Consider the following 134,950-nt stretch of genomic DNA (forward strand, 5'->3'; position numbering starts at 1 on the left):
GATAGAATAACACCTTTCATCAGCAGAGTACAAGGAGATTTTCATACAAATTGTCATCGCTTCCATAATCTAGGCATAGCTCTACACACGAACTCTGGATTTCCATCTTGATAATGCTCGTAAACATGATCAGAACTTCAAAGGACAAGTATATTTTTAACTGCATAGTAGGAAATCCTAATTAGTAAAGAAATAAGTTTGGCCACACTTTACTTTTGGAGGCTGGAAAGAATGATTATGTCTCATACATTAATACATGTAATATTATACAATTCTAGTTTTCAGTATCAAATAATAACACAATCTACTATGTAACAATGTCTACAATTTTATTCGAGTGCTTGGCGCTGCTTGCACTCAGAAGCCAAGCCAAGCTGAGACGAGAAATAGTGTAGGAAACAACATCAATGAATAGTATATTATTAATTTTCTTACATGTGACTATGAGTACATAAGAAACTGACCCCAACAAATTAAGAATAGAACCTACCAAGAAGATAGAGATAAAAAATCATTGATAAATCATAAAGCTTCTAAGAAGATATTAGTAAATATCACTACATGTAATACCTATCCATTATTTGACATGTTTGTTGGACTATTCTATGATCTTGCAGTAAGAGGCATACGGGCCAATATGGCTCCCTATTCCTACTGTGAGAACAGAATTGTCAGAAGTGAATTATTCAAAATCAAGCGATACCTGATATGAGTATATGAATACAGCAATACACTGTTAAATTACTCAAGAGAGGACATAAGGAAATATAAAAGAAATCATCAAGGATAAGAGGTGAATGGGAAAAAATTATCTAATATATTTCCATGTTGCACTCCTACTGTCGTACATAGGGAGCACAAAATGTAAGCCGTGATTTAAGATTTGATGATTGTTGGCTACTTGTTGTAAAAGCAACACAGCGATATCAGTGTTACATACCTCACGTTTTTCAGAATCCTTATTTCTGGATGATTGACAACAGCTTCAAGGTGCTAGAAGACTTTTGGTGATTTGAAACAACATGTTTCCATATCAGATTGGCATACTCTGGATGATCCACAAATGGGTTTCGATTGTGCTGGTAAAGCCTGCATACTCTTTCATTTCTCAACTTTTCCTCTGTGGACGGAGGGTCTAACTCATTCCATTTTAACAAAACAGAGAGAAGTCCCATCTTCTTCTTCACTGCAAAAAGTCAAAAGCTTCGGTAACTCATAATATCATGGAATGCAGAGTTAATATAGTTTCAAGTTCAAATTCTGGACATCTACTTACAAAAACTTTCAGCTGTTATCTCTATAAGTTATCTAATACATTAATTCATGGACAATTCAGAAGAAACAAATATATATGAATAGTAGGAATAATTGTCCTGGTAGTTTGGTGGGTTACAATTATATGGAAAGTAATCAAGAAATGTTGTATGATCAAGTCTATAATCAAATTTGGAATTCTATGTTCTAAACCATTACGAGCATCATAGCTTAGCTCCAGGGAAGGAGCTTGTCTAGCAAAGCCCACTATCTCTACTTCTGATAAAACTGTTGCAAGCCAAGTCCTAAAGAAATACCAACAACTATATATTAAGTGCAGAATAAAATATGTTTCATGTTGAAGGATGTTACACAAGGAGACCAAGACCATAGACCGACAAATAGCAATGGTAATAGCATGTCAATAAGATAGTGAGAAGAGTATTCCAAGAACTGAATGTGTCAGTTGACAGCAGCCTTTGGAGAAAGTTTCACTGCCCCTTCAGACAATTCCATTTTGCAGCATTCTATCAGCTAGATTACATTAACTTTTTAACTCAACTTTCGACCTACCCACGCTTGGAGAATCTGACAGGCGAAGAACAGGACCTTCACCAGGTTGATGAAACCCATAACGAATAGCCATGTACATCAATGCTCGCGCAACATCTCCTCTAACCTGGAGGCATTGAAGAAAAACAGAAATACATCAACTTACCTATAATTCTGTATATTTGCAACATTAACAATTACCCAGTATGAATCGATGATATAGCCTTAAGGAAAGTGAAATTAATAGCATTAAGCAAGTTCTCAGATACAAAAACTACTACGAAATGTTACCATTAACCATCAAGAAATCAAGAATGAAGATAATTTCAGAAAGTTTACATTGTTGAAACTACTTTTATTGATCTTTGCCTTATTTACCCATTGTTTGGAATTATAGCAGACACTGTTTACTGTGACTAAAGCAGGAGCAGCAGCTCCAAAACCCCTATAGAATGTACAGGAACGTACCCGTTGTGGGGGTGCCCATATCTTCATATCTGTTTCTGTGTCAGAAGCAGCTTCCTTATTTGCAGGCTTCATACAGTGAGTAAACCCAACTTGGCATTCTCCAAAATACTTATTCCCCCTTGATGAATTCACTGGAAAAAAAAAAAAAAAAAAAAAAAAAAAAAAAAAAAAAAAAAAAAAAAAAAAAAACCTAAAAACCTCAATTAATTAAACAGGTATTGCCTCACAAGCATAAAAGAATGAGATTAAAGCATATTACCATTTGCATCTGCTGGACGGATGTTATGCAAATCAGTTAAAGATGGACTACGCATTAGCCCATAAGAACGAGGCCAGAGATGTTCTCCTAAATAAGCACCAGACAGACTAAATGTCAAAAGCAATCAAATAACATGGGAAATTGCATTAAACCACGGTGGGGAAATTAAAGTTGGTGTCATGTGCTTAGGCCAGTGTAAAGCAATGGATTTCTACAGAAACATGTGCATCTAAAATCTGTGGTAGAAACTAGAAAATGTTACAAATTCAATAACTAAACTTCAAGTGCACAGAGCTGCACCAAAAGATGATGTATTTTAACATTTGACATTGTATCAAGTACGATGGGTTACAAAGAAGCAAAAGCTGCACCAAAAGAGCCAGGGGAATCACTCACTGTTCCAGCCTTCAGGTTTTCCAGCTAAACTCTTTGGCGCAACTCTGGACGAGTAGATTTCAACTCTGTATAGGAAAAGTCAGCAATAACTTCATTGAAAATTGTATATTTCAACTATATAACATTCAGAAAAATACTAAAAAGGGAACTTACATCCCAGATGATGCTTCTGGCTTATCAATATCAGCTGCATCAAGAATCTTAAGAGCATCCCATACCTAATTTAAGGCTGACAATCTTCAGTTCCGCAGATATTCATACATAAACAAATAGCACAGACACATAACCACCTCTTTATATGACAATGAGTGATGCCCTGCTATGATGGAGTTCAGTTTTCTGCTTAAGGCTTTACCTTTCAGATGATCGATGCTAGAGTAATAAGTTTTAACATCTTCACAAGCGTACCTAACCAGATATGGTGAATGGTCTTGGGCATTAACTTCCGGGCTAAGGGAAAGTAAGTATATGGTGACAATCCAGGAAGCCAATCTCGGCATATTGTCATGGATGCAAGAAAATGTCCACTTCAAAAACACCCTGATGATAATAATAATTATATTTTCAAATCGATAACATACCATGTTCTCCGTCAACAACTAACACAACATCATGAATCCAGTAGCATTTTACATTTCAATAAAGCAAAATTCAGTTCAGAATTACATTTGGCAAATCATTATAAGTTCTAATAACTTGTTAAACTTTGATTTTTCAACAGCAACCAATGCATACAATATCAAGAGTCCAATCCCATATTAACATTTCATTAAAGCACAACTCTATATTTACATTAGGCAAATCTTTATAAAGTCTCACAACTTGTTAAACTTTGAAATCCCCACTTGCACAAAGCTCCTCGCATTCCGAATTAGTGAAAAGCACTAACCTTGATCAATCAAACAAAATCACATTCCAGATTTCACATGTGTTCAATGACTTTTATCACAATAACTTCTAACTTGGGTTCAAATGATCAATCATCATTTCTACCACCTATACCTCAAAAACCTACATGTACAAGTTGCTCATTCCATACCCTAAACTGTCCTTTCGACGAAATCAATACAATATAGTAATCAATTCCATACCCTATAATGGAAGTTCTTTACTGCCCATTAAACAGCTGATTGCACACTTTCTTCATACAACTTTTAGGGCAGAATTAATCTCAATATCAGCCTCTTCTTTTTAGTAATTAAAACTTAAAATTCCAAAAGCTGTTGTCACAAATCAACTTACAGGACAAAATCCCTTAAATCCTGAATTTTATGACCCACCATTTACACTAAAATTTCTTAGAAATAGACTAATAATACTTCTAAAAATAATTGCTTTATGATAAAATTGATAGTTCAAAAAATAATTGCTTTTTATGATAAAATTGATAGTTCTATTATAATCATCAAACATTAATTAGTGGGTAATCGGAAATGTGTTGGATTGATACAATTATATATTCATGGGGTATAAAACTATAATCATTGACAAGAAAAAAGGAAAGAAAATAAAATTAAACAATGAACTGCATAAAAATATTATATCTAACCTGGGTTTGGGATTGAATTTGACTCTGTTGGTGGAATAAAAACTGAAAATTCTACAATTTGTAAAATTTATTTGCTGAAAATGGGTTGTTTTGCAACTGGGAAAGGTTAAGAGTGGGGTACTAAGCATTCTTCAATCTTCAGTTATCTATTGTTTTTGTTGATGCAATTTTTGCAAAAAAGAAAGGGATAATGGTTGGTTTTATTACTCTACCCGCTAATTTACAATCTTTAAATTGACTCACATACCAGTACTTATGATCAAATATCAAATACGAAGTATTAAGTTTACAATAGCCATATGAGATTTTATTAAAATTATTAGTATAATTTTATAAGGGAGAATTCAAGTAAAGTTAATCTCTGAGATTGACATGAAAATTTAATCTCCTCTCACAATATATTGTGTTACTTTTATTTTTTAAATAATAAAAGTGAAATAGTAAAGTGGCACGAAAACAAATGCATAGAATTGTGAGAGGAGATTAACTTGGAATGTTAATCTCGGAGATTAAGTGGGGCTCCCTCATTTTCAGGGCCTGTTTTCATACGATTATTTTGAGGGAGCCCCAATTAATCTCGGAGATTAACTGGGGCTCCCTCATATAATTAACTGAACTGTATTGAAAATATTCAGGGTCTGTTTTCATACGATTATTTTCAATACAGTTCAGTTCAGTTCAGCTTATAATTTTCTTCTCTTATAAAATATTCATTTCATTTTAGTTCAACTCTAATAAGTTAAATTAAGTTAAGTTCAGTTCAGCTCTAATAAGTTCAGTTCAGCTTATTTCAGTCAATGAGAACAGACCCTTAGTCATTAAAACGTGAAAAATACCACCATCTAAAGTACCCAATTTTTACGATACCCCCTCAAGTTTTTTTTTTATTTTTTTTATTTTTTTACCACCTAGTTTTTTCCAAAACGCTAAAAACTATCACCACTTTTTTTGAGTGACATTATCATGGATTCCACAAACGGTCTTCAATTCCTTTCATTTTCCCTCTATTTTCTCTCGATTTCCATTATTCTTCCCTCATTTATCGATTTTTTGCAAATTAGGGTATTAAACTATGCAATTAAACCTTAAACGAATTGAAATATCAAAATCAAGGGGTAAACAAGTGTAATTAGGGTTAGTAAAATCAATTTGGGGGTTTACTCAATTAAAAAAATTAGGGTTTAAATTATGCAATATTAATCTTAAAATTTCATTATATTTAGTTAACGATGTACGCGTCTTATCTGATACTAATATACTATAATAAACTCGACAAGCTTGAGTTTGGCTCAAGTTAAACGTAGCGGATGCTAATTAAAATGTTAACCTTAGGCCCTTAGCTTTAGTTCTTCCACTAAACTTGTTATCATCCCTACTTACCATATTGGACATTGCTCAAATTCTTTCACTAAATTTGCTACCTATCAATCCTACTTACCACACTGAGCGTTGCTCGAGTTCCACTAAACTTTATTATTATTATTATTATTATTATTATTATTATTATTATTATTATTATTATTATTATTATTATTATTATTATTATTATTATTATTATTATTATTATTATCTAACTCTACTTACTATACTGAATCGATTGTTTAACAATCCGTGTAGGAGATAAATATAAGAACGTACATACACCATTATATTAGTCCAATTAAGTGATCCTTGAAACACAAGAAGAAGATGAAAAAAAGGGCCAATGAATAGGTTTTGATGTCGTTTGAATCAATATTTATCGAACACATAACAAAATGACAACCACATCCTTGTTGCTCATACAATGGTGAGTTTTCGATCATCACCAACAGACAAATGCATGTTTAAATTTCTTACAGACTATCACTATTTTGATAATGACGTTTCTATGTCACAAACTGGCGGCTTAAGTGCAACGTCGTAGTACATCTTGATCTAATTCACGGAGATCATGTTGCACTGTTTCTACTACGGAGTATTCATTTTATCGCGCACTCTTGTGTGAATATAAAAGTTCGACTCACTTTTTACTTATGCGGTGTATTGTTCAACGTTGTAACAAGGTTAACTTATTTCTGGTGAATTTTAAACTTAATAGCGTAAATTATGGAATTATTACTTAAGCTCAGTTTGGGTCGATGTAAATTATTTTCTTTTAAATTGATTTTTTCATTTTTGTTTTTTTTTTTTCATTTTCTTTTGTTTGATTTGTGAAGGAGCCGGTGGAAAACAATTTTTCCAATTGTGAGAAATTGCATCCTTAGTGATGAAAAATATTTTCCTTTACAAAAGTACACAAATAATGGAAAACCACATTTTCCTCCCTCCTCCTTACCTCCTTTTTACTCCGTACTTCCTTCTCATCCATCCTTACATTTTCACTCCTACTACCTCCGTTACAGGTTATGTGCAACGATTTGACATAAAACAGAGAGGGAAAATGTCTAATCGTTGCACATAACCTGTAATGGAGGTAGTATTTTTTATTTTTCTAAAACTTTTCTTGTATGCAACCAAACAAAGGATTTTATTTTTTTTAATTTTTTTTTACGGGAAAAGAAAAACTAATTTGCAATTGTACATAACCTTGCCCCACTTGAGTATTCTACTAGGGTGTGGGTTGGAGTTGTCCAAGTGTGGTAGAAGATGTAGTTGCGTTGGATTTTTGTTTGAGTTTCAATAATAATTAGTCGTTCCGTCGGCTTTCCTCAAAAAATTGTACATAACCTTGTAAATATGTTTTCCATAAAAAATAATTTTCTATTGAAAAAGTTTTACATCAAACAAAATAGCACCTAACCTTCACGGTATATACACATCGTTTCCACTCGTTCTCTTACATTATCCATTTTGTATTTTAACTTCATCTCTCAAACTAATTTAACATTTTTTTTTATGCTTTCACCCACTTTTTCAAACTTTTTAAAAACAAAACTATTTAATGAGTGTGAACATTTTTGAAACGATTGGTGTACAATTCAATGTATGAGTGTATGACATAGCTTAACATCACTCAAGGGGTGGTAATTGGTAAAAAAAATTTACCTTACTCCAACTATGAACTACCCATTAGATTTCCTTCCCTTTGTCTCAATTTTCTAGTCCTTGTGTTCCGTAATTTCCTTTTCCCTAACCATTCTTTCTCTTGCACTTTATGTTTGTTTTTACCTTAACTCCAAACATTGTCCAATTTTTTCCCCTAATTTTTTTTTAATTACTTACATTACTCAATAAAAACAACCAAAACATGTCTTGCTGGCCTTGTATTCACTTGTTTCCAAAACTAATTGTTCTCATCCCCTTGTCCTTTCCTTGTTACTTGATTGTACTCTCTTTTCCTTTTCCACCATTTTTAAGATGAAGATCCCCTTGTCTTCATTAATCCTTTTTTATTTCTATTAATATTAACCTAATTGTTAAGAGGTAGACATTACATATGGGTTGCTTAGATTCTGTTCGGTTCTAGACAACTGTACAAGTATCCAAACTAGGTTTATGCTTATAGTTCTATATCAACCACGTTAATATTGGACCTTAGTTAAACTAAGACCCTATTCTTTTGGGTTGCTCTGTTCTGCCCATAAGCTCAAAAGAACAGGGTCTAAATCAACTACGTACCCATCCAACTCAAATTTGAACTCATAATCATCTCAACTTGAATATTAAACGTCGATTTAAAATCAAACATATATCACTCTATTACATTCCAAAACAAACCGAACAAATACTCACCGATCTCAATTCTTTCTTAACACACACGTTGTACTCCGAAATCGCCAACTCTAATACAATCAATAGAGTTGGCAAACATTATAACAAGATTCACATAAAGACACATCACCCATACACTCTACTTTAAAAAAAAAAAAACTCCACACATGACATCCCATGCAAACAAAACCAAACCCCTTCTTTATTTAATTAATTTCACCTCTATTATTAAATTTTCCCTCCTTTTCATTCCCATTTAAAACAAATAAATAAAAAAAAAAAAAAGGTGTATATAAATTAGAAAATAGAACATTCCCCAGACAATGAATGCCACTCTAACAACCTTCTCTTCTTCTGCTACTCCTATTTTCCATTAACGACTTTCCCCTTTTTATATATCAACAATCCCTTCACTTCACTTCACCTCACTTCACCCCCATAACTACCCACTTTCTCTCTCCTCACTTTCCTCCACTTTCTCTCTCCTCTCCTTCAATGGCGTTCACACCTCCATAACCACCATGAAAACCCCTCTTCTCACTTTCATACTATTAACCCTTTTATCTCTGGTGAATTCCCGTCAAATCTCACCCTCGCCGGAAAACCCACCTCTACCACCATCTCCGGCGACGTTCTCCTCGTTTAAACCCAGTATCGCCGTCATCGTAGGCGTACTAACCACGTTATTCTCCATCACCTTCCTCCTCCTCATGTACGCCAAACACTGCAAACAGAGAGTCGACTCGTCGTCGGAACCCGGGTATTATTACAACAACAATCGCGGTTTTCCGGCGACCGGAAGGAAGAATTCCGGTATTGACCCGGTAATAATCGAGAGTTTACCGGTTTTCCGGTTCGGTTCATTGCAAGGAGAAAAAGACGGGTTAGAATGCGCGGTTTGCTTAAACCGGTTTGAACCGGAAGAGATTCTTCGGTTATTACCCAAATGTAAGCATGCGTTTCACGTGGAGTGTGTTGACACGTGGCTCGACGCTCATTCCACGTGTCCTCTTTGCCGTTTTCGGGTCGACCCGGAAGATGTACTCTTAGTGGACCGGGTTAACCCGGTTGAGCATGAACCGGTTGAAGTCGGGTTACCCGAGTCAACTCGGCGGGTTTCGGGTCGTCACTCGTCAGCTGGAGAAAAAGGGCGAGTTAGTAATGGACCTAAAACGACGTCGTCAAGGAGGTCACTAGACGGGTCAATCACAGCCGTTGATCGGAGGAAAGACGGGATGTTATTAACCGTCGATAAAGACAGAAGAGTAGAACATAAAATAATAATAAATCCAAGTGGGGCCCATTACGAGAGATGGAGTGATGTACAGCCGTACGATCTGTTCTATCTACGGTCAGAGATGTTGATGAATGAGGGCCGTCGATCATCAACATCAAAGCGGGTGTATGGTAAGTATGATGGGGTGAGGATGCAGGGGATAATTAATAATGGCAGAAGTGTAATTAATGAGAGAAATGTGTCGGAAATCACGGGGTTAAGCAGGTTTTCGAGCAGAAATACAGGAAATGGTGGTGGTGGTAATGAGGAGAGAGAAAGAGAGAGACATAATGGGGCGATTGCCAGGTGGATGGCTTGGATTTCTCAATCTAGGCCAGCTGTACGGTCGGGAGCTTAACTTGTTCATAAATTTTAGGACCTTCGATAAATTTATTTATTTATTTATTTTTCTCAAAATTTGGAGGTAATAGATTTTTAGTTTGGGTCCCACGTATTAAATTATCTTATTAATTGGTTTAGGGTAAAAAAAATTTAGAGTATTTTTAAAAAAAACTTTTTTACCCTGTCTATTTGAGAGGAGAGGGTTAAATTTAGGTTATTATGGATTTTTTAAGAGGGAAATTTATTATGGAGAAGTTTTTTTTACTGTAATAGAAAGGAAATTTTGGATAGAAAATATTTTGATCAATTGTACTAATTTTTAAGAGGATAAATTTGACTGCTGGTTTAAAATAAAACTAAACGTAAAGTTTATGAGTTGATAACTCGTAAAGTTTTACTTTTTATACTTGTGACTTTTGTGAGAGCGTAGTGTTGTAAACTTGTAATGAACATGTTACAATGAGAAGTGTTAATAATCTTACTATTAATTATGATATGAATGTGAATATAACTTTTAGCAATCACTGTGATTGAAGTTTTTCTTTTTTCTTTGACAAGCACTCTTGTTGAAGTTATAATTAATGTGAGAAATCCAATTTTTATATGTGTTGTTAATATAGTATAAATTGGAGGGGAAAAAACTTCAATATCTTAAACAATTTAGATGATTATATTGTGTAAAAAAAAAAGACTATTGCATAATCACTTTTTGTTATATACGCCTATACGGCACCTAATAAAAATTGAAAGTGTGTTGTACTTGATTTTGCGTCAAAGGCTCATAACCTTGCATTGACATAGACATGACTCGTTTGCTTCTTGCATTATGGTACAACAATGTCATTCAAAGCCAAACATATTATTCTGAATATTAAAGAGTCATTAATTTATACTTCGAATTTGATTTTAGCCAAGTAAGCATTCCATGAAAAAATAAAGTCCCTAGTCATAGTCCTCGCAATTCCGGACGCTATAATAAAAAGACTTAGAGATCGTTTCGCATTGTTGTAGTTTTCTTTTTTTGGTTTTATGATTTTTAAAATCTTATGATAGATGTCATATAATGAATAAATATAGTCAAATTTATTAAAATTATGATAATTTTAAAAATTGACAACCGAAAAGTGAAAATATATTTTTTTATCCTATTTGATTTTTTTTTTTAAAGAAAGAAAACGATAGCAAACAAGACTTTAATTTTTTTGTTTTATTTTGAAAGTCAAATGATATAATTCTTACGGAGTAAAAAAAAAAAATCAAACTTATTAAGGGTCTGTTCTCATTGACTGAACTCAGCTGAACTGAACTGAATTGAACGGAATTGAACTGAGCTGAACTGAACTGAACTAAGCTGAACTGAACTGAACTGAACTGAAATGAATATTTTATAAGAGAAGGAAATTAGGAGCTGAACTGAACTGAACTGGACTGAACTGAACTGAATTGAGCTGAACTGAACTGAATTTCAACGTATGAGAACAAGTCCTAAAATCATGATAACCGACAACAACAATATCCAAACTAAAACATGCAAAAAAAAAAAAAAAAAAAAATCCAAACCCGATTCAACTTAACCTAATAATTTAAAATCCAAACCCGATCTGCACCCGACCCGAAATACTACAAAAGATTTCCCGTTGTTAATTAAACATTTAAACATAACAATTAACAATACTCCGTATTTCGATCAAGTGGAGAAAAGAAGGCAGAAAACAAACTCAAAAATGGCGGAATTATTGAGCTTAGGAATTCTCATTGATATTGTTGATGAAGATTGGATGAGAGATACTCTTCCTGATGAAGGTAACTACCCCTGCTTCTCTTTCGACTGTCTTTACTGATTTGTTTCTTCTTCTATCTTTCTAATCTTTGCTCAATTTTTCTGGGTTCAATTTTGTTTCAGATATTGATTTACCACCAATTGCTGTTGCTCGCACTGAAGAAGCTGATGAACCCAGTTAGTCTCTCTTCTCTCTTCATCTTTCTGTAATTTATCTAATTGATTAATGATGAATTTGATTTAATTACATCTTTGGTTATACTTTGTTTATACATTTGGGGTTCAAACTTTAAAGAACATCGTAACTCTGCAGAATTTTCTGGGTAATTTTGTGCACTTTTATTTTCAATTACTTCTAAATTGTAATTCTGCAGAAAATGAATTTAGGGTTTTATTGGGGTTTTTCTTTGATTAGGTATCCAGCATGATTTTCATGTAATTTTTGTGTCATTGGATTTATGCAATTATGCATTATGATGGTTAATTTCTGAACTTTTTAGTTTTGCCTTTTGTAAGAACAATTTGAATTTTTGGTTTATTGGAGATTACTGTTTGGATTGAGGATTAGGAATGTGTATTTGAGTTCTGAATTCTGATGATATGTTTCCTCGGTGGTTGTGTGCCCGTGTTTGATTTGAGAGCGCTTGGGGAGAATGAGGTACAAAGTGGATATAGTACTTTTTTAGCTGTTGGCATTTTCTAGGAGCGTTACATGATTTACATATTAATGCAGTTCATATATTATAATCACTACTTCACTAGTATCTCCTTAGGAAAGTTGATTAGGAAGCTCAACTAGTTACAATTAACTGGTTTGTTGATAGTCAAATGCTACTTTAGAATGGACAAGATATTCGACCACGAAACCGGGAGAAAGCAGTTATATGCCTTGACACTTACAAGTAGAATGCATGAAGGAAAGTACAAGGAAGATATAGTTACTTTGTTGAGAGTTGTGTTCAGGGATTATGGAAATCTATTAACAGAGTGTTCAAAAAGTTTGTTGACAAGGATTAATTTTGGAGTCTTTGGAGAATAATGGTTTCCCTCCACGTTCTGTAAGGCTGTGATATTGAAAGTTTGACAAGACATGATCAGATCGGCGGAGTTCTAAGGTTTCTACAAACATGACGAGTGAGTTTAGAAAACATGTTAAAGCTAATCATGCTCCTTAAATCAAGATTAATGACATTGATTAGTTTCTGAGTGTATAGATCTAATTTATAGAAAGAGTTTTGCACGTAGCCTTTCCCTAATAACCAGAGGTAAACCTAGTGCATGTGCTGTAAAATTATTGACAGCTGCCAAAGAAATCCTTGAATGACTGCTAAATCAGAGACAGATTTGTCTCCCATACACACTAAACCATCCTTCCACCTTTGGCGACAAGTTACAGAGGACAGAGGAGTGAGTTAAGACAGATATTACCACTATAAATAGACTACTTGAGTCATGTACTTTGATATAAAGAATATGGTCGTGCTATTTAAACAAAGCGAAGGCTGCTGATTTTCCTTTCACCTACTGGTAACTTGGATAAAACCTCAATTTGTATCCAGAATATGCAAACCTTGAAGTTATAATTAAACAACAATTTTCCGTTTTTCTGCAAGAAATGAACAGAATATTTGTGTGTCATTGTAATAGTAAGTAAAAAGGCTTAGGCTATGCAAGGAAACGTTACATATGGCAAATTTTACTTCTACTTGTCATTTGTCATCGAATTAATCATATTCACCCTGAAGCTGATATACTCATCTATTGATATGAAATTAGTGTCTCAGAAATAGGAAATCCCTCTCCCTCTAGTCACAGTGAACAACTGTTTAGTGCTTGGTCCGCATGTCATATCATGTGTGAATTGCAATGTGTATAAATGACCTTATTGATCTAGTGAGTACTTTAAATAATATCATGACCAATTGCTACGTTATGATGATTGGTATTATTTCTTAAATAACGTGCTTGTGGAAGTGTCTTCGAAGAATATAATCTTAATCTAACTTATCCTCTTCTGTATTTCTGTACTCTTATTAACAGCAAGTACATGATATATAGTACTCAGTAAAAAGATTTCACTTTGACCAAATTAGCCTGTAACATTTTTCCGTATTGATGTAAAGCAGTAGGGATTATAACTGCTCTCTGAACGGAATGGCAGTCAGAATGTTGATATCCATGTTATGGTGGCAGCAAAGGCTTCTGAGTGTTGTTATGGAGTTGGCCCAGTTGGGTCTTTCTCTCGTCTGCACTCTTCAAGCTTTGATTGCGAACGAGACCTAGGCTGAACTTTATGTGCTTCTTAACTTAAGAGTTTAGTCTTTAGTGGTCAAATCTCACCATCATCAGGTATTCAGGTTTGATGGACTTTGTTACATATTCCAATTTCCAAACATAAATACTTAACTTTTGAGGAATACATTGTCACTGGATGATTGGAGAAGAGTGTAGCGCCAACTTATCTTTATGAACTTAACTTTAAGTACGAGACCTAGGCTGAGCTTTATGTGCTTCTTAACTTAAGAGTTTAGTCTTTAGTGGTCAAATCTCACCATCAACGGGTTTGATGGACTGTGTTACATATTCCTAACAAACTAACATAAATACTTAACTTTTGAGGAATACATTGTCACTGGATGATTGGAGAAGAATGTAGCGCTAACTCCCAAACCTTTATGAAATTATGAACTTAACTTTAAGATACGGAGTATAACTAAGGGGAACATTCTGTTTTTATGTTTCATTCTTTTCTTTCAACAACTTCCAAAACTAGGAACAAACAGTTTGCTCATTCAGTTACATTAGATTTACTCTCTCAGTGTTTGATTTTGAGCATGCACCAATATTCCTCGAGAGCTTGACTTCAAGATATAAGTTTCAACAATGGCCAGGAATTTGATGATTAGTTTTGTTGATCCCTCTTACAATTGGATGCATTTTGGCACAATATTTGATATACCCACTAGATGTTTGTCCTTAAATATGGCTCCATCACATTTTCGTTTGTCTTGTTCATAAGCTTAATTTTTTGTTTGAATTCTTAGTTGTGAATTTTGTTGCATATTACTCTTCCATTTTTTATTTTTTGGGGAGGGAATGAGATTTTAGTTATCTTTCTTTTCTGCTCTAAATGTATACAGTACTATGTTCAACAATTCAAATTCCAGAATCGAGTTTCTGTTACAACTACTTGATCATGTTTTCTATAAGAAACTTGATTTCCTCACTCACATTGGAACTTGGAAATAATAACCTCTTTTTTTTTTTTTTAATGCATCACTGCAGATGAAGAAACTCCAGCAGCCGATGGAGATACGTGGCATGACCTTGCATTGGGTAGGTAGTGATTGCAAATTACAGGCACTTATGACATGAGCAGCGAAATCAGGGTACCGTTAATTAAGAAGTTCATGCAGCAGGCAGTAGACTGACTATGTTTAGTAGTGCTGTTGTTTATAATCGTGGGAAGAGTCGCAGGGCTCCTGTGTTTGTAAGTTGATCTACTACGCACTCTATTGTTGTTAAGAGTTTCTCTAAGGAAATGTCAATTATCTTGATTTCTTAAAGAGAGGTGGTTAGTCGTTTTCTTCATCTCATTTTTTGGCTTTATTAGTTGTTTTTGCTCTGTACTCTTTATTCTGTTAGTTGATTGCATTACTCAGCTCACTATTATCATGTGCTGTTGAATTGAACCACCATAAAGCTGTATAACTTCAATGATTTAGGTTATTCATGAGGTTGGACCTACAAATCAAAGAATGGGACTATTGTTCCCTACAAAATTTGGGATTTATTGAGTGTTTGGCTGTTTGTAGCTCAAAATGAATCAGCTTAAATAAATAATAATTTGAAATACTGTATTGTTTTCCTTTGTTTGGATCCTTGCTAGAAAGTTTGATAAAAAAGGAGTACTTATGAAGGAGATAATATGTGGGGACTTGGGGAGGGAAGGAGATAGATGAGAAGAGGGAAATGATTTTTTTTTTGGTCGGTAAGGAGAAGGGCCCTGCCGGGCTGGAACATCTTATAAGTCCTCCCGTCCGGGTTAATGGGCTAGACACGTTGGGAGTAGGGGGGGAAGGCCGGAAGGGTAAGGGAATTCTCACCCCCAAAGTGTCACTAGTGGGGTTTGATCCCACAACCTCTTAATTGTAAGATACAAACTTTGCCACTAGACCAAGCTTAGTTTGGTGAGGAAAATGATTTTGTTGTTTCACACGTCGAATAGAATAAATGACGGATTTATGTTTTTCTAACATGCTTACCTATGTATGTATCATGAGAATTGATTTTTCTACTTGAAAATTTGATGATGTCTTCTTTTATGAAAGCGTAGTTATTATTAATGCACTCTTTTTATAGAGAACAAGGAATGTTGAAATTAATTTGAGAAGCGTGGAAATCATAACTCGTACAAGTACTCCATATTTTTCTTGTGGTGTTCTTGTTAGGAGACTAGGAGTTAACACTTTATCAATCACAAATTGAGGACCCATTAAAAAAAAAAGAAGTGAAAACTGTACAACTTAATTGATTGCTTCTATAGTACAACATGGTAGTGCCAAAATGCAACAGACTCTTACAACCCTCACATTCTCCCTTCAGTATCTCAATGCTTAAGACTAGGAAATCATAACACACCAGCTTTAGATTGAATAAAAGGGTGATTGGACTTTTTGAGAATTTAACATTCGCCTTCTCCGGGACTTTATTTTGCGCACGCGCCTTTGCGCGCTAAGGCTTCAGTTTATCTTATAGAGAACATTAATAGGTTCAAACTTATATCATACACCAAGTTTTTTTTTTTTTTTTTTTTTTTTTAACGTAAAAAAAAAATTCGCAACTCCACCCAATATTGTACTCCATACTCACATAGATTGATTCTAAAGTGTTACGGAATATCTCTTTTATGAGTAAGTAGTAATATATCGGGAGGAATTAAGAATTTTTCGATAGGGTTAGAGAAGCTTCCATGCTTTGCCTCCTTTCAAGCTAAATTTCTTGAGTCTTCCAAAAAACATGACAATAATTAGAATCAATTTCCCTTGATCACTAAAACTCCCAGCAAATCCATACGTTTTGTTTACACAATTTGGATCAGCTTTCAATTGCTTACTACAGCTGTACCCTGTTGAGAACCCAACATTTCCATACGCACTGCCAATTATTGAAATAAACAAACTTCATTATTGACCTAGAATTTTATTTCTCATAATTAGAAGTAATCAGAATGGGATGAAACAATAATTCTGAGGGGTTGAGACAATGTGTAATTTTACTTATTTAGCGAGCAATTGTTATGTTCCGTGATATTATAGATGTTAAATTTGTGTTATATATATATTCTAAATGATACTTTAATTTTGATAAAACGTACCTAATAACTTCAAATGTGATGTTGAAAACGTTGAAATTGAGTGGATCATCAATCATCTTTTGCCTCTCGGTAATACAAATGATGATGATGAATATGGCAAGGTAGCTGAGTTGAGAGAATATAATGTTCTTCAAAATCTTTCTATTCTTCTTTTCTTCTTTACATAGTATTTGAGCAAAATTTCCTTCCTCATCTTTCTTTGGCAGAAATGAAGTATAAGGGGGAAGATACCTGCATGGTAATACGTACATATGCATGCAATGATGCAAATGTTAATAAAAACACATAGAATAATCTGTTCTAATTTATGGGTGAAAACGCACATAAAATATTTCCATCACTAACTAAAATCCCTCACAATGTGTACAAAGTCATTCGAAATAAAACTAGTTAGTACCGCACCAAGATAAACATTGATAAGATACACCCGGTTGTATAATAATCGGTTCTAAATTAGTTGATCAGCTATTATCTTCATATATTGATTGGAATGTTGTAAATATTTTAATTTCTGGTATAAAATTAATTCAAGGAATAGGAATATCCGAACTAGTAGAAAGTGAGAAAGAAAGGTTGAGGATGGAGGAGTTTGAGGCTTATACTAGTAAAAAACAAAAGCACGCCCGGCCTACAAAAAGACAAGTTTATACCGATATACTTTTTCAAAGAGGCGGACACCTTAGGAAAACGCCTTTAGCAGTCGTTTAATTAAGGTGTTCCTCTTAATAGACAACTCTATTAGGAGGTTATGTGCCTCTCTTTAATAGAAAAATGATAACCCTACCAAATTTTGCATGAGCTACACATGTCAGACTCTTAGGACGAAGGGGGCAGAGGGAGGATAGAGAATCCTCACTCTACCCCTAAGAACCGCAACTGGCAGGGATCGAACCCATAATCTTAAGATTTTAAAGTGAAATCCTCATCAACTACTTACATACACCAAGTGCTTGATGGTTGTTTGTCTTAATTTGGGATTAGACACTAAGACACACTCATATTTAATTAGTAATGATGGCTTTATAATAGGAGATTATTATATGATTCGGTTGACCATTACTTATTAGAATAAAGAACTTAAGACGTAACCTAGGCAGATAATTTATGGTATAACGAGTCAACGACTATGTTTAGAGTACGATCGTTTATTACCTAGGACGAAGACAATCATTATTCAATAGAGACAAAATTTGTGCTTAAATAATGTTTTATATTAAACATTATTACATCCTCTTAAGATTATTAAATTAGTCTTCCAAATCATGTCCCATCAGAGATTGTTTCGTATGTATTATTGGATAATCTACCCCTATATTAATCTAATGCACCTTCCTTCGATAGGTTAAAAATTTCTATAAAAATAAATAAATAAATAAATAAAGTCTTTAATTTCATCATAATATATACGGTAATGATATATGTGAGCCCTTAAAAATACAAATAAGCATCTGATAGTATAATTATACATATACCGACGTATATAGTCTTGTTTTAGAATATAATATAATTATATAAATGAATAAGAGTCTAGCACAATCAATCTTCAACTAACATCCTCAAATAAAGACCACTAATATTTAACCTACCTCTTATTACTGGTTTTAATATTGACTAAAAGCATTTCATTACTTAATTTTCAATATTCCTTGACAAGGGACAAACAACTAGCCTTATGTCATATTTTGGAATGAATTTTTAAAGTCCAATTAATAATTAAGAATGTACTGGGGAGATGTACATGGCTTGAATAGAGTAACTATATTATTACGTTGTTTAAGGTGCTAGTGTGCTACTCACTTAATTAACAAGCTTTTTTTTTTTTTTTTTTTTTGTTGTTTAGAGAGCCTTAAGGGCAGGCGATGAGAATCGATCCAAGATCTCTTGAAATCAGGAGGGGAGCTCTAACCACTTGAGCTATCCCTCACTCTCTTCAATTAACAAGCTTTTTAGCTCATAATCTTTAGATTTGGAGTTCGAATCTTGCCAAATGAAAACGTTTGAGGTGGGAATTCTCTTAGTTTCTCCCTATCCTTAGTGTTCTAACAAGTGTTTGACCAATAAATAATGGATCGAACCAAATAAACTGTGTATGTTGAAGATATAGTTATTTAAATACTCGCGGTGTAAACTCACGTGGTTAGAATAATGAGAGAGGGTAAAAAAGAGAATGTTTGTTGCTATTAATGAAATAAGGATAATAACTTCTTTTTTTTTAAAAAAAGAACACAACTAAACTAATGCATGGTAAGAAGCTAATTAGCTAAGGTAATTAAAAAAGAACAAATGGTTGTTCCTACATCTTCAAGTCTTCAACTCACTTAGCTTACGATAAACTCCTGAATTAAAATTTTCCTAATCACAGTATTATATATACCATATCTATAAAATTACTCACTTTCGATCCTAAATAATGAACTAAATTAAATCCCACACTAAGCCATGTACCTAAACGTACAACAATAATATACATGCACATGCATCATAGCAACCAACATGTTATCAATAATATACTTCTTATTGTATACTAAGAACAATAATCAATAAAAATAAAGAATATATATATATATATATATATATATATATATATATATATATATATATATATATATATATATATATATATATATATATATATATATATATATATATATATATATATATATATAATAGAGAGGAAGAACACTAACATCATAACGACGAACAACACCAGAATTGCTGGGGCAATTTTCGATAGATCAACAATGCTTTCACCTGTATGCCTTGAATTTATACACACGAATAAAATTCCCACTAATTTTTGATAAATATTAAGGCCATTTAATCCTTTAAAACCCCATTCCATAGCACAAAATAATATAAATTGCACGCATATAAATCCCAAAACTGTTACTACTAAAAGTTTACAGTGCTTGCTAGGAAGCAAGTGATGGAATCCGATATCTTTTGAATTTCTCATCAAATACTTGGCCTCGTCTTTTTTACCAATCTTGCTTAAAACCCAAATCAAAAATCGAAGAAAAGATGGGAATAGAGTGTTTCCAAGGAGAATTTGAGGGATTAGTATCAATAAAAGACCGGAATTTTGGCTAAAAACTTGCATGTTTTCATTTGTAGGAATGAATCCACAACTAGCAAAAGTTGAGACTATAGTAAAAATTGAAAAGGTAAATTTTTTAAGGTCTTTTTTCTCAAGAACATTTTTAGCACTTGAAATAACATTGACGTAAATAAGTACCATAGAAATTCCTAGGACATGAACTAAGAGTAAATAAGCCAAAACTATGAAACCTAAAACCCTAACTGACTTGGATTTTATGAGAAAATCTATTTCTGATTTTGTTTTCTCCATAGTTGAAGTTTCTTGAGGTAATGATGGTTGTACAATGACTCCTAACTCAAAGCTTTCGGGTGGGAGTGGAAGGCTAGCCACCGAATTGACTCTACTTCTTACATGAGAGGGTGTATATTTGAGTTTGGAGGCCGAAAAATGGAGACCAACCATGGAGGTAAATACTTCACCTCCTATGAACATTAAAATCGTAATAACAATCAGTTGTGAATTCGTAAATACCTCCATTTCCATTGTAGACATACTAGAAACCGTTATGGCTGATACTGAGGTGAAGAACATATCTAGATCTTCTGTCGTGTTAGGGTTGGTTGTTTTGGAGGTAAGACTTTTTAAAACCAAGAACCCAAAACTTGATGCAATAATGAAGTAACTTACCTCAATAAAAAAATGGGTAACATGAGAGATAATAAAATCATGGATTCTTGAGGATATCCAATATATGGATGTAATTAGATAGACAAAACCTAGGTATGGAAAACTATAAAAATGTTTAAATTTTTCCACTAGAAAGTTAAATCTCAACATCTTTTAGATATTGATTTAGTAAGAGGATTTTGGTTTTGGAAGAAAATGTATTTTTTGTAAATCTTGGACATTTAGTGGCCTTTTTATAAAGGACAACTTCCTAGGTACGAATATCTCATTATACAAGCATTATGCCATTATTGTTATTATTTTTTTTCCATCATGATGTATGAAGTCCTATCCTAGATTTGTATATAAGAATTATACTCTATCGGTCTATCCATTCTCCTAATTAATATTCCAACATGTTGAATTTTACGCTTTTCAACACACAAATTTAACCATTGATGTATTTAATTTTCGTGATGCATAGCTTATAATAAGAAGTTGATAAATTAAAAGTATAAATCGAGACAAATACTACAAGATTCAATAATAAGTCTATCTTTTTCATTAAATAACAAATTGATAGAGAATATCCATAGAATATTCTCATCCTAGGTTTAGGATATATTTTGTATAAGATTATCTTTGATATCTATACATATCTTATAGCTACCTAATATGATTAGGTTACTCATTGTAACCCTATAAATATTGATCAATGGAAATCACTCTAATCAAGGAGTTTATATTATCTGACATGGTATCACAGCTTAGGTTAGATCTTGGGATTGTTTATATCTAAAATTTTCTCTTCCCTTCCGGTGGGTTAGAAAATTAAACCCACCAGCGGGATTCACAAACAATTACATAAAACACACTTTTTTTTTGCTTCCGCGTTTTAATTATGGAGTACGATGGTTGACCATCATCAGCAACCCCTATCATCAGCAACCCCTCTTGTGCTCCAACTAATTCCCACCACACATAGGAGCTTTGTGCACCACCTCTACCTCTTGGTTCTCCACCTAATACGCCACCTAGCTCACTCATAGTCTTCCTTCTTTAGCCTAATCTGTGAGTGAAATGCAATCTTGCATAGCGTATCCGATGACTGATAATAGTCTTGGATGAGCCAGACCCACGAGACGAACCACCCTTTTGTTTGTCTTTTTTTTTTCTCAATGTCGTTGTTGGCCTCCACCACCTTAGTTACATTGTAGTCTTGCTCCTGACCCCTTCTACTTGGCAGGAGCCTTGTTCAACTACACTACAATAACTTAAAGGGAGTGTTGGATTTTTGGCACTAACAACACTTATATTTTTTACCTTTTCAATTTATTGTTAATTTTAATTATCACAAGTACATGCGGTGGAATTTGTTATTCTCTAAGTCCAACCGCTACTTAGCTTGTTTTAATTTGGTGGAATTTATCTTGTTGTGTAGGTCAATTTTTTTTTAGAGGGAAACACTTACTAGTGGTTAAGTGGTGTGGGATTTATGCTATCTTATTTGTTTTTTCTTCAACTGTGATTTCCCGTAGTAGTGTAGTGTCTTCTTCCCGATGATGGTTTGATCCCTTAGCTTCTTCTCTGGATCTGCAACTTAGCCCAAGTCTGTGTGCGGCTCTTCTCCTTCTCCTCCGGCCTAGTAGTGCTTATCTCTACTCTACGTAGGTCGTGGTTGTTGCTTCTAATCGTCATCACCGGCATATGTCTACTACTTCTCTTTTGATCATGGGTTACCATACTATCCTTACCGCTCGATGCGTGATTCAGATCTAGTCTGAGCATCCGATTTTCTCCCGCTCCGACTACGGGGGTGTGATAGAATCCATAGAATATTCTCATCCTAGGTCTAGGATATATTTTGTATAAGATTATCTTTGATATCTATACATATCTTATAGTTACCTAAATATTGATCAATGGAAATTACTCTAATCAAGTGAACCCCCTACACCCAGTCAAACGTAATTCGTGAAGGTCGAATTTGGGTTCTTCTCAACAATTTGATTATATTAGATAGATTGAAATTTTAGTTGAATTTCTAGTTTCAATCATTTAATCAATAATTCCTTACTCCATCTCTTCTAGAATTTTATGGTTAATGATTATTTTATTGCTCAAATGATACCTAAAGATTTTTAAATGTATATATATGTTGCCCTAATTTTTGGGGAATTAGCCAATGATTTTTTTTCTAATTAATTTGTTAATTATTAGCCGAATTAAACAACCAAAAGGACAAAAAAAATGTAAAAGAAAAAAAAGTGGCTAAATTAGTTCAAGGCAGGGCATATGCACATTCACATACCGTGTTCAATTCGTGTATAGAGGTGGATAGGAACATGGGATTTGAAGTCAAGCAATTATTTATTAATTTATACTTCAATTATTTTCATTTTTATAAAATTTAGTATGGGATAATTTAACGTGGATAGGTTGATATATTTTTTCAAATATAATTTGTGGATTGATTGAGCAATCATAAATTTTATTATATGCTTTGATTTTAAGCCTAAGTTGAAGATTCTCCGGACATGCAAGTACAATTTCATTTTTTAGGTGGATTAATATTTAGGGAAAAAAAAAGGAGGGGTAGGGCGAATTTTTGTAATAATTATGTTAGTGTTTGAAAAATTTATGACCATATTTAGCAATTCACATATTTTAGTGGGTTGTTTTTTTCATAAGAATGAGTCTCTTAGGGCTTGTTTGGCATCATTTTTGGTTTTCAGTTTTCTGTTTTTTTGAAAACCAAAAACCAAAAACAGGAAACAAGAAAAAGGTGTTTCCACTTTTCTGTTGTCAGTTTTCAAAATTATCATGATTTTAATAAGTCCATATATTTTTTGAGTCATTATGTGACATATATAATACACTTTTAAAAAACAAAAAACCAAAAAACAGAAAACCACAGCGATGCCAAACGAACCCTTAGTTGTTCGTGGTTGTTTGATTTGTTTGTTATGATGTACTCCGCATTTGACTAATGACTTAAGGATCGATTTTTTTATCTAATAATTGAAGAAAAATAGATTAATGAAGTATTTGTCAAATTAATTGCCGAATATTGGTGATTTAGCCAATGATCTACTCCGTATTAAATGTATGTGGTTGTTGTAGGTTACAATGTATTTGTTTGACAACTTTAGAATTGTTTTTTTTTTTTTTAAATCCAATATTATTAAAAGAAAAAGAGTATGATTAAGTTGATTATCAAGATTCAAATTGTGAAAATAGTCAATTTTTCCCTTTAGATTTATGATAAAGGAATTGTGTAGCAGGAAAAAAAAAGTACTTATGTATTTATTTTTCTTAAAAAATTAAAACAGATCGATTTTGAAAAAAAGCATCCAAACAAATGTTCACAAGATGTAGAAATATATAGACCTAGTAGCAAATCTTTCCAGACGTTCATATATGAAATGAATATTTCTTTTCAAGGTATATAATAATATTGAAGTAGAATTAATAGTAGATTTTTTTTTTTTTTTAAGGAATTGATAGACTAATTCAGTTATTCCTTCAAAATTACTTGTCCAATGGTTTATTGACAAGGAAAAATGACATTGAGGAAAAAAAAAAAAAAGAAGTGATGATAAATGTCCATTTTATAAGCAAGTCATACACACCAGTGTGGTAATTTGTTATGTTTCTACAGTAGTTAATTAATCTTTTATTAAGTGATTGTAGAAATGCACTATTTTTTTTTTTCTAAAAAAAAAATGAGAGTGAGAGTGAGGGATAGCTCAAGTAGTTAGAGCTTCTCTCCTGATTTTAAGAGACTGAGATCGATTCTCACCCCCGCCCTTTGTGGCTCTCTAAAAATTTATTAAAAAAAAATGTAATAGATAAAAAGAAATAGAGAGTATTTTATCAATCATAGTACTATAAGGTATTTCCCAAGGAAAGGGAAGAAGATTGTGCTTCGTTTTCTAAAAACTGATATCATGCAACTACATATGAATAGATACAATAAACTAATAAATGAATTAAGCAGATTGAGTCAACAAGACTGTAAAGAATGTAGTATGATCAAGTTAAGGGGCAGCAATTATACGAGCACCATCCGTCGATTCACAAATCAATACTGCAGCTTCTTGGTCGATCTTACTGACCAGTTCGGGTTGAAGCTTGCTGTATTCCCTTTTCACGAATGAAGCAGCTTCTGATGCGAGATCTGCATTGACTAATGCAATGCAGCATCCTCGGAAACCAGCACCACTGAACCTGGCTCCATATACACCAGGAGCTCTCAAGAGGACTTCATAAAGGTCTATCAGAGGTTGACACCCTGAGATTATGGGAGAATCATGACGAGAGTGAGTCAGAATTTACTTCAATGCATTATGATTTATGACAGAATAAACACAATAATTCATATGTATAAATCTTAAGAAAGTTATATTTGGATTGTAAAGTAAAACACAGCAATTGTTATTATGGGCAGGACAACAGCTTAGAAATTATCATCAATGACCTTGAAAGAGAGGGGAAATAATGATATGATGCATACCACATTCATAATTCTGTATTGAACTTCGACCAGAGGCGGTAATTAATTTTCCAAAATCATCCATCCTACCTGAAGCCCATGCTTCAATTCCTGAATCAAATCAGGGTAAACACATGCTAAAATATAATACAATGCATGGAACAAAACTGGAAAGGAATGAAACAGCTGATATGACATAAAGCAAGTTGCGAGTGGAGGATTACCTTTCTTCACACGCATGTTCTCTGAGAAATAATGCTCTGCTCTACGAGCAAGAAGAGGTTCTAGCTTGTCCTATAATCAATAAGAAAAAGATAGTATTAAATATTTTCTGTAATTCACAAAAGATTTGAAATTCTTATGTTGTAAATTTATGCGCTAGAAATATTAGTGTAATGACTGTAATCCAGAATGTCAAACACCTTAACTCAGTAAATGTTGCAGCGATATGAAAAGTTAGTGTATAAGTACATTATATTTTACCAGGACTATATAAACAGTATCGTAGTAGATTGGTAGATAAGACTGACTACCTTGTGAGCTTCATAATCTTCCTGTTCAACTGCTCGAGCAAGAGAACCAAGCATTAGAATTACTGATAAGGTCAACAACACATGTAATAAAATACTTTAAATCAGCCATATGAGCAGATCCTGACCATTGGATAGAACAGCCTCTACTTCATGCTTCCCAGCAGCACTGCAATGGTCAAACAAATGAGGGTTACTAATGTATTTGATGTATATACAGGCATAACTGACAGTAAGCTTTGTATGGGCAGCGTAAGCATCCAATGACATTATAAACTCATCCATTCTCTTATTTTAAAGATAGCCAGCAAGTATTTTACCTATCTAATGAAATACATGGGTCGATTAATTAACAAAATCTTCCCCAATAGCTAATAAAAAGCACAAAAGGATGTTCTCTTTTAAGTACACAAATAATAATGAAAAGGTAGTGAAATGCAAAACCATGAAGGAAAACAAAGAAGAATGACATCATAGAAGAATAAATCCTCACTCTAGGAGAACTCTTGCTGCCTCTTGACATTCAGCAACTCGGCGATTATACCCAACACCACTAGTCAAAGCATGCTTCAAGCCAGAACATGCCAACAATATCTTGTATGATTTCTGCACTCCATCTATGTCATTCTCTTTCAAGTTTACAAGCTTGTAATCTTTGGTCTGTAAATATGAGTATTGAACCCAGGAAAACAGTTTATGAGAAAGATTAATGCATTGATTACAATCCAAAGAAGGATAAGAATCTTTCAGATTTCGGTGACACAAGGAGAGCATGATAGTCTAGTTGCAACAATTTATCCAAAATCATTGTTTTCTTTCTTCTCCAGGTAACAATTATGTTCTAATCATGGGCTACAGCTCTCTCTCTCTCTCTCTCTCTCTCTCTCTATATATATATATATATATATATATATATATATATATATATATATATATATATATATATATATATATATATATTTTATTTTATTTTTTTGGGCATTTTCTTTGTAGTATACAGCACAAATCTCTGTTATTTTGGAGTTTTACCAACACATCACCCGTTATCAATCATGTCACACACTTGTATTTCTATTGAAATTCCCTTGAATGAGTATTTGCATACCTCACAACATTGTTTCTTTGGCAACTTGACTAACAACATAATTGAGAATTTGAAAGGAAAAAAAAAAAGGTATTCATATATTACTGCAGACCAAGGATACAAGAGAATATGAAAATTACATGTAAAATATTTTTAAATTGGTGGCTATATGCTAAAATCACACCAGAGAAAAGAGCAAAGTTGTCAAAAGGAAAAACCAGGGCTTAAGCTTGTTGCTCAAACTCAGTGTTTCAAGATCTTAGAAAGCCTAGATGGATGCTCAACCCCATGGCATGGATATAATAGTAAAGAACATCTCATTTTGGAACTTGTTCATATGATGGATGAATCATTCGACATTGACTGACACAAGAATCAAAGTCTGAGTAACATAGGCTCCAAGCATGCAAATGCACTGCAGCTTATATGTTCTAACATTAGAGAGCAAGCAAATGATGAGAGTACTGAATAATATGAAAGTACCTTGCAGTCCATGAAGGTTAGACAACCCTGTCTTGAAAGTAATATTGCAGATTGATCCAATATGCCATTGTTCAAGCCTAGATATTCATTTTCAATCAGCCTACAAGTGAAGGAATTTGATGTTCAAAGTTTGATTAGGACAAAATGCACAACAATCCACAATATTTTTTTATGAATCAAGAAAAGCCACTCCAGATCCACTTCCACCACCTTACCCCCTACTCAAAAAAAGCTTATAACATCCACTATATATAGAGAAACTTTTGTTTGTAAAATAATTCATGAAGCTCATTTTGCTCTCCTGTATTAGCAAAGGAATGCAGGAACAGAGTTTCAAAATTATACATATTGTCCTGTAGGACCTACAAGCTACACTTGCTCCGAATCTATTCTGAGAAGCTCTTCTTAGCTTACTGCTACCCAGTAAAAAAGAATATCACTAGCCGCTACCAAAATTAGAATTTAGAATTTTCCAACACAAGAAACTTCCAATCCTAAGCATGTAACAGCCGAAGAGTGGGTCAAAATAGATTTGAGTCCTCATGCAACTGTGTTAAACTCATATAAAAGAGTCAGTGACATGCCAAGGTATCACATGAGTATGATCAGAATTTCATACGGAAGAAAAAAAGTTTCTTAATTTTTAACAACACAGCGCGCGCGCGCGCACACACACACACACACATCCTCCTATATAGAGGTGACAGAAAGATAGCACCTCTCCCATAATGACTTAGGCTCTGTTTGGTTAATCTGATTTTGTCTGAAATTATTTTATATGTATGAACTTATTTTATTTTATCTGAGCTTTTTTTTTTTTTTTTTTTTTTTTTTTTTTTTTTTTTTTTTTGTATGAACTAATTTTCTTTGCATTTTCTAAATATTTTTTTGTCTGACTTACATTATCTGAACATTAACCTAACTTTCATATTTGTGACTAAATCTGGTAAAAAGTTATTTTCTCATAATTTTTAATACTATAATCGAATTTGCAACTTATACAAAAAAATTACTCCGTATTAGTCAGTGTCAACATCGACACTTGGAGACAATAAAAATCAATAATCATGATCCTGATTACAGAAGCATTTTTAGTATGTGAGCTTACCGATCGTACTCAATGTTTTCTGTTGGAGATACTGATATATTATTTGCATTTTCCAGAGCCAACAAGTAAGCAACTCCAACCTGAATTCAGCAAGTTGTAATCAATCAATGTAGTAAACAACTCAAAAGATCTCATTCAAAAAGATTAAATCATTAAAACAAGTATCACTAATCAGTTACTGCTTTGCAGATCAAAGAAATGACATTTTACAGCTAGATAAGTGTCTGCATATGCATGTCTGAGTACGCGTGAGTCAAAAGAATCCTTCAACACTGTCATTACAACAGCATTGTATCAATTTCCTTGCCACAAGATAATTTTTAGGGAACACTAACTGATGCCAATAACTCCTACAATAACCAAAAAGATGCTTGCTCAAAAGGTCTTAATTTTCGAGTTTTTAACTATCTGTCTACAGCCAAATATCATCATCCAAACAACTTTTTTTGGCACAATTGTCAAAGCGACAAGTCAAATGATATTATACCCATGGACATGGGAGAGAATTAACTGAAATGCCAAGGAATAACATAATATGAGTTACTATGATTGAATCAGATATTTGCACAAGTTTACGAACAATAGGTTGAATAAATTAATCCTCCTACATCTCTAGGGATACTACCAGCAACTGGAAAACTAGTTATTGATTATAGAGTAAAAGTTCCATAATCAACCATTTTGTCAATTAGTTTAGCACATAGAACTCAGTAAGCTTTAAACTTACCGCAGCAGAAGAGCTGAGGCCAGAGCTGTCAAGGCCCGAAGAACCGCTGATCAACCCAATAATACCCTGAAACATACACAAACAACCTGCACTAGTCAATAAGAATTGGTTTCTTGAAAGTATTGTTGATTGACATATATGGATGTATGTTGAGGCCTTGAAGCATGGATGTGTTATGTGTATGTGCATGACCAAAGTGGGAAGAAATGTATATAAAATAATTTGATTGTGTAATACCCCAAAAGTCACATAGAACAACAAGATGCAAAAAATGGAATTCAGAATTCAGACACATAATAGATTAAAGTGAATCAACGGAGAACATAGCCTCTCCTTCCTATCTCTTGATAGTACAGCGTATAGATATTCATAGTCTACATAGTACCAGGAGTTGATGCTCCAACTCCAGAGGGAAAAGAGTCAAATATATTGAAAAACAGAACTTGTTGGATTTATCACTTTCTTGCATATAGTTAAAAAAAAGTTGGTCATAAAATGCATGGTTTTTCCTTTGGCTGGTTTCTGGTATAAACAACCTTATATAGTGCATATCCTTTGGAAATCCCGGATCCTCATATTACACCTCATGAGTCATGACGGGAAGCACCTCAAGACCCAAACCAAGAAAGAAGACTTATTATATGAGAGAAGTAAATTAAAGGAAATGGCTTAATGAAGATAGCAGCATACAGAACACGTCCACACGTCCAAAAATGGCGATAAAATTAGAGCATACACTTGCTAAAATTAGAGAGATGGTCAAAATTTAAGATGATTATGGATATCAAGTGGTCTGAAAGACCAATTCACTTAAAGGTATAAAGTCAGCAATCAAGAAAGAACACCCTCAGGCAGGAGTTTAAAAAGCATGAGGCACATTGAGACTGGAGCTGTCAATTCGGGTAAACGGGTTGGGTTTGGGTTGGGAAAGAGTGGGTCGGGTCAGGTCAATTCAGATTAATTCCATAACCTATGCGGGTCGGGTTTAGGTTGAGTCATGCTTGAGTCGGGTCATACTTCTTATCGGGTTTGGGTCGGGTTTAGGTCGGGTTAATAAACATGTCGGGTTACATTCGGGTCAGGTGAACAAGATCAGGTTTAATTCGGGTTAAAATGGGTTAGGGTAATTCTCAGGTTAGAGTCGGGTTCGGTTCAAATCAATAATTTGCAGGTTAGAATCAGGTCGGGTCATTCTCGGGTTTGAGTCGGGTTCGGTTCAAGTCAATAATTTGCGGATTATAATCAGGTCGGGTCATTTTCAAGTCAGGTTATATTCGGGTTCAACTAACTATAAATTGATAATTATCATTTTTATCAAGCTAATTATTTCCTTTGACTATAATATATATGGCAATATACTAGGGAACTATAGTTTATAATTTAGGAAGATAATTATCTCCTTTGACCATACGACAAATATATACTAAATTTAACTCTTAAATTTGAGGATGATGCTCCTTTCTTTTGCTGGCGTGGACCGACTTGGTCTCCCTAGACAAAATGCTTTGATCAACAATAATAAGGTGGTCTAATTTGCATTTAAGGTGATTTGAAATCAGGTTCAGGAACAATTTAGGTTGAATTTAGGTCGGGTCAATAACAAGTCGTGTTAATTTCGAGTCGGGTTAGTAACAGATTGGGTTAAATTTTTGGGTTGGGTAAGTAATAGGTATGGTAAAATCTGGCTCGGGTCAATAACAAGTCAGGTTGAATTTGGGTCAGGTCAATAACAAGTCGGGTTGATTTCGGGTCAGGTTTGTAACAGGTTGAGTTGAATTCGGGTCGGGTTAGGAATGGGTCGGGTTGAATTCAGGTTAGGATAGTAACAAGTTGGGTTAATTTTGGGTTTTGACAGGTTAAAACGGGTTTGGATCAATTTCGGTTCAAGCTAAGTCAGGTTCGGTGCAAGTTAATGAAATTGGTCGTTGTAAACCGGTAAATCGGTGCAAGTTGTAAACCGGTAAATTAGCCGTTTAAAAGCAAATTAAATGGTTCCACACACCCAATTGGACTCCCGAAGGGTATTACGGACCATGGTAAACATTTCGGCAGTTTTTATTTCCGGGCGAATAAAAGTCAACAATCAATCAATCAATCAATCAAAGCCTTAATCCCAAAAGTGGGGTCGGCTAACATGAACCAAATTTGATTATTCCGTGTAGTCATCAACATAAATCTTTCTCCTCCATCCCTTACGATCCAAAACTTCATCCTCACGTAAATCCATGCACTTCATATCCTTCCTCACTCCTTCCAACCAAGTCATCTTTGGTCTCCTTCTTCCTCGTTTAATCCCTCCATGGTCCCACTCTTCCACTCTTCGCACCGGTGCACCCTCGGGTCTCCGTCTTACATGTCCAAACCAACGCAGACGATTTTCCCTTAATTTATCTACAATGCCCGCCACACCTACTTTCTTGCGAATAACCTCATTTCTGATTCTATCTCTTAAAGTGTTTCCACACATCCACCTTAACATGCGCATTTCCGTAACCTCCATCTTTTTAATATGCTCTTTCTTAGAAGCCCAACATTCTGTACCATAGAGCAACACTGGTCTTATGGCAGTCCGGTAGAATTTTCCCTTCAACTTTAAGGGAATGCTGCGGTCGCATAGCACTCCCGTGGCCGCTCTCCATTTAAGCCACCCTGACTTAATCCTGTGGGTCACGTCTTGATCAATGTCACCATTCTTCTGGATGATCGACCCTAGGTACTTAAAACATTCACTCATGGTCAAATCCTTTCCATCCAAACTCACCACTTCATTGCTTGTCCCCCTCTGAGTGCCAAAACGACATACCAAATATTCAGTCTTACTCCGACTTAGCTTAAACCCTCTAGATTCCAACCTTTGCCTCCATTGCTCCAACTTGACATTAACCCCATCCTTAGTCTCATCCACCAAAACGATATCATCTGCGAACAGCATACACCATGGAACCTCATCTTGAATTGGTCTAGTTAATTCGTCTAGAACCGTTGCAAAAAGAAAAGGGCTTAATGCAGACCCTTGATGCAATCCGATTGTAATAGGGAAATCTTTTGTCAACCCTCCGCATGTCCTCACATTTGTTGACACATCCCGATACATATCCTTAACTAGGTCTACATACCTTCGTGGGATACCTTTCTTCAACATTGCCCACCAAAGTATCTCTCTTGGCACCTTGTCATATGCCTTCTCTAAATCAATAAAGACCATATGAAGATCTTTCTTCTTTACCCTATAAAACTCCATCATTTGTCTTATCAAATGGATTGCCTCCATAGTAGATCTCCCAGGCATAAAACCAAATTGGTTATCTGAAATGCTTGTGCATGCCCTCAACCTTTGTTCAATCACCCTTTCCCACAACTTCATAGTATGGCTCATAAGCTTAATTCCTCGATAGTTAGAACAATCTTGAGCGTCTCCTTTGTTTTTATAAACCGGGACCAAGGTGCTCTTCCTCCAATCTTGTGGGATCCTTGTAGCCGTCCATATCTTGTTGAAAAGGTTTGTTAACCAATCAATACCAATCTTACCCAAACACCTCCACACCTCTATCGGTACCCCATCAGGGCCAACCGCCTTCTTAGGTTTCATCTTCCTCAGTGCAATCTCCACCTCTACTCTCCTAATCCTTCGCACATACTCCATGTTGATTTCTTCATCACTCATAGAGGTATCTCCTATCACAACTCCATTACTTCCATTAAATAATTCATCGAAGTACCCCTTCCACCTGTCCTTGATGCCCTCCTCTTGCACTAGGACCATTTGGTTCTTATCTTTGACACACTTCACCATGCCAATATCCTTCCTTGCCTCTTGTCTTCTCTTTGCCATCTTATAAATGATCCTTTCTCCCTCCTTGGAATCAAGCTTTTCATAAACCTCCTGATATGCCTTTTCTTTTGCTTGGCGAACAGCTGCCTTTGCCTTACTCTTAGCCTCCTTATACGCTGCAAAGGTTTCATCACTCCTACATTTTCCTAAGGCTTGATAGCATTCCCTCTTTTGCTTAATTACTGCTTTCACCTCTTCATTCCACCACGAAGTATCTCTCTGTACCGAAGTTCTTCCCCTTACTTCCCCTAAGACCTCTTTGGCCACTCTTAGGAAACAGTTCTTCATTCGTAACCAGGTCATGTCCGGATCCACCTCTCCATCCCAATCCGCTTCTTCAATTACCTTTTCTGTAAAAACCTTAGCTTTTGCATCCCTTAGGGTCCACCATCTTATCCTTGGTTCTTCTTGTCTAACTTTTTTCTTCGCCTTCTCTTTCAGACGAATAGTCATTACCAATAGCCGGTGTTGGGTGACCACACTCTCCCCTGGGATAACCTTACAGTTTATGCAACTTTGTCTATCTATGCTCCTTGTGAGCAGGAAGTCTATTTGAGTTGCATTTGCTCCATTCCGAAAAGTTATCAAGTGTGAATCCCTCTTCTTAAACCAAGTATTAGCCAAAATTAAATCATATGATTGGGCAAAATCCATAATAGCTTCACCACCGGCGTCCCTCTGCCCATACCCAAAGCCTCCATGGACACTCTCATAGCCATCTCGGCTCGCCCCAACGTGCCCATTTAGATCCCCTCCAATATATAACTTCTCTGAGTGGTGGACACCCTGCACCACCTCGTCTAGGTCCTCCCAAAATTGTCGTTTCTCTTCTGCATCTAAACCCACTTGGGGAGCATAAGCACTGATAACATTCACAATCTCCTTGCCACATAGCAACTTCAGCCTTATCAACCTATCGTTCTTCCGATAGACCTCGATCACCTCTTTTGCCAACCTCTCATCGAGAACCACACCAACTCCGTTCCTAGCTCCACCATTCCTTGTTCTGTGGCTCGTTTCTTGCCCAACATACCATACCTTATACCCCAAAACCAAGCCTCGAGCTCCTTCTCCTGTCCATCTTGTCTCTTGGAGGCACATGATGTTCACGCGTCGTCTTTTCATTACTTCTACCAATTCTGCTGATTTTCCCGTAAAGGCTAATATCCACGCTTTTTAAGAAATTTTGGAAGTTTCGGGGCCCGGTGTCGAAAAGTCTTGAAATTCTATGGGATACATCTCGGGGTTATATAATACCGTTTGAAACCATACATGATCATTATTTGTTGTCACAAATGTTCATGGAAGGCTTGTATTAATGAAATCAGTGCAAGTTGTAAACTAGTAAATTGGTCGTTTAAAGGCAAATTGGATGGTTCCACCCACCCAATTGGACTCGCGGTAGGTATTAAGGACCATGGTAAACATTTCGGCAATTTTTGTTTCCCAGTGAAAAAAAATCAAAAATTTTCAAAATTGAAGGCTAATATCCACGCTTTTTGTGAAATTTCGGAGTGTTCAGGGCCCGGTGTAGAAAAGAATAAACATTTTAGGGGATACATCCCGGGGTCATATAATGCCGTTTGGAACCATATATGATCATTATATGTTTTCATAAATGTTCGTAGAAAGCTTGAGTTAAAGAAATCCGTGCAAGTTGTAAACCGGTAATTAAATTGGCCGTTTTAAGGTAAATTGGATGGTTCAACCAACCCAATTAGACTCCCGGAGGGTATTAGGGACCATAGTAAACATTTCGCCAATTTTTATTTCCGGGTGAAAAAAAGTCAAAAATTTCAATAATTGAAGACTAATATCCACGCTTTTTGAGAAATTTTAGAGGTTTCAGAGCCCGGTATCAAAAAGTCTTGAAATTTTAGGTAATACATCTCGGGGTCATATAATGCCTTTTAGAACAATATATGATCATTATATGTTGTCATAAATGTTCATACTAGGCTTGAGTTAATAAAATCCGTGCAAGTTGTAAATCGATAATTAAATTGGCCGTTTTACGGCAAATTGGATGGTTCCACCAACCCAATTGGACTACCGAAGGATATTAGATATCATGGTAAATATTTCGACAATTTTTATTTACTAGCGAAAAAAGTCAAAAATTTCCAAAATTGAAGGCTTTTTGAGAAATTTTAGAGGTTTCGGGGGCCGATGTCGCAAAGTCTCCAGAATTTAGTGAATACATCCGGGGTCATATAATGCCGTTTACAAACATATATAATCATTATATTTTGTCATAGATGTTAGCGGTAGGCTTGAGTTAATGAAATTGGTGTTGTGCAAGTTGTAAACCGCTAAATTGGCCATTTAAAAGCAAATTGGATGGTTCCACCCACCCAATTGGACTCCCAGAGAGTATTAGGGACCATGATAAACATTTCGGCAATTTTTATTCTTGAGCGAAAAAAAAGACAAAAAATTCCAAAATTGAAGGCTAAGATCCATGCTTTTTGAGAAATTTTCGAGGTTTCGAGGCCCTGTGTCGAAAAGCCTTGAAGTTTTAGGGGATACAACTCAGGGTCATATAATGCCATTTCGAACCATTTATGATCATTATATGTTGTCATAAATGTTCGTGGTAGGCTTGATTTAATGAAATCGGTGCAAGTTGTAAACCGTTAAATTGGTCGTTTAAAGGCAAATTGGATGGATACACCCACCCAATTGGACTCCCGGAGGATATTAGGGACCATGGTAAAAAATTTGGCATATTTAATTTCCGGGCGCTTATATCCACGCTTTTTGAGAAATTTTTGAAGTTGGGTACGGTGTCAAAAAACCTTGAGATTTTATAAATACATCTCGGAGTCATATAATGCCTTTTGGAACCATATATGATCATTATATGTTGTCATAAATGTTCGTGGTAGGCTTGATTTAATGAATATATGATCATTATATGTTGTCATAAATGTTCGAGGTAGGCTTGATTTAATGAAATCGGTGCAAGTTGTAAATCGGTAAATTGGCCATTTAAAGGAAAATTGGATGGTTCCACCCACCCAATTAGACTCCTGCAGCGTATTAGTGACCATGGTAAACATTTCGACAATTTTTAATTGTGAGCGAAAAAAGTCAAAAAATTCCAAAATTAAAGGCTAATATCCACGATTTTTGAGAAATTTTGGAGGTTTTGAGGCCCGGTGTCGAAAAGGCTTGAAATTTTAGAAGATACATCTCGGAGTCATATAATGCCGTTTGGAACCATATATGATCATCATATGTTGTCATAAATGTTCGTGGTAGGCTTGAATTAATGAAATCAGTGCAAGTTGTAAATCAATAAATTGGCCGATTAAAGGCAAATTAAATGGTTCCACCCACCCAATTTGACTCCCAGAGGGTATTAGGGACCATGGTAAACGTTTCGGCAACTTTTATTTCCGTGGGAAAAAAGTAAAAAAATCCGAAATTGAAGCATATCCATGCTTTTTGAGAAATTTTGGTGCTTTCGGGGCCCGGTGTCGAAAAGGCTTGGGATTTTAGAAGATACATCTCGGGGTCATATAATGCCGTTTGAAACCATATATGATCATTATATGTTGTCATAAATGTTCGTGGTAGGCTTGAATTAATTAAATCGGTGCAAATTGTAAATCGGTAAATTCCCCGTTTAAAGGCAAATTGGATGGTTCCACCCACCCAATTGGACTCCCACAGGGTATTAGGGACCATGGTAAACATTTTGGCATTTTTTATTTTCGGGCGAAAAAAAAGTCAAAAAATCCCAAAATTAAAGGCTAATATCCACGCTCTTTGAGAAATTTTGAATGTTTCGGGGCCCGGTGTCGAAAAACATTGAGATTTTAAGGGATACATCTCGGGGTCATATAATGCCATTTGGAACTATATATGATCATCATACGTTGTCATAAATGTTCGTGGTAGGCTTGAGTTAATGAAATCGGTGCAAGTTGTAAATCGGTAAATTCGCCGTTTAAAGGCAAATTAAATGGTTCTACCCACCCAATTGGACTCCCAGAGGGTATTAAAAACAATGGTAAACATTTCGGCAATTTTTATTTCCGTGCGAAAAAAAAGTCAAAAAATTCCAAAATTGAAGGCTAATATTTGAGAAATTTTTTAGGTTTCGGACCCGGTGTCGAAAAGGCTTAAGATTTTAGGGGATACATCTCGGGGTCATATAATGCCGTTTGGAACCATATATGATCATCATATGTTGTCATAGATGTTCGTGGTAGGCTTGAATTAATGAAATCGGTGCAAGTTGTAAATCGGTAAATTCCCCGTTTAAAGACAAATTGGATGGTTCCACCCACCCAATTCTCCTAAGGGATGGAGGAGAAAGATTTATGTTGATGACTACACGGAATAATCAAATTTGGTTCATGTTAGCCGACCCCACTTTTGGGATTAAGGCTTTGATTGATTGATTGATTGATTGGATGGTTCCACCCACCCAATTGGAGTCTCGGAGGGTATTAGGGACCATGGTAAGCATTTTGGAAATTTTTATTTCCGGACGAAAAAAAGTCGGAAAATTCCAAAAATTGAAGGCTAATATCCACGCTTTTTGAGAAATTTTGGTGCTTTCGAGCCCGGTGTCGAAAAGGCTTCATGTAATACCCGTATATTTTATGATTTTTCAAATTATAAAATTAGAGTTGTATACTTAAAATTTTATTTTCTTATCTTATTTGATAGTATTTATATCCTTCAACCCTACATTATTATTTTATAAAAAAAAAAATAGAATGCCGTCATTTTTTTCTTTTGCCAATGTGTGAAACCAAACAAGATCTGATATTTTCTTCATTAAAAAAAATAAATTCATTCTCATGATCATATCTAATAATGTTTTATGATGTGATCAATAGAGAAGCCTATCTACTATATTAGCTAGGTTTGTAAAACTCAAAGCATACGAGAGTCATACATTAATGTCACCCGACCTTGTGCTATTTTGTCCAGAGGTAATCACACAAAATTTTGGAGATGTTTGTATTATATTTCATTTTATTATGTGTGATATGATTTATTATTTGTACTCTTTGTATATATGATTAATTAGTATGATATTGTATGATTTGATTTGATTTGAATATCATATTATTCTTGTTGTATATAATTAATTGTACAATTATTTCTAGGTTTTTTTTTTCATATTGTTGTTATAGGGAGTATTGTTTTATCGAGGTTTTAGGGTTGTTAATGCAGAGTATTATTTTGAGGTTGTGAGTTAATTATTTTTGGGTGCTAGTATTATTTTCCCTAAGAGTTGAGATGTTTTTGAATCGAATTGTTATATTATTTGGGAACTTGTGCCATTGTGGAGTTATTATTATTAAATTGTGAATTATTATTTGATCGATGTATGAGATCAAAAGGTTAAGAATTATTATTTTGTTCTTGGTTTGAGGCTCGGCGTTATATGCCTTAGTCCTTGGCATGTTGGTAAGAGGATGATAATCATGAGTTAAGAATGAGGTACAATCTTTATTATTTATTTTTCTACGGTCCCCTATAGTGGGAATTGACCCGTATGTGGTCTGGTTCAAGGTGTTTTTCTGGTTATTGAGAGTATTCAAGTTTTTACACTTGTTGGTTTGTTATTCGAATTACCCATGTCCAAGGCTAGGTATAGAACAACGAGCATGGCACACTTATGGGATATATTGAGTAAAGGTTCGTATTACTATTCGATGTTGAATCGATAAAGGTTATTTTCATAGTACAATGTGTTATGTAGTTTTGAACTACATTATTTAATTGAGCTAATAATGTTGATTATCCTATTTTACTCTGTATTTTGATATGTGATGATTACTGACGTGTGTGTTATTTTTTTCTGTTACTTGTATTTGCGGCCATGTCTTTAATGGTCAGCAGTCAAATTGTTTAAGCAGGTTGATCAAGTGATCGTAGCTAAAGGAGCTCAAGTGTTTCGATTAGTTTGTTATAAAAAGTTTGTAAAGTTGTATAAATAGCTCACTTAGTTTATTGGGTTGTAATTATTGGGATTTTTAAGCCATAACACTTGACAGGTTGTTGAGTGTGGCGATAATACCTCCGATTTAGGTGTATGCTTCTGCAGTTTTATTTAAAGGTTGTTTATTTTTCCTTTAATTCTTATTTATTTTCAGTTAGTAAATCGGGGGTGTTACACTTGAGATTTTAGGAGATACATCTCGGGGTCATATAATGCCATTTGGAACCATATATGATCATTATATGTTGTCATAAATGTTCGTGGTGGCTTGAGTTAATGAAATCGGTACAAGTTGTAAATCGGTAAATTGGCCGTTTAAAGGCAAATTGGATGGTTCCACCCACCTAATTGCACTCCCGGAGCGTATTAATGACCATGGTAAACATTTCGGCAATTTTTAATTTCGAGCGAAAAAAAGTAAAAAAAATCAAAAATTAAAGGCTAATTATCCACGCTTTTTGAGAAATTTTGGAGGTTTCGGGGCCCGGTGTCGAAAAGGTTTGAGATTTAAGGAGATACATCTCGGAGTCATATAATGCTGTTTGGAACCATATATGATCATCAAATGTTGTCATAATGTTCTTGGTAGGATTGAATTAATTAAATCGGTGCAAGTTGTAAATCAGTAAATTGGCCGTTTAAAGGCAAATTAAATGGTTCCACCCACCCAATTGGACAATCTCCCAGAGGGTATAAGGGACCATGGTAAACATTTCGGCAATTTTTATTTCCGTGCGAAAAAAGTCAAAAAATTCCAAAATTGAAGGCTAATATACACGCTTTTTGAGAAATTTTGGAGGTTTCGGGGCCCAGTGTCGAAAAGCTTTGAGATTTTAGGTGATACATCTCACAGTCATATAATGCCGTTTGGAACCAAAATGATCATTATATGTTATCATAAATGTTCATATAAGGCTTGAATTAATGAAATCGATGCAAGTTGTAAATCGGTAAATTCCCCGTTTAAAGGCAAATTGGATGGTTCCACCCACCCAATCGGAGTCTCGGAGGGTATTAGGGACCATGGTAAACATTTTGGCAATTTTAATTTCCGGACGAAAAAAAGTCAAAAAATTCCAAAAATTGAAGGCTAATATCCACGCTTTTTGAGAAATTTTGGTGCTTTCGAGCCCGTGTCGAAAAGGCTTGATATTTTAGGAGAAACATCTCGGGGTCATATAATGCCGTTTGAAACCATATATGATCATTATATATTGTCATAAATGTTCGTGGTAGGCTTGAGTTAATGAAATCGGTGCAAGTTGTAAATCGGTAAATTGGCCGTTTAAGGGAAAATTGGATGGTTCAACCCACCCAATTGATCTCCCGGAGCGTATTAGTGACCATGGTAAACATTTCGGCAATTTTTAATTTCAAGCGAAAAAAAGTAAAAAAAAATAAAAAATTTAAGGCTACTATCCACGCTTTTTGAGAAATTTGGAGGATTCAGGGCCCGATGTCAAAAAGGCTTTAGATTTTAGGGGATACATCTCGGGGTCATATAATGCCATTTGGAACCATATATGATCATCATATGTTGTCATAGATGTTCGTGGTAGGCTTGAATTAATGAAATCGGTGCAAGTTGTAAATCGGTAAATTTGCCGTTTAAAGGCAAATTAAATGGTTCCACCCACGCAATTGGACTTCCAGAGGGTATTAGGGACCATGGTAAACATTTCGTCAATTTTTATTTCCGTGCGAAAAAAAGTCAAAAAATTCCGAAATTGAAGGCTAATATCCATGCTTTTTGAGAAATTTTTGAGGTTTCGGGGCCCGGTGTCGAAAAGGCTTGAGATTTAAGGGGATACATCTCGGGGTCATATAATGCCGTTTGGAACCATATATGATCATTATATGTTGTTATAAATGTTCGTGGTAGGCTTGAGTTAATAAAATCGGTGCAAGTTGTAAATCGGTAAATTGGTCGTTTAAAAGCAACTTGGATGGTACCACCCACCCAATTGCAAACCTGGAGCGTATTAGTGACCATGGTAAACATTTCGGCAATTTTTAATTCGGAGCGAAAAAAAGTAAAGAAATTCCAAAATTAAAGGCTAATATCCACGCTTTTTGAGAAATTTTGGAGGTTTCGGGGCCCGGTGTCGAAAAGGTTCGAGATTTTAGGGGATACATCTCGGAGTCATATAATACCGTTTGGAACCATATATGATCATCATATGTTGTCATAAATGTTCGTGGTAGGCTTGAAATAATGAAATCGGTGCAAGTTGTAAGTCGGTAAATTGGTCGTTTAAAGGCAAATTGGATGGTTCCACCCACCCGATAGGACTCCCAGAGGGTATTGGAGACCATGGTAAACATTTTGGCAATTTTTTTTTCCGGACGAAAAAAAGTCAAAAAATTCCAAAATTGAAGGCTAATATCCACACTTTTTTGAGAAATTTTAGTGCTTTCGGGGCCCGGTGTCAAAAAGGTTTGAGATTTTAGGAGATACATCTCGGGGTCATATATTGCCGTTTTGAACCATATATGATCATTATATGTTGTCATAAATGTTCGTGGTAGGCTTGAATTAATGGAATCGATGCAAGTTATAAACAGGTAAATTGGTCGTTTAAAGGAAAATTGGATGGTTCCACCCAACCAATTGAACTCTCGGAGGGTATTAGGGATTATGGTAAACATTTCGGCAATTTTTATTTCAGGGTGAAAAAAAGTCAAAAAATTCCAAAAATTGAAGGCTAATATCCACGCTTTTTGAGAAATTTTGGTGATTTAGGGTAGATTTGTCAATTCAGGTAAACGGGTCGAGTTTAGGTCTGTAAGAGTGGGTCGAGTCTACTCGGGACGGGTAAATTCGAATTTATTTCATAACCTATGCGGTCGGGTAAATTCGGATTAATTCCATAACCTATGCGGGTCGGGTTTGGGTTGGGTCATGCTTGAGTCAGGTCACGTCGGGTCATACTTCTTATCAGGTTTGAGTCGGGTTAATAACAGGTCGGGTTACATTCGGGTCGGGTAAATAATAGGTCGGGTTTTTTTCGGGTTTTCACGGGTTAAAACGGATTAGGGTAATTCTCGAGTTCGAGTCGGGTTTGGTTCAAGTCAATAATTTGCGGGTTAGAATCAGGTCGGGTCATTCTCGGGTTCGAGTCAGGTTTGGTTCAAGTCAATAATTTGCGGGTTAGAATCAAAACGAGTCATTCTCGGGTTTGAGTCGGGTTCGGTTCAAGTCAATAATTTGCGGGTTACAATCATGTCGGGTCATTTTCAAGTCTGGTAATTCTCGGGTTCAAGTCGGGTTCGGTTCAAGTCAATAATTTGCGGGTTATAATCAGGTTGGGTCATTTCCAAGTCGGGTCATTCTCGGAGTCAAGTCGGGTTATGTTCAAGTCAATAATTTGCAGGTTACAATCAGGTCGGGTCATTTCCAATTCAGGTTATATTCGGGTTCAACAAACTATAAATTGATAATTATCATTTTTATCAAGCTAATTATTTTCTTTGACTATAATATATATGGCAATATACTAGGGAACTATAGTTTATAATTTAGGAAGATAATTATCTCCTTTGACCATACAACAAATATATACTAAATTTAACTCTTAAATTTGAGAATGATGCTCCTTTCTTTTGCTGGCTTGGACCGACTTGGTCTCCCTAGACAAAATGCTTTGATCAACAATAATAAGGTGGTCAAAATTGCATTTAAGGTGATTTGAAATTGGGTCAGGAACAATTTGGGTTGAATTTAGGTCGGGTCAATAACAAGTCGTGTTTATTTTGAATCAGGTTAGTAACAGATCTGGTTGAATTTTTAGGTCGGGTTAGTAATAGGTATGGTAAAATTCGGGTCGGGTCAATAACAAGTCGGGTTGAATTTGGGTCAGGTCAATAACAAGTCGGGTTGATTTCGGGTCGGGTTTGTAACAGGTTGGGTTAAATTTAGGTCGGGTTGAATTCAGGTCAGGTTAGTAACAAGTCGGGTTAAATTCGGGTTTTGACGGGTTAAAACGGGTTTGGGTCAATTTCGGTTCAAGTCGGGTTCGGTTCAGGTCAATAATTTATGGGTTATATTCGGGTCGGGTCATCTCCAGGTCAGTTCATGTTCGGGTTCGGGCCTCACATACTCGGGTCAACTCGGGTCTAGGGTTGGTTTCAGGTCGGGTTTGGGTCACCATTTTTTCGGGTTCAGATGGGTCGGTTAATAATCGGGTTTGAGTCGGTAATTCGGGTCGGGTTAACTTTTGACAGCTCTAATTGAGACCATTAGACATTCTAAAGCCAAGGCCCGGGACAAGAGGCAAAGGGACACACATTGGTGCAACAAAGCACTTTAAAAAAAATATATGTAGAGACTGTTATATTTTTCATAGTACAGCATCATGTTAGCAGATTATTTCTTAAAAAGTACTCCGTAAAAAAGAATGCTGGTACTTGTGAATTGCATTATTGATTAACATTATGAAGACATTAATTTCAATAGGCACATCTCTCATGCCAAGCATTCATAGGCAATCAACTTCTGAACCTTGAGCCTCAGTGCCTTAAGGCCCCTCGGGTGTCATATTTCATACACTGCTGGGACCAGCGTTGGTTGATAATTCCAGAACAGGGAAATGTGACCTTTGACTGGAACTAAGCTATGAACATGAACTTTTAAGTTTGGTCCGAAGTTCAAGCATGAGGTTTAACTGAATTATAATCCACATACTCACAAAGTACATCATATGCCACACCTCTAGCCCCCCCCCCCCCCCCCCTCCCGGTCCAATATAATTGAGTGGTTTTGAATGGTCTATACATAACTCAAAAACTTTACCATGAAGAAAGCTAAGTATATGTCCAAAGCTAATCAATCAGAAGCAAATCTTTGGCATTATACCAGCATAGTGACGAAGATAGTCACCATGACCACATTAACATATTCTCCAAGTATATATCTATATTAACTCATAGTGGAAAACGGTTAATGAATAAAGTTATGAAAAAGGGCAAAGCCAGGAACGAAGGTTAAAAGAAATTAATATAACTAAATGAGGAGTTGAAAAAACATAAATAAGGGACAAAAAAAAAGGAAATCTTAACTTCAAAACAAAAATAAGACAATGAAAATCTAAAGGAGCACATGATAAGTCAAATCAAAGACCTAAAACACATGAGACCTAAGCTCCATGCAAAGCATTAAAGAAGCATCTCTAACCTGACTGAGAACATTCCCTTTCCTATTTAATGCATAAACAGCCCCTTTTGCGTATCTTCCCCAACAACACTCTTCTTCCAATTTTGTTGAACCATTGGAATTGGTACTTTCATTTGCCTTTGCAGCCTTTTTAGGATGGTGACTTTCATCAACTCTGCAAGAAAATTAGGTCTTGGTGAATACTCAAGATTACAAGACAAGTTATGGGAATTAATGGGAAGCAAAGAAAGAAGATAAGGTTTCTGAGAATTAATATTATATGATAGAAGCAAGGGGAATGGAAAATAACCATGCAGATGATAAAATACAAGGGAATGGCATATGTACGCTTTCTGGGGTTCTTACCTGAACTTTACTTCTCCTCCAAACTGTGCAGAATGCAACACCATCTGCATGAAATGTATCCTCATCGATGAGACAGAGAGCAACATTGCCTATGTCTATACTACTAGATATCAAATGTAGTATTGAAGACTAGCTCACAAACCAATACGAGTCTTCTTAACATCTTCATTCATGCACACCCGGGAAAAATTCTTTGGAGGTCACCCATCTAATAACTATATAAGCATTTAAGTTTATGGGAAAGATGCAGCTTCTTGCTATAAGCCTATAACTAATACCATTAACCTCTAAGCATTCTTTAAGAAATAACAATCACATGGGTGTTATAAAGAGAGCAGAGGAATACATAATTACAGGGGAAACAAGCAAAATTCTCGTGCAACAGCAGAACCTAGAGCATAAAATAAACCACAAGACCAAAGGTTGACAGGTACTTAACGTCTTTGAGGTCCAAAGTCGAATACACTGTTGAATGAAGTAAGCAACAGAAGTCAAGGGTGAGAATAATTCTGGTACTTATAGGGCACACTAGATGCACGCCAGATCCAGCGCATTTTTACTATGAATCCTCAAAAGTACAACATTTTAGCCTCCCCATATAACACACTAGAGGAGAAAAGTGCAAGGCAAACAAAAATTATTCTAAACCTCTGCTTAACATTGTAAAAACTCAAATACTCTAGGACTAGGACCATTTATGATGCTGCCATGATAGGGCATTTACCATTCTCCCTCAGACTTACACTGGAGTAGTGGGGACCATAGATACATAAATCCTCTTTAGATTCCAACTGTTACTCGAGTCCACCAAAAGTTCCACTGTTCTGAGCCCTTTTAATCATTCATGATACAAAATTGCAAACTACCCAACTGCATTTCTTCAGCTCTTTTCTCTATCCTATCAGCACGTTTTACAATCTCGGTAAGTTCTAATCAGATCAATTGAGATCTCTCGGATCTACTCTTCCTCTCCCCTCTGCCCCCCCTTCTCCCCCAACCCAGTCAAACACTATAGAAGCTTAAATTTGTGAAAATGCAAGACACTCCAAAATTCCCTCACTCAAAATTAAAGAAACGAGCAATATACCTCAGGGTTACCAGAAGGAACAAATGCAAGAACAACTCCCTTGTTTATCGTCATAGCCGAAACAGCTCCACCCTAATAACAATAGATCAGCAACAGAAGCACTAAAATCATTACATCAAAATAGCAGCAACCACTAACTAATAGTCAGTCATATCAAAGCAACAAGAAACAACCCCAAATCATTTTGGGACTAAGGCTTTGTTGTTGTAGTTGTATCAAAGCAACAAGAAATTAGTAATTAGATCAATGAGTTCTTCCAACATCATACACTCAACTATAGTAATATACAATAGTGTAATGTGATTAGATAGAAGCATGTTAGCCATCATTACTAACAAAACGAAACCGAATTTATTACCTGATGATCAATGTGTGCTCCCAAAGGACAAATCCTGTATGGAGAGACAACCACCCTAACTTCCTCAGTAGTTCTTTTAGCCATCTCAGCTACTTCCTTCTTTAACTCATTCAACTACAATAAAAACTTTTAAGCTTAATTTACAGATTTACAATGATAGTATACATACACACAAAAATAAAAAATAAAAATATATATATATTATATAATCTATCATCATATTCTTCAGCTACATTGATCATTAAATGACATGAAAATAAATGTAAAAACAAAAACCCAATTCCCAAAATGTTAATCTCAGTAATTGCATTATGAAAAATTAAAACAAAGACTAAATTATCAAAGTGAACACTTAAAACCCACTTGAAATCAGATCGTTATAGCTTGGAAAATGAGCATACATAATTATCAAATAAAAGGTTAATGAATGAAATTGTATGTAAAATTATCAAGAAAATAACAACCCAGTTCTAACATTAATAAAAAAAGACACAATTTTGGAAATAATAAAACATGGGATTCTTACCTCTGCTTCGGAAGGCCATGAATATCCAACCATTTTCAGAATGCAAAAGGAATAAAATTATAACTGAAAAGAACAAAAAAAACCCAATTTTGATGATATGGGAGAGTGTATATCAGTTTGGTGAAGCTGGGAAATCAGTTCAGAGGTCAATTTTTCAGTAATCTGTGATCCAACTACTAATTTTGGGGGGCTTTTTTTTTTTTTTTTTTTTTTTTGAGGGGAGAAATAAAATGGATTATCGAAGGGATTATTTGTTTTCATATTATCGCTCCTTAGGCTCATTCTCTTCACCTTAATTTTGATGAACTGAAATTATTTTTAATGAATTGAAATTATTTTTGCTGAACTTAAATTATTTTTACTGAACTTAAATTAATTTTACTGAACTGGAATTATTTTTACTGATTTTCTATTATAATTCTTCTTTAATAAAACTGAATTTTGCTGAACTGAACTTATTTTTACTTAACTGAAATTATTTTTACTTAATATTATTTTTTTAAGGTGAAGAGAACAGGGCCTTAGTCCCGTTTACTTTACCTTATTTTTGCTGAACTGAAATTAATTTTATTGAACTGAAATTATTTTGCTGAACTTAAATTATCCTTTTTACTGAAGTGAAATTATTTTTACTTTGTCAAAAAAAAAATATATATATATATATATACTAATTTTCTATTATATTTCTTCTCTAAGTTTACTGTTTTTCACTGAACTGAAATTATTTTTGCTGAATTGAAATTAATTTTGCTGAACTAAAATTATTTATACTTAATATTATTTTTTTAAGGTAAAGCGAACAGGTCCTTAATCTTAATCCTATTTTTTTAAAAAAAAATTAATATCTTAGAAGCATATTAATGATATTTAGAGAGATATTAGCTAGAATGGTGAAATGAGGGTTAAATTTGTCAAATATATTACCTTCGCTAAATATGAAGTATTTCGTTACAATAAAACCATACCTTTAATCATCAAACATATGCCTTCCAACCTTTTTGTTTGCCCTATAATTACTTTTGTTTGTCTCTTAAAGAGTTTTCTAATTTGTTGTTTTCAGACTTGGTAACCACCATTAATATGAGTTTTGGACATGTTTAATCATTAAAACTATCCGCTTAGGGCCTGTTCACATTTACTTAATTTCAGTTCGGTTCGCGTTCAGTTTAGCTCCAATCAGTTCGGCTCTTATCAGTTCAACTCTTAATTTCCCTCTCTCATAAAATATTCATTTCAGCTCTGTTCAGTTCAGCTCCAATCAGTTCAATTCAGTTCAGTTCAGCTCAGCTCAATAAATGTGAACAGGCCCTTAGCCCCATTTGCTTTTTCGCTCTAATCAATCACAATACCTCATCAATTCCTATATCATAAAAACCCAACGTACTCTTCCACATTAGTTCCCCTAACACACAATTTTTTTCTTCTCCTTAACCCCATTGCATACTCAGATACTCTCATCACCACATTTTCTTTCTTCTCTCCAACCTCGATGTATCCCCTTGCCTTCTCTCCTATTTCTTTCCCCTTGTCTATACCCTAAATCCCTTTTTACTTGCCACCTGTTAGAACAATATGAAAGATAAGGAACAATATGAAAGATAATGAACAATAAAGGGCAGATATTTCTTCTAAGTGCATGTCATAGCCACTTTCATAATAGTTTATTATCGAGAGTGAGAGATAGCTCAAGTGGTTTGAGTTTCTCTTCCGGTTCTATGAGATCTTAGGATCGATTTTCATCACCGTCTTTGTGGCTATCTAAACACTTGAAAAAAAAAAAAGTTTATTATCGACCTTCTACAAAACAACATGGCTAGCATGATATAACTATTGGGATACAAAGAAGAGACAATTGATTTTATTTTGGTTGTTTATCAAAATCAATCAAAGTTTGCAAATAAGTGTTTGTAAAAACCATGAGAAACTATTCTCGAAAATTTTCTCTTAAAGGAAGCAAGTTTAATTATTGTTATTTTTAATTATCAATCATGCATGTCAAATAAACTCCTATCTATAGAAGTCTAACGAATATGTTCGTTCACAAAGCAATTTATGTCAACAACTACTGAAAAACCATTAGTTTTGGACTAAGTCGGTTAGATGCGCAAAAAACATTAGAAAAAGCCATGTAAAATCTAACATCATTCCCCTAGTCGAGCACACAACATCTCATTAAAGTTTGAGATAATCATCGGAATTGGACTCGTGCTCGGCCTACGGGATAATATAAGGTGAACTAAACATATCCCGACTATAAGAATTTTACTTGTACTCCATTTTATAAGGTCCATTTAAAGTACACATTCTCACATTCTAGGCCAAAATCCAAAATAAAATAAAATGAAAATTTCAAGGACATAAAAATGCAACTCATGTCTTATTCTTCTTTATATCTTCATTTATTCCCCACTTTTCCTCCTTTATTATTTTTTAATAATTTATTTTCTTTTCTTTAATTTCTCACTTTTCCAGCTTTTGACCGTTGCTTTCCTTTTTCCTATCACAACGTCTCTCTCTTTCTCTCTCTACTCACACTTTCTCTCTCCTCTCTGTTTTTTGTGTTCACTTCACACTTCACACTCCTCGCCATTGCTGGTACTTCTTCTCTCTACTTAATTACACTTCCTTTTTATGCTTTAATTATTTTTTTTTCATAATTATAAATTAGTGTGAATCAATATTACAATTTGGGTTTTTTTTTTGGTATTTTTTATTTTTTATTTTATTTATTTATTTTTTTTTTTTGTGAATTTGCTACTGCAAATTTTAGCTTCTCTAGTTCTCTCGATCATAATTATTACAATATCTGAACTGGGTTTCTGCTGATTAATGTAATTCACATTTTTTTCTTTTGTTTAATTTATTTATTTTTAATTACTTCTTCTGTAATCTGAACTGGGTTTTCACTGTACTTGAAACCCTGTACTGTATTTTTACTGTTTGTCAATTCTAAAAATCTGAACTGGGTTTTCTCTAATTATCTCATTTTATATAATTAATCTAATTTTCTTGAAATTTTCCCAATTAATTGTATCAATTGAGCTTAAATTTAATTTTTCTTAAGCACAATTTTTTTTTTTCCAGCGGTTTATTATTGGAGTAATTGAGCCTTTTTTTTTTTTCCTTTTGTCCAGAATATATTCTGTACACATTGTCACATTCTAAGCATTGAGCAATTATCTGCCTCAAAAAGAGAATAAAAAAAGAAAAAAAAAAGAAGGGGAAATATTGTGAATGTGTGATTTATGATACTTTCTGGGTTTGAGTCTTTTGATAAATTCATGGTTAGAATGAATATACAGTTTTAGTTTTTCCAAATGACTTGAGAAGAAAGAAAAGCATCCAAAATTTTATGATTAATTTATACTATCTTTGTTAATTTTTCGGTTTTTCGAGCTTTGATTATGGAATTGCTTCTTAATAAGGTGTAATTTCTGTCTGTCATTCTAAGCTTTTACTTTACTTGCTCATTCAACAGCCTAGAGAGCCTTATGAATTGGGGAAAAGGCATACAAGAATTGTGTTATTCTGGTACCCATTTGGAATCCAGGATCATTAGTCTCGTCGAAAAGATTAGTCCAAAAGGGAGGGATGGGATGTAATTCATCGAAATTGGATGATGAAGAGGCTGTTCAAATATGTAAAGATAGGAAGAAGTTCATCAAGCAAGCTCTTGAGCATAGAACTAAGTTTGCCTCGGGTCATGTTGCATACATTCAGTCCTTAAAACGAGTTTCTAGTGCTCTTCGTGAGTATATAGAAGGCGATGAGCCTCGTGAGTTCTTGTTAGATTCGTTTATTACACCTCCAGGGAAGAAATTGACCCCAAAGTTCATCACCATTTCTCCAAAGTGTTTCTCAGCACCAACTATTCAAGCTGGGGAGAACTCGAATGTGAGGATCAACTACTACAGACCAAGTGGGACTGCATCAGTTTCGGTTGAGGAGAGACCTCAGTCTCCTGATACTTATCGCGTTCAATCCTATTCGCCAATGCACCAATATGGTGGGTTTGATGGTTTCTTTACAATGCAGTCTCCACAAAGGAATTCTTCTTACTATCCTCAGTCAAACTCGCCGTATAATAGACCTGAGATACCTCCCTCCCCTCAAAATAATTCTCAGTGGGATTTCTTTTGGAACCCCTTTTCATCATTGGATTACTATGGTTATCCTGTGAGGAGTAGCCTCGAGCAATCGATAGTTGATGATGATATAGCAGGATTAAGGCAAGTTCGGGAAGAAGAAGGGATACCAGACTTAGAAGAGGTAACCGAACATGAGGAAATCAATGAAGGAAGACATAGACGAGAAGAAATTCCTAAAGGACCGGCACATGTTGTAAGGGAGGAAGTAATTGTTGAAGATGTAGATGAGGATGAAGAAGATGATGATGACGACGACGATGATGAAACAGAAAATGAAGTTGAAAATCAACATGAAGTAAATGGATTACAGGAACAAACTAATGACAGCATACAGCCTTCACAGGTTCCAAATGCTGGACATGTTGAATTCAATCGTCATGAAACAAGGGTTACTGAAAGAGAAAAGAAGGAAGAAGAGGCACCAGGATTCACTGTTTATGTAAACAAAAGGCCAACAAGCATGGATGAAGTTATCAAAGATCTAGAATATCAGTTCGTGACTGTTTGTGGTGCTGCAAATGAAGTTTCTGCAATGTTAGAAGCTAATCGCGCTCATTGCCTACCAGCATCAAGTGAAGTAACAGGTACATGGTACAACTTTTACATTTTCTCCATCCTCACATATGTATTCTGAGTATAAGACTACATTAGATTAATCATGCATTTGATGTTATTAATCAAATTTGCATCTGAAAGTTGGCATAGATTGGTTACAATTTCAAATTACTCTTTCATTTGTGTTAGAAGTATGAGATGTGTGATTTTTATGTTGTTGATTTCTTATCAACTGTGGTTGTGTTGCAAGTTTGACTGCATGCAGTAGTGCTTACTCATCGTTCATATGTTGTATAAGTTTTAGGAGAAAGCCAAATGCTATGTGAAATAGGATTGTATTCATCTAAAATACTATGGTGTGCAGCTATAAAAATGTTGAATCCAGCAGCATTGTTCCGATCAGCCTCATCACGCTCCTCGTCATCAAGATGTTTGGTCAACTTTTCAGAAGGTTCAAGAGATGAAGGATCTGAAAGCAGCAGTAACGTATCAGATGAATCATCCATGTTTTCTGGCAGTCATCATTCAACACTTGACAGATTATATGCATGGGAGAAGAGATTGTACGAGGAAGTCAGGGTATGCTTTATATGATGGCTTTCACTGTTTCACATGACTTGATACATCATATGTCATTAACAATATATGTAACTTTTCTGACAGTCTGGAGAACGAGTTCGATTGGCATACGAAAAGAAGTGTACACAATTGAAGAATCAAGCAGCGAAAGGAGATGAACCTTCAACGCTGGAAAAAACTAGGATAGCTCTTCGAGATTTGCATACCCAAATAAAGGTTTCAATACACTCAATTGAAGCTATTTCAAAGAGGATTGAAACTCTACGGGATGAAGAATTGCAGCCTCAGCTTTTAGAATTGGTGCAAGGGTATGTCACATCACTTAATTTTCATATTTTCTATTGGGGTTCTAAACCAAATATCTTGTCTGTCCGAACATATGTTTTGATTTAAAACTGAAACAAGAAAAGAAACATTATTGTTTCCTGTGGCATTCATATTGTACATGAACATTGAACAAGATGCTCGAGTTGTGGTTTTGTGAGTTATAGAATACTGATAGCTTTTACTAATATTGTTTGGTTGGTGCTCAAGAATTTTATCCTGCACCTCTAAACTAGTCACAACAAACTATGCTTGTGTTCATGTCAAGGGCTTGTTTTAAAATTAAGATGATGCATTGCAGGTTAGCAAGAATGTGGAAAGTAATGGCAGAGTGTCACCAAATGCAAAAGCATACTTTGGATGAAGCCAAACTTCTGTTAGCCGGTACACCTTCAAAGCTTAACAGATCAAGACGACATAATCCTTCACTTTCTGCAATAGACCCTCAACGACTGGCTCGTTGTGCCCACAATCTAGAGTCTGAGTTAAGGAATTGGAGAGCTTGTTTTGCATCATGGATCTCTTCTCAGCGATCCTACATACATGCATTGTGTAGCTGGCTCTTAAGATGCATGAGGCGTGAGCCCAACACATCAGATTTACCTTTCTCCCCTCGTCGCTCTGCTGGGGTTCATCCAATCTTTGGAATTTGCATCCAGTGGACAAGACTTCTTGATGCAATAGGTGAGACTGCAGTGCTTGATGGGCTGGATTTCTTTGCTGCAGGAATGGGATCAATCTATTCTCAAAGCCAGAGCTTGGCTCAAGGCCAAGCCCAAGCCCACAATAGTGGTGGATCGCGGAGATTTGAGGATTCCGGTGGAAGCATGGAAATGGTGGAAGTAGCGAAAGTCGAAGAAGTTATGACACCGGAGAAAATGGCAGAAGTTGCCGTAAGAGTCTTGTGCGCCGGAATGTCAGTTGCTATGAGCTCATTGGCAGAATTTGCTGTTAGTTCAGCTGAGGGATACGCTGAACTGGTAAAACAATGGGAAAATGTTAAGTGGCCACCTAATTCCAATGCTGAAGGAATGTAATCTCTTTTTTTTCTTCATTTCTTCTTTGTTTAGGTAGGTTTTCAATATAAATTGGATGTCAATGTAATTACTAAATTATTACAGCTTGGTCATGTAAAGATCGAAGCCGGGCTTCTATTGTACTACTAGTTAGTTAGGAAGATCATTAGGAAGAATGGAAAGTGGTAGCTCTCTTGCTGTCTGTTTTTCTGTTGTGTCACAAGAGAGGCTCAAAGGACACTCCCAAAAATGGTGTTTGGATTTGGGAAAATTTTGGTATGATTAATATTTATTGTAGAAATTCTTTTCTAAAAGACGAAACTTAAAAACTTATTATAATTACAATCTACTAAAATATTCTCGAGGCTCCCTTGTATAAAAGGGTTATACATGAGCCATGATTAGTTTGGAATTGAAAATATCTAGCAGTGAATTCACTGAATTGTACCCACAACAGTATTCGTAACTAAATTTTTTTTATCTTTTACTTTTTTTGATTGAGTGAGAAAAGCTAGGCTAGCCCCTTTGATTGGAAAAACCTAAAGCATCCTTTTTTATGGTAAGGGAGAGGGAAGGCGCAAAATTATTAAAGGACCAAAGTAAATTTTTTATGGTGATGCCCCGTCTTTGTCATGTAACTAAAATATTATGAAATGAACCTGTAAGTATTGATTAAAATTTCATTATGTTAAAGTATAAATTACGCGTCACCCAATAAAGACCCCAACCCAAACCTATTTAACACATTTAAAAAGGACTGTTGATAAAGTAGCCAACAACTAACATAAATCATTGTGTAAGGTCTGTAAGCTTCCCGGACAGCCAGACCTCACATGTGAGTTATGTTGGTAAATCAGATTTATTGACCTTTGTACAGTACTGATAGATACAGGAAGTTCTTAGAAAACTTCACACAACTTTCCAAAGAAAGGAGTACCTCTTAACTTTCAGCTCATATCTTTGAAAAAATCAAATTTGATAACACAGGTCTGCTTAAACTCAGTGTACATATTCGTTCTGGACATGATTAGCCGAATAGCCTACTTGTAAATAATGAATCAACTCTTTTCTTCCAAAAAAACATAATGGGAACAAATCCCTTCAACTGTGAACCAAAACTCCTGTCATTTCCATGCAGAAACGGCTGACAAGGGTTGGGGGGTTATTACGTCGACATCTTACAAAAATGATGGCAAAAAACTGGTCAGATGGATTGTGAGTAGCTGAGCCTCATAATCTACTCTGAACTTAATTGAGATAATCTACACCGTCATCATCTCCGTCATATTCCACTTCACCAACATCAGAGCCACCGAGAAGTGACAAGAACACGAGGACTGATATTAGCTGAGCTCCTAGAAAGTATTTGGCCCTTCGTCTGAACTTCTTTTCTTCCTCTGACCTTTCCTTTTTAGGTTTAGTTTTTGGCTTTGAACCTATACATTTTCCCTCAACAAGTCAATACAGATAATAACAAAGACAGAAACAGTGTGTCATTCAGGAAGAGAGTAAATGGACTACAAATTCTGAACGAGAAAAAGATGCAATAATCATCAAAAGGTTTGCTGAGGTGGAAGACATGGCGCTCAAACAAAAGAGAAAACTAACAACACAAAATTTATAACAATCACATACTAAATTTCTGAGCAAAATGTTGCCTTATCAACACGGCTTTATAGCAAATCATTACTGCCTCAATATCCTAATATTATCATAAAGCCTTCCTCTTTCTATCTTCTTTTTTCTCCTCTTTTTTGGGATCTTGACTTCTCTATTGCTCATTGTGTAGAGGGAAATAATAAAACCTCAAAACAGAACATAGAGTCCGGTGACATTAATTGTATAGATCTGCGGACACGCTTCATTCATAAATGGGAAATTTTTACACACGGGTACCCTGTGATAAGCCCAAGTGTGTGTTGATAGTCATAATTCCATCATTAACCTATGAATCTAACTTTGCTGATGTTAAAAACTAACATCCACAAAGAATCCCTGGCTGCTTTAATGTATTAATTTATAATTTCAAACTTATTAAGTTTCCTGACACTCTAAAGAACAAGTCTGTACCGAGCCTACAGCTCAATAATTAAATCCAACGATTCACCATTTTCAGGAAAATCAAGAAGCTATCACCTTTTCACACACCTTCGTCAAAAATATGTTATTCTGGATATCACATGCCTACAGACCTTATAAAAGTGGAGAATAACAGATATTTGTGGATCATTCCCTAGCTGTCTTGCCTCAACTCTCCAAGACAAGTTCAAATATCATGCAACCAATGAAAATGAACATGCCTACAACTTAATGAATGCAACAATACCCAAAGAGCAAGAAAAAGGCATCCTATTCATTTAATCATGAGACATCACATGAGATATAGTATCTTACTCCAGTTAGAAAAGCCTCCTGGCTTTTTTGTAGAAGATGACGGCTGTCCTTCAGATGATGAAACTTTTGACCAAGCTGGAACAGCTGATTCTGGTGAAGAGTCAATGAACTCAGCACTGAGCTTTTCAGTATATTTCACAAGATTGCTGAAATTCAAAATCTTGCTCTTTAAAACCGATGTCTCCTACAAATTTTAAATTAAAATTTAAAAAAATAAGACATTGGAAAATCTAACAAAAAGAAAACACAAAAGCAAGTACTGAAAGCTGAAAGAACTTAAAATAAACAGAAATGCATTAACTGTAAATACATAAATCATAGTAACACTTAATGATCACGAATTCACTATATGTAACATAACTAAAAAGTTCACTAAACTGACACATACTTAATTGTCAATTCCGAGTGATTTTTCAACTATCATTGTTCTTGTGAGCCTATTGCCTCTATTTCTTCTTGAGATAACAGAGGTTGGCTACAACATTATAACAAATAATCTACTATGTCTTACGACTATTAAGATTGCCAGGTAAGGTTATATACACAATACAGAGTCCTATCCACCTTAGGTGTTAACCGTTTGGTCACAAATAAATGACACTTTCATTTATGGAGGTTTGACCTTACTCAAAATACTCCTTTGGACAATCAAGAAGCTTAAAACCATTCAAAATTCTTCTTTGGAGTTTGGACAATCAAGAAGCTCATTGAGGTCCACACTTTTCAGGACAATGAAAAGCTAACACCTATTAGCCCACCTACATCTAGCTCAATAAATGAATCCAAAGGTCCCCACTTCATCTCTGATGGAACATGGCAAAAACCTACATTTGCACAATGTCATGAAATCCCAAATAGCAGAGAATCATTAACATCACTAGATTTCCTCTTTCTTTTTTCTTTTCTTTTCTTTTTTTTTTTTTTTTTTTTTTTTTTTTGGGTGTAACTCTTTACTAGGCTTATGCCAAGAAGATAATTTAATAGATTGAAATAAGATAACTTATGATTTTGCAAGGATATCAAACAGCTCATGGAGCATAAGCCAATTTAGGTTTTAAACAAGCAAAATACATAACAAGATACAGATCAACTTGAAACCACATATAAGTTAGTTTATATGCACAAAATACTTTTCATTCAAATTAAATATTAATAATTAGTTAATTACTAAGTTTGTTACATTTGGCATTTTAGATATGAGTTCTCAATAGAACAACAGTACTTGTCTGGTAACTTACAGGTAAAGCCTGAAGGGCAATCAGCGAGTGACCAAGGAATAAGGCATCCAAACTACTAGGCCTACAATAAAAAAGGCAAAATCAATCCGGGCTGAATCAGTATTAACATTCATCTTGTGTTTCGCATACTAATAAAAATTTTAAAAAAATAAAAAAACACTAATGTCAACAATTGCAGAGGAACCTGTCTCCATAAAGATAAGAGTCCTCCCCCAACTGAGTTGAAAGAGCTCCATATGCTATACTCGCCCTCCTATAGATCTGTAGAAAAAGAGGATTACAGATTAGAAAAACTCAAACTGGAAAAATTTTAAGCTTCATGGAAGAGGTAAAAGGGAATAGTTAGACAGGCAAAGTTCACAACAGTGCTTAGTGATAGGAGGGAAAAATTATTCACACAAACTCCAAAAACAACATCTGTTACCACAGAACTTGTAAACAAGCAAGGAAAGAGATGCAATGACTGATCAATCAGATCAAACGCTTGTCCATTCACAAATTAGAATAACAAATATCAGAACAAAGTTTGACCTCAGTTTCTATTCTCTCGGCATTTTCATTGGTGATTCCAAGCTGGCTCTTCACAGCATGAATTTGCTTGAAGTAGAGAATAGTTCCAATGGGCCATGCAAGATCAGAATAGTAGATCTTTTGTACAGACTTTTTGTCTGAAGCTATCCATAGCTCATATACAAGGGCATCCACAAGCCAGCTGCTAACCATCGCCTTCATTGATATCCATTCTGGGATAGTGTGATAATCAGAGTCCAAATCAACAATACCATCTTCTCTTAAGCGATTGATGACCCCGCCATTCTCATTGTTGTAGGCCACGTAAGAATCAGACTCAACATATGGAATTTGATCTAATAAAAAAAAAAATAAAAAATAAAAAAAAAAGAACATAAGCCCACATCACATAAAATATAATAACTCAGGCATTTCAGGATGTTTTTTGAAAAGCATATACAATAGTTTCTGTAGGTACAACTCATGACTGATTACTGACAACTGTGATTATCTAAATATCTAGCACATTGTAAGGTCAGATGAACATGAAATGAAAAAATCCAACAATGGTAATTAAATCACACCAACGTTTATTTCAGAGGGGTTGAGATAGACAAGGGGTAAGAGATTAGGAAAAGGGAAGCAGCTAGTTGGACGGAATGATTATGCATAAAATGATTCTACATAGCTTCAAGTTACGCAGAGTATAAGTTCTGTGTAAATTTAAAATCTAGTCAACTCATGTATTGAAAGTCTTTATATTTCTGATCACTGTGATGTAAAGCTCGAACAGGTTTTAGCTTCTTATTGAAATTTTACTTGCAATATGGAAAGTAGAACATGTGGATTCATTTACATTAATTCACATTTAAATTGGGTTCGATGCCACTAACTAGCACCTGATGAGAACTTTTTTTCCTGATCGTGCCAAACGATATTCAAGTATCTCAATATGGGGAGATGAATTTTGAACTGTTGACGAATCAGTGATGGCTAACTATGTGGCCAAGTCGGCTCTTATCATTACAACAGGGAACTCTTGTGACTATTCATTTCTAACTGTGTTTCAAACTGATAAGTTATAGGCCTAAATGCGCAAAGTCCATAATTGTTCCTTAGATTATCCCTGATACCGATCTTGACATCTAAGAATAGGTGTAAGAACATTGAGTAAATTTTTTCAATAGATAACAGCTAAACCCATTTCCTTTGTAACAAAAATCACAATGCAGCAACTTTAGCATTTTCACTGATAGTATACTTAGAAGTATGATAAATTACTGTTCCATTAACAAAAATCTAGTCCATAGTCCATACTTGCAGCAATTCAATGATTCTTCTTCTTCCTCTAAAGTGCCATTCATTAAATTTGGGCTATCCTCCTTGGAACTACACAACTAATCCCACAAGAATCTGAGCACAAATCAAGCACTATCTCAGCCAAAAATGCCTACCCAGAAATTATTCATGCCAAATAAGGGTATCTATAATCGCGAAGTCGCCCCCAAAAATACAAATTAGCTCAAATTCAGCTACAATGAAATATAATTTCCGACCCAATAACCCAATATAGCCTTCTTCATGAATCAACCAAAATTTCCAACAACAAAATCTACCAGACTAACAAGACCCCCAACACATTTCCCCAATATAAAGCAAAGGGCAATGCACAAACAAAAAATAGCAACCAAAAAAAAAAAAAAAAATCATAATAACAATAACAACAAAAACCCATTCAAATTATGTGAGAAATTAACCAAATTTCAGCAAACTAACAAGTACCCAGAAAAATAAAATACAGAAAAAAAACTGGGAATTCAAAGTTGAAAACAGTACCTGAATCAGGAAAGGCAGAATGGAAGCACAAATCAAAAGGAAGACGAGCAAATTTGAGATAGAAGTAGACAGGCAAGCAATCGGGGCAAGCAGTGGGAAGGCCAAAACAAGGCTTAGTTGTAACAAGGGTCAATCTTGATTCTTCCATTAAATTGAGCTTGCTTCAAAAATAACAAGAAATGAAGATTAATATTATTGGGGTTTGAAGGAGGTGGAAATTTGATTGATTTGGTCCATCATGCAAGAAAGAGGCTTGGGTAAGGGTTTCTCGGTGGGTTTAGATTTTCTTTTTTCTTTTTCTTTTTTCTTTTTTTTTTTGGCAATTTTTCTTAATTATGCTAAAATGCAAACTAATTTCTTATGCAAGTCAATATAATAATAAAAAAAAATTATAACAAAAACTATTTCTCGTAATACCGTCCACGTATAATCGATTCGAACAAAACCGCTAACAATATTAGTGTATTTATATATAGAACCACTAATACCATTAGTAGTTCCATGCATAAAACCTCTAATACCGTTAGCGATTTGAAGTTGAAGCTGCCTCGTTTACATAATCTTTCACTTTTGCCATATTATACAGAACCACTTAATGGCATTACCAAATTATATATAATCACAATGGTATTAGAGGTTTTATACGTAGTATATAAAATTGCTAACACCATTAGACGTTCTATGTTTGTTAGAACTATCAATAATGTTAGTGGTTTCATACTTGCAAATACGAACCTTGAACCAAGTCTGTATGACCGATATTATGAGAAATAATTTTAAACCAATGTATATAGATGTTTCTCAAATATTGCGGACTCACCCCTTTTTTCCTCATACCTTCCTTCTTGCCTTCTCAAAGCAACAATGACGAATTCTTCACCAAAATCATAGACAATTACCCAACAACACTGCATATACCAACCCAACCAACACTACATACACGGAGGTATTGCCGCTTCAAGGCCGTAAGCCATCCAACCGAACAAAAGATACCTTAGTAGCAAAATATGTAAATTAGGCACATACTAACTCCCTGGGGAAAGATATTTGCTAACCGCCAGGTAGTTGGAGCGGTGAGGTGATGCTATGTCGTGGGCTTAGAGTAGCGAAGTATAACTAAAGGAGAGAAACAGGGTAGAGGGGGAAAAAAATCATAAAAGTACATTGTTATCTCTATTTTATTAGTTGAAAAAACAACTTTAACCCCTTGAGAAACTTTAGTCTTATGTTATTACTCCCTCTGTTTCGTATTAATTGCAACACTTTTCTTTTACATTAGTTTCATATTTTTTTTTTTTTTTGAAAACAACATCAGTTTCATATTAATTGCAACTCTTTTTATTTGGAAAAAGACCCACCATTATTTTATAATTTCTATCTCTCATTAACCCCACTTTCACAAATATTTTATTATTTCTCTTAATTGTTGCAAATAATATGAAATGGAAGTGGTATCATAAAAAATCCTATTTGAAGCCCACTTTATAAATTTTCTTAAACTTTGTGAACACCCTAGTGTTGCGATTGATATGAAATGAAGGGAATACATTATTTTGGGAAATCAATTATTTATTTAGTTTTTTTTTTTAATAGTTAGGTGCATCCAATTGATTTGATACAATGAGTAATGCATGTTGCACTTATTTCATATTAACACATAATTCTATTGAGAAATTATGTTATTTTTATTTGATAAACACTAATGTATTAGTTTTCATCCATAAACACTAGAGTGTTATTTTCTCAGAGATCATTATTATTGTCTCCCAATCTCATATAACACTCCACACTCGTACTTTTTATAAACCTCACATTATTTCTCTATAAGCTAGTTTTGCTAAATTGTGTGCACATTGATACATTAGTACTCTTGTGAAACTAGTAAAATAAATTGTGTATTTTCTCTCAATTTGAGTATTTCTTTTTATGTTTTATATATAAATTTTGATGATATCATAAGACTATCCAAATGGTCACAAAATCCAAGATTTGACCTATAGCCCTCCTTGACCAAAACTCCCCAAAAACTATCCAAATCTAGGTACAAAAATAGGACATTTAGCCAATTGACCCTTTAGATTTTGGCACTAATCTAGTAACAACAACTAGTTTTTGGCCCCGTGCAATGCACGGATTTATAAAGTAAGATTTTTTTAATAATTATAGTCGACTGACATTAAATAGAGTTAATTGAAATAAAATGACTTATGTAATAATTTTATTTTATTTTTTCAAATTTGAATTTATTAATGTCTATCTTGTAAATTCTCAAATTAATATGTGTTGCATAAATAAAATTTTTTAAAAGAATTTAAATTTTTAATAGATTTTTTTAAGGAAAATAAATGAATAGTATTTTAGAGGGAAAGTTTTTCACAAAATTATGCCAAGTGTCCCATTTGGTGATTACTTTAGTATATAGTATAGATAGATAGATTGCCAAATAATACAAACAAAATAAATAAAATAAAAAAATATTAAAAAAAACAGAGGAAAAGCATAGGAGTGTGAGAGGAAGTGTGAAAAAGGTACAAGTGTACGTGTCAAATGGAAATATTAATATGCACTATCCTTTCAACATTTGATGCCAATTCTCTACGTTAGTTGCCCTTTTACTTTGCCTTGTCTTTTTATGCCAACAACAGCAAAATTGTACCTAAATTTTTTAGATATATATCCCTTCATATTTGGGTTCCTTTGTCTAGAATTAGTCCCTTTTTCCCTATTTGTGGGGGGACCCTTTATTAGTTTTAAGATAATATTATAAATTTATTATTTTAATATAAATATATAAAGTTAATGAAGTTTAATTAATCCCATTTCAAAGACTTGGGTTTTGTCCAATTATTGATTATATTTTCTCTCTCACTCTTTCTCTCTCTTCAGTGGACTTCTTCTCATTTCATCAAACTACAGAGGAAGAGGGGGTCTAGGGTTTTGCTCGAAACTTTGGAAATTTGTGATTTTTTATACTTGGTAAGTTTTTCCTTATCATTTTAGATTATGGGTTGTTATTATTTTTTTCATTATATTGATTGATAATTTGATTTTGTGTTTAGGGTTTTGCTTGCTTATTTTTAAATAGTAATATGCTCTGCTTATGTTGACCTTTGTTTGGCTAAAAGAATTTGTCTTTTTTGTACTATTTGCTTGAAATTGGTTATTGAGTGACTGAAGTTTAGTGGGTATCTGGTTGAACTCTGTTTTTCGATTGTTGTGATTGTTGAATGAGCTTAGTGCTCTGTTTGGTTAGTTAGCAACCTGAAATTGTTGAAAAGTTTGTAACTTTAGCTTTTAGATTGAACTTTTTTTGAGCTTGAGGGGTGGAAATTGTACTAGTGTATCTGTTGATTCTGTTGTTTGTAGTTAAGATGCTCTAACTGTTTGTTTGAAATCGCGTATCGAAATATTTTTGGTGCTAGTGCCAAATATATGCATTCTCCACTAACATTTTTTTTATTTGGTTTCAGTGGCCAAAGAGTTTAATTTATAGTATATACTAAAACCCTAGTTTAAAAATCAAATCTTTTGAGTTTTCCTATTCAGGGATATTCCAAAATATGCGTCCCTACTTAAGTAGGGCATGTAGTATAAGATAAAGGGAGAAAGAGAAATTTCAGGTTGATAGTGGCGATTTTTGTGGTTTGAGGAAGTAATAAATTATGTTCTTATGTTGGGGAAGTGAGTAGTTGTTTGGGCTCATAGTTAAATTTTGGACTTGTGAATGGAGGGACTATGGAAAAGCTCTTAATGAATGTTTTAAGAAATGGGAGTAAGGCCAGAGGATTAGTTGAGCTTACCCAATACTTTTGGGGTTCTCGGCCCTATTTTAGAGCCAAAGAAATGATGCAAAGAAAGTAGTTCATGCTCCATCTTCATCGAACATGTTGTCTGTTTTGCAGGAAGATGAATTTATTCAATAATTGGTATTCTTGGAGAGAATAAATTATTTGTGTAGGGATGGCAACTGAGAGTCCTATTAGAATGCTTGAGGCACGTGGAAAATGGTCCCCTCACAAGGGTGGTGCAAATTTTTCTTCAACTAAGATGGCTGTGGATGAGGAAGCACTGTATGTTAAGGGTCAAAAGTACCATGGTGGTAGGGGTTCTGTTCCCAATCGAAGTGGTAGTGCACCCCCAAACATGGAAGGTTCTCTTGCAGCCATAGAAAGTCTCATGCAAAATTCAGGTCTTAGTGCTAATTTGGCAAGTCTAAATTATGATGGAGAATTCAGAGGGTCGAAAGGGATGTTAGTTTCTTATTCATCTCCTGGTTCGAATTACCCTTCCAATGTCAGTTTGAATCCCCAGTTTTTTCACTCTCCCAACTCAGGTTTTGATCAACATCTGGGATCCAGTCACGTCGGCAATAAAGTGGGATTGACCCCTTTTAGAGGCAGCAGTGATAACTTCTTGCGTTTATATTGTGGCATCCTCCCAACGCACAATGAGGAATCTGAGGATGATAAGTCACCACAGAAGTCTTCTGATGAAGTCAGGCCCAGGGACCCTGCTGCATTATCAGGACAGGGACCATCCTTATCAGTTGGCGAGGCTGGAAATATTGCAGACCTCGTAAAGGTGTATTTCTCTGTTTCTGATTCTTCAGCATTCACTATTTGAGATAGATTAAAATGACTTGTGGTCTTACCTTTAATTGAGGTCCTCCATCATGCAAGATTTTCTCATACCCTTAGCTTTTTAGGTGAAAGTAATTTGAATAGAAGAATTTGAAAGTCTATTTGTTACATGAATTGCATCTGTGATGTTTGTGTATTCAGTATTCTGTTCATCAGTACTGCTCCATTATCTGATTTATTCTATGGCACTTGAACTCTTCATTTCATCCCAAGTACTCATATTGGATCCTCGATGCTCTGACATGGCTACAGAGACTTAACACTTCATTTAAAACCAAAAATATAGAACCTGATTTAGCTTAGTTTAACTCCTGGACACATACTTGTATCTGACACAACTCCCATAAGTGTCTGAGTCCGAGTAACATAGCCTGACTGTTTGTGTATAGATTCTCAGATTTTGAGACCACTTGCTTTTGCAAAAATTCCTGTTGTATTGTACTCATTTCTGTTTACATTTAGAACTAATCTTTTATTATGAATTTTTCAGGAGGAAATTACATGTATGTCGTCACCTGCAAATGGATCAGCAGGTGACGCAGCTGATCACATTAATGTTGATAAGGGAATCGCTGCAGATGATACGGTATCCGCAACCGCTGCATTGAGATCATTATCTTATGATTCTAGACAAGGCTCGTTGCCGTCCATTCAAAATGAAGATCCAAATAGTATAGGCGCAGTTACAGAGCAAAAGACTTCAGTTAGTAATGATACAGAAATAACTAGTTTGCAAACAGGGATTAAGACTTTGAGAATATCCAGCTCCCCCAACTTAGAGAACCATGGAGGTCGAGGGGAAAAGCAAAACAACTTCCAAACTAATTTATTGCAACACCAGATGCACCAAGGTGGTAACTTCCAGTTTCAAGATTCTATGCCTCAAATAGTTTCTCAAGGCACAAATAACCCATATGCTGTTCCAAACCAGTTTTTCCATGGTGGAAAGTTTTCCTCGACAGAAGTTCAGCCTGTACTTCACTCAGCAGGTTTCACTCCTCCACTTTATGCTACTGCTGCAGCTACATATATGCAATCAGCAAATCCATACTATGCTGGTGTCCAACCACCTGGAGTAATATATCCTTCACAGTATGGCATGGGTGGATATCCTTACAATGCAAGCGTTCTTCCTCCTATTATGGCTGGATACCCTTCACATAGTGCTGTCCCTTTAGCCTTCGATGGTGCTTCTGCTGGCTCTGATGTTAATACTCAAGTTTCTGGGTCATGGGGGAGCAGTTCACAAGGAGTCGATTTGCAGCATTTAAACAAGTTCTATGGACAACTTGGATTTCCACAGCCTTTTGTAGATCCGCGTTTGCAATTTCACCAGTCATTAGGTGATTTATACAATGTTCCTGGTCAAGTTGATCCTTTGGGATTGAGAGCGGGTCTGGTGGGGAATCAAGTGAGTGCTTATAATTCCCAGGTTGGGCCTGATTTTTCATCAATTTCACCTGATCATAGACCTCAACTCCAGGGATCTGGTGGGCAGGGTAATGTAAGTCAGAGAAGGGGGCAAATTATGGGTACAGATTATGCTGGAAGCTCACCTAATATGGGCTTCTTCATGCCTATTCCAAACTCATCTCTTACCAGTCCTGTTTTGCCGGGATCTCCAATTGGTGGTAGCAGTCTTCCCGGAGGAAGAAGTGATGTGAGTTCACCAAATTCTGGCAGAAGTGGGAGTTTCTATACTGGTTGGCAAGGTCAAAGAGGATTTGATAACTTCAATTATCAAAAGCCTTACTCTTTCCTTGAAGAGCTAAAATCTGGTAAAGGTAGAAGGTTTGAGCTATCTGATATTGTTGGTCATGTGGTTGAATTCAGGCAAGTTCATGCAGTATGTCATCTTCAGTACAGTATTATTTTAAATCCTTATTTTGAAGTATAAAAGGGATTTTGTACTTGTTTTTCAGTGTTGATCAACATGGGAGCCGATTTATTCAGCAGAAACTAGAAAACTGTAGCAGTGAAGACAAGGTATCTGTATTTCAAGAAGTTCTCCCTCATGCTTCCAAATTGATGACTGATGTGTTTGGAAATTATGTTATTCAAAAGGTAGGAATTGCTGAACTATTACCTTGCAATTCCTCTTTGTAAGAAAGAAGTTTGCTTGATTGCATCATTTATGCTTCATTTAATTCTTTATCTTCAATTTACTACAGTTTTTTGAGTATGGAACCCCTGATCAGAGAAGGGATCTAGCCAAGGCACTAGGAGGTCAGATTTTGCCATTGAGCATGCAGATGTATGGCTGTCGTGTCATCCAAAAGGTATATATCAAATACTTTCACCACTGACCTGTGAATATTTGATATAATGACTTTACGTTAAGATATCTCTGTTTAAGTCTATTTGTTTTTGTTGCTGTACATAAATATTGATTTCTTGTATTAGCATAACTTTCATGTGGGTGAATTGTGTATGTCAAAGTGATTTGATCATGGCATACTTGTTGAGCAACTGGTTGGATGTCCTCTTTTCTTCCTTCAGACATCTTATACAGTGATTTGTAGATACCTATTATGTCTTAATAGTAATTGACCAAACCCATATAGATCTCTCTATAGGTTTGTACTCAGTGCCTCCACTGGAGCAGCAAGTATGTTTTAGTAAATTCTTTTCTCCTGTACCGCGGTAGATCTTTTGGGTCAATAGTTGCTTGTGCTCTGGCAAAGGGTTATTTGAGGCTCTGCAATATTGTTATAGAAGACTCTTTTCTAAAAGATTCATCTCTGATACACATACCTTGTTTATGATCCCATGGATGGAAGGCCAGAAGGGGAGGATTTACTGTAATTTGATTGGTTTATTATGTCCTTATACATGATTGTGTTGAAGTTTCTCTATATTTTTGGTCGATTGTAAAGGGTATGTTGGATGGGCATGAAAAGGAAAACTGTGCAACCGTAGTGTACCTCTAAAGTCAAAGGGAAAATCCTATTAGATCATTGGAATGTTTGGTTTTTAGGAAGGATCATATATAAAAGATGGGTCTAGCAGAGACATGTATGCCGAGATGGATTTGTAGGAATAGAGTGTCATATGAAGATATTTTTCATATTTATTAGAGGGCTGGAGTTGCAAATATTGAGGATAAGACAAGGGAGAACTGATTTTGTTGGTTTCAGCATGTGAGACGAACAAAAGATGGCCCAGTAAGAAAAGGGGAGATTATGAGTATTTTAGAAGCAATGGGATGCCAAAGAATACTTGGATGGAGGGAGTCAAGCGTATGATGAATTAGTGAAAGTAGGTTCGCATGAGAATATAGCAGAATAGCACTCACTAGAAGTGAATGGAGGAAGAAAATCTGTGTATGGATAGACCCTCCACCCCCCCCCCCCCCCCCTCTCCTTTTCTCTGCCCTCTTTACCTTTTGGGTCAAGCCAACAATGGCTTGTGATCTGACTAAGGATATTGAGGTTCTGTGATATGGAAGTGTTTTATGTACATCAATATTATCGGAGGGATTACAATTTATGCTCTGTGCGTTATTATGTGATGATTGTCCTTTTGTCATTCTTTATGCTGTAATTTTAATGATGCTAAACTTTTGACTACCTGATGATTGCAGTGAACATTTTATAGTTTATGTTTAGATTTTTGTCAAAGTTTTCCTCTTGGTGCTGTTGTGATATTTCTTTACTTTGTGTTTACTTACTGTACACTATACTTCTTTTTTGTTGTGAGGTAGAATCACTCTGATAGTCTGATTTGCCTCCTTGCATTTGTTTTAATCATAAGGGTAACAGCTCTAGGAGTTTACTAATGAGACAAGATTTAAAAAAGCCTGTTGGACAATTGCTGATGTGATACATAAATATGCTTAGGCTAAATATCGTTTTAAATGTTGATCCAGGCACTTGATGTGATTGAGGTTGATCAGAAGATTGAACTTGTTCGTGAGTTGGATGGACATGTCATGAGATGTGTCCGTGATCAGAATGGAAACCATGTAATCCAAAAGTGTATCGAATGCGTTCCATCGGAAAGAATTAGTTTCATTATTTCTGCTTTCCGTGGTCAAGTTGCTAGCCTATCAATGCATCCTTATGGGTGTCGTGTTATACAGGTGATACATTGTTTCTGGGTAGTAGAGCCTATATAATATTCCTTATTTAATTTTGACATTGCTTATGTTGATTTTTTTTTTCTGATAGAGAGTCCTGGAGCATTGTACAGATGAGTTGCAGAGTCAATTTATTGTGGATGAGATATTGGAGTCTGTTTGCACTCTTGCTCAAGACCAGTATGGCAATTATGTTACCCAGGTTGGTTCTCCCTCTTTGACCTGCTAACCCACTGCACCCGCATCCCAACATATCACATGAATCATTTTTATTATTTATATGATATAGTTATGAGTAATGAGAATACATGGAATTAATTTTATTTGACCAGTGGCAGTATGTATTTTATTTGATGATGAGTAACGGGCATTACCTCACCTGTTTATATTATAGAGTGAAACAGTGAGCTATCGAGTGTTCATTGGTTGAAAGATCTAAAGCAATTAAAAATCCTTAGTATAGTGTACAAGGAGCGGATTGTCTCAGATCCTGGTTATATATGTTAATGGAGAACTACTTATACAAACAATGTTAAGCAACTATTAACGTTGTAGGGGAGGGGATGAGTTGTCTGCGATAAGGACACTGTATTGGCCGCAATGCAGCATGTATTTCTTTTATATAGACAGGTTATGCTTATATTGTGCTATTTATGCTTTCAGATTGCATGTTATTGTAATCAGTCTCCTTCCTCTTCAGCTCTTCATTAATTTGATTTTCAAATATATATTTATCTGCTAGCATTTCTCTTGAGTATAACTAGAAACTTGTTACCCTTGCTCATTATTTGTCTTCTTGCAGCATGTTCTAGAGAGGGGAAAAACACAAGAGAGGAGCCAAATCGTTAAGAATCTATCTGGGCAAGTTATAAAAATGAGCCAGCATAAGTTTGCATCGAATGTTGTTGAGAAATGCTTGGAGTATGGTGACCCTGCTTCACGAGAACTCCTGATAGCTGAAGTCATAGGGCAAAATGAGGGAAATGATAACTTGTTGGTAAGCCTATTTAATATTTTCAACTCGCTCCGTGTTTAGTTGCTGCTGTTGCTGATAAGGCAATTATATAATGGAATTATGGTTCTCATTGAAATCAATAATAATGAAATGGGTAGTTATTTATGTCTTAAACAATCATTTTTTTCTTTATGACAGAAAAGATGTTGTAGTTGACTTTCAAAATTTCGGTGAGCGGCTGAGCGCCCTAATGAATATAAATGGAAATATAATAAGATGAATAGATTCTCTTCGGAACAAAAAATAAAAAGATTATAGGAAAAAATAAAAGAAGAGAGATAGAGATGAATGTATGGCAGGTGAATACTGTATTCAATGAAAAGCCTTTGAATCTTACATGGAAGGAATTTGAAGTATATATTCAGCGTTATTATAGAGTATAATGTGATTACTATGGGATACAGGTAATGATGAAGGACCAATATGCTAATTATGTGGTCCAAAAGATTCTTGAGAAGTGTACCGATAATCAACGTGACCTGCTACTTGGTCGTATAAGAGTGCATCTCAATGCTTTGAAGAAATACACTTATGGAAAGCATATTGTGGCTCGTTTTGAGCAGATGTTTGGAGGTTTGTTTCCTTTCCTTGTTTAACATGTATTAGATCTTCTCGTCACTTGCTGTTCATTGCTGAATGCCAACTGCTTAGATACTTTTCCAGTCATTGTTAAAATATGCATATTTTTTGCGAGACACTCCTAACATTGGAAAATTATACTGTAGAACATTTCACAGTTTTATTTTATGTTATCAGCCCCTATGTCCAACAATTTCCCAAAATCTACAGTAAGTCATCAATCCAAAAGTGTTACCACTCACCATTTGCACGTGTTTTGAACGTTATAGTGTTCCAATAATGATCCACGAACGTTAATGTTATCTTTTCTTATTTTTCTGCTCCATCCCTTTGGAAATAACAAGTAATATGTGCTTGTAATGTAAGAATGGACATCATGGAGCGGTTATTGTTTTATTCATATGATACCCTACATCATGGATAATTGGCATCTGTATAACCATGCATTGGGGTACCGTATGGGTTTTTACTCACTTGAGTATCAATAAATTTAAATGTTCGTATTGCTAATTTCTGCAAGTTACAGAAATTCAAGCACAAGGATCCTGAATGTTGACGGAACTGTGGAACTGACTAGGATTCAGCAGCTGCAGAACGAATTGACTTCAGAATGTAGATAAAAGAAGATGTCATTTCTTGCATTTGGAGGAGTTGGTGGTCTGACAGCTGATGTTGTACTTCTATCATTCCCTCTGTTAGGGACTTAGATTCTACAGAGAACTTTAGGGTTGATGCTGTAAAGTTAAGTAAATTTGTGTATACAACAGAATTTGTGTAGTTACAGCCTTACAGGAGCTGGAAATTATCTGGGCGCGTCGTTACAGAAGATTTAATGTACTATTGGAAAGGATCATTTTCTTTGCTGTTTTGTTTTTGTTTTTCACCGTTATCTCAGTTGGTCACTTTTGGAAAGTTGCTGTTAAAATCCTGAATGTGCTTTACACAATTGCATACTGGCTTAATTCTGAGAAGTCTGTTGGTAACACCGTAACAAGGATGAATTATACTACTGTAACTATCCCTAAAGTAAAACTATTTGCTTCTAAAAGGACAATCTGTATTTTGTTTTCAATCGCACACACACAAAAAAAAAAATTACAAGTGTGACACAGAATGCGACAATCTTTAAGGGATAGGAATAACAAAATTACAAATTTACAATTATTATTCACTTAGTCCTCTAGATCCCATTGATCTTTCTACAATTTCCTATATTATTGTGAACTGTGATGCAATACATGGACAAATAATACTAGACGAGTTAACTTAGACGAGTAATACTACGTATATTTTTTTAAAAAACACTTAGACGAGTAATATAAAACGACATAAGAAAACTCATGATACTGCACAATGAACCTAATCTGTAGCCTCATTGTATAAAAAATCAGGGGAAGGTGTGGGTATGCAATGAAAAGTAACAGTCCTTCATGACTGTTCTATTCTTCCACATTTCTTGAATTCTAAAAAATATAAAAATACATTAAAAATGCACTAGAAATCTCAATTAAAGCTCAGACATGGAAAATAAAAGCTCAGAAACGAGATTTGCGTTTACGAGCAGTGTACTTTGTATCTGCAGGCACTTCGGCACCCTTTCTTCTCATCTGTTCTTTTTTTTGAATAACCCAATCCTTTCCTCTATTCTTCTTGTCCAGCTTCCTCTTTTTTCGAGGCCTATTCCTGTCCGAGACTGTAACCTGTATGTATAGAAACAGAAAACTAGCCATGAGACATTGAATGAACAAAAACCACATTTGACAAGTGGTTGCAGATCATGAGAAGACTGCAAAGACTGAGTTTTCCAAACTAACCGTATGATTTTCTTCATCTCCACTACTTTCATCATCAGAGCAACTCATTCCAGCACTTAAGGATGGTGGACCACAAGTGAGAACAAGGTATTCTTTTCGACTTTTAGTACTGTCATAAAGCAATAGGTCTAATATTAGCTTAAAATCAATTTTTTAAACTTTGTAATATTTTAAAGTCAAACCTTATTGTTTATAAACACTGTAAAAAAATAAAAATTCTAAAATGAGCAAAACAATGTTTATTTTTTAGTTTTTTTTTAGAAATTTACTTAACCCACAAGGAATCCTTAAGTCATATAGATGGAATCCTGAGAGCTTTGCCCGAAGAGAAGCCACCACAATGCCTTAACTACATAAAGATGAGGGTGGTGATAGTTGGACCCATAACCTCATGGTTGGGAGGTGAGAGCTCTACTGTTAGGCTCCCCAGTGGATACTCAACAAGGGTATATCATCTTGCAAGCACAAATATCTAAATAACATTTTAAAGTATGCAGAGTGATATTACAATCAGCAATTGATTCAGCATATGCATGGTCAGAGTAATTCATACATTTCCAGGATTTCCCATAAAAAGCTAGTCGCCTATGATAAAAAACTGACAACGTTAACATAAGTTCAATATAAGATTATAAAGGTACTTAGGATCCATCAGCAGTACAAAAAAAGACAAACTTTACCTATGAGGATAGTCAACCACTACACCACCAGCAAATCCAGCACGCATTGCGGAATCTAGGATCAGCTCACGCTGAGCTACATTTTGGGGATACACCTGAAGAACTGCTCTAGCTCCTCTTGTTAGGGACCTATATAATGATCCAAAGAATGCCCTGCAATCCAAAAATGTTTTGGTTACCAAATGCGCAACTTTTTTTTTTTTTTTTTTTTGGGGGGAGGGGGGGGGGATATGGGGTAAGCATGTACAATGCGATATCAACCAGTAGGCATCAGTGAGTACAAAAGAGGCATGATTTATGATGAAAACTTCTTGTCTATTTCGACTTGGCCAGCCAACAGGTGGGCACACATATGAAAAACAAAAAACAGAAGTAATTAGAGATAAATTAAGGATGAAATAACCCGTACTTCAGTCTCAAACGGGGCTCGTGAGAGGACTTGTCAGCATTGCATAACCACTGCTTGATCAAAATAAAATAGACAAAATGATAAGCACTCAAGTGAGGACCTCATATGACTAATATGAGTTAGACAAGCGAAAACAGAAATTATAATAAACTAAGCTTAAGTTCAATTAATACTTCTAATTTGACAGAAATAATTGCATCAGTCACTTTCATGAAACATCAAATTTTAGGTTACACTTATGTGAGAAGACGTTCCTAGTTTTCCCCTGAATCTTACTTTTATATTAAAAAAAAAAAAAGAAAACAAATAAATATAAAAAATGAAACATTAAATATCAATTTGTACTTTATAATCTGAGCATCAAAGCCTTGTTTATTTCACCTCAAAAAAAATAGATGTTAGAAAAAAGTAGTCCAGAATTTCAGATAAGGGTCAAAACGATTACATAAGACTTACCAAGTTCAATTCACAGCTAAAAATAAGTTAATAAGTCCAGTTATGAGCATTATTTGGGTTGGCCATGAATCAAATGAGAAGACCTTTATTCTCTAGTCAGCGTTGTTTTAATTCCAATAACGAGTTTTCATCAAAACAAAAAAAATTGAAAAAAATAAAAATAAAATAAAAAAACAGGCATGAACCTGGACGGCTGAAATACTAATTGCACCATCAATAACTCCCGGACGGAATCCTAACCCCTGCAGTAAATTTATAGAAACAGGTCAGATAGAAAGCATATTTAATAGGTGACATATTAAACATTACAGCAAGTAGTGAGTTAAACAGAAGATCATATTTTGGCAATCCAACATAGAAACAAGTGTTAGCAAACTTTAAAAATGCTTTCTTTTTAAAACTCCCATCAGTATGACTAGTCAATTTGACAATTCAACCTAAACTCCTACAATTCCTAGAGAAAAAACTACTCATCACACCAGAACATCATTCCAATAATCCACACATATGACTATATTGCTAATTAGCTTTCTAGAAAGTCATTAATGAAAGAACAGATTGCTACCATTGATCACCAAATCAAATGATACAAAAGACACCCATTATGACATTATCCATTCACAAAGCCAAACATATGAGAGTAAAGTACTAAAGTTTGTCAAAGAAATGTATGCCTAAGTTCCTAATACCCATGTTATCAGCAAATCATCAGGAACCGGTTCTAAAATTCATTACGCTTAAACCCCCTAACCCACCAGGAGCTGAGGAGGGGCGTCCGCCGGGGGGTACATTGTGGCATGTTGATTTCACAAGTCTCATCACTTAAATCTCCCTTTATCATTTTATACACTCATTTTATCAGATAATACATGTCATTTCATCAGATAATACAAGAACAAAAGTAAAAGCCCTCTAAGACACTTCTTAGGCTACACTTACCTAATAACAACAGACTTTGGAAAAATTTCTCACGTTAACACTCTTCTTTTCACCCAAACAACAAAACAGTTCAAGAAGACATTGTATTAAGCAACAACAGTCCATAATGTTGAATAACCAAAAAACCCCTTCTCCCTCTCTCTTGGAAGAAAATTGGTATTGCAATCAAGGATAGCACAAAGTTACCTGACCCATATCTGCATGAAGAAGATCACCATCAACCTCTCGCTCAACGGCTACATCTGGCATAAGCATAAAAGTCAAAGTTAAGAATGATTGAAGCAGCAATTATACTGAAGATTAAATGAAAGCAATAAGAAAATCAATTGAGATACCCAGCATTGCCTCTGAAATATCTAAACCAATCCACTGATGCCCACTCTCGGACAGAGTTTCTCCACTCAGCCCTGATCCACAACCTACATAGAGAAACAAGTAAATGAATAACTTTAACAATGCTACAGATCTGAATCAAGCATGTATGCATGATATACAACTGATACAAGACGGAAACTTCATGGATCCAGTTTCCTTGAGATAAAAAACGTAGACAAAGAAAGAATTTGTGTGAAAAACATATATACATACATCCACACATTGCAGATTGAATGCTTCAGTTGAGTGTCATGAGGTTATAAGTTATAACATAGTATTTTAACTATACCATGCTAAATGCAACTATACAATCTATTCGCATTTTATCAAGCTTGTTATAAATACAAAACACGGTATAAATGGTATTGCTCATCCTATATACTCAAATAACACTTAGTAATGAAGCTACATCTTTTGTAGATGTGAAGAAATTCAAGTGAACAAATAAACAAAAATGCAATTAAAGATTAAAGTGAAAAAAACATAATTCACGTATTCATGCCCATTTCATATTACAAAAAGGAAATTAGTTCTCCAGAAATTAGCTATAAGTTGCAGTAATATATGATACCAATGTCAAGGAGCAATCTGGGGACTCCGTCATCGGGCAAGGCGAGTAATTCTAATGCTCTTTCAGACAACTTTGCCTACAAGAGAGTGTCCAAAACAAAAGGTTATTTGTGAAACAGTGAATCTACATACATAGTTAATCAAACATCAAATGATATTAAGCCTAAATAAAAACAAAGGTCTCAACTTTTCATCTGACATTTTCTTGGTTCACCCCATTGCCGTGGCAACAATCATAAAGGTTTAGCTAAATTACCAAATAATCAAGTCCTCCCCATAAAAGAAAACGGTCTAAATTCTAGAAACCAGAAAATGCAGGCAAGTCGACTATTATATTTCAATTATAAGGTACAAGATGACAAATGAAATTATAGCTGACCTTTACTTTTGCCTTTTTTTTTCCCTGATTGATGGAAGACAATCATAAATTGTTTTCATTCTATATACACGAACAGAGGTTCAGATTTATGAGTTAATTTTACATTTTAATCCACAAACTTTGAACATTTTAAAAAAAAGGAATTAGATGAAGATTCGATAAAAATGGGCTGCTAGGATTGAAAAGTAAAATTAAATTAAAACACACACACACACACACACACACACACACAAATGGTTTTAATGATTCCATATATATCCACAATTCAACACCCATATTTAAATAATCCAAACCAACAGTAAGCTCACAATATGACTATAGAGGTAAATTTTGCTAGCCTACAAAACTAACCCACTCCTTACTTATCACTTTTCTGGAATAAAAGCCTCAGTTGAGCTCTTAGGCGCTCGATTACACCCTTTCTATTTTATGTAAATGCAAAATGTAATTATATAAGTGAAGTTTGCTAGCCTACTACGGAGTAAATTATTACACCCCTCTAGAATTGCTTTTCCATAATAACACCACAATTACGCTAGTGGGAGCTCAATATATAAACACCCAATTTTTACTTAAGGATTTGGGTGAAGTTTGCTTGCTTACTAAACTACTTCCCCTTCACTAGAATCCGTAGGAGTTTAATACTTCGATTCATTAACACCCGGTTTTCCTTATTCAACATAAAGGATCATCACATAGCCAATTAAAGCTTGTAATTTGCACCACCAAATACAAAGGATTCACAACAATCTGGCAACTCAAACAACCAAATTAAAAGTACAGTAATCAAATTACACATAGCATCTAGAATTAACATAAATTGAATCAAAATACAATCTTAATAAACACATAAATTCAACATTTTATATCAGAGTAATAAATTGAATTACACTAATCAAACCTCAAAATCTTGCAAAAAGATCAAATGGGTATTCAAAAAATGGGAAAAGAATTACTGGGTACAATTGTAAATCAAATTTTGCACCAGAAATAAAGAATATAAATTAAGAAGACATTGAGATCGAAAAGGGGGAAAAGGGAAGGTGGAGGAGAGAGAAAAGGGGACCTGAATATCGATGATTCGAGAAGAAGAAGTGTATTTGCGAGCTTCTGATTGGTCGTAGAAAATCTCCGGCGGTGCTAATAGCTCAGGCCTCGCCGCCATGGTTGTGTAGGAGCTGAGGAGAGAGAATGTTGAATGCTGCTGCTGCTTAATGCTTATGCAATTGAATGAAGAGAGGGGTTTTGGGTTTTACTTTTAGCCTTCTTTTACCAAACGATGTCGTTTTACAACCCTTCTCCTTTTTTTTTTTTTTTTTCTTTTTTTTTTTTCTTTTTTTTTTTTTCCTTTTTTGACAAAAAAGGAAAAGAAAGACGACTAGGGAATTCGGGGTGCTAATCGAGCGATTCGACTACGAGCAGAAGGTTGTTCGACTCGTGCCCATTAATCTTCATGTCGAGTTAATCACGAGTTGCTCATTTAAAGGTTTAGATCTCTTTATATCTAATTCTCTTTATATAAATTTTTTCTATTTGGAGTTTATTATTTTAAATTTACTAAGTATCTAAGTAAAATTTTGTTTTTAAAGATAGAAGAATAGAAAAATATTGAATTTGTTGTACACTTATCAAGTTTTCGAGCTGATTTGAGCGAGCACGAGCAAACTCAAGTCAAGTTTTGACCGAGTGTTGACCGAGTTGAGTTCGAGCTGCTCGCGAGTTGCCCTGCTTAATTAGCACCCCTAGAACTCCTAATGTTAGCAATGTATCATGGAAAAAAATAACTTTTGTCGTATATCAGCTAAAGTTATTATTATAAATATTAATTCTATATCGATAAGGGTTGAAGACAAATGGCTTATACTAACGATCCAATCTAAGTAGTAATAATTTCGGTTCTAACATTTAGGGTTTTTATTACCATTTGGTGAATAGTAGAGAGTAATTAAATTTAACACTAAAATCTCGTATATTTATAGCCTTAATACATAGATCACTTATTTCTCCCTATTTGATGTAGATTTCTACATCTAATAGTCATGGTGGATAACATTTGATAGAGAGTATATATCGTGATTTTTTATTTTTTTTATAATCATTTTTATCTTTAACGGAACTAGTTTGAATTGAACTTTTAAGTTTTTCAAGTGATGCCAATTGTGACCAAAAGCATGCATGCATTCTCATACATAGTGGAAAGGCATTGTAACAAACTAGCCCTTTATAATCAAGTTCACAGACACTACTTAACCATTTTTCAGGGTGGTTGATTTTTATTTTTTTATTTTTAATTTTTTTAAAAGGTCATCTTCATGACTATTTCTTGTAGGTAACACATGCATTAGATTTTCAAAATACATATCTAGTTACATGCAAATCACTAGCTGGTGAACAGTCACGGAGTCACCATCTATTGTTTGAATTCATATAACTCAATATTCTCACTAAGCTAGCTTATATTTGAATTTTGAAGTAATAATTCAATAATCAAAATATATAAATTCATATTGTTTCACAACATTATTATTTTTGCACATACTAATCATATGTCTAGCTTACTTTAATCGATTAAAATTGTACATACACTTACAAGTTACAATCATAAAAGTCAATATTAAATTAAACAACATAAAAACGAAGAGTAAAGCGTATATACCCCTAACACAAGTTAAATTGCGGAAAAATATCATTAATTAGGAGTTCATTCAATTCGTACCTAGCATCTGAATTAATCTTCACTTTATTATCAAAACGAAATACAATTTAACTGCCTACACAATTAATCCAAATCCAAAATAAAAATTTTCAAGGCTTCTTAAGAACTCTGCCAGCAAGTAAAGCAGCTTCCATGACAATTTTAATGACTTCAATAACATCGTTAGCATTGCATGTACTGCCTTTGAAAGTACGTCCTCCTGCTGCCTTAAATCTATCCATGCAATCTATGAATTTTTTGCTGCACTCTTCACTTAGATAATCATCTGCATTTTTCATCATTTTCAATCCATATATCAACATTTTTTTCATGAATATGTTGAACTAACAAATTAAAACAAATTTGATGCCACTATCGGCCACATAATATATTACAATATACTATGTACGTTACATGATTGTGTACCTGACTTAAAATTTTGTTATTCCCTTCAATTGATTTTGAAGTAATCTCGCTCTTTTCTTACACTAATTTAATTTTATACTGTCTTTCCTTCAATGTTGAGGATAACATTAACACCTAGAATCGAGTTGTTTAGTCTCGTTATTACGGAGTAATTTTTTTAAAAAACTAATTAAAAAATGCACCATGATCATTATTAATTATTGGAAGTAGTAGTTGCTTAAGACGTTTGATAACATCATGTACGTCAAACTTAACTTGTGTAGGCTAAACATTGACTTATACTCCTTATAAAAAAATGAGGTCAAACTTAATTTGTTGCATGATTTGGGGTTTTAATAATTAAATTAATTAATGGTGATTCACACAAAAGCTAGCTAATTAGCATAACGTCAATATATTGATTATGATCTGATAAGGGTGACCAAAAATTGTATTAATTATTAATTACAAATTACAATATCTAAGTGTTACAAAGGAATTGAAGATTGTATGCTAGAAAGATTTTAGCACAAAATCTATCAAAAAATACCCTAATTTATAATGTAAATTGTACTCCATAGTTTAATCATTCAAATTAATTATTTTTTTTATAATTGTGTTGACATGAATACATGATAATAATTTTTGCAAGTACTGACAATGTAGATGTGAAAATGCAACAACTAACTACTACAGTCAAAACTAATACACCCCTTAATTGCATAATTGAAAAAGGCCTAGATATTTAGTTTATTTACCATACAATCGTTTGCACCTTTTAAGATCCAACTAAGGTTATCATTTCGCCTATCTACTCGATAGGGTTTAGTACATTAAAAACGAAATAAATAGTCTTAATTGTACCATGCATAAGATACAACCGGTTGTTTACGATAAATTACGCTTATACTCGTAACTTCATAAGAAACAAAAAAATGAAAATCAGGATTGACTTACTGCCTTTAGCTTGGACACAAATGTCATGGCTCATACAACAACCATCCAACCCATCACATGGCTTCTCTCCTGGACATCCACTGTATAGAAGTCCACAATATTTGCCATACCTCAAAAATGGAGGCACTGTATATATAATTCAAATTTAATCATTAGTTTCTCATCATACAAGGCGTAATTTGAACTACAACGTGACAACTAATTCTGATACATTAGTAGAATTCTGTATTATAAAACGAACTGTTGCGTATAATAATTGAAATTTAATAAATTTACCAGAACAAAATTCAGATTCACATTTCCTACTGCATTCTTTACTCTGTAGAAACAAAATTAACCAATAAACACATAATATTATTATTACCATGTAACTAATTTCTTTTATATATGAAAAAAAAAAAAAAAAAAAAAAAAAAAAAAAAAAAACAGAGTAAAAAGAGAGATTTATTACCAATTGAAGAGAGGATTGAACACCAATATTAAGAGCATGGACTTGAAAATTAAAAGAAAAAAGGAAAAAATATGGGAGTGCTAAAAAAGCTAATTTCAAGGAAACCATGGTAAAAAGCTTTTTGCAGAGGAAAGATTAAGGGAGAAAATAATGAAGGAGTTTAAGAGAAAAAGCTCTAAAATTGAACCAACTGAAAACAGCTTATTTTGAATGGCTCTGATTTATGAGTACTGTGTTAAGTCAGAAAGAGAGAGTTTTGTCTTTGTGTTACTCGTGACATCTTTTTGGGAGTATGTACTATAATAATAATTAATTATAATAATATAGTAGAGTATAATATAATCTTAATCTTTTGTAGTTATATAATAATGTGTTTAATAGTTTGATTAGGAGTTTGTATTATTTAAATTAGTGTTAGTTGTAGGGTCTTGATTGATTGATTAAGGGTAGCTTCTAAATTAAAACATTTTTGATTGATTGATGGATGATTAAGGTATAATTCCAACAATAATCCTTCTATATCTCTCTTTTTAAAGATTTTTTTTTTCTATGTTTATCACATTCATTTGCATGGACATCTAAACTTGATGGATTATATAATGGACTTGTTATACCAAACGTCACAAGCTGGTGGATTTCCAAGACTAGTTCAAACTACAAATCCAGTAGTAGGTAAGGAAATTGAAATAGTTAAGATTTGGTAGCTGGTTTCTAGTATTGCAATCAATTTTTGGTTCACTTGGTTTGTTTGATTTGGTGGTTAGTTACTTCATATAGCATATGCAACCAATTAAACTGTTGATTCACTTGGTCGGTTTATTTGTTTGGTTAGGTCATTGATAATAATCGAGATTAGCATAATTAACAGCTAAAAAGGCCTTTTGTCAACCAATTATAGTATTTCTTCATAAACTATGTACGTTTCATAATAATGATATTAGCAAATTAATATTTTGACACTATTCACAATAACCTTCATTTAGATCTGACCAATATTTCATTGTTTGTGTCTTATAAGTTACGAGTAAGGAAAGATAGAGTCAATTGGCATCTTATAAATTTGTATTGAAGGCCCATCGCACCCAAAAGTTTAAACATATGATTGAACTCCAAGATCGGTTTATATACTCTATCATGTCCCTTTACATGAGAGTCCTTTGGACTTGAAATCTAGATGAAGCATGAGCCCTCCTCATATCCAGTGCGAAATAATCCACTTGAAAAATGGGGAGTGGATGAGATTTGACCCCATGACGACCTTTGTGTCACATAGGCTCTGATACCATATTAGAAATAGATTGAGCTTGATAAAAGGGGGGCAATAGGTCGTGTTGTCGGATAACAGTATCGACACCCCGATACGCCGTTGTGAGACCTGAAACAAGCTGAGTTACAAGGCGGTTGTAAGATACTGGAGCACTAACATTTTTCAACTCGGAAAATTCTCCATTTTGGTAGTACAAATATAATCAAGGCTATGTACAAATAATGTAAAATTCCAAACTATTGTGTAAGTATATACTAAGAAAGAGTAGGAATATAACACAAAGTTTTTCACTTTCAACAAAACCAATTACTACCTTAGTACACAACTATCATGATTAGCTTAAATGTTGCTAACCACGTATCTCAAATTTGTGACGTGAATAAAAAATGGGTAACTATGAGTTTTTTTTTTTTATCATAACATCAATCTGAAATATGTGTTAATAATTATAGACGAACTTATAAATCAGAGTTCTCGTCAAAAAAAAAAAAAAAAAAAAAAAAAGAACTTATAGATCAGAGTTGTAGAGACAATCTAAAGTTTAGTTGATTAAAGACTTTCCCTAGCTAGCTTAGCTTAGCGCTAAAGTTTTAAGGTCTGCCAAGAGCTTTCCCAGCAGCTAAAGCAGGTTCCATGACAACTTTGATGACTTTGATCACCTTCCTTGCATCACATTTGCTACCATTGAAACCACGTCCTCGTGCTTTCGCAAATCTATCCATGCAGTTTATCAAATTTCTGCTACACTCTTGGCTTAGATAGTCATCTGCATTCATTATATGGTATAGGTCACGATCTTGAGAAAAGACATGTCTAATTTAGTAATTTTATACGTGTATTGTATAGTGAAAAATAATTAGGTAAGCAAATAATAAATGATACGGAGTACTTTAAAATGCGGAGTAATAATTATCGGTAAGTCAAATCATTAAATTATGATAAATTTGAAAAAAAATTGACTTACTATTTTTCCTTGAGATACAATTGTCATGTTCCATACAACAAGTATCAAGCCCATCACATGGCTTCTCTCCAGGACACCCACTATACAGAAGTCCGCAGTATTTGCCATACCTCAATAAGGGAGGTGCTGTAAAATTAATGTTTAAATCATGGAGTGTGATATTTTATATGTTAGAAATCCACCTTTAAATTTTAATAATACAAGTAATTAGTTAATTAAGAAATTAATTAGCAATATTATTAGTTTTAATTATATAAATCAAATACTTAATATCACTACAATAAATAGTCAATAATTAAGTTTTGTTCAGTAAAAATAATTAATCTTTATATGTAAAAATCGATAACTCTACATCCGAATCACTTAAGAAACATGGAAAAGGTATAGTAATCACAGTTTCTAAAACATACTCCCTTTCAAAACATAATTTGATTATGTTTAGGTTTGTTTAAATAATAAAGTTTTATTTGATTCAATTTGTTATATACTTGTATTTATTAGATCGATTCAGATTTTTTTATATATAAATACATATAAACTTTATTTAAAAAAATGAAATGGGTATGTACAAAATTGATGGAATGATTAAAACTATTATATATACGATGATACATAAAACTTTAATTATAAAATAATTTAACAATATATATGACTATCTCTTATGCAAAAAAAGGTATAACCTTGACAAAATATGAGTAATTACCTTCACAAAATTCAGATTCACACTTTCTACTGCATTTTGTACTCTGCGATTAATGACAAATTATCCATTAAACACATATAGTAAGATCTCATAATTCATCATCATCATAATACTTTGCAATATAATTTCCTTTTTAAGCCTCTAATTTTCTCAACACGCAACTTTTTATGGATAATGATGTACAGTAGATAAATAACTAGTACATACACACGTAGTCTTAACTCTTAAGGGTTAAAAACAACTACTACAAGCTAACATCGAAAATTAACATTAATAACACTGATCGACGACAACCCAGTATTTAAATTTGTACATAACTATATATATTACGCAAATAAGAGTTCAAAGATAGAGAATTACCACAAAAGGGAGATGAATCAGATGACTTGTATGATAAAAATGTTCAACACCAATATTAAGGGCATTCACTGAGATCCCATCAAAGTTGAGAGACAATAAAATGAGAAAATATGAGAGTGATAAAAGATGAACTATTTTCAAGTTTAAACCCATAATTTTTATTTCCTTTGTGTTCAAAAGTTGAAAAAAAATGGAAAAAATCAAGAAACTTGTTGAAGTTAAAGCTTTTTCTAAAAAAAAAAGAAGAAGAAGCTTTAACTTTTATTTCATTCAACCAACTGAAAACAGCTAGCTTATTAAATAATTGTACTTGAGCATTATTAATAAAGATGAAAAGGACTATATTATTTGAATTTTGTTTATTTTTGGCTATATTTATTTTTTTGAAACTGAAGAAGGAGACAATACGTGTGTTCTCCATCAATAAGATTGCTGTGTTTATAAGCTCATATAGATACCATGATGCGTTTGGTTAGGCGGTTGAGAAGGAATTATATCATGTTAATGTTCTCTCTAAATTATTGAAACACTAACCTTATCTTTGCATGAATGTACCCAATAGTTGCCCACCTTAGCCTAATTAATATATCCCGTATTGAATTATTGGTCGGATTAGGGTGTATTTTATAAACCTGATTGATATTGAACTTACTTGAATTGAGGTTGATTATTAGACCTTCATAGATATTATTTTAGCTTTAAACAAGTTTAGGTCATGTTGTGTACTATACTTGTATCAATCAGCAACGGAGGGAGTATATGCATCCTAAATATGTGGTGCTTAAAGTCGTGTCATTAGATAATGTAATCTAAATCATAAATTATTAAAGAGGCTTGCTTACTTTTAGCTTCCTAAATCCTAATCATAAAGCAAAAGTGATTAATTAATTAAAATTGTACATACACTAGTTTTGCCCAAAATATCAATAAAATATCTACTAGTTACCATCACGTAAATATAATTAAGGTATTAATAGCTCTTTAAAAGCTCATGAAACAGGACAATGAAATCACAGTCAATATAACAATGACATCTTTACAATTAAGTTTAAATCAAACTTTTAATGGATTTTTCTTCCAACATTGGCTCTATTATTAGATGATAATTCTACGTCCAATATTAATTTGGACGACTAGTATTGCCTTTATTATTGGTTAATTGGATCTTACATGCACATATATATGACTACGTACCAAGACTATCAAGTCTCAATGTAATATTGTAATCCACTAATCTTCATAAATTAAGGGATTAAATGACATGTGTGATTAAGGAGTGTTAGCCTGGTAGGTGGGAACCGGAAAAGTGAGGGTATTTTTGTCTACTCGATAAAAGTCAGTAAGCCTCAACTTAAAAATATAGTTCGCCTAGGTTATTTGGATGTCGTGTTGATGTCATAGTGGTCTACGATTTTCATGAATAAAGATAAGTTTCACTCAACAAAAATTAGTTTAAATTCTTACACAGTTTATTTTACTAGACATCGAACGAATGAAGTTCAACTATATCTAAATAGAAAATTGAAGTACGAAGTATATTGAAAAGCAATTGCAATGAGAGAAAGCGAACAAATATAATTAATTGAGGGGTGTGCGTGAGACCTTGGTTTTATAGTAAGAGGAAGAGAAAATAATAAAATACTAATAATGAGCTCGTGTCATAAGAGAGAGTGTGGATTAAAATAAGAAGAATGTGAATGAAACGAAGTAAGAATTCAACTACGGAGTAAATGGTGTAAGAGAGAAAATCCGAAAAAAGAAAAAAAAAAGGAATATGAGATGAAACTCTAGTAAAGATAATACTTTACATCAATAAAAAAGTAATATAATTTATTATTTGGAGAAAAATATGTCAATTATAAAGTATAAACTACATAATCATTAAAACATTATGATAGTCATATTTTAAATGACGACCACTATACAATTTTCAATCAATTTAATTTGTCTTTATTCCAAATTTAATTAATAACCAAATGCTAAAATTACAAATATTCAAAGGGAGGTGGATTTAGCTCATAACATACACTTAGTATTAAAATGAAAGAACTATATTAATAATTCTTAAATTGAACCAATTCAATTAATCATCAACTTATCCAATATTCGTTAATTACTCCATTTGTTTTTATTTAAGTGTTCCCACTTTGACCGAGCATGTATGTCAATTTTCAATTATCAATAAAAATAAATTACTCTGAATAAAAAGTAAATATTCAAAAATTATACATTGAGATGACTCCAATATATGCTCAAAAGATTAAATTTATTCTTACTCGTATAAATTTAGATACATTAGTCAAAGTTGATAATATGAATAATGCAAAAAGGTTAGTACGAGACATGTAAATATAAATGGACAAACATTCATACCCGGGGTGTATTAGGGTTCATGGGAAGCATCTCGACAATTTTTATTTCCAGGTCTAAAAGAGTGAAAAATTGTCCAAAATTGAAGGCTATAATACACGATTTCGGGTCATTTTTTGACATTTTTTCGAAAACTGAACTGAATACGTGGGGTGACTCCCGGAGTCATATAAGGTGGTTTGAAACCATAACACACCTATAAAGATGTCATATGACTCCAATATATGCATACGTGGGGTGACTAAGCTATTTAATTAAAACAAAGCATTGCGATGGTCCCTGCGGATGCTAACACAATGTGATTTCTGCCCAATGCTCTGAATGTCAAAGTGAAGAAATTTAACCAAGCGCGGGTAAACGGCGGGATCGGAGTAACTATGACTCTCTTAAGGTAGCCAAATTAAATGTGTCGTCATCTAATTAGTGACGCGCATGAATGGATTAACGAGATTCCCACTGTCCCTGTCTACTATCCAGCGAAACCACAACCAAGGGAACGGGTTTGGCAGAATCAGCGGGGAAATAAGACCCTGTTGAGCTTGACTCTAGTCCGACTTTAATTTGTGAAATGACTTGAGAGGTGTAGGATAAGCGGGAGCTTCGGCGTAAGTGAAATACCACTATTGTTAACGTTATTTTACTTACTCCATGAGTAGGAAGCGGGGCAATGCCCTTCCTTTTAGACCTACGGTCCGCTTTGCAGGCCGATCTGGGCGGAGGACATTGTCAGGTGGGGAGTTTGGCTGGGGCGGCACATCTGTTGAAAGATAACGCAGGTGTCCTAAGATGAGCTCAACAAGAGTAGAAATCTCGTGTGGAACAGAAGGGTAAAAGCTCGTTTGATTCTGATTTTCAGTACGAATACAAACCGTGAAAGCGTGGCCTAACGATCCTTTAGACCTTTTGAATTTAAATCTAGAGGTGTCAGAAAAGTTACCACAGGGATAACTGGCTTATGGCAGCCAAGCGTTCATAACGACGTTGCTTTTTGATCCTTCGATGTCGGCTCTTCCTATCATTGTGAAGCATAATTCACTAAGTGTTGGATTGTTCACCCACCAATAGGGAACTTGAGCTGGGTTTAGATCGTCGTGAGACAGGTTAGTTTTACCCTACTGAAGACAGTGTCGCAATGGTAATTCAACCTAGTACGAGAGGAACCGTTGATTCACACAATTGGTCATCGCGCTTGGTTGAAAAGCTAGTGGCGCGAAGCTACCGTGTGCTGGATTATGACTGAACGCCTCTAATAAGTCAGAATCCGGGCGAAAAGCGATACATGCGCTCGCCGCCCGATTGCCGTCCTACAGTAGGGGTTTCGGCCCCCAAGGGCACGTGTCGTAGGCTAAGCTCGAGCGGTGGATGCGCCGTGAGAGCCGTCTTGAAGTACAATTCCTACCGAGCGGCGGATTGAATCCTTTGTAGACGACTTAAACACGCGACGGGGTATTGTAAGTGGCAGAATGGCCTTACTACCACGATCCACTGAGATTCAGCCCTATGTCGCTTAGATTTGTCCCTATGTCGCTTCGATTCGTCCCTCCCCCCACCCTATTCTTTAAAAACACCTATATTTTGGAAAAAGAGGTTAGCGTTGCTTCTTATATGCGACAAAATGCTAAGTAGTGGATTAAGACAAGTGACAAAGCCAAAGTGTTGGGGTGTGGGATGGTGCAAGGGGGTGTGTGGCATGTGCACAAGACATGTGCATCCAAGGACAAGGCATACAAACAACTAGTTTTGTCGTTTGAGAGTATGTCATCGTTGCCTTAAGACATGGTGATTAGAGATGAATGACATGGTTCTGGGCAACATCCGTGACTCCCAAGGCCCTTTGGAAACCCATGGAAGTACTTGGATGCAAAATCTCGCCAGGTGAAAAAATGATGTACGGAAGCCAAATTTGAAGGCTATAATACACGAAATTGGAGCAATTTAGTAGGCGTCCGGACCCGGTGTTAGAAATTCACGGAATTTTACAGGATGCATCCTGAGGTCATATGATGTTGTTTGGACCCATATACAACCATAAGTCGGCTACATAAAGGCCCCGTGGAAGCTTATAGCCAATACAAGTGGCGTGTACGGAAACTGGTAAATTGGACGCTTAAAGGCAAATTGGATGGTTTCATCCACCCAATTGGACTCCCAGAGTGTATTAGGGTCTATAGGTAGCTTTTCGGCAATTTTTGTTTCCAGGTAAAAAAAAAGTAAAAAAATGGCAAATTTGAAGGCAATAAATACACGCTTTTTGGCCAATTTCGAAGGTTTCGAGACCCGGTGTCGAAAAGTCTCAAGATACCGGGGGATACATCCCAGGGTCATATAATGTTGTTTGGAACCATATATGATCATTATATGTTGCCATAAATGTCCGTGGTAGCCTCGAGTTTATGAAATCGGTGTAAGTTGTAAACGGGTAAATTGATAGTTTGAGGGTATATTGGATGGTTTTAGCACCCAAATGGACTCCCGGAGTTTATTAGGGTCCATGGGAAGCATCTCGGAAATTTTTATTTTTGGGTCTAAAAAATTGAAAAATTGTCCAAAATTGAAGGCTATAATACATGATTTCGGGTCATTTTCTGACATTTTTTCGAAAACTAAACTGAATACGTGGGGTGACTCTCGGGGTCATATAAGGTGGTTTGAAACCATAACACACCTATAAAGATGTCATATGACATCAAAAATTATACATCGAGATGACTCCAATATATGCTCAAATGATTAAATTATTCTTTCTCGTATAATATGAATAATGCAAAAAGGTTAGTACGAGATCTAAATATAAATGGACAAACACTGATTACCCATATACTTAGGGGCTATTTGGTTTGAATAGGGTAATCGTAATGGAATGAACAAAGGGAATGAAAGAGAATGGAATGTAACCCTTTCCATATAGTATGTTGTTTGATTTACAAAAACAAAGAGAATCGCCACCACCACCATACAACCCATCTTTCCTTCTTCTCTGGCCACTCCACCACCTAGCCACAACCAATACTCGCTGCTCGTCATCAAAACTCCCCCACCCCTCGCCGCCCGCTGTCGCACCTTTCCCACACGTTGTTGCCCAGTAAAACTTTCCCTCGCCCACGCAAAAACCCTAGAAAACGGTTCTCCTCTCTTAAAATCGTCGGTCGTCCCTTCCCCCTAGCTGTTAGGGTTTTAAGAAAACTCAATCTTATCATACAGATCTTGAGGTTCGGCTTTCTAGGTCTAGTAGAAGCATATCGCCATGCGAATCAGGGGGGAGGAGAGAGAAAATGGGCCAAAGCGGAAAAGTGCCACCGTGAAAAGAAGGAGAGAGATTGATATTCCGCTGGTGAAAAGTGGGTTCCGATGAGGAGAGATGGAGATGTGACGAGTTTCGGCGAGGAGTAGGGAAGTTGGGGCGAGTACCCGTGAGGAGTGGGGAAGGTGCGGCGAATTCCGGTGAGGTGGTTGGGCGGTGGGGGTAACTGGGTAAGGTAGTGGTTGGTGTGAATATGGTGTTGTAGTGGTGGCTTAGGAAAGGGAATGCAAAAGTCTTGGGGGGAAGGGGTGGAGAATCAATATAGAAGGATTTTGGGTAAACTCAAAAATTAAAATGGGTAAAGGGAATGAAAAAAGCGATAATCAAAAGCAAAAAAAGGAACGAGGCATGTTCATTCCTTTTCCCTTTGATTATTAACCCCAACCAAATGACCTCTTAATACTTCATATGAATTATAAATAGTGTTTTTTTAAGGTAAGAAAAGTAAATATTAAGAAACCCTTCTCACAAAAAAAAAAAAAAAAACAATGTAAACTAATTAGAGTTATTACAAATTCCATATGATTAGAATACTATTACATTAATCAACATTATAACAAAAAAGAAAAACCCTAGCCTCCTTTTCTCTCTTCTCTCTCCTAAACCTAGTCTCCATTGTCTATTTTAAAGGGGTTTCTATCGGATTTTACTGGTGGAAAGCCCCAATCTTTATTTTCTTTTAACCTTTTTGTTTTAGATTACAATAATGTCTTCCTCGAAAGAAAGGGTTTATCTTTTTCGAAATTAAAGACAAGTTTTTTCGATCTCCTTCGAAAGACAAGGTTTTATTTGTGCTTAATTTGGTCTTCGGTTATGCAAGGCTACTATTGATTATGACTCGGATTCGGGTTACGGAATCAGCACAAGAATTTACTTTCTCACAAAATTGCGAAGCGACAACGGATCCACTCAAAAAGTTGTATGAGACAACGAATCGAGAATATGCCTAATTGTTATATTTTTGTATTTGGATTCTTGGTTCTTCCCCGATTAATTCTTGTTTGATTTTGTTAAATTCTTTTTCATTATCGTTCATTGTCAATTGTAGATGCCGTATGATTTATATTAATGAAATTTAGTGTCCTTTAGGACATCTTTCAAAAAAAAAAAAAAAAAAGAATACTATTACATTAACAATTAAATCTGCTGTGTGATTTTCCGGTACATGTGTTGCGTTAGATACTTCAATTGCGAAACCCAGAAAGGAGAGAACGATATATAAACAGTGTACGTAAGGCTCTCTAACATTGCATATATAGGGAACTCCACAAAATTCCACCAACTCAATATTTTCATTTTCAACAAAAAATCTCTCCACACACTCCAAGATCATCATACTCTGCATTCTACTGTTTTCTTCCTCACTCTCAGAACTTGCGCTCTAATGGAGCTTGCTTACCGCACTCCATTTTCTCTCTCCTCCCCTCCCAAATTCTTCAATCCCCAGAAACTTCGTTCCTTAAATCTCACTCGCATTTCCCCTCAATTCATCTCAGTTTCATCTGGGTTTCTTCCAAATTCAAGAACTGATCGATTAATGGTGAATGCTAGTGAAACTAGCGCAGAAATTGAGAATGTAGTTGCCGAAAACACTCATGAAACGACGCGTTTTGAAATCTCTCAAGGACTTCCGACGCCGTTTGGGGCAAATGTTCGTGATGGGGGTGTTAATTTTGCTATATTTTCTGGGAATTCTGTTTCTGCTACTCTTTGTTTGATCACTCTCTCTGACTTGCAGCAGGTATAATTTTCTGGGTTGCTCAAATTATTTTCTGGGTTTTCTTTATTTTTCTTTAAATGTTGTTTTTGGTGTTTCTTTTTATGGGTTTTGATTGTTTAATTTAGCGCCATTTTTATAGATATTATCTGATTGAATTGCTGCAAATGGGTGTTTCTATGTTCTTTTTTGTTGGCTGAAATTTTGTATGAATTAAAAGATAAATTAGTGTATGAATTCAGAAGATTGAAAGAAATTAGACTAATCATTTGAGGAAGTGTGAAAAATTGACATGGAATCTTGTATTTGGGTGTTGGTAAATCTTTCAGGTTCTTGATTGGTTTTTCTAAAATTTCCAGTGTTTGAAATCAATCCACATTGTTGAGATTATCGTTCATTAAATGGGAAATTTTGAGTTTCAATGACAATCTTTGAGGGAATGAGTAAAGTGGCACTAGCATATTGAAGAATAAAAGTAGATGGGTCATCCTAAATTGGGAAGAGTAATTTTTGCCCTTTAAAGCTTAGTCATATCTTGAACCTATTCGCGGTCTGTCAACCGTGGAAAGCCTTTATTTCCTTAAGTAGTAAAAGAAAGAATTGAGGCATTCAATCAATTCTTTGGCTTATGTAGCCTCATTGAGTTTTCTTTTCAATAAATTGATTCATTGACTAATCATCTCTTCATGATCCTGCGAACTGTACCCTAAGCAGTTTGATCAAGCTGGAGAGAAATATTTGGCACATTTTATTGATTAAAGCTGACATAGAGGCTTTGAGCTATGTAAACCGGAATAGTGTCCAATCTTTCCATCTTCGAGATTACCTTGTTCGTAGTACGGTGGACTATTATTCTATTTCATCTGTTTCTGTACTTGGAATATTCTATCATATACCACACAAAAGTGAAATGTTAAGGAATTGAGATGTAAAGTATTAGAATATCAAAGAGACTCATGATGTGATGCAAAACATGTGAACCAGTGAAACCTGTGACTTGTCTCAGTGTAGTCTTGTCTTTTGTTAGTCTATATTCGCATGTTTGTGCTCACTGGAAAGTGCAATGTTGGATGCTGATTGAATTCTCTATTTGTCATAGGTTTGGAACTATTCTTTTTTAGCAGATTCTGTATCTGATCATTGCTGTTTTTTTGTGATGCAGAATAAAATAACTGAGCAAATCTCACTTGATCCACTAGTCAACAGGACTGGAGGTGTATGGCATGTGTTTTTAAAGGGAAACTTTGATGATATGCTATATGGTTACAAATTCGACGGCCCATACTTACCAGAAGAAGGACACTACTATGATTCTTCTCGCATAATATTGGACCCTTATGCAAAAGTTAGTGACTATAGAGTACATCATTATGGCAGTCTTTTGATGCATGAAATTGTACTTTGTCAGGATGGTCTACTATTCCTCTCATCAGGAAAAGCGCTGTGGTTTATTTATCTGATGATAATATATTATATTTTCCTTCAGCTTTCTTACACTATCAACTAACTTTCTCCATTTTTTCGTCTAGGCTGTTATCAGCAGGGGGGTCTACGGTGAGCTTGCACCTGACCGTAATTGTTGGCCTCAAATGGCTGGCATGATTCCATCTCAGAATGACGAGGTAGCAGCTTTTTTGACATATATGTAATTGATGTTTGATTTGTATTGACATCGTTTCTCATTTCGAATTTTGCACTAAAATGTAGTAGATTAATGCGAGCTGATATCTTGCAGCCATTTTGATATTATTATTATTGGAGATAAAAGTCCTTTCTCATACTTGGTTCACCCTTGAGGATGCAGAAAACTACTGAATGCACCTTTTTTTTTTCTTTGGATGTTCATGAATTTTGACTTGTGCTTTTGATAGTTTCAGTTTGATTGGGAAGGAGATCTACCTCTTAAGCACCCACAGAGAGAGCTTATAATATATGAAATGCATGTCCGTGGTTTTACTATGCACGAATCAAGCAGGACCAACTCTCCGGGCACGTATCTTGGCATGATAGAAAAACTTGACCACTTAAAGGTATCTCCTTCGAATATTAGTTAGTTATCAAAGCTTGATTCTATATTGTCTTTTCAAGATTTGTGCATTGCGTGGATCAGCTTAAGAGTTCAATGCAGCTTCTTAATGGTCTTTTCCTTTGCCTCTTTCCACTCTGTGCATCTTTGATATCGTAATTGAGTTTAAGGATCTCATATTGTACCTTCGTACTTGATGTTTCACTGAAAGCCACTGTTTAGCATGACATCTTGATTATGAGGTCAATATGAAATAAAGGACTTTTGTTCCTACTTAATCTTTCCGTTTCTTCTGTAATATCTTCAATGTTGTAGAAAGTGCTATAAATTGAGAAATGGGCCAATAGTTGGAGCACCAGCATTTTTGTGAGGTTGCAGGCTTGCTAATTTGTATCATGCTGCTGTTTTGTGCAGGAACTTGGGATTAATTGCTTAGAGTTAATGCCATGTCACGAGTTCAATGAGCTAGAGTATTACAGCTATAATCCCGCTATGGATGATTACAAGTATAAATCCTCTTCGCTCTCATAGAAAATATTTTCTGTAACAAAATGTGCAATGATGGTTTCATGGATGATATGATAATATGATATTGAATTGCCTATATTCTCTGCAATTTAAAGTTGTGGCTACCTGATTTTCACAAAAATCCTCAAGTCGTCTTATTCTTGTTTAAGTGTAACTGACTGATTCATGCATGCTCATTTTTAAAATTTAAATACTTAGGTTTTAATACTTGTGTAATATATGCATCTAGAACTGGAAATATTTATTTTAGTTCAGTTGTTTACCTGCTATATGCTTTCTTGTCCCTGCTGATTTTATTTCCACTTTTTGCTAGTTATTTCCTTGAAGTCTAATTGTCCTATATACCTTATGTATTCCCCTTCATGGAAATTCTTCATCTGTTTGTTTAAAATTTAAATTACCTTGCTGTCCGTGCAGTTCTTTTTTAAGGGTAAATTAGATTACATGGTTAGGACTTAGGACTGATGCTATTTTGGACTGACAAAATTCAATGATATATACAGGATGAACTTTTGGGGTTATTCTACTATCAATTTTTTTTCACCCATGATAAGATATGCATCTTCTGGAATACGCAATTGTGGCCGTGATGCCATAAATGAATTCAAACTTCTTGTTAGAGAAGCGCATAAAAGGGATATTGAGGTGCAATCTCTAGCTGAGAATCTTGTTTGTTTTTGTTAGATTTTTGGCCAGGGTACTTATTCTTTCTACTTTACAGGTTATCATGGATGTAGTCTTTAATCACACAGCCGAAGGAAATCAGAAAGGTCCAATTTTGTCTTTCAGAGGCATTGACAACTGTGTTTTTTATATGCTTGCACCCAAGGTATGCCTCTGCGTCAGTTATTTAATTTTGGTGCAAAACTAGATGTTAACTTAATTGTATGATGAAGGGAGTATTTTCGTAGGGAAATCAAGGCAATATTTTTTTTAGTGTGTCCATAGAAAGGAATAAGTATATTTATGTGCCTTTGCATGCAAGTGTGAATTTTATAATTATTTTCTGTACTTGGAAAGGTGTGCTGTTTTACTGTTGTATCCAACAACGGCGATACTTGTATTATCCATGCACACTCTGAAGTGCAAGATCTGATTAAATTGAGGCTATGTAATATTCTCCTCATGTTTGAGCATAATATTTGGTGATCATACTTTACTGGTTGATGTTGATTGCATAAAGCGTAATGTGGACTGATCTTGTGTGCAATTTTTTTCATGTAATAATTCATGATACTCTGAAGTGCTAGTCATATTTTCCTTCCGAACTTGTTTCCTGCATGAAGTTACCTTAAAACACATTTGACATTCTACAGCATGTGAGGATGCTCAATATTTGGATCAGTTTCATAAATGCAATATCCACGCCGGTGAATAGTACTTTATATCTATATGTGTTTGGCAGGGAGAGATTTTTCCTGTCAGACGCTCCTAACTTTTTCACTTGATTTCATTATATCTTCCCATATACTACTGTATTTCACAGTACATGCACCATTTATTACACTTGCCAATAAAACCACTTTGACCTGTAAAAGCAGTGGAAAGTATTTCTGGGGTCTTGGTCTCATCTAAAAATTTCTGCTGTATGTAGCTGTCATGCTCTTAAAATTTTCAGTGTATACATTGCAGGGTGACTTTTACAACTATTCTGGTTGTGGAAATACTTTCAATTGCAATCATCCTGTTGTACGTCACTTCATTGTGGACTGCTTAAGGTTATATTTCAATAACTTGCTCTTATTAGTCTTTATTGGATGCAAATTCTTTGCTGGGAAGGACATGAAAGAGAAAATACTTTATATATTGACGATAATTTATGGGCTCTTTGGGTAATAGGTGAAGTTATCCTTGCAATATTCTTATGTTATTGCTCTTTTGATGATTGTTGTTTAATCAAATATAGATGACTTATGGGGGAAGCAAAGTTTTGCTCTCCTTTAGTTTAACCTAAAGCAACTGATACCTTTGTGTACCTTAGGCATCTACGGCTTTCATGTTTCCCTTTTCAACCTTCTATTTGTAACTATGACATGCTCTTTTGACGCTACAGATACTGGGTCACAGAAATGCATGTGGATGGCTTTCGCTTTGATTTGGCTTCTATATTGACAAGGGGTAGCAGGTTGCTTTTTTCTTACATTGACTACAATTCATGTAATCCTAAAAGTTTCATCTGAATTCCTTTCTCACTTCTGCTTGTCTTTTCTGTTCAAGTCTCTGGGATTCTGCTAATGTTTATGGGAATACGACAGAAGGTGATTTGCTTACAACTGGCACACCATTGAGTAGTCCCCCACTGCTTGATATGATCAGTAATGATCCTGTGCTATGCAGAGTTAAGGTGAATACTGTCCTTATCTTTTTTTTTTTTTAATTTTTTATTTCATTTATATTTTCTTGTGCCCATTGTCACACTATCATAAACATGTGATCCTTTCATTTAGTGCTTTCTTGGGTGCAAAAGGATTTGTTTTTTTTTAGATTCACCTGCGACTAGTACACGATTTACTCTGTTGGGAAGCAAAATCACTGGACTAAAATGCATCCTTTCTCCATACTGGCATGTATATGTTAGGTAATCTAGGAGAATATAGTTTTAATGCAACAAAATGAGACTGGGATGAGAAAAATGTAATTGTATAGTATAAATACGAGTCAACTTTAATAGTTACAAGAAAAAGATAGATTTGAACTTTGAATTATCATTTTCTTGGAAAACTCCAGTCATTGTAAAGTACACACATTGATTCTATATATGCGGGAGTAGTGTTTGCTGATGCTAGTTATTTTTTAACTGGTAGGGGTGTTTATATGAGAAGTTTTCTCTCTTTTTATATATTTATTTTCTGTTCAGTGGGACATACATGGATTACTTAATTCTAAAGGCAAAAGGCGTGTCTTGACTCTCGAGCCCTGTCTGCAGTGTGTCATTTTTTGTTTACATCATCTTTAGTGGGTGTTATTAAAAGTATCAAGGAATTGTGCAAGATTAGCTGCATTATTATTGCAGATGAGCCAGTAATGCTCTGTTCTTCACTTACTGTATTCTGGTCACATCTTTTTGTTATCCAAGGTAGGAGGCCAAATAGTATTTTTTTTTTAATCTAGTAATTTTCCCTTTAATTGTGCTGCTCTTATGCCTGTAGCACCTCCCTCGCTTGCAATTTTTCCCAGGAGGTGTGCAAAATTGGGGTTTTTAGGTTTGCACTGTTTAGAAGGCTGGTCATGAGATTGATGAACTTTTTAGCTCATTTATGCTTTTTGTTTCTTGCTATCTTGGTTTCCTTAACCTTCATTACATAGACTATTTTTTTTTGTAATAGAATCCATGTACTCCCTCCGTTCTTGAAAGTTTGACTCGCTTATTGTAGACTCTTGTTTCTAGGAATGCATGGAAAAAGTGGGTGGGTGTAAGAAAAAAGTGAATAAAGAAAGAGAGATGGGTAAAAAGGTGGGTGGGTGACCCGGGCGTAAGATAAAGGGGGTTAAAGTAGAAGAGTGAGTGTAAAAAGGTGTATGTATTGTGGGGGTAGGAGGGGTAAGATAGTAGGCTAGAAGGGGGTTATTCAAAAACAGAAATGAAGTAAAAGTGAGTTCAATTATTTTTTTTGTCTGAATATACTTATTTAGATTAGATTTTTTTTTTTTTTTACTTGTATCCAAATTGTTCTGAAATTGATTACCTTTTTGACGGCGTCTGGTTTCAGCTCATTGCGGAAGCATGGGACTGTGGAGGGCTTTACCAAGTTGGTGGTTTTCCTCACTGGGGCATTTGGTCAGAATGGAATGGAAAGGTTAGTTTTTGTCATAATTCTACTAGATTTTATCTGTAAATGATGATTGGTACTAGTATTATTTATTCTTCTTTCCACTCTCACTTGTTTAAGCTTGTGAACTGCTTTGACTCCTATAATTTTCAGAGTTTCACTACTAGTAAACTTTTAATATCACAACTTCAGTAGGATATGAAATTTCTGTAATCTAGAATGGGGGGCAACTGGTCCAAACATAATGGTGATACAGGGGTTGGGGTGAAGTCAAATTCTAATGAAATGAACTTGCATTTGATTCAGTATCGTGACATGGTGCGGCTCTTTATCAAAGGAACAGATGGATTTTCTGGTGCTTTTGCTGAATGCCTTTGTGGTAGCCCGAATCTATATAAGGTATTCCTTGTCCTTAAAATACTAGGTGAACATCAAATGCTATATCTGATTTATCTTATCACATCCCTTTCTTCTGCCTATTCTAATATTTTCCATGTCAACTCCCTTTGTCAATAATATAATAATAATCTTTTACTTATCTGTAACTTTGTTTTGGTATGTTTTGAAATCTGAACTTCAGTTTGCTCAATACTTCGTAGGTTATTTGCTACTTTAGAAGATGATTATCTTTTTAATTGCCTTTTGCTTGCTTTTCAGGAGGGAGGAAGGAGACCATGGCATAGTATCAATTTTGTCTGTGCACATGATGGTTTTACCTTGGCTGACTTAGTGACATACAATGGTAAACATAATTTGGCAAATGGGGAAAACAATATGGATGGGGAGAATCACAATAACAGCTGGAACTGTGGGCAGGTATGCTATTATGTGCACACTGTTAACATACTATACATTTTCGTGAGCTATGAACCCATTCATTATATATATTTAATTCTAATAGATAGTGAATTACCTTTTATAAATATTCAGCAAGAGGCTTACTGTGTGGCCACTGGGTCAGTTTGATCACACTTGATAGTTGATGTAGGATCCATATTTAGTTTTTCTAGTAGTTCCATTGCCTTGCAGAAATACATTGGGGAAAGTTGCATTGGTTGACAATTTGACAGAAAATATAGTCTTCATTCTTCAAGGGGCTGGTAGAGGTTCATATGAATCAATAGGGCATCAATGCTAGTTGTTGGTCAGTCAGTATATGGAGGCATTAACTTTGTTTTACACCATGCTGTTTTTCAGGAGGGTGAAATTGCCAGTACTACTGTGAAGAAATTGAGGAAGCGACAGATGCGGAATTTTTTCCTTTGCCTCATGGTTTCACAGGTATATTTGAATAATTGACTATTTAAATCTCTCTATTGTGATAAAAACTTGATGAATGACTTCAATTATCATAGCTATTTTATTTCATAGTTGACCTTGCTAGCTATGCATAGGTAGTGGTGGGATTTTTAGGGCTTGCTTTTCATTGAAAAACCACGGAGTAAAGAATGGACGAGTGGTATAAACTGTGATATTATATTCAGATTTGAGTTAGTAGATCCTGTTTCTTCAGCAGAGTGAAATTTGTTCTCTTAACTCTGATACAATTAAGAATGATCGCTGCTCTGTTTAATTTAGTATATAAATGGAGGTTAATGTAATGTGTAGGTGGTAATGATGAACTGATGACTAAAAACACTTAACCACTGATATTGTTTTTTATGCTTTTGTTAAGAGGAACTATATAGTTGACTGAGCTTCTTGGGGCATTACCATACGTATTCGTATTTTGTGCAATATTGGAGCTTCTCAGTATTGATGCCTCTAGATTTATTCCACATGCTTTTTCAATTTTCCTTTGTTTTGGCAGGGTGTTCCTATGATGTACATGGGTGATGAATATGGCCACACAAAAGGAGGAAATAACAACTCATACTGCCATGATAACTATGTAATAGCTGCTCCCTTTTGAATCTAACATGAAGTACACTTGTAAACTCTTTGACTAATATTTTCTAAGATGCAGATCAACTATTTTCGGTGGGATAAGAAGGAGGAGGCTACTAATGATTTCTTCAGATTCTGCCGTCTGATGACCAAATTTCGAAGGTGAGTTGGTATCACAACTTATTGTGGATGCTAATTTTTTCCCACCAGCCACTAATAGATTTTTTTGCATGCTTACTCTATAAGTGAATGCGAGTCACTTGGTTTGAATGAATTTCCAACATCTGAAAGACTGCAATGGCATGGCCACATCCCTGAGCATCCAGATTGGTCCGAGACAAGTCGTTTTGTGGCATTCACTTTGGTGAGTTTATTTTCTCAGTGCTTTTTTCTTTCAATATATGTAAAAAAAGGTTATGTTTTTGTACTCCACCAAAATTTAAATCATTATTTCGATAGATAAATCACAGATCAACTGAATGTGCTTGGCTAAAGAATAACTTAAAAGTGTAGTTTTATGGTTCTCAAAGCTGAATATGTGATACATTTTAATAGGCATGAGCTTGTTTCTTGTTTCCATATTAATAAAAATCTACACAAATATTCTATTTGATTTGATGCATGCTCGCAGTCCAAATGAACCCTTAAAGGGCCTTAGCACACTGTCATTACTGAAGCAATCAGCATATTCTTCAGAATATCATCGCCTCTTGGCAGACAGCAAAATGTTTATGCTGTTTCACTCCTAATAACCAACTAAGGAACCATTTTTTATTTGATACGTTACCCTCCATTTAGAAATAGTTGTCACATGCCAGTTATAGACTTATTGTCGTTTTTTTTATACATATTCCTCTCTTTAAGTAATTTGTAATTGGTGGGTGCAGAAAGACTTTATAAAGGGAGAAATATATGTTGCTTTCAACACCAGTCATAAACCAGTCACTGTGACTTTGCCTGATCGCCCTGGTTACCAATGGGAGCCACTGGTAGACACCAGCAAGCCAACACCATTTGACTTTCTGTCTGATAATGTGTCGGAAAGAGATATAGCGGTTCAGCAGTTTCAGCATTTCCTGGAAGGCAATTTGTACCCAATGCTGAGTTATTCTTCCATCATTCTTTTGCTGAAGCCTAATGTTGATACAAGTTCATAGGTCACACACCCTATTACCAATTTACCATACATAATATGTACATTTTATAGCATGTATAAATAGGTTAGAGCAGTAAATAATGCAATGGATACGAGAGGAGATGATTGATGGATATTTGTTGATGTAGATTTGCTGTGGTTCTAGGCTTAGAAATGATATCTCATGTACAGATATTCAGACCTTATCTCTTTCAATAATAGATCAATAAAAGCTTGATTACGATTTTCCTAGTTACTTTGAATTATCCTCTTCTGTTTGCAGTTCTCTCCTTTGTATCTTAAATCATCATTTGGCACAGAGCAAATTTGGCAGGCCTTTTTCAAGTGAAAAGTACTTTCTGAATACTCTGTATTAATTAGATGAGATGATGACATTTTTTTAATGAGATGAGATGATGACACTATCTTGTGAAAGAGACATTATGTTGTCCTTCAAAAAAAAAAAAAAAAAGACACCACAGATACACAGGTTGACAGTCTGCCTACAGATACACAGGTTTGTAACCAAAATCAACAGATTCCCTGATTGCATCTAAAACCATCTGAGTTCTTCTGCTAATCTCAGGCCACGTTTTATCAGAGCACTTCTCACAACTCTTGATTTCCTTTACAAGGCGAGCAAATTCCTGGACCATGAGAGCTTCTTGAGGAAGCTGAGACTCCACAACGACTTCCTTTGGTTTGACATTCCATCCAATCTGAAGATTCACACACTTTGCACCTGATGTGAGAAGAAAAGAGGCTGCTTTTTCTTGATAAGGGATCGCTAGATCATTTACGTGAACAGACTCTATCGAACCACACACGGTCAAGTCCATGGACACATGAGAAAGGAAGGAGCAATAGAATGTTGCAGTTGTCTTGGGTTCTTCCTCCCAGTGAAAGGAGGCAGTACAAGCCAATATGATGCCCTTTGAATTAAGGGTAACTTCAGGTAAAGCCGTTACAAAGTTTGGTAGTTTATAATTAACTGCCCATAAGATCAGTCCAATGCAATACCAGCCTAAGTCACCAAGTGCTCCTAGTGCATCACATTCTGGATCTACCCTTATGTTGCTGTCTAGAAAATCTGAGCCTGCTCGAAAAGACGATGTACAACTTATCTGAAAGATTCAAGGGAACAAAATTAAGACATCCTTGTGGCAAAAAATCAAGTACGAAAATTTGACAATCTAGGATCGTCACTAGACATGACATACAACAATGGTGGTGCTCATATATTACCTTACGAATATGTCCGAAATTAGCTGAATTAGAGATAGTCTGCTTCATTTTAGCTGTCCTAGGGTGATGATACCACATAGTTCCATCCATAAACTGTACCCCATTAACTTGACAAGCTTGTAATATTTGGTCAAGTTGAGCTAAGTTTAAGGCAGTAGGCTTTTCAAGTAACAAATGTTTATTCTTAGAAGCAGCCAAAACAGCCCATTCAACGTGTAAACTTGTGGGCAAAGGCATATAAATTGCATCCACTTCTTGATCATCTAGCAACTCAATGTAACTTCCATATGTCCTGATCAACTTCCCTTGCTCATCTAATAGCTCGTTTTGTGTTGCGAATGCCTCGGCTTTTTCGAGTGAACGGCTAGCAATGGCTTGCAGGGTGGAGTTTGGGGCTAGCTTGATGGCTCTACTAATTTTTCTAGCTATCCTTGCACATCCCATTATGCCAAAACGTACTAATGTTTTATTTTCTTCCATTTTTCGATTGGTTTGGTATGCTTTGGAGTTGTTTGTGTATGTGTGTGTTTTTTTTTCCTTTTAATGATGTGACATGGTGATAGTGTATGGTTATGAATGAGGATAAGAAAACGTTGTTTAGCTAGTATCCAAACAATTTTGATGGTGCCTACTTGATGTCTTAGAAAGAGGGGTGTAACGTCCACTAATTCACTTGTATATTTATATAGAGTGTCGTGCAGTGGTATGAGGGATAGGGATATATCTATTTCAATAATATATTAATAAAAGTTAAGTTACTCAGATTCGGGTACTCATATCCGACACGGGTACGTGTCCAAGTGTCTGATCCAACTATTTTATGAAAAGTTTCATTCTATGCTTTTAAACTAAAATGAATTGTCCAAATTTCATATCCATGTTTGAGTGTAGACTGTCAAGGGTTCGACACGGGTAATTGAGGTAAAACAAAAGGTCCTAGTAACATAGAACAAAAGCTTGATTACGACTTTCCTGAGTTACTTTGAATCATTGTCGTCTGTTTGCAGTTCTTTTTAGTATCTTAGATCATCATTTGGCATAGAGCAATTTATAGTTTTACAGAACATAAGCTCAGTATGGAAAAGTAAGTTCAAATAAACTTGTGCAAGGATTTTTCAGGTGTCTTCAAAAAAAAAAAAAAAAAAAAAAAAAAAAGGATTTTTCAAGTACTTGCAGAATACTCTGACACTCTAATGATTGATTACAGAATACTCTGATTTTTCAAGGATTTTTTTATTTTTATCTTTATTTTTTTCGCAGAAAGGAACAATATACAAGTATTACATTAAGGAGAATAAATCTTCCTTCAAAAGGCTGAAGTTTGTGATACAGATTACAGACCCAAAAGAAACAAGTAGTTAGCATAATAAAAGACAGAAAGCAAAATTTAAAATGAATCAAATAGCAACAATTATAAAATTAGCAGCAGCAAAAATATGCTGCACAATCATAATTTATCAATAGGAATCATCATTTTGCTGGTGCATTTGTAACTACAGATACACAGGTTTGTAACCAAGATCAATAGATTTCCTAACTGCATCTACAACCATCTGAGTTTTTCTGCTTATCTCGGCCCACGTTTTATCACAACTCTTGATTCCCTTCACAAGGAGAGCAAATTCTTGTACCATGAGGGCTTCTTGGGGAAGCTGAGTCTCCACGACGACTTCCTCTGCTTCGACATTCGATCCACTCTGGAGATTCACACACTTTGCCCCGGATGTGAGAAACAAAGAGGCTGTTTTTTCTTGCCAAGGGATCGTTAGATCAGTCGCGTGAACAGACTCTATTGAGCCACACACGGTCACGTCCATGGACGCACTAGAAAGAAAAGAGCAATGGAATGTTGCAGTTGTCTTGGGTTCTTCCTCCCATTGAAAGGAGGCAGTACAAGCCAAAATGATGCCCTTTGAATTAAGGGTAGCTTCAGGTAAAGCTGTTACAAAGGTTGGTAATTTATAATCAACTGCCCATAATATCTGTCCAATGTTATACCAGCCTAAGTCACCAAGTGCTCCAAGTGCATCAAATTCTGGATCTACCCTTATGTCGCGCTCTAGAAAATCTGAGCCTACTGGGTAACACGATGTACAACTTATCTGAAAATTTACAATATAGGATCGTCACTAGACATGATATACAACAAAAGATAAAAATCGATCACTTAACATTCCAAGTAATGTATGCAACAATCACTCAATCAGAGATGAACATATCTAAATCCAAGTACATTCTGGTAGAGAAAAATGTAAAAGTGAGAATAAAATACCTTATGAATGTGTCCGAAATTAGCCGAATTAGAGATAATTTGCTTCATTATAGCTGTCCTAGGGTGATGATACCACATAGTTGCATCCATAAATTGCACCCCATTAACTTGACAAGCTTCTAATATTTGGTCAAGTTGAGCTAAGTTCAAGGCAGTAGGCTTTTCAAGTAACAAATGCTTCTTCTTAGAAGCAGCCAAAACTGCCCATTCAACGTGCAAACTTGTGGGCAAAGGCATGTAAATTGCATCCACTTCTTGATCGTCTAGTAACTCAATGTAGCTTCCATATGTCTTGATCAACTTCTCTTGCTCGTCTAATAACTCGTTTTGTGTTGCGAATGCCTTGGCTTTTTCGAGTGAACGGCTAGCAATGGCGTGCAGGGTGGAATTTGGGGCTAGCTTGATGGCTCTACTCATTTTTCTAGCTATCCTTGCACATCCCATTATGCCAAAACGTACTAGTGTTGTTTGATTTTCTTCCATTTTTTGGATTGGTTCGGTATGTTTTGGAGTTGTTAGTATGTATGTTTTTTTTCCTAAGGAACACTGAGGGGTAATATGGCAATCTCACACTCAAGTACTCCTCGATTTCCCCATCTCCAACAGCACTAGCTACCAACACCAACACCACTGATGGCAGCAACGTCCTCTCGACAATCTCAAAATAAACTTCCTCTGCTACATGACAGACCTGCATAAAGAAGGAGATTAAAGATCAAAGGAAAGAAGAAGAAGGAGATATTGTTCATTTTGCTCACAATAACAAGTTAACCAATAACACCATTATCAAATTTTGACTTGAATAGATACCATCAAAATCAATCCAGTACTTTTTTTTATATAAAATGGAATGACTCATTGAAAGCATTATTTACTATTTGGCATTGGATATCCACAAAAATACACCCCACAACCCCCATCCCCACCTACAAAATGTTCATTCCAACTAACTAAATATACAAATGAAATTCTGAATATTTTCAGCAGTACCTCATTGATCTGATTCACAGAACTAGAGAAAACAAAAGTCCTTTCCACATACTACCTCCGTTTCATATTATTTGCAACGATTTGACATAAACGTGAGCAAAAAATGTCTAATCGTTGCAAATAATACGTAACAAATGTAGTAGTGTAGTACTATACATATGCATAACTACAAACACTAGGAACACAAACAAAACTTAATCCATTTGAAAGATGATAATTCACCATTGCATTAGCATTCTTAGGTTGTTTACAATCAATGAGAAAAAACCCAGTAAATCCAAAAACTTACCACAAATCTACAATGCAATCATAGAAACACACAAACTGACAACAACATGCATGCAGCCAAATTGCATCTTTAATTCAAAAAAAAAAAAAAATCCAAAATAATGAAGAACTTAAACAGAAAAATCAAACAACAAAGTAAAATTGCAAAACCCAACAACACCAATAATACTCAAATCCTAAAAATTTAATAAAGCTAGGATTTTGATATTCGACCAAACCTACACATACAATCAAATAATAATCTGAACAGAAATTGAAAAAATAAAAAAGAACCAAAAAACTTACAAAATCAAAATTTTACAATCAATTCTAAAGAATCAGCACGTTGTTGTTCTTGAAGGTGGGCGAATTTCACTAATGGAGGGGGGGTTTTCGTTGGGAAATTGGCTAGTGGAGGTCGGAATGAATTTTGGTGCAATTTGAGAGGAGAGTACTTGAATTTACTATTGAGGGTAGAGTTGTCAATTCGAGTAAACGGGTCGGTTTGGGTCGGGTAAGAGTGGGTCGGATCAACTCGGGTCGGGTTAGGTTGGGTCATGCTTGAGTCGGGTCATACTTCTTATCGGTTTTGGGTCGGGTTTAGATCGGGTTACATTCGGGTCGGATGAACAATAGGTCGGGTTTAATTCAAGTTTTCACGGGTTAAAAAGGGTTAGGGTAATTCTCGGGTTCGAGTTGGGTTCGGTTCAAGTCAATAATTTGCGGGTTGGAATCAGGTCGGGTCATTCTCGGGTCTGAGTCGAGTTCGGTTCAAGTCAATAATTTGCGGATTATAATCAGGTCGGGTCATTCTCGGTTTCAAGTCAGCTTCGGTTCAAGTCAATAATTTGCGGGTTATAATCAGTTTGGGTCATTTCCAAGTCGGGTCATTCTCGGATTCAAGTCGAGTTATGTTCAAGTCAATAATTTGCAGGTTACGATCAGGTCGGGTCATTTTCAAGTTAGGTCCATATTCAGGTTCAACTAATTATAAATAGATAATTATCATTTTTATCAAGCTAATTATTTCCTTTGACTATAATATATATAGCAATATACTAAGAAATTATAGTCTATAATTTAGGAAGATAATTATCTCCTTTGACCTTACAATTATATTTAACTCTTGAATTTGAGGATGGTGCTCCTTTCTTTTGCTGGCCTGGACCGACTTGGTCTCCCAAGACAAAATGCTTTGATCAATAATAATAAGGTGGTCTAAATTGCATTTAAGGTGATTTGAAATCGGGTCAGGAACAATTTGGATTGAATTTAGGTAGGATCAATAACAAGTCGTGTTAATTTCGAGTCGGGTTAGTAACAGATCGGGTTGGATTTTTGGGATTGGTAAGTAATAGGTATGGTAAAATTCGGGTCGGGTCAATAACTCGGGTTAAATTTGGGTTAGGTCAATAACAAGTCGGGTCGATTTCGGGTCGGGTTTGTAACAGGTTGGGTTAAACTCGGGTCGGGTTAGGAACAGGTCGGGTTTTGACGGTTTAAAACGACTTTGGGTCATCAATTTCGGTACAAGTCGGGTTAGGTGCAAGTTAATTAAATTGGTCGTTGTAAATCGGTAAATTAGTGCAAGTTGTAAACCGGTAAATTGACTGTTTAAAAGCAAATTGAATGGTTCCACACACCCAATTGAAATCTCGGAGGGTATTGGGGACCATGGTAAACATTTCGCCATTTTTTAATTCCAGGCGAAAAAAAGTCAAAAAAATTACAAAATTAAAAGCTAATATCCACGTTTTTTGAGAAATTTTGGAGGTTTTGGGGCCCGGTGTCGAAAAGGTTTGTGATTTTAGGGGATACATCTCGGAGTCATATAATGCCGTTTGGAACCATATATGATCATCATATGTTGTCATAAATGTTCGTGGTAGGCTTGAATTAATGAAATCGGTGCAAGTTTTAAATTACTAAATTGGCCGTTTAAAGGCAAATTGAATGGTTCCACCCACCCAATTGGACTCCTAGAGGATATTAGGGATCATGGTAAATATTTCGGCAATTTTTATTTCCGTGCGAAAAAAACCAAAAAATTCCAAAATTGAAGGCTAATATCCACACTTTTTGAGAAATTTTAGAGGTTTCGGGGCCCGGTGTCGAAAAAGATTTGAGATTTTAGGGGATATATCTCGGAGTCATATATATAATGCCGTTTGGAACCATATATGATCATTAAATGTTGTCATAAATGTTCGTGGTAGGCTTGAATTAATGAAATCGGTGCAAGATGTAAATCGGAATATTAGTCATTTAAAGGCAAATTGGATGGTTCCAGTGTTCCACCCACCAAATTGGAGTCTTAGAGGGTATTAGGGACCATGGTAAACATTTCGGCAATTTTTATTTCCGAACGAAAAAAAAGTAAAAAAATTTCAATATTGAAGGCTAATATCCATGCTTTTTGAGAAATTTTGGTGCTTTCGAGGCCCGGTGTCGAAAAGGCTTATATGTTGTCATAAATGTTTGTTGTAAGCTAGAGTTAATGAAATCGGTGCAAGTTGTATATCGGTAAATTGGTCGTTTAAAGGCAAATTGAATGGTTCCACCCACCCAATTGGACTCCCAGAGCGTATTAGGGATCATGGTAAACATTTCGACAATTTTTATTTTCAGGCGAAAAAAAGTCAAAAATTTCCAAAATTAAAGACTAATATCCACGCTTTTTAAGAAATTTTGGAGGTTTCGGGGTCCGGTGTCGAAAAGGCTTGAGATTTTAGGGGATACATCTCGGAGTCATATTATACCGTTTGGAACCATATATAATCATCATATGTTGTCATAAATGTTTGTGGTGAGCTTGAATTAATGAAATCGGTGCAAGTTGTAAATATGTAAATTGGCCGTTTAAAGGCAAATTAAATGGTTTCACCCACCCAATTGGACTCCCAGAGGGTATTAGGGACCATGGTAAACATTTCGGCAATTTTTATTTCCGTGCGAAAAAATGTCGAAAAATTCCGAAATTGAAGGCTAATATCCACGCTTTTTGAGAAATTTTGGAGGTTTCGGGGCCCGGTGTCGAAAAGCTTTGAGATTTTAGGGGATACATCTCAGAGTCATATAATACCGTTTGGAACCACATATGATCATTATACGTTGTCATAATTGTTCGTGGCAGGCTTGAATTAATGAAATCGGTACAAGTTGTAAATCGGTAAATTGGCCGTTTAAAGGCAAATTGGATGGTTCCACTCACCCAATTGGAGTCTCGGAGGGTATAGGGACCATGGCAAACTTTTCGGCAATTTTTATTTCCGGACGAAAAAAAGTTAAAAAATTCCAAAATTGAAGGATAATATCCATGCTTTTTGAGAAATTTTGGTGCTTTCGGGGCCTGGTGTCGAAAAGGCTTGAGAATTTAGGAGATACATCTCGGGGTCATATAATGCCGTTTGTAACCATATATGAACATTATATGTTGTCATAAATGTTCGTGGTAGGCTTGAGTTAATAAAATTGGTGCAAGTTGTAAATCGGAAAATTGGTCGTCTTAAGGCAAATTGGATGGTTCCACCTGCCCAATTGGACTCCCGGAGCGTAGTAGTGACCATGGTAAACATTTCGGCAATTTTTATTTACAGGCGAAAAAAAGTTAAAAAATTCCAAAATTTAAGGCTAATTAATATCCACGTTTTTTGAGAAATTTTGGAGGTTTCGGGGCCCAGGGTCGAAAAGGCTTGAGATTTTAGGGGATATATCTCGGGGTCATATAATGTCGTTTGAAACCATATATTATCATTATTTGTTGTTATAAATATTTGTGGTAGGCTTGAGTTAAGGAAATCTGTACAATTTGCAAACTAGTAAATTGGTCGTTTAAAGGCAAATTGAATGGTTCCACCCATCCAACTGGACTCCCGGAGGGTATTAGAGACCATGGTAAACATTTCGGGAATTTTTATTTACAGGAGAAAAAAAGTCAAAAATATATTCCAAAATTGAAGGCTAATATCCACGGTTTTTGAGAAAATTTTGAGGTTTTGGGGCCAGGTGTCGAAAAGGCTTGAGATTTTAGGAGATACATCTCGGGGTGGGTCATATAATGCCGTTTTGAACCATATATGATCATTATATGTTGTCATAAATGTTCGTGGTAGGCTTGAATTAATGAAATCGGTGCAAGTTGTAAATCGGTAAATTGGCCGTTAAAGGCAAATTGGATGGTTCCACCCACCCAATTGGAATCCCACAGGGTATTAGAGACCATGGTAAACATTTCGGCATTTTTTTATTTTCGGGCGAAAAAAAGTCAAAAAATCCCTTGATTATTATCTGAGCTTGAACTTTTTCTCTCTCTGTAAATGAAACACACAAAATAAATTTAAGGAACATTATTATTAATGAAAGATGTGATATAATCACAATTTGGTATCTTATAATCATATTTATATTGATATAGTCACTTTTATATTGATATAATCACAATTGATATCTTATAATCACAATTGATATCTCATAATCATATTTATATTATATAGTCACTTTTATATTGATATAATCACAATAATTGATATCTTATAATCACATTTATATTGATATAATCACAATTGATATCTTATAATCATATTCATAACATTCTGCAATTTCTAAAGTTTTTCGACTAAAATCAATACACTAAAACTACGAACAATTTAGGAGAGACAACCAAATCTTAAAAAAAAAAAAAAAAAAAAAAAAAAAAAAAAAAAAGAGTAGAATTAAGCTAATAAAAAGTAAACCCTAAAAATCAAATACTAAAATACCTCTTCAAAATGAAATTTAAACACTAAAATTGAAAATCTAAAGTTAAATTAACTGAATCGGACGATTTACACAAAAAAATTGAACTTATTAATCAAAACCTAATTAAATACCTTTGCAAGGCCACCTAACTGTTTTTAAGCTGTTAGTTTTATTTTGGTTTGTATTATGTGATTTACCTATAAAATTATTGGGGACAGACTGACAATTTATATGAATTTTTTGGGCTTAGTAGATAACACCAAAAAAAAAAAAAAAAAAAAAAAAAGCCCGTAGGCCAACCCATGGACCAGCCTAACCCTAGAGACCCATGGGCCTGGGTTGTGCTTGGGCATTATTTTCAAAATTTGAGTTCGTTCCAACCCAATCAATTGGTGATGGGTTATGGGTTGATCCATGGGTTAGACCTATGCAATCGTAAAGTCATGGACTTGGATCACACCCCCGGCCCAACACAGCTTGAAACCAATTTATCCCTATCCTTCTTGCTAAACTCCTGGTTAGAATTATAAGCTAGTTAATTTTTTGCTTAAACTGGTTTAGAATAATTTTCAGATTTTTTTGGAGCTACAGAAAGACATAAAAATATTACACCAAATTAATTAAACAATCCAGCTTTGTCAACCAATTAAACAATCTAATCTATAGTGAAAGAATAATTAGGTTAATTAGTCATTAGATTAACCACCAACCTCATTTTTATAAATTTATGGTGGAACAAAGTCCAAATCATGTTTTTCTTATTCTACTTCACTAAACACTCTCTCTAATAAAAGAGAGAAGAGAAAATAGCTCTAAAATCAAAATATTCCGATTGCAAATCCTTCCTAACTTGAAAATCTACTAACATTGCCTAAAAGTTATGCCGCCCAACTTTCCCTTCCAATACTTCAACTTCCCTCTTCTATTCAGCGGAATTTGCTAACTTTCTACAATACCACTAATGATGTACAAATTTCTTTCATACACCAAGCGTACATCTAGCCTTTTGCCCCTTTCCCATCATGCTATCGTGTGCACAATCCAATGTATACTACTATGAGCTAGTAAGTCTAATACGCTCACCTTACCACATTTGAAAAAAAAAAAAGCATTGTGGTTGATGTAAAAAAAAAAAAAAAGGTGCAATTTGAGAATTTCCCAGTATTTTCAAGTCTGGAAAAATCTAGACTTCAACCGAAACCTCTATTTCTTTCTACATTATTTAATTAACTTAATTAACTTTCTCAAGACTCATTTTCCACTTACTTCTACTATTCTTCATTTTTCTCTCCAATTTTAATCATCATCTTTAATTATTGAAATTCTCCAACAAATTAGGGTTTTTGATTCCTTTGATTTTTCTTCTGTTTCTTGAAATTTGAGGATCAATTAATGGAGGATTACAATGGATTTAAGCTCAAGAGGAAGGATTTGGAGGAAGTTAATGATGATTTCTCCGATTTTTCTCTCTCTTCTCCTGCTCGGAAAATCCGTCGTTTGGTAATTTTCTCTCTCTTCTTTTAGTACTCCGTAAATTGAAGTGAATTTGTTGTTACTTTGATTTTTCTCTCTCCTAGGGCTCTGATTTTAGCTTATTTGATTCTGGAAAATTGGATAATTGCTGGTTTTTAGGCTCTAAATTTCTAATTGATCTTAATTTCTTGGTTAATTGTGCATTTTTATAATATTTATGCTTGAGCTGAATAGCAGAGATGTTAATTTGCTCTAATCTTGTTCTTCTCTTACATTAGCAGTTCAATTCCCTAATTTTGCTTGTTAAATTGTTGTTCAGTTATTTTTGCATGAATTGTGTGAAATTGAGTGGACTTTATAGTGTTTGGTCTTAAAAATTAGTCATTTAGATGTCTGATTCACTGATTGATCAGAAATAGGTTAAGAATTAAGTAGGTAGTTACTAAATTAAGTTTCGAAATTTGAGGATTAATTAGGATAGTCTAACGAATTAAGTCATGGTTTGATGATTGTGGTTAAGAAGATAGTGTTTAGTTGAGTAATTATGTCATTTACTTACTCAGAGTGAAGTTATTAGTTCATTGGTTGATATGAAGAAGTTTCTAATGTCGGAATTTGGGATTGATTAGGATGCTGATTTGCCACCAATTATTGAAGATGAGGAACTAGATTTTCAGCCGGTTTACGGGCAATCGGTGCCTCAGAACAACATTTCCAGTGGTTTGGGAGATCAAGTGAATCCACTGGACATTGAGGAGCTTCCATCTATTCCTGAGAATGAAGAGAAAGCTATTGTTCTATTCAAACCTATGAAGGATCATAGTGTTTTCTCTCAAGGGAGTTTTTCCGTTGATCCGAATTTGGTGTCTTTTTTTAAAAGTGAGTTATCTATATTACTTAACCTACCCAGTTTCTGTTGTTTGTGTTCAACATTTAGTAATCTTATTTTATAAATTTTTTTTTTGTCAGATGTTGACCATTTAGTGTTGATGACTACTTTAAATACTGATGCTGGCTCTTTTTATGTGGTAGTTTGTTCTGATAATAAAGTTGTCGGGACAGGATTAGAAAGCCTTGCTTAGAGCGGGATTCATACTTGGAGTTTGGGATGGTTGCTTCCGTTCTTGTTTTTATATGAAGTAGGATAAACTAATAATTTGATCTAGTTGGAGGATGATAATACTAAGACATCAATGGTTCAATGTCATATGTGTTTTTGATGGTGAAGTATGGGCTTATCGCTTAGATAAGGTTTTGATAGGATGCCTGCTAATTGGTGCAATTTTAAGCTCGTGTTATTCTTTAGTTTAGTGGCTTGACAGGGTTTACTTAAAGTGGCTAAAGGTCCTATACAATGCATCCTTGAGTCCTTGATGCGTGATTCTCTCAGCATTTAGAGAATGATTGCTGTTAGTTTGCTGGATATTTAAACAGTGTTGAGTTCTGTTTTTTTTTTGCTAGTCTCAATACCTTTTCTTTTTCCGTTTTCTATTCTCTTTCATGCAAAGCACTGGAACATCTTACATATGATCTCTACTAGTAATTTATTGAGTGAATGTATACAACACAAATGACTGAGCTGTTAACTTGAATCTTTTTACAGATCAAACTTTTTGGAACAGCCTAAAGTCTGGTGGAATTAACGATGAGGATGAAGCCAATGAAAATGACCTTGAGGAGAATGGATGCAGGGCGGTCATCCCTTGGGTGCCGTCTCAGACTGTCAACCCAGTATCACAAACTCTAGCTTCTCAAACAGATGTGTCAGAATCAATGGATGCTGAAGAGATGGAAACAGCAATGATGGAAGTTGAAGATCAATATGCTGCAAATGCTGGAATAGCAAGTGAGTACAGTAACCTTCCTAATTATAACGAAGGCTTGCAACATCAATGGCTTCAACAGCAACATTGCATGGTTCCTCAACCTCCTCAGAATACCTCAACTCCAATTGTGTGGTACAGGTGAATAAGTGATAGACACCGCCAATTATCAATGTACGTAGTAGGTCGAAAATTTAGGTTGAATTTTGAAGAAGATTTGACAATTTGACCTGAGCAGTTATGGTCATGAACTGAAGGGAAGTTTCACTGCTACAAGTGTTCCCTAGTGATGGGAATTGTTTTTGATGTAGAAGCATAATTTTTTATGATCTGTTGTTTCTATCTAGTGGTGAGGAGATCTTGGAGGGTAAGCGGGGTTCTTTAGGTTGCTAGAAAAGCATGATTTTGCAACGCAGTTTGCATGTTCATGTCCTGATCGATTGTAAATTTTAATGGATTTCTTCAGGATTTACACGAAGTACCAGTATATGATTTGGCTCAAACCCAGGATAATGTCGTAATTGCTTGATCTTTTAGTATCTTGGTTCATGGGTGTGTTGTGTGTATGCTAAGGCCTAAGGTCCTATAACCTTTAATCCCTAAACCATCAAATAATAAGTTGCAGTGATTTCTTTAAAAATTGATATCATTAATTCATTAGGTTCTATGTCAAACCATTTTACATAGAATCTCATAGTTGATTCGTTTTTCTTTATAAAAAATTTGAGTGCAACTCAAAGTTTTCAAGCAAGGAAATCAGGGACTAGGTGTAAAACTGCAAAATGCATCATACTCATGTATTTCAGTGAGCCTGAGAACTGGTTAATTTGTGATCTGTTCAGCATAAACGCAGTACCTTATGGTTCAGCTGTATTCGAATGAGTCGATAAATTCTAACAAAAACGCAAAAGCTTATCAACTTGAGCATATTACTCCATTCAACAAAAGAGAGTTAAAAGAATGAATCTTCATGGTAGATAAATAATACAAATACACGACTAAATAGGGCCTGAAAGGGTGTAAAACCCCCCACGAAACAAAGAGAAAAAAGAAGTAAAAAATAAAAGAAAAAAAATAATAAAAAATATATTTCCCTAAACTCAGTAGAGATACACAACAAAACTTCCTCCTTGCAGAGTGAGTGAACTTTCACGATTATGATATAAATATAAATACGAGCTGCATATTCTGCTAATTGATAATTGAGGATGTACTGCATTACCACTGATGACTTAGCAATGAGAAAGAGGCGGAGAGAGGACGACCAGGTTGTTAGGCAACTCAGGGTAGCCTAGGTTCAATCAATGACTTGGCTTGCTATCTTCTTTCTCGAGCTGTTAGCATTGAGCCTATCCACGAGTATCTATCTGCAAACTATACATGCAATTCTAAGCCTGTTCTAGGGAGGCTTGCATCGATTGAGGTATGTCTAATGACATTTAGGGAGTCTCAGTCTCCCGACACATATGTCTTCTGTTCATAGTATTTCTTCTCACTTTGCACCTTCTTAAGGTTTCGTTTCTGCATAGATGGAAATATGATGGGATGATTTGAATCTCCGAAAGAGAGTATGGCAGAGTTTTGATTATTTTATGATGTATGAATGTACCTTGTAGATTTCATGATTGGTGATAATTCTTTGAGCCACAGAAGACGTAGTTATGTTTTTGGGGCTTTCAATCATCCTGAAAATACCCATACTCTTGGGCACTGCATAGGGATCAACATCTCCCTGAAATACACAGGATTGAAATAGTTCAGGCTCAGCTTCATGTTTTTCTTTCAAATGTAGCTTTTGATTAATTATGAGCAGTACATCGAGAAGAGCTTACATTGATTAGAGGATTAGCCTCCGATATTGTTCCATGTACAACTAAACAAATGTTGAAGGTTGTTACCTGCTTCCCATTGCACCGAAAAGACTTGGTGTTAGCATAACGTCTCACAAAAATAGAAATGGATCAACAAATCTAAGAAATAGTAAACTGGTTGCTTCAATGAAGTCATTATAATATTGAATTCATTAGCTTGTTGCCAACATAGATAACAAAAATAATCCCATCAAACAACTAGTAGGAATAATGATACTGTGTTTACTCAGCTCTTACAAGCTTCTTACTTTCTCTACTGCTCAAGAAGCATAGGAGTTAACCAGGAAATTCAATTATGTGTAAAAAAAACAAACCAAACACTTTCTAGCTTCTTTAATTATTCAGAATTTCTTGGAATTACTAATTGGGTACTTACAGCTTCACATTAATGTTAGCTTGTACCTATAAAGCAAACTTGCAATATCCTTGAGATCTCAGTGACTATGAATTAGTGATTTCTAATTACAAAAATTACAGACAAAGAATAGAGCAGTTGAAATATTCAACAAAATGGAGCAAATTTTCCAATTATTGAGATCTAACTAAAGTTTTCTCAAACGTTGAAATAATTAAACTAAAATTAATGAAATAACTGAAATGAAAGAGAACAAACCATGTCCGAAGTGACCTCCCACGGTGAACCCATGATGATTTCATCAACATAACGACAACCCAATACACTGAGACTGCGCTCATGTAAATTCATCAATGGATATCCTGGCCCCCGAATTTCACTGCAAGGAAAAAGGACCATTTATTTTCGAAGATCAGCCAAGGGAAAACTTTATGTTTTCTCGTTATAAAAGACAAGGAGACTTCTTTTTTTTTTTTTTTTTTTTTTTTTTTTGGGGGGGGGGGGGGGGGACAAGGACTCTCTTTTTAAATAACATAAAATAACTACTGTGGAACATCAATAAGAAACCATGTAGTCAATGTATTAGACACTATTACAAAATAAAATACTTACTCCGTTTCATATTATTTGCAACAATTAGACATTTTTCCTCTCTACTTTATGTCAAATCGTTGTAAATAATATGAAACGGAGGTAGTGGAAGTTTTGACTCTAGCAGTCCTATAATATCTGACATCAGCTTGCCAGGTAGATGAAACCAAAGTGTATCTTAATCTAATTACAATGAAAGAATAGATAGGATAAGAAACAAGATACCTGACGGTTTGGTCTGTGTAAATGCCAACAAGTAAGAAATCTCCAAGCTGTCGAGCAGCTCTAAGTATCTGTATGCATAGGAAGAAACACTAAGCGCTTGCAATCATAAGACACAGCTGAAAAAGTCCAGCAGTGAAACCATGAAAAGACGAATGTAAATATGTTTTCATGAAGATAAACTATTTAAATAACAAAGGAAAAACAACAATAGAACATGCAGCTGTCTCCCAATTATTGATCAAAGCAATACCCATAAAATAGATCAATTTTCTGCAAACTCAAACTAAATAAACTCTATGAAATCACCTTTTTTTCTGATTTGTGATATGTCCAATGTTTGCAGAGAATACTCAGTTATTTAAAAGGCCCTTAATCAAGCTTCCAAACTAATTTCTCAAGAAAGCTACTTTGTTTAAGTCTTTGAGCATCATATAGTCATATATCCAGCACAGATAATTAAAGCAGTAAAACAAAGCGTTATTTTCACATTTTAAAAAGCTAACATGGAAAAATAAGTAAATGCAGTAATCTTTGAAGAATCATAAACATCAGAAATTGCAGAATTAAGGGAATCTATGATTCACCTCGACATGTCCAGCATGGAAAAGATCAAATGCTCCATCAATATACACAACACGAGCATTTGGTCCCGGCCCCTGCAATCATAATTCAGATGAAAATGCAATATTATAATTCAGACCAAGCGTTTTCATTTTTTTTTAAAGGGGGCAACAATTGGAAAAGGCGGCAAGAAATTGGCGCAAGGACTAAGAGGAAGTTGAAAAAATCATTCTCAAAACACTAATCACTTAAAATGGTGCCTAAGAACAGATCAAATTATTTGGCAATTTATACATACTAGCTCAATACAGTTAAGAAAGGGTATAGATATATATTATTGTATACATTGGGGTTCAGAAAGGTCAACAAGAACCTATTTTTAATAAAGGATATGGTCAGTATTATATTTATATATAGCTTGCATTAAGTCGCGAAGACATTATCATTCTTTTCTTAATCAAGGTAGCTCAATACATTTTCTGGTAGAACGCCCCTTTAGCCTGCTAGGTATTTCTACTGGTATATGCTTGTAAAGTTTAGCAGTAAAGATCACAATACACCAGAAGAGTACCCTTAGCTTAGAAGGTAGACAAAACTAAAGACATTAAGAGATACCCCTGCATTTCTTCACAATTTTGTACTATTCAAAACGTAGGTTTTCGCCAGATTCTTCATCATGCAAGGTCCTTAAAATGGTAAGCCTTTCCAGTTTCCACTTATACATTCTTTTTGCAATTTCTTCAGGATTTTGTAACGAAAGTAATAAATCCTATCTGATTCAGAAAGTAATATAAATGGGAATAAAAAAAATCACCACTATAATAACTTTAGATACCTTCCCATTTGAGAACTGCACAATGCGCCTGGAGGTGGGAAGAAAATGAGATAAATGACCAACTGTAGGCTGCTTTATCTTAGTGACTTGCTTAACGCCACAAGATTCCTGATGTGAAGTCAGATCATCACTATCTTTGTGAGCACTGTGATCTCGACCAGTTAGAAGTATCCTTCCTACATATACGTGAAACATCATGCATTAAAATCAACTACAATTCAAAGGCATCAGGTCTCTCTTTCTCTCTCACAGCAAGCAGATCAGTTCCATCCTGCCACCTTGGTCTATTGTTCACAATGGATAGTTTGGAGCACATCAGATACATGGCAAGAGATGCACAGGAATAGAAGCTAATCCACTCCGTACAACATATTGTAGAAATCATAAAGAAACCAGATAAACCAACCCATATGTGTAGTAATCTATACCAACTGCCGACTGCTAGAGTCTCTCTTTTTAGCAGAAAATTACACTTTTAATTTGTCATTTGGAGGAAAATAAAAGAAATAATACCTACAATGTCTGTGCTTGAAACTCCTTCTGTACGTTTGATTTGTTTGTAGCGGCCAGCTTTCTTCGCCAATGCATAAGCATCAGTTCCATCAGGTAGTAAGCAAGGATCATCACCATGTATGATATAGTCAATTTTGTACTCTTTAAAGAGAGTTTTCATAAACTGCTCAGTAATTTCATAGGGAGCATTAGGAATGACTTCATCGACCCATTTTAACCCACCAACCAGTGCCAACCTGAAAGTTGACTTGATTTAGAGCACTGAAGCAGCAGCAATGAGTAGCATTAAAGACCCAAAAATAACCAAGACAAATGATTCATAACACTGAGTTCCTAGCATCCAACTACGAATTTTCATGAAATACTTCGTATGTAATTTTACTAAAGTCTGCTGAAACGTCTTTTGATCCTAACAAATCAGGTAACAGTTTGCAGCAAAATGGATTTATAGAAAGCCACTAAATCCCTATACTTCAGAGTAATAAATGAAAGTGAGTCATGACACAAACTTTATATGGTAAATTAATTCACGGAGAGATTATTAGTATATAATCACTGGACCTCTTAATTTACGACAATTTATTCCAAACACATAACTTCTTTCTTCTAAATAAAATCAATGATGACGAGTACACGACTATGATATACCCATATCGGCCATTAGCAATTAACAAATGACATATAATTATTAACAACGATTTTATGTCGATTACCTTTCTTCCATAGACAACACTGGAGGCCCTTTGTTAGCCAAAATTTCTTCATCGCTAACAACTCCTACAACTAACTCATCTCCTAGAGCCTTTGCTTGCCTCAGTGCATTTGCATGACCATAATGCATCAAATCAAAGCATCCATCCATGTACACTCTGACACGTTTCTTCTCATGTGCACGCTTTTTCAAAATACCAAAACCAGGACACAAATAAGGCAGATAATGAACTCCAATCCCGCCAAAGTAGCTTGTCGATAGACCAAGTAGAGCTGCTGTGATCATTATTCCTCCAAATACATGCGGGTAGTAGCAAACTCCATCCCAAATCCAACTATGATTTTCGTATTCCATTGTAAAAATACCCAGATGCCCCCGGGACCCTGGGTCTACTAGATGATAATGAACAAAACTGCAACAACAATATTCAGTTTTTTTTGTCAGAATACTAGAAACTGAATAAAAAAAGCTTATACAACATGAATCATGAAATATCAGAATCATCTAGCTTTCTAATGTTATTGCTTTACAAGTAATTGAACATAGTTACAAAAGAATATATCAACAAGTCGATATACTACTATATTTAAAGAGAATTAAGACTCGAAACACGTGGAATATATACTAGCAATCAGCATTACATATTCTTCCAAAACTGTTGGTGCAATATCCAATATAAGTAGAGTGGTTAATATTTCAGAGATTCATATAGTGGAAGTTACATGTCATAACTAATACTCCATAAAATGAAAAATTTGCAAGGTGACTGAACATTGATTTAGCAGTGAATCAGAATCAACAAGTAGTAAAATTTTCTGCATTCACATCAAACAAACATCAATTCAGCTGAAGAATTCACAAAAGACAGTTGCAATTTGAACGATTCATTACATTACAGCATTAGTGCATAACCTGAAATCGAATTTAGAGAAAAAAAATCCCCCAAATTAACATAATTTCCACTGAAATTAAGAGCTCAGCTGCCAAATTTTGATGACAAAACCTAAAATTCAAACTAAAAACGGCTAAAAATGTCCAGCAAATCCAAATTTTAAAAACAAATCAGAAAATTCTACTCCTAAAATTTATCAATAAACAAAATTAAACCATCACATTCTCAATCCAACAAAATTCACCATGCAAAAATCTAAGATCAATAATTCAACAAAAAAAAAAAAAAATTACAATACACAAACAAATCATCAAGTACCTGGACAAGATCAGATCGAAAACACCCAACAATGAAAAACACAAATCTTACACAAATACAACAACCCCACAAAAATTTACGATCTGGGTATTATGGAATCACACAAAAAATATAAAGATTGAACCTTTTTTCCAGTAAAAACAAAAAAAATAAACAAAATGGCAAAAAAGGTGGAAACTTTAATGAAAATCGAACAAATTCTTTACCTCTTTTCCCTTTTCCCGCTTTGCCGAAATAATTTCTGACCACTTTAATGTTGTGCGCCTAGAAATTAAGCAAAAGAAATCCTCTTCAAAAAGGTTGATTTTTGATTGATAGTTTTGATACCGTGAGATTTGGGAGAAATGAATAAATGGGAAGGCAATAAATAAATAAATATATACGACTTCTTCAACTTGGTCAATTAAAAACAAATAACTTGGTCTAATACTTGCAATATATGCAAATACTAATATAATGATATAATATATGGTATTAAAAAAATAAGAATGTGTATAATATATGGTTTAATTTCCTGAAGTATTGGCAAAGTGGAAGTTGTAAATGAGAAATTTGTTAGAGTTGTTCTGTTGTTTGAAAACGAAAAGTATTGAGGTGCCGGTGAGATTCTGCAGATGAAATTATCTTTTTTAGTTGATACATTGGACCACGCTGGATGCGTCAACTTGAGTATTCAATGCTCAAGAATCTTCTTTTTTTCTTTTTTTTCTTTTTCTTTCTCAAAATTAGGCTTTGGTTCCATGACGGGCTAGCTAACTTAGGGCTTATTCTGATTTATAGATTAGAGTTGAACTAAACTGAGCTAAATTGTTTATAAGAGAAGGAAATTAGGAACTGAACTAAACAAAACTGATTAGAACAATTGAACTGTAATTAAGTTGAAGACAACAGACCCTTAATCGGTAAAAGTTTTGATCATTCGGGGGATATTGGAATGGTATTTTATATGGAATATGTCTCACCAAATTACATCTCTTTTACGATATCTATTGTTTCAATTAGGCACTATTTTATTCACTTAAGTGTATTTTATTTATCTGATTCACTGAATTATGAGTAATTGATTAAGTTTATTAGAAAGTGTATGAACTAATACTTAGAATTTCAAATGTAAATGAATCTGAGTAGCCCTTATTCATGTAATGAATTTACTTATCTCATACTGATTATAAACCAATTATGGATTCAACTATCAACTTAAACTTTTGGTTAAAATGATCTTTTAATACCTATTATAAACTTATTTGAGCTTGTTAGCCTTATCAAAAGTAGTATTGTGCACAACGACGAAGATAGGAATCATTAATCACCGGTGTCAATACTAAGAATCATACACAGGGAAGCCCCCCCCCCCTACCCGTGTCACAGGAATGGGGGATGAGGAGTCGGGACTAACCATCCCTCAATCTCCTACATCCTTAGTTATGATTCAACATAATCCACTACACACATACCTAATCTACAATGAAAATTGTGAGCCATATCTGGGTTGGGGCCCCCCGCCCCCTCATTACGTCCGCGACAAATTTAAAAGGACATGCTTATAATAATAATAATAAAAAAATCTGAACAAAAATTAAAGAACGGAGAGAGTAATGGAGTATTACAACATAGTATGAGCCGGCAAAGTTTGTAAATAAAATATCTAGTCCGTAACGTATAAGGACTCTATGGTAAAATGGTAAGCAGTTACGCAGCAGGAGACAACGTCATGTATTCGTGGGAAATATCTGGGTTTGCATGGACGTTACCTGATCAGAAAGCTTGACGATTGAAGTCGATGTTGTCTCAACTACCCTTTCCACGTCATTCATTACTTTGTGTCTTTATTTATCAATCACACATTTTTTGTGATTATCATTCACAGATTTTTTTTCCTTTCTGTTTTTAAATTTTTTTGAGGTGATTTTCAAAATGATAATCTCCAATCCAACCAAATGGTTTGAGTTCCGGTTCGGGTTCGGGTTCTGATTCTAAAGTAATGCTGTTGCGTGATTTATTCTAGTCAGGGTTGGGAACCCCTCCTGGCCTCCTCCCAACCTTGTCGAGATAGTATTTTTCCGAGCCAGTATGATACAAAAATAAAAATCAAACAATTGTTAACATATCAAGTTCAAGACTTGAAAACAAAGTTGTATACAAGTACTGTATTATCCAATCCAACACCAAAAGTTTACACCAGTTTAGTATGTACATATTGAAGGAGATGTACCTTTCTGTTATATATTTCAAAGCCCTGCCGACTTCCCAAAGTAGCAATCATATTTTTACATCACTTTCATATCATCTATAAAAGGATAATGATCATTAATCAGACAGCATTACTTTGTCCTGGATATTCTGTGATTAGTATGGCAAGAGTTTTCTGTTTCACAGATTTTTCACATTGGTCCTCCGGGTTCACAGGACAATTGTCTCGTGTTTGATTGATTCAGTGACGGAATCTATATTTATCCACTGCCTGTTACAAAGTATGTATTTACTTGTAAGAATAAGGATTACAGTGGCTGTCAAAATTCCTGCAAGAAAAAAATCAAAAACAAAACTAATGAACTTCAAGCCAAACACAGTTTTACTTCATACTCTAGTTGTTATTCGAATTTCTGTATTTTTGTAAACAATAAGCCATACGTAGATGTAGTTAAGAGTTAAGATAGGATTTACCAATTAAATTAGGCACGCACAGTTCATATTATGATCTGGGGTGAGGTTTAATCTTTTTTCCTCTTCTTTGATTGAAGAGGAGATGTTTCATCACTTCAGGATGGAATTGACGAACAAAATTAACATTGTGAACCATAACCTGCCACATTTAAATTGACAAAGGGCAAAAGAAAGATTAATTACTCGTGAAAATTAAGAATGACAAATTATCACAAAAAGGTATTTGTCGAAATATAGCCTAACGAACACAAAATCCACCCCCCTTTCCCCCCTTCAAAATTAGATGAGTGGTTGAACGAGGATGAAAAGGGCAGTACTTTTAAATGATTATAGTAAATCCTTTAGTTTTTTATATATGAAGGGTTGTACCAATGTGATAATTATTTTTGGGTACAGGGACGAATTATATAAGCTAATGAACGCAAATCACACATGAGAATTGCCTAATGCCCTAAGCTAAAAGCTCTTATTTTTTTGTTGCTGAGCAAGTTCATTTGCATGCTCCAATTGATCACAAAACCTAAAGCAAACTCCTCTGCTTCTTAAAGGAAGACCATCATCTAGAAACTTAAAAAAGTGGAGCAATAAATTCAGGACTCTAAAAAATGGCATGGGCTTTCACAACTCAAACCTTATCCTAATGCAGTAACGCTCATACACCCACCACCCTCCCATCTACACCCAGCACCTAACCCTTGAACCTTAGCGCAACATAAATCAGTGTGAGAGAAAGAGAGAGAAAAATGAAAAGGCGGGAAAACATACTCCCTCCTTCCCGCTCCTTAAGTGATGAGATAGCTTTAAAGCTTGTCATTTCCCCACAAAAGAGCAAATAAGATTATGAAAAATGAAGTTCTCTATTCAGCCATTGGAATCGTGCATACTAAGATATATTCCCTTTGTCCTGATATATAGGTCATTTTAACAAGTTTTACACGTGTTTGGAATCTAGCTTAAGTTGCATTGGCATTGTAAAGCGACATTTAAAATCTGTATGAACATTATTATGTAACCTATAAAGTATAATACAATATTGATATTATAAAGTGGTATTTAATATTGCATTAGTAATGTAATATGACTTACATTTTGGATCAAAGGAAATTAGTTAAAAGGAATATAATTTGAATCAGAGGAAGTATATGAGAGACAAATATTTGGCAGAAGAATTAGTTACAGAGCTAGTTTTTCTGAACTAGGAAGGAACTAGTATACTTACATTATACTTCGTATATATTATTATTACATAGATTAGCTCCCAGACTGTTGGCTAGGTGAAAGGCTGATAGCTCGGGATGGTCAACTGACCAGTATGCATAGTTGAGAAGCACATTGTTGGAAAAAGACATAGCATGTATTTATACCATGGTGTATATTTCTATGCACATGGGAAAGCTTAACCTGAAACACTAAGTATGTACATTTGGTGAGTTTAATAATGCTGTCACTCTCAATGATTCTTGTTGCGGCATTGCCACATTGATTATATTGTTCCATACTTCCATAGTATTGTGGTGTCAATAGAAAACATCATCACAGCCTTTACAGGTTTCTAACAATAAGACCTGGTTTCAGGATTATAATTTAGTGATGGAATTGTGTACTAGACAACTTAAGATATTAGTTAATCAAATTACAACTTTACATGTTAGCACTTGATATGTTAAATACGTATAGTCTTGACTTTTGAGTCACAACAGAAAAAAAAAAAAAATAAACAAAAAAATACACCGTAATTTTTTTTTTTGGTTTCCTTCGCAATTAACTAAATCAGCTCATGAGCTTTCAAACCAATGGCCTGCCATCAGAGCAGAAAGGGATCACAAGGAACATGTTGCAATTCTCATCAAATGCTAAATGCAAGTCTGAAACTCATTAGTTACATTACATGCTTCCCACATAAAGTTAAGCATGTTATAGGTAAAGCCTTTGCTCAGCACCAATTAGTTCAATTATAGCATTTGATTTGACCAAGAAAGAAATAATGTAATCAAAAAGAGAGAAGCACAATATTACCTGGACTTTGGATTGGAAATCAGTCAAATCGATTGGCAAACGTGCTGAACTCAAGTGTCCGGCAATGTGTACATTATCATTTTCCCTCAGATGGGTAGCAGCAGTGATGGCCAAGTCACCTTCAAATATTATAGGAATCCTAGTTAAAGGGATATTAGGAAGAAAAAAATTAGCCCAAAATGCACTTACATTACAATTAAGGATATATATACAAATATATCTGACAGGCACCCATTAGCTACATAATACACACAGTAGCATAAACCTATGAAGCACAGAAACTACAAGGAAAGCTATTTGAAACCCAGCCCATTTTCCTGCTAATGAAACCTAGGAATGGCTCCAACTTGAGGTTTTCCTGTTTCCAACAATAAATAAATAAAAAAAAAAAAAAAAAAAACCTAAAACCTGAGTCGTTTCCATGCTACATAGGCATAACCTGAACTATACATGCATATCATGTACTCATACTATGTTCTCACACCAATGCCCTTGAATATTAGAAAATGAACTGTGCTACACATTGTGTGTGTGTGTGTGTGCTTGCTATGAATTGTAATAATGTATCACAAAGAAGCCTAAGAGTTTGAGGTTCAATTCCAATACAATACAATGTCATCCAGTAAACTAAAGTGTTCTATAACAATAAATCTCCATAACTATAAATTTATTCGAATTGATGATGGTGAGGTAATTGTATTTGTGATTGTGTGGGCATACATGTACTCATATCTAAAAGAGAGAAAGAGGGAGAATAAATCCTTATCAACCACCCTCTTTCATCACTTGAATTCCCAGTCACCACTATATCACCTTATTCAATAATACACTAACCCAAGTATCACAATCACCAGGGATCACAGTGTATATTAAAATCAAAATTTCCATCACTTCAAGCAGGAAAGTATACAGCTCAAAAGCACAGAGTAAATCAGATTAGCAATCAAACAAGCATCAAAGCATTTAAGCATGTAGCTGGAGAAAGGAACATAAATAGGCACAGAGGAGGTATAGGCAATGAACAACCCCACTTAACCACTTGAACTTACACCATCCCAGCTAGAGTAGAAAGAGTGTAAACAGGTATTTCCAACCACTTGAACATACACCATATCATCCATTTGCTAGTCTAAGGAGCCTTATTATATGACTCTCTGATAAGATTAGGAATTTCAACAAGATACCAAACATATATTAACAGACTGTTTTTCTAACATAAACTGACACAAGCAGCAAAAACCCAATAAACCACTTAAAATTGAGACTGCAGTATAGCAACTAGTCTAGCTCTCCAATCATCAAAAGCATCATACTATCAGTTGTCCTTTCAAACTAGTCTATTGTAATCAAAACCACACTTCGCAAAGTTGCCCCTCGATTTGTCTAATGAGCTTTGCTTACTCATTATCCATGCTTAAGACTTTCAGAGAAATACCAATTATAAACAATCGCAAAACTTGATGGTGTTTCAACTAAAGAGAGCATATTTTAGTCAGGTTACATGTTCTACAAAAAACACTCACACATCTAGAGTACAATGTCAAAGAATTAGTCCCAAAAACATCAGAAAACCAAAGAACATACCTGAAAATCAACCTACAACAAATTCATTATAATTGACAAAAAAATCACACAATTTCTTAAAGTAAACTACATAGCTCAATCAAACACCAAAATCACACAATTTTCAATCAAAAACCAAAATTCCCAATAAAACCCATATCAAACATCAACCCAATTCAATTAAACACCATAAAAATCAACCCACAAAATCAAAAACACAAAAAGAAACAAAATTGAACATGGGATTCTGAAATTGATGATATACCAGAGAGAATTGGAAGTAAACAAGGGTTGCCGTAGATGAGAAATAACAGTACTAGCCCATGATTTGCCATCAACAGAAGTGCAGAATTTAACAGGCATAGTTACAGTACCAACAAAATTGACTCTATTTACAACCTTTGGTTGAAATGGAATTTCACTTGGTCTTGCCAAGTTCTTCTTCTCCCTGCTATCATCAATTGGGAGTTTGGTTGAGTATGAGGAGGAGAGAGAAAATGGGTGTTGACGAATTGGGGGGATTGAAGGGAAGAAGATGGTTGATTTGGAGGTTTTAGTGAGGGTTTTGTGTAACAAGTTCATGGTGTTTGTTTTCTCAAGTTACAGAATATCAGCTCTCATTATGCAGTTTTTTTCTTTTGGGGGGTTCGTAAATTTTTTTTAGGCTCTAAATGATAGTGGGTCACTGGGTCGTGCTGCCTTGCCGTGCCCGTTTTGTGTGGGCGGGCTGAGCTTGCAACATGACACGTTTATTAAATTGTTTGATTACGAGTTCTCACATAATTTGAATGTATGTAAAGTTAGATCGGGTCAGACTGGGCCGGATTAGGCGTTAGGATATATATACAAGATTGTTCTATAGTTCTACACCAAACAAAATTATGTAGGCTAACACCCACGACAACAAAAGCTTATCTCAACGATCTCACTATATTAGAAAAACGATTTCACTCTATTAACGTATGAAGTTATAGTTATACGATGACTCGATAGTCGTTTGATCACTTTATGGATTCTTCTTGTACAAAATGTTTCCTCAGTATTTCATACTAGTAGTTACAACTTACAAGCCAAATTAAAATAATTTAAATTCCTTATATAATCAAATTTTAGCTAAATGCCGTATGTTTATCCCCCTTTGTCACACATTTGCAAAGGCACTCTGTCTCATTTCAACTAAGAAGCAATTGGGCCTTATGTGTAATGCTCAATGCTTTAATCCAACACGCCCCCATAAATTAGGATCCATTTGTTGCTCCAAATCAGTCTCTTGAGTCTTGGACCAAGAGGACTAGATGTCCATGGGATGGTCTAACAATTTTAGATCTAGATCCGACTCATAAATCCGATCAATTTTTAATTTCTTAATTGAAATTATTAATTATAAAACTTGATTATATACTCTTTAATTTCTTAGTTGGGGTAGAAATCTTTGTTACTTCTTACTCGTATGATTTTGTGTTTGCCATGTTTTAAATTTGGTCATTTATATACGCTTCATTATTCATTAACTAGTTCTACCATGCGTTATTTTTGTTGTATTCATATTGCGCATAAAATCATACTAGTACAAAGAATGGAACACTATATGTATCTAACAAGGTAGTAATTCATTAAAGTGTGACTTGAATCATCAATCATATATGCTTTATTGCCATTAATATGCATGTATCACCTTCAACAAGCACCACTAATTCCCTTACTAATTTCAACTTTCAAGTCATTTTCTTTTTAATGGAAGCATAGTTAGGACACCAACATACTTATCATAGGGTCACTAGCTAATATGCGGCGAAAAAGCCGATTGAAATTTGAAATAGTCTTCTTATCAAGCATTAAGTAGTGTTTATTGTAAACTTCTAAAAAAAAAAACAGTAGTGTTTATTGTAACTTCCACTACCTTATCTAGTTAGCCTATAAGTAATTAAGTATAGTTGAAGTTGTGACGTTGTTTACTTGGTTTATTTAAATACTTCGTATATAACTAGCCGAGAATCTATTATATATACTTCATTGAACTTATATATCGTTAAATTAACTTGTCAATCCTTATATAAACTCGTACACAGTATATACACGTACAATACATAATTGATAATACGTGAACTGGTTAATTCTTATTAGAACCTGTATTGGCCACCATCAAAACTTTTCGTCAAAAATTAAACTAGCTTAGGAACACATAGTCATATATGGAGTACACTACATAGTAATTATATAGGTCTAGGGTGTAATTATGAGAACGCATCAATACCCGTTGCCCGATTGGAAGAACTTTTCTGCCAATTGGAGCTTAACTTGCTTAAATTTAGATTAGTCAAAGTTTAATAGGCTTTAAATTGTATACTTGTATTAAAAAATAATAATGTAGCACTTTATAAAAGCAATAATCAAGTGTCAATAATTTGTAAAAAGCAAAACTATATTAAGCCAAATGACCTTTGGTGAACGCAACGCAATAACAACTGTTTGGTTCACCACTTTCTTTTTAAGGTGATTAGGACCTTTTAGTTTTGGGTGCAATCCAATACTATTTGCACTTCACTTTTTTTTTTTTTTTTATATAGAATTTTTCAAAAATCAAATTGCCATCAATTGATATACTTTTGGTCTCATAGGATCTCAATTTGTTTTGGCTTAACCTTCATGATGTTATATCATTACTGGAATATTCTAGTATATTCCGTTAAGATCAATAATTGGAAAGAACTTGACTATTGAGTATTTAATTAGTGGGATCTTATTTTGTCTTTTAGCTTTTGATAAATTTGTAGATAGGTCGGGTGTATAATATATATAGTGCATTAAGTTAAAGTTATCTTAAAATGATTAATGATACGCTTATCTTAATACTCCATAGTTCATATATTATAAAAGTTTTCTACTTTTTTAGATATAATTATTTTTTTACAAGATATTTAACCCCGTAAAAACCACTCATTGTCACGATGTACGATAGTAACCACATCACTCTATATATTTGCTATTATTTTCTAAGCATTGTACTAATTGTACTAGCTTGAGTTTGATCATGTATTCAAGTATTAGACTCTTAGGAAGTAGTCTTGGTGTAGTTTTGAACTGTAAACCTAACCAAAAATTATAAACATAAGTATTGGCATGAAAATTTTATTAGTAAACCACCAAATATAGTTTTAAATGCATGGCCTATCGATATATATTTTTAAATATTCGCGGGAGTTTTCTAATACTTTATTATAACCAAATTATTTCGAGGTACCCATTTCATAAATCGACCACTACTTGACTTAAATAGACCCCTCTTTTCTCATCTTTGATTAAATCAAATGTTGTACACATAGAGTGCTAGGCTTTAGTCAAGAAGAATCATTATTGCACCAAAAGATATGAAGTTAATGATTTCTTTCTTGTTTTTTCAGCATCTATCTTATTGTCTTAAGTGGAAAATTTGTTTATATTCACTTGACTTGTTTGCAACAATGTCAAACATATACTCATAAGCTAGCTTTTGTATTGGAGTAAGACTAGCTACAAATGTAAATGTTGCGATTACGCTTTCCACTTGCAAGTTTCAACCAACGACAATGATGATACAAAATTGATGTCCAAGGATTCTACGGATCGGATGATGGTGATAACAAAGCAAATTTTAAACCTAATTATAAAAAATAAAATAAAAATGACTAATAATGACTAATCCATATCCTATTGAAATCCAACACATTTGGATTTAAGCCGACAACAAACTCTTTCTTTTGTCAGAACCAAATTCTCTCATTTTTTGTTATAACATTTTTATGACTTGAATCAAGTACCTCTAATTAACTTGGAACAACTCTCTTACCAGTTTATCAGAGGATTAAGGTCAATGTTTTTGAGGTAGTATTTTAGTTAACATCGACCAACAATTAAGAATAATGATTCCATCGTTGTATGACACATGAATGAAGGTTCATTGCCTAAGAGCAATAATCGGGTGGTGGAGACGTATGTACAGTGCGTACGATGCACATCAAATATGAAACCAAAGAACAAAGACTATAAAACAAAAACATACATAGAATCTAGTGAACATAACAATGATAACATCATCTTATATAGTTATAGCTCTTTATGTTCTTCGAGGTTTATGTTCACTCGAGCAAGTCTTCATGTTCTTTAGTTTTAGGCTTAATGATTAACAGATGCACAATTTGCGCACTTAAGAGAACAACATATACAATAATGTCTTTCACCTAAGCTCAAAGTAATTATTAGAATGAACTTGTCTTACATTGAATAACTAAAAGGTATTGTGAGATGATTTGAATCAATTCTTTTTTCTTTTTTTTTTTTGACGGGAGATAATTTGAATCAATTCGAATATGAGACTACGCATGCATTCAACTTTATGTGCACGAATGTATAATAAGTGACAACATAATGAGCTAACTTAGTACAACATACATTCAAGCTAGTAGGCTATATATGTTAGACAAGATGAAAACATTATTCAAGTAGGGTTTGTTAGACAAGATGAAAAGCTTATGGCTGATGTGGATTCAATTTGCTACCACTTTTAGCTTTACCAAATCTTTTTTTACCCAAAGAGAAAAGATTTCCTAAAATGCAAAGTTTATTTTCATTATTTTATGGTACGGTCCAACGGTAAATTAATCAACATAAACTTATCTTTGCGTATCATATACTGATGATAATTACCTTTCCAATAACAGAATAATAGAGTTGTTGATGAACAGATTTCATAACTAGTGGAAACCTAAAGAATAAATCAATTTTTTCCTACTCGTTGAAAGCAATAGCTAATATTTGATGTGTATAGTAGCTGCATTTTTGTACCTTTTCCATAAAAATAGTTGACTATTACATTAGAAACTCGATCTCATGGTGGAAATTAGAACATGCAACTGATTACAGTTATTCCTGTAGATAATCAGGTATTGTTGATGATACACAAAGGGCTTGTTTAACTCACCTTATTTTTGCTTATTTAAACTCGTCTGATCTGGTTGATCTATTGTGATTGTCAGATTTGATTAAATTTTGACCTTAAATGTACGATAATCTACAACGAAAAAAAAAAACCAAGTAGGGTCTTGTTAAATACTGTGTATTTTATTAATATGTCATTTTCATAATTTTTTTTCATTGCAAAATTAAAGATATTTAGCCATAAAAAACTACACATAAAACGATGATCTAGTGTAAACTTATGGTTTCTTATATGATTTGATCTTAACTTATTTTTTCTGATCTGATTTGAACTTATTTTTTTTACTAAAATAAGTAGAAATAAGTTGAACTAAATAAAGCCGAAGTATGTTCTTGCAATAAAAGCAAATGCTTATTACAAGAACGCATAACATTATTTATAGATAATAAATAAAACTACTCCAATAAAAGTATATGTTGACAAGAAGTAAGAATGAATAATAACATAAGGAGCATAACGTGATTTTAAAAGCATATAATATTTCTAAAAAAAATACGCATACATTACATAGTAAAAGCACATAATAACATAGTCTAATAGTCTATGTATTTGTTGTCCCAATTTTATTCGTGTGTTGCATAAGTTTATAGATATTTGTTGTTACTTTCTTATCCTTGGTACTTAAGAGGAATTTAATCGAATCAACTACTACGATATATAATGCATGTATGTTCTTTTAGTTATCTTCCACGCTAGAGTATCACGAAACAAATCGTATCATTAAAGTGGAAGTATATATTCAAGTATATCCTAGTAAAAAAACAAATAAAGATACGTAAGGGCACAAATAATTTGATGCATTGTGAAAATCCAAAATAAATTGATCTTTACATAGTGCAATTCCTACTAAGGAATCAACTACGAGTAATTAAATTGTTGAAATTTGATTCTATAACGGTCCAAACTATAATGATAGCTTGTAAATTTGTATACTATGTAGGGCTTGTTCATATTTACTAAATTGAGCTGAACTGAATTGATTAGAGTTGAACTGAACTGAACTGAACTGAATTGAATAGAGCTGAATTGAATATTTTATGAAAGAAGGAAATTAAGAGATGAACTGAACTGAAATTAAGTTGAAGTAAACAGACCTGTAGTATATAGCAAATAATTATTTTTTTTTTTTTGAGGAATAGCAAATAATTATTTTGAGACAAGCTACACGCTTATTTTTTTTACTGTTTTTTTTGGTACCTTGTACATTTTGTTGGATGGGCATGATTGAGTGGGATGGGAAAAAGAAATTTCATGGTTTCATGTCATGAACCAATAAAATATTATTCTTGAGTGGTATAGCCACCAATTACATTGTGGAAGATAGGCATGTCACATAAATAGAGATTGATTCTTGCATGGTATGACTTCTTGGATTTAAATGGCCACAAGATTTCTAGACATGAGGGGCCTCATTTTTTTCCTTGCTTCCCTTTACCTAATGGATTTCTCGAGTATAGAGGTAAAAATCGTGATCCAAATTAAATTGTCTAATCTAGGTTTAATTTTCTACTCTGCTATGGTCTAATAATAATCTGATTTGTTTGTGTGATTTGAATTAATTATTTATATTTGTATGATCTAGTCTTGTTTATCGTTTTGAACTGTTATGATTTGGTTTGACCACGTATATGATTTTAACATAAAAAATTAATACTATAATTAAAAATGACTGATAACTAGATTAATAGTTAAAGACCTATGAGCAAAAATAAGATGAATAAAACAAAACCTAATTGTTCTGAATTCTATATTGGTAGATTTAACATTAGACGGTCGGAGATTTTTGCATTATCCTCAGCTCGCTCACTTATACAGAGTGGGACATTACCTTATCTAAGCATACATTAATCTTTGTATATATGTATCATGTATGCCTTTTGCTATGCTTTAATCTAAGGTAAAGTGTAACTTAAATTGGCAATTCAAAGTATTATATTACACTATTATATTACACATACGTAATTAACGAATTGAAGCCTCCATCACCACAAAGGCACAAAAGATATAGAAAAGTTTTGCTTTTGTGTAGTGATAAATTGATAATCATGCACCGGAGCAAGCTTTAAACATGTTCAACACGAAATTGATACTATTTTAAGGGTTTATTGATAAGTTAAGCAATTAACAACCAAAAAGCTAAGAAATGTTACTAAATTAATCCAAAGTTATTAGTGACTTTCTTAGTTGAAAAATAAATAGTATTTTAAAATGACTAGTGAGATCATTATAATCCATTGAGATGGATAAAGGTGGATAAAAAGAGGGGAAAAAAAAACCTAGTGTATGTAAAAGGTAGTATGAAAGATCCTTAAATTAATTAGATTTAATTATCTTTTCTCAAATAGTTTTTTTTAACGTTTTTTTTATAGTGTGCTAGGACGATTGCATGATATTTTAGGTGATAGCTAAAGTTACTATGATCAATGATCATGTCATAAAGATAACCATATAATTTTGTTGTTGTATACTTGTATGTAGTGCCCTACTACTAGTTTGGTGTTACATTATTTTCTTATTGAGTTTATTTAACTAAAATTTTTCCTAATAACATTATATTTGATGGAATTGTGAAAGGGCAACATTATAAGTACATCCTTTGTCTCTATAATTATATGTGATTTGCTTGCCCCGAAATGACCTAGCCCAATAGGAAAATCCCTTTGTAATGAGTCCAAGAATATAAATTATATTTTATATGTATCAAATTGAAGTACAACCGACATGATTGAATCAGCAGGAGGGTAATTAGTTTGTGAGTTATTAGTCCTTATTACTACTATTATTGTCATATAATTTTAAGATAACTTTACTTAATTTACTTGTGTATTTATTTATGAGCGACCTCTCTCAGGTCATTCGATAGCAAACCTTCCAACAAGTTTATATAGAAAATACGGAGTAATAAGGAAGTATAATATAACTTAAGATTTAGGAACCCAATTAATGTGTGTAATGTACTTGTATGTGGCTCATAAACGAACCCTCTCTCACGTTATGTAGCAATACCTTACGATATGCTATTCCGCGCCATGCAAGCAAGCTAAGGTCTAGCCGTGGCGAAAGGACCCCAATGCGAGGCCTCATGCTGTGTGCAGTCTCATACTCTCATGACATTGGAACGCTCAAGAATTGGTATATGTAGTTTTCCATTTTTCTTAGCATATACTTGTATATGATTTATATTATTTCCATGGTTACGACGGTGCTTTGGAGTATGAAAAATTGAAAATGTTACTCGTCATGATATTATTATGTAACCTATAATAAACACATATTTCTTTAATTTGGAGTATAAAGTATTAGAAAAGTTCATGTGAAAGGGAAATGGTGATAACATTAACATCATAATCAAGTAAAAAGAACCAATGCTAAAGTGCTTGGATATAGTTTGTGCAATTTTAATGACTTTTTGAATCTCAATTCTTACCTAACGAAATAATATAAGATCAACAAGGTATCATGGAATACAACGTATAATCGGATAGGAATCCATAATTAGTTAAAGAAGGTGCACTAATAAGAAAGAGAAACATAATTAGGGAATTATTCTTTTACCAATCCAACTCTAATAACCTAATTATATGCTCACTTTAATTGGTCCACATATAATACAACGTGATTATTCGTTTCGGTAAGTAGTTAGCTTTACTTAGTTATATTATTTAATAAAAAAATTCCTTGCATGCATGAAGGCAATATGCCTAACAAATTTTAAAAAGAGAATATATCTTATACATGCATGTCATTTTCTGTCGAATTGAAGTTATACAAGTATATAAATATGCTCAATTAAAAATTGAAGTTATACAAGTATATAAATATGCTCAAATAAAACGTGCTTCACGTTATTATCATCCTCTTTGTATATGTATCAACCTTCATTTTTGAAATATTGGTATCCGTTTTTGTTTTTCTTAAATTTACTCTTAGAAAATAAGGAGTAGTATTTTGTAATTAATACACATTGAAATGACGCTAACAAGATTCCACATTTATATAATGGGTAATTTATCGACAATTCACGAGTAAATCGGTGTAATAAATGGTTATTTATTGTCTTTCCTTTCCATTTTTAGCTTCTTATATGCATCCCTAAGAGCTGCATATATCTTTTTCCTTATATAATTTCTCTTATATTAATCAATAAATAATATTAGTATTCGGAATTTGTCTCTATTACTAGGGCAAACAAAAAGAATAATATGTATGCAAGTGCAACAAATTCAATTGCTAATGAATGACATTAAGAAGTTGTTGGCTCACTTTGAGGTTGTTTCTTCTTGCCATGTGTATCGAGAAGCTAATCGTGCAGCAGATTATGTTGCAACTATAGGTCATCAAATTTCAGGCTATGTAAACATTGATCCTAATGTAGATGCTAATTTTTCTTATTTTATTTCTTTAGATAAGTTAGGGTATAGTCTTGAGAGAAGACTTACCTAACTTTTGTATTTTTCTTATCAAAAAAAAAAAAAAAAAAAAAAAAAAAGTGCAACAAATGATAATTCGACACATAAATTGGTTTTGCGTACTCATGTTGCATTGTCATGTATGCATTCTTAATTTTTTTTTTTTTTTTTTTTTTTTGAAATAAAATTGATTCATAAATAAGTC

The 134,950-nt window shown here is 34.5% G+C and overlaps 15 protein-coding genes and 2 pseudogenes across 22 annotated transcripts in view; 6 read left to right on the forward strand and 11 right to left on the reverse strand.

Moving 5' to 3' along the window:
- The window catches only part of LOC145634183 (uncharacterized), a 5,268-nt gene extending 529 nt beyond the window's left edge, over positions 1-4,739 (reverse strand). Inside the window, exons 1-9 of the mRNA XM_081685599.1 lie at positions 4,479-4,739; positions 3,220-3,469; positions 3,083-3,147; positions 2,930-2,994; positions 2,534-2,620; positions 2,275-2,405; positions 1,828-1,933; positions 941-1,186; positions 1-160 (exon numbers count right to left, since the gene is read on the reverse strand). The exon at positions 1-160 is cut by the window's left edge and continues 529 nt beyond it. Of these exons, the coding sequence (XP_081541725.1) occupies positions 960-1,186; positions 1,828-1,933; positions 2,275-2,405; positions 2,534-2,620; positions 2,930-2,994; positions 3,083-3,147; positions 3,220-3,469; positions 4,479-4,606 (1,059 nt within the window). The 5' untranslated portion in view covers positions 4,607-4,739 and the 3' untranslated portion in view covers positions 1-160; positions 941-959. The remainder of the gene's footprint in view (positions 161-940; positions 1,187-1,827; positions 1,934-2,274; positions 2,406-2,533; positions 2,621-2,929; positions 2,995-3,082; positions 3,148-3,219; positions 3,470-4,478) is intronic.
- A 3,953-nt stretch (positions 4,740-8,692) lies between these two features.
- Positions 8,693-10,296, forward strand: LOC145636055 (RING-H2 finger protein ATL43 pseudogene; annotated as a pseudogene).
- A 6,111-nt stretch (positions 10,297-16,407) lies between these two features.
- Positions 16,408-20,823, reverse strand: LOC145634184 (sodium transporter HKT1-like). Its single transcript, XM_081685600.1, has 3 exons — positions 19,634-20,823; positions 16,947-17,177; positions 16,408-16,726 (listed from the first exon to the last, which is right to left on the reverse strand). The coding sequence occupies exons 1-3, from the start codon at positions 20,821-20,823 to the stop codon at positions 16,528-16,530; spliced, it is 1,620 nt and encodes a 539-aa protein (XP_081541726.1). The 3' UTR covers positions 16,408-16,527.
- Positions 20,824-24,484: 3,661 nt separating this feature from the next.
- Positions 24,485-46,577, reverse strand: LOC145634185 (galacturonokinase-like). The gene is made up of 14 exons (XM_081685601.1): positions 46,369-46,577; positions 45,843-45,956; positions 45,485-45,556; positions 44,398-44,441; positions 44,053-44,206; positions 29,080-29,145; positions 28,353-28,432; positions 27,245-27,344; positions 26,171-26,337; positions 25,806-25,846; positions 25,681-25,709; positions 25,372-25,441; positions 25,169-25,258; positions 24,485-24,946 (listed from the first exon to the last, which is right to left on the reverse strand). Exons 1-14 carry the CDS (start codon positions 46,399-46,401, stop codon positions 24,693-24,695), a joined length of 1,314 nt encoding a protein of 437 aa, XP_081541727.1. The 5' UTR covers positions 46,402-46,577; the 3' UTR covers positions 24,485-24,692.
- Positions 46,578-48,781: 2,204 nt separating this feature from the next.
- Positions 48,782-53,330, forward strand: LOC145634186 (uncharacterized). Its single transcript, XM_081685602.1, has 5 exons — positions 48,782-48,963; positions 49,847-51,100; positions 51,436-51,650; positions 51,735-51,958; positions 52,276-53,330. Exons 2-5 carry the CDS (start codon positions 49,960-49,962, stop codon positions 53,009-53,011), a joined length of 2,316 nt encoding a protein of 771 aa, XP_081541728.1. The 5' UTR covers positions 48,782-48,963; positions 49,847-49,959; the 3' UTR covers positions 53,012-53,330.
- A 594-nt stretch (positions 53,331-53,924) lies between these two features.
- LOC145635502 (mitochondrial outer membrane import complex protein METAXIN-like) lies at positions 53,925-59,219 on the reverse strand. The gene is made up of 6 exons (XM_081686791.1): positions 58,969-59,219; positions 57,154-57,488; positions 56,807-56,883; positions 56,623-56,683; positions 55,385-55,568; positions 53,925-54,426 (listed from the first exon to the last, which is right to left on the reverse strand). Exons 1-6 carry the CDS (start codon positions 59,114-59,116, stop codon positions 54,239-54,241), a joined length of 993 nt encoding a protein of 330 aa, XP_081542917.1. The 5' UTR covers positions 59,117-59,219; the 3' UTR covers positions 53,925-54,238.
- Positions 59,220-61,718: 2,499 nt separating this feature from the next.
- Positions 61,719-70,163, forward strand: LOC145635503 (pumilio homolog 6, chloroplastic-like). Of its 2 annotated transcripts, XM_081686792.1 has the most exons (10): positions 61,719-61,944; positions 62,871-63,549; positions 64,099-65,441; positions 65,531-65,672; positions 65,780-65,887; positions 67,477-67,689; positions 67,778-67,888; positions 68,489-68,683; positions 69,106-69,274; positions 69,807-70,163. In XM_081686792.1, exons 2-10 carry the CDS (start codon positions 62,929-62,931, stop codon positions 69,827-69,829), a joined length of 2,925 nt encoding a protein of 974 aa, XP_081542918.1. In that variant the 5' UTR covers positions 61,719-61,944; positions 62,871-62,928; the 3' UTR covers positions 69,830-70,163. The 2 variants fall into 2 exon arrangements, with proteins under 2 accessions (XP_081542918.1, XP_081542919.1); XM_081686793.1 differs by lacking the exon at positions 62,871-63,549 and having other exon boundaries at positions 61,725-61,944.
- Positions 70,164-70,634: 471 nt separating this feature from the next.
- Positions 70,635-76,117, reverse strand: LOC145635504 (18S rRNA (guanine-N(7))-methyltransferase RID2-like). Its single transcript, XM_081686794.1, has 9 exons — positions 75,969-76,117; positions 74,525-74,600; positions 73,914-73,997; positions 73,765-73,820; positions 72,825-72,881; positions 72,184-72,233; positions 71,775-71,927; positions 71,095-71,203; positions 70,635-70,980 (listed from the first exon to the last, which is right to left on the reverse strand). The coding sequence occupies exons 1-9, from the start codon at positions 76,065-76,067 to the stop codon at positions 70,816-70,818; spliced, it is 849 nt and encodes a 282-aa protein (XP_081542920.1). The 5' UTR covers positions 76,068-76,117; the 3' UTR covers positions 70,635-70,815.
- Positions 76,118-77,619: 1,502 nt separating this feature from the next.
- LOC145634188 (phospholipase A2-alpha-like) lies at positions 77,620-79,698 on the reverse strand. Its single transcript, XM_081685603.1, has 4 exons — positions 79,411-79,698; positions 79,236-79,278; positions 78,960-79,085; positions 77,620-77,883 (listed from the first exon to the last, which is right to left on the reverse strand). The coding sequence occupies exons 1-4, from the start codon at positions 79,516-79,518 to the stop codon at positions 77,708-77,710; spliced, it is 453 nt and encodes a 150-aa protein (XP_081541729.1). The 5' UTR covers positions 79,519-79,698; the 3' UTR covers positions 77,620-77,707.
- A 1,355-nt stretch (positions 79,699-81,053) lies between these two features.
- LOC145635507 (phospholipase A2-alpha-like) lies at positions 81,054-82,960 on the reverse strand. Its single transcript, XM_081686798.1, has 4 exons — positions 82,705-82,960; positions 82,345-82,387; positions 81,642-81,767; positions 81,054-81,443 (listed from the first exon to the last, which is right to left on the reverse strand). The coding sequence occupies exons 1-4, from the start codon at positions 82,855-82,857 to the stop codon at positions 81,268-81,270; spliced, it is 498 nt and encodes a 165-aa protein (XP_081542924.1). The 5' UTR covers positions 82,858-82,960; the 3' UTR covers positions 81,054-81,267.
- Positions 82,961-85,083: 2,123 nt separating this feature from the next.
- Positions 85,084-86,589, forward strand: LOC145637731 (25S ribosomal RNA; annotated as a pseudogene).
- Positions 86,590-89,665: 3,076 nt separating this feature from the next.
- LOC145635505 (isoamylase 1, chloroplastic-like) lies at positions 89,666-99,694 on the forward strand. 2 transcript variants are annotated; one of them, XM_081686795.1, is made up of 18 exons: positions 89,666-90,116; positions 91,255-91,437; positions 91,622-91,714; positions 91,964-92,122; positions 92,533-92,624; positions 93,150-93,291; positions 93,368-93,475; positions 94,279-94,364; positions 94,700-94,771; positions 94,864-94,990; positions 96,357-96,443; positions 96,723-96,815; positions 97,074-97,232; positions 97,614-97,697; positions 98,227-98,307; positions 98,383-98,465; positions 98,550-98,667; positions 99,191-99,694. In XM_081686795.1, exons 1-18 carry the CDS (start codon positions 89,760-89,762, stop codon positions 99,458-99,460), a joined length of 2,394 nt encoding a protein of 797 aa, XP_081542921.1. In that variant the 5' UTR covers positions 89,666-89,759; the 3' UTR covers positions 99,461-99,694. The 2 variants fall into 2 exon arrangements, with proteins under 2 accessions (XP_081542921.1, XP_081542922.1); XM_081686796.1 differs by having other exon boundaries at positions 91,970-92,122.
- Positions 99,695-99,788: 94 nt separating this feature from the next.
- Positions 99,789-101,314, reverse strand: LOC145635506 (putative oxidoreductase At4g09670). Its single transcript, XM_081686797.1, has 2 exons — positions 100,684-101,314; positions 99,789-100,562 (listed from the first exon to the last, which is right to left on the reverse strand). Exons 1-2 carry the CDS (start codon positions 101,161-101,163, stop codon positions 99,942-99,944), a joined length of 1,101 nt encoding a protein of 366 aa, XP_081542923.1. The 5' UTR covers positions 101,164-101,314; the 3' UTR covers positions 99,789-99,941.
- A 755-nt stretch (positions 101,315-102,069) lies between these two features.
- LOC145634189 (putative oxidoreductase At4g09670) lies at positions 102,070-103,499 on the reverse strand. The gene is made up of 2 exons (XM_081685604.1): positions 102,956-103,499; positions 102,070-102,785 (listed from the first exon to the last, which is right to left on the reverse strand). The coding sequence occupies exons 1-2, from the start codon at positions 103,436-103,438 to the stop codon at positions 102,177-102,179; spliced, it is 1,092 nt and encodes a 363-aa protein (XP_081541730.1). The 5' UTR covers positions 103,439-103,499; the 3' UTR covers positions 102,070-102,176.
- Positions 103,500-110,106: 6,607 nt separating this feature from the next.
- LOC145634190 (uncharacterized) lies at positions 110,107-112,794 on the forward strand. The gene is made up of 3 exons (XM_081685605.1): positions 110,107-110,449; positions 111,052-111,301; positions 112,026-112,794. The coding sequence occupies exons 1-3, from the start codon at positions 110,342-110,344 to the stop codon at positions 112,388-112,390; spliced, it is 723 nt and encodes a 240-aa protein (XP_081541731.1). The 5' UTR covers positions 110,107-110,341; the 3' UTR covers positions 112,391-112,794.
- Positions 112,795-113,157: 363 nt separating this feature from the next.
- LOC145635508 (ethanolamine-phosphate cytidylyltransferase-like) lies at positions 113,158-119,685 on the reverse strand. Of its 3 annotated transcripts, none has more exons than XM_081686799.1 (10): positions 119,325-119,682; positions 117,910-118,320; positions 117,197-117,432; positions 116,684-116,859; positions 115,872-115,943; positions 115,288-115,355; positions 114,730-114,850; positions 114,078-114,143; positions 113,855-113,977; positions 113,158-113,766 (listed from the first exon to the last, which is right to left on the reverse strand). In XM_081686799.1, exons 2-10 carry the CDS (start codon positions 118,260-118,262, stop codon positions 113,695-113,697), a joined length of 1,287 nt encoding a protein of 428 aa, XP_081542925.1. In that variant the 5' UTR covers positions 118,263-118,320; positions 119,325-119,682; the 3' UTR covers positions 113,158-113,694. The 3 variants fall into 3 exon arrangements, with proteins under 3 accessions (XP_081542925.1, XP_081542926.1, XP_081542927.1); XM_081686800.1 differs by lacking the exon at positions 119,325-119,682 and adding an exon at positions 119,119-119,268 and having other exon boundaries at positions 113,198-113,766; XM_081686801.1 differs by lacking the exon at positions 115,872-115,943 and having other exon boundaries at positions 113,198-113,766; positions 119,325-119,685.
- Positions 119,686-121,192: 1,507 nt separating this feature from the next.
- Positions 121,193-126,023, reverse strand: LOC145634191 (protein OSB2, chloroplastic-like). Of its 4 annotated transcripts, none has more exons than XM_081685610.1 (4): positions 125,627-126,023; positions 123,799-123,937; positions 121,803-121,921; positions 121,193-121,579 (listed from the first exon to the last, which is right to left on the reverse strand). In XM_081685610.1, the coding sequence occupies exons 1-3, from the start codon at positions 125,941-125,943 to the stop codon at positions 121,811-121,813; spliced, it is 567 nt and encodes a 188-aa protein (XP_081541736.1). In that variant the 5' UTR covers positions 125,944-126,023; the 3' UTR covers positions 121,193-121,579; positions 121,803-121,810. The 4 variants fall into 4 exon arrangements, with proteins under 4 accessions (XP_081541736.1, XP_081541734.1, XP_081541735.1 ...); XM_081685608.1 differs by having other exon boundaries at positions 121,193-121,637; XM_081685609.1 differs by having other exon boundaries at positions 121,783-121,921; positions 125,627-126,022.
- Between the last annotated feature and the right edge of the window lie 8,927 nt (positions 126,024-134,950).

Source organism: Chenopodium album, chromosome 6 (genome assembly GCF_948465745.1).
Source record: "Chenopodium album chromosome 6, dcCheAlbu1.1, whole genome shotgun sequence".
In the NCBI taxonomy this organism is placed as follows: Eukaryota; Viridiplantae; Streptophyta; class Magnoliopsida; order Caryophyllales; family Amaranthaceae; genus Chenopodium; species Chenopodium album.

Coding starts and splice junctions, on each gene's coding strand:
- LOC145634184 (XM_081685600.1), bottom strand. CDS start 20,823: ATGTTGAGATTTAACTTTCTAGTGGAAAAATTTAAACATTTTTATAGT. Junction 17,178..19,633: donor GTGTTGTTCGTCGTTATGAT/GTTAGTGTTCTT, acceptor ATTACCATGCAG/GTATCTTCCCCCTTATACTT. Junction 16,727..16,946: donor ATCACATTTGAAGTTATTAG/GTACGTTTTATC, acceptor AATAATTGGCAG/TGCGTATGGAAATGTTGGGT.
- LOC145634185 (XM_081685601.1), bottom strand. CDS start 46,401: ATGGTTGGATATTCATGGCCTTCCGAAGCAGAG. Junction 45,557..45,842: donor GAGCACACATTGATCATCAG/GTAATAAATTCG, acceptor TATTGTTATTAG/GGTGGAGCTGTTTCGGCTAT. Junction 25,847..26,170: donor GCAGCAAGAGTTCTCCTAGA/GTGAGGATTTAT, acceptor TGACCATTGCAG/TGCTGCTGGGAAGCATGAAG.
- LOC145634186 (XM_081685602.1), top strand. CDS start 49,960: ATGGGATGTAATTCATCGAAATTGGATGATGAAGAGGCTGTTCAAATA. Junction 51,101..51,435: donor AGCATCAAGTGAAGTAACAG/GTACATGGTACA, acceptor TATGGTGTGCAG/CTATAAAAATGTTGAATCCA. Junction 51,959..52,275: donor CTTTTAGAATTGGTGCAAGG/GTATGTCACATC, acceptor GATGCATTGCAG/GTTAGCAAGAATGTGGAAAG.
- LOC145635502 (XM_081686791.1), bottom strand. CDS start 59,116: ATGGAAGAATCAAGATTGACCCTTGTTACAACTAAGCCTTGTTTTGGC. Junction 56,884..57,153: donor CCGAGAGAATAGAAACTGAG/GTCAAACTTTGT, acceptor CTTTTTCTACAG/ATCTATAGGAGGGCGAGTAT. Junction 55,569..56,622: donor TTGCCCTTCAGGCTTTACCT/GTAAGTTACCAG, acceptor TAAAATTTGTAG/GAGACATCGGTTTTAAAGAG.
- LOC145635503 (XM_081686792.1), top strand. CDS start 62,929: ATGGCAACTGAGAGTCCTATTAGAATGCTTGAGGCACGTGGAAAATGG. Junction 65,673..65,779: donor GAAATTATGTTATTCAAAAG/GTAGGAATTGCT, acceptor AATTTACTACAG/TTTTTTGAGTATGGAACCCC. Junction 68,684..69,105: donor AGGGAAATGATAACTTGTTG/GTAAGCCTATTT, acceptor TATGGGATACAG/GTAATGATGAAGGACCAATA.
- LOC145635504 (XM_081686794.1), bottom strand. CDS start 76,067: ATGGCGGCGAGGCCTGAGCTATTAGCACCGCCGGAGATTTTCTACGAC. Junction 74,601..75,968: donor CTCGAATCATCGATATTCAG/GTCCCCTTTTCT, acceptor ACTCTCTTGTAG/GCAAAGTTGTCTGAAAGAGC. Junction 71,928..72,183: donor GAGCCCCGTTTGAGACTGAA/GTACGGGTTATT, acceptor TTTGGATTGCAG/GGCATTCTTTGGATCATTAT.
- LOC145634188 (XM_081685603.1), bottom strand. CDS start 79,518: ATGGTTTCCTTGAAATTAGCTTTTTTAGCACTCCCATATTTTTTCCTT. Junction 79,279..79,410: donor TTCAATCCTCTCTTCAATTG/GTAATAAATCTC, acceptor TTGTTTCTACAG/AGTAAAGAATGCAGTAGGAA. Junction 79,086..79,235: donor TGAATCTGAATTTTGTTCTG/GTAAATTTATTA, acceptor TTATATATACAG/TGCCTCCATTTTTGAGGTAT.
- LOC145635507 (XM_081686798.1), bottom strand. CDS start 82,857: ATGGGTTTAAACTTGAAAATAGTTCATCTTTTATCACTCTCATATTTT. Junction 81,768..82,344: donor TGAATCTGAATTTTGTGAAG/GTAATTACTCAT, acceptor TTAATTTTACAG/CACCTCCCTTATTGAGGTAT. Junction 81,444..81,641: donor TTGTATCTCAAGGAAAAATA/GTAAGTCAATTT, acceptor TAATGAATGCAG/ATGACTATCTAAGCCAAGAG.
- LOC145635505 (XM_081686795.1), top strand. CDS start 89,760: ATGGAGCTTGCTTACCGCACTCCATTTTCTCTCTCCTCCCCTCCCAAA. Junction 94,991..96,356: donor CTGTGCTATGCAGAGTTAAG/GTGAATACTGTC, acceptor GTCTGGTTTCAG/CTCATTGCGGAAGCATGGGA. Junction 98,668..99,190: donor GTTTTGTGGCATTCACTTTG/GTGAGTTTATTT, acceptor TGGTGGGTGCAG/AAAGACTTTATAAAGGGAGA.
- LOC145635506 (XM_081686797.1), bottom strand. CDS start 101,163: ATGGAAGAAAATAAAACATTAGTACGTTTTGGCATAATGGGATGTGCA. Junction 100,563..100,683: donor ATTTCGGACATATTCGTAAG/GTAATATATGAG, acceptor TGAATCTTTCAG/ATAAGTTGTACATCGTCTTT.
- LOC145634189 (XM_081685604.1), bottom strand. CDS start 103,438: ATGGAAGAAAATCAAACAACACTAGTACGTTTTGGCATAATGGGATGT. Junction 102,786..102,955: donor ATTTCGGACACATTCATAAG/GTATTTTATTCT, acceptor GTAAATTTTCAG/ATAAGTTGTACATCGTGTTA.
- LOC145634190 (XM_081685605.1), top strand. CDS start 110,342: ATGGAGGATTACAATGGATTTAAGCTCAAGAGGAAGGATTTGGAGGAA. Junction 110,450..111,051: donor CTCGGAAAATCCGTCGTTTG/GTAATTTTCTCT, acceptor GGGATTGATTAG/GATGCTGATTTGCCACCAAT. Junction 111,302..112,025: donor TTTGGTGTCTTTTTTTAAAA/GTGAGTTATCTA, acceptor ATCTTTTTACAG/ATCAAACTTTTTGGAACAGC.
- LOC145635508 (XM_081686799.1), bottom strand. CDS start 118,262: ATGGAATACGAAAATCATAGTTGGATTTGGGATGGAGTTTGCTACTAC. Junction 117,433..117,909: donor GTGTTGTCTATGGAAGAAAG/GTAATCGACATA, acceptor GTCAACTTTCAG/GTTGGCACTGGTTGGTGGGT. Junction 114,851..115,287: donor TACACAGACCAAACCGTCAG/GTATCTTGTTTC, acceptor TTTTCCTTGCAG/TGAAATTCGGGGGCCAGGAT.
- LOC145634191 (XM_081685610.1), bottom strand. CDS start 125,943: ATGAACTTGTTACACAAAACCCTCACTAAAACCTCCAAATCAACCATC. Junction 123,938..125,626: donor TTTACTTCCAATTCTCTCTG/GTATATCATCAA, acceptor CCCTTTAACTAG/GATTCCTATAATATTTGAAG. Junction 121,922..123,798: donor ATTTCCAATCCAAAGTCCAG/GTAATATTGTGC, acceptor TAAATGTGGCAG/GTTATGGTTCACAATGTTAA.